This window comes from Nuphar pumila, chromosome 5 (genome assembly GCF_984573655.1).
Source record: "Nuphar pumila chromosome 5, dmNupPumi1.hap1.1, whole genome shotgun sequence".
Lineage (NCBI taxonomy): Eukaryota > Viridiplantae > Streptophyta > Magnoliopsida > Nymphaeales > Nymphaeaceae > Nuphar > Nuphar pumila.
Genome location: NC_143253.1, coordinates 13,192,531 through 13,336,709, shown reverse-complemented (window position 1 = coordinate 13,336,709; position 144,179 = coordinate 13,192,531). Strand labels below are relative to the sequence as shown.

Sequence of the window (144,179 nt, the reverse complement as noted above, 5' to 3'; positions counted from 1 at the left end):
AGAGTTGCTTAGCAAAGTATACAAAAGCAAGTTTACCATACACCCTTGTAGAACTAAAATGCTTAAGGACTTATAGAGGAGTTACTAATAGAGCGAGATGAAGCGAGACAGCAGATTATGTTTCGAGATGCTTAAATTGTCAGCGAATTAAGATAAAACATCATAGGCATGGTGGGTTATTATAGCAGATTGAGATCTGACAATAGAAATGAGAAGAAATCACGATGAATTTTATAGTTGACTTAACCAAGACATGCAGAGGTAATGATGTTATATGGGTAATTATCGATTGACTCAATAAATTGGCATACTTTCTATTAATCAGATTTAGTCGATCATTAGAAAGTCTAGTAGATTTGTACATCAAAGAGATTATACGACTATATGGAGTACATCTATCAATTATCTTTGATCGTGATCTATAATTTACATCAAAGTTTTGAGGCCAGTTAAAGAAAACTTTGGGGACCCAGTTGAGGTTTAGTACGACCTTTCATCCCTAGACAAATGGTGAATTTGAGAGGATGATTCAGTCTCTGGAGGGTATGCTTAGGGCGTGTATATTGGACTGTAAGGACAATTGAAACAAGTATGTTATGTTGACAGAGTTTGCCTACATCAATAGTTACCATACGAGTATTGACATAGCACCCTACAAGGCCATGTATGGACAACCGTGCAGATCACCAGTTTATTGGGACAAGATTGATGAGCGATTTTTAGACAAACCAATGGTGATAAAGTACTACACTGAGTAGTTGCGCAAGATTCGTGACAGACTACTGGCAGCTCAGAGTAGGCTGAAGAGCTATGCAAACCGATGTCATTGAGAGCTCACATTCAAGGTAAATTTCATTTTTATATGAGTTTCTCCTACCAAGAGTGTATTAAGATTTGCAAGAAATAAAAACTTAGTCTCAAATATGTTAGATCGTTCAAGGTTATGGAGAGAATAGGTGCAACAACTTATAGAGTGGAGTTACCACCCCAATATGCTAAGATTCATAATGTGTTCCATGTGTCAATGTTGAGGAAGTATGTGCCTAACCGTCTCACGTGATCTAGTATAAGGATGTTGAGGTATAGGAAGACTTAACCATGGAGGAACACATAATCGAGATCATGTATCTAAAGGAACAAGTGTTGAGGACGAAGACCATTCCTCTGGTGAAAGTACATTGGCAACATCATGATATAGAGGAAAGTATTTGAGAACTAGAAGTTGCGATGAGAGAAAAATATCTCTACTTATTTGAGTAGTAGTTGTATCGAATTTCGCAGACAAAATTCCATTTTAAGGGGGAGGATGTAATACCTGTAATTTTTTGGCAATTATTTTAATAAATAAAGATATTTTTTATGTCTAATTTAAGGATTTTTATTTATTCAAGTATGCATTGAGATTAGAATTGATTGAGTTATTAATTCGAAAGGTTAATCTCACTCAAATTGGAATCTTAACTAGGGTTATTTTGATATTCAAATTTAACTCGGAGTTAAATGCATGCAAATTAGAATTTAAATGAAATTTGGATTTGAATTTAATTGCAAATGAATTTGTATTTAGTAGGTGGAGTTAGATCTAAATTAGGTTTGAAACTAATTGGATTTGGATTGGGTATGGAAATCAAGATTTAAAATAGATCTAAAATCCAAATTGAAAATTAGAGAATTTAGTAAATTAAATAAAACCTAATTAATTAAGTAAGTAAGTAAGTAAGCTAATCTAAGACAGTGGGACGACCCCCTTAGGTGATCCCACACCCCCTTGTTTGGATACTTCTATTCCTTTGAAATCTCATGAAGAAAAGAAAAGAAAAAAGATATTTCAAAACTTACCAAAAACAAGTCAAGGCTTTGGTAAGAAAGCCTAGAGTCCAAGATTGGACTTATGGAGCAAGTAAGGGAAGTAGGGGGACCCCATGGGATGTCCCTACCTACTTGGAACTTAATCATATACAAAGAAAGAAACTAGAAAGAATGAAAGTCAAAGAAAAAAAAATTAAAATAGAAACTTTTGAATAAAAAAAGAACTTGTGTTAATTTTTGTTTTAGTTGAAAAAAAATCTATGAAAGGGGGGACGACCCACCCTCTTTCCATACTGAAGGAAAGAAAGGTTTTTATAAATCCTTTTTAGCCTTCAAATAGGGGAACCAAGGGGGGGCGGCCCTCGCTTCCTCTTTTTCTTCTCTAATTGGCAAAACTGACCCCCTTGGAATTCTCTCTTTTTTTATCTTTTTTCTCTTGTGTGGAGGCTGGTCCAGTAGCCATTGGTGGTTTCACCTTCAAGATGGTTGTGTCTTGTAGGTGTTGCTTTCGAATTTCGAGATGGGAGACAAAGGGTTTCGCTGGTTCGAAACTACTTACAAGGTAGGTGCATGAAACACGTAGGCATGGGTTGATCTAAATGCATGAGATATGCATAGGGGTTATACTAAGATTTGAACCAAGGGTGGATCAAACCTTGGAACAACCAAAATAGATTTGATTTCGGTTTTTAAAATTAGTTTTAGTGAAACCATGTCAATATATTAGATTTTTGAAAACCGGTTTGACAAAAAAAAATTGAAGCCTTTAAGTAAAAATCAATTTTGGAGGAGATTAGATTTACGAGTGAGTGTTGGATCTCAATTATTTTAAGTGTATTTAGTGTATGAATGATGAGTTTATGTGTTACAAGCATGATTCATAAGTTTTGGAATTTATTTGGATTTAAATCTTTGTTTAAATCAAGTATAGTGTTTTATAAAGGGATTTAGGCAAAATTGGGTTGGATTTTTTTATTGTATGCTAAAAATAAGTTAGTATTAACATGTTAATCAGTTGATTCCATGTTAGTATTATTAATTAGCACATTAGTACATCTGTAAAACCATGATTTGATGTCTTGATTAGTTTTCATGCGATTAATTGATAGATGCATGTCTATTTGGATAGATCCATGATTGAAACATGATTTTGGGATGATGCATGTTGATGTTATAATTGTTGCTAGCATAAAAAGGCCTAAATAATTGTTATAATGTACTATAGATATGTTTAGATTATTTGCAATTATAGTTGATCTTATTTTGATATCATCCTTGATCTTGATTATTGAATGTATTATGAGTTTTTAAAATCATTGTTTTGTTGTTCTCGTTTTTAATCTAACTAGTTTAAGAAAAAATATCTATTTCTCCCAGAATATGAGTACAAAAAATAAAAATAAAAATACTAGGATGTTCTACACATCTAGGGCTTGAATTTAGAGTCTTTTTATTTTTTATATCATTTAGGGCTTGATTTCAAAAACAATTGTATATTAGAAAGAATTGAATGCACATATGATTTTGTTGAATGAGCTTAGTTATAAATAAAGTTATGCATGCATCCTTTATGTAAACATGTAAGCATGTAATTTGGTGTATACATGATGACGATGAATATGTAGTATGAGCTTGAACATAGCTCGTGAGTGAGCCTATGTTCAGTGGAACCCATGAGTGCTTGTTGAGCACCAAAGAAAGAAAAAACTTAAAAAAACATGCACATAATCACATAATTTCCTCAACAAGGCCGTATTCAAGGCTGCTCAAAGATAGATTTTGTACAACAAGCAATTTGAATAGGTTAAAAAATAACCTTGTGTTATGAAATCTCTCTGAGTGAAACTTGGGCTAATGAGTCAGTGTGCTAAGAGTACTTAAAATTAATTTATGAGCCTAAATTTAAATAACACCTAGCAACCCATTCAAACCCAGGACTACCTTGGAGAATGTGGTGGTACACTCGATCGGTTGATCATTGTTATTTGGAGAGCTAGGCATCTTCATTGGTCTCTAATTGTCGATCATAGGGGTCTGGACTACCGTGTAGCCTAAGTGGTATGCCTCGAATCTCTATAGAGTAAGAATCAATTTCGTACGGACAACTGAGAGTTCTCTCGGTGATGGACCACTTTAGTGAAAAACTCTAAGGGAGTTGCTAGATTCTTCTAATAAAGGGGCTAATAAATTACTTGGCATAATAGACACCTCATTGGATTGGTTGAATTAGAGTTAAAAACCCTAAGTGTGTACCCTTCTGGGTGAGAAAAGATAAACAAAACATAAAGTACTGAATCACTGAGATTACTACAGTTTGTGCATGATTGTAGGGTTTATTATGAATTGTCTATTTACCTTTGAAAATGTTCATGATAGGATACTTATCTTGAATGCTTTTTGTAATCATGATTTGGTTATGAATTTGTGAAATGTGTATACCTATGCATTATAATTGCATGATTGAAACTTGTATCTGAACATGAACCTGTGTATAAGTCTTATGTTTAGACTCTATCCATGTTTATGTCGTTTAGTGTATCCTACTAGGGTTATGAATTAATGCCCCCCTACTTTGACATTTTTCAGATAGTGCATGACATGGTGTGATGACAGGTTGCTCGGCAGCGTCGGACGAATCATCAACGTTCTCTTTTCTAGGGGATCCTACTTCAATTTGGATATTTTTTATATTAAGTTAGATTTTTATTGAGACATATATACTTTGAATTTATTTGAGTACTCATTTGAATTAAGTTCTTGAATTAAGTTCTTTAAATCCAGTTGTGTATATGATGATGTGTTATTATAACTCGCCTAAAGTTTGAATCAGTTTTACAAGAATTATTCTGTTGTGTTGTACATTCATTAAATCATTAAAAAAAAATCAAAAAATTTGAAGCATTACAATCACATGCTCATCTCTGCCGAACTATTGGTGTTGTACTTGTATATCCTTATAGGCTCATCCTGGACAGACTATTCGGTTTTAGATATGTAAAACCTCACAGGTTCATCCTCTTGAAAACAGTTCATCAACAATTTATTTTATCAAGTAGATTCTATTGACATACATGCATAAACACAATTGACCTTTCACAAGACCGATAGCCACCAATTCGGGCATAAGCATGTATACGTTCAATATGCATCATATCATATATCACGTCCTATAGCATTTTAAGTCATATCATCATGCATTTAACATAACCAACAGAGTTCTATGAACTACACCTCAATCGTGAGCTTAAACATTTATCACATACATTCATAACTTCACATAAAGACACATTTCATCATATGTATTAATATCATAACATAGGTACTTGCACATCACATTTCATCATGTATTCATAAATTGAATATCAAAACATGCATATACAAAACAAGTAAATCCAAATCATACATATGCAAATTTAGGTATGCATACATAAAATATTGTATTCCATGCATGTGTACGTGAACATGTGTATTTCATAATACGAACATCTAAACCTCGAGCATACATAATTTTTACATAATTCGAGTTATGCATAAAAATTCAAGTCATATATGTTTTTAAAGTACGAGCAATTTCATGTAGACATTCTTAAAACTCATAAAGATATATAATTATATACAAATATCGTAAACATTTGTAATTACATGCAAACAATACTTGCTACATTAACGTGCATTAGAATCGCACAAATACCAGAGTTAGTGCAAATTTTACTCTACCTTGAAATGTGCAAGGCTAGTGTATGTTCATCAATGATACGAATGTGACAGACAAAACTCATGTGCCTTGGGTCCTGTGTCAATTATGAAAACTTGAGCGGGTCCAACAACGATGGAGGCAAAGCAACGGGACATGCATCGGGAGGCGGTAGCAGGGAAGTTGACTTCACGGTAGGGAGGGTTGACCCTTCAAAAAGAGAGAGAGAGAGATGAAATTTCACTAGAGGGGGGGTGAATAGTGAAATACGATGCAGATCGATAAAATAAAAAATAAGGCAATAAGGCACAACACAATAAACACAGGATTTATACTGGTTCGGCCGAGTTACTGACCTACATCCAGTCCCCAAGTAAAACACTTGAGCCTTCCACTATAACATCCGAGTCACCGGATAAATAGTACAACACCCTCTTTCTCAGAGGTCTACTTCTCTCAATAGAGAAGGAAAACACCCTCTTCCTCAGAGGTCTACTTCTCTCAACAGAGAAGGGAAACACCCTCTTCCTCAGAGGTCTACTTCTCTCAACAGAGAAGGGAAAACACCCTCTTTCACAGAGGTCTACTTCTCTCAACAGAGAAGGGATACAATCAGAAATCAGAAAGTTACAACATTTTCCTATAAAACCTTCAGAATGATATGCAAAGTATGAATGCACGTATGAAGATTCTCAGAATGATCTTTTTTTTTTCTTACACACTTGTATTTTTCTGAGAGCTTTTCTTGACTTTTTCTCTTTCTTTTTCTAAGCTCTTGTCTCAGAGTGTCAAGCAGGAATTTTTCTCGTTGAAAGCTTGCTTGTCTTTTCACACTGTTGTGTTTGTATATATATATAGTCTTTAGAAAACTAGTCGTTGTCTTTTTGAAATGATTGTCCTTTTGGGATATGAGAAGTCAGGTCATTTCAAAAACAACTTAGTGTAAAAAAGATAAGTGTACTATATTGCTTTTTCAAAAAGTCTTCTTTCCATACGAAGCATTTTTGGAGTACACTATTCGTTGGTGTATTTTAAATGAGTTATTATTTGTATTAGGTCTTTTCTCATAATAAATGTTCTGGAGTATTTTTGAACGTTGAAGTGTAGTTTATCATGTAGTTTTGTCTTTACTCAATTTAATGGTTTGTAGTACATTGAACGTTGGAATATATTCTATCATGTAATTTTGTCTTTACTCAATTTAATGAATATTAGTATATTAATATTTTTCTTACAAGTCGTCACTTATAATAAATGTATGTAAGTGTGATAAATGTTTGTTGAGTACTTTATTTATAAATGGTCATTTCTTAAAAGCTTTTTGGAATAGCATTTAATGTTTACAGAAGGAATGATGACTTTAAGTAAGTCGACATTCTTGAGTATGGGTTTTATTTATAAATAAATAGTCATTTCTCAAATGCTTTTTGAGGTGGCATTTAATGCTTACAGAAAGAAATGGTCATTTCTTATTTTAATAAAATAATATTTATTTTCTCAAATCGTCAATTCTAAAATGAATGGTTGTGAAGTACACTAAATGCTTGAGTAATACTTATATTACAAATAGTCATTTCTCAAATAAATGCTTGTGTATTATCTTTTCATAATTTATCTTTTCTTACATAAATGTTTATGTATTATGAACAAAAATTTCTTACGTAAAAATTTATGTATTATGAACTAATGCATTTTGTCTTTTCTTACATAAATGCATATGTATTATGAACCAATACATCTTTTCACATTTTGTCTTTTCTTACATAAATGCTTATGTATTATGAACCAATATATCTTTTCACATTTTGTCTTTTCTTACATAAATGCTTATGTATTATGAACTAATACATCTTTTCACATTTTGTCTTTTCTTACATAAATGCTTATGTATTATGAACCAAAATTTCTTACGTAAATGTTTGTGTATTATGAATTAATTCATTTTGTCTTTTTCTTTCATATTTGAAATCATTAGCTTTTATATCTTGTCAAAATGTCTTTTTCATAAATGCTTGTAAGAAAGTACAATTAATGCTTTTGAAATCATGAGCTATTATATCTTGTCAAAATGTCTTTTTCATAAATGCTTGTAAGAAAGTACAATTAATGCTTTTGAAATCATGAGCTATTATATCTTGTCAAAATGTATTTTTCATAAATGCTTGTAGGAAGTACAATGATTTGTTTCAAAAAGGTGTTTTTGAAATGCTACAATATACATAACGTATCCTTTTATGAAAGCTTAACTTTTTGTAAATAAATGGCTTGTATGATTTCAAAGCATATAGTCTAATATGAAATATGCATGCTTCTGAAGGTTTTGTTACATATGACTCTAAAGAAGAAAAAAGTCTTCATCTTGAGGAAGCTGATCTTCTTGGATGATAATCTTTATGAATGTATGGCCCATCAAGCTTTTTCTTCAAAGTAGTATGATTGCATCAAATAGTTGCACTTGATCAAGTTGTCTTCACTCTTCTTAAGTGAAATAACCTTGCATCAAATACTCGTTAAATACATAGCACATCATATCCAGTCATAATATAACATATTCAGTTTCACATATGAAAGCATATCATATTTATCATATCTCATGAAAGCATATCATGTATTTATCATGTATCATATATATGCATCATGAAAGCATATCATATTTATCATGTATCATCAAAACATAGTTTCTCAACATTCTCCCCCTTTTTTATGATGACAATATATGCACCCCCTATCACTAAGCCATATATATTATGATGATTTAAATATGATATCAGAAATAAAAAATGCATAGAAATGGTAATCATAAAAAACACCAGAATTAACATAAAAAAGTTTGTGTATACTTCATGTGTATGAGATAAAGTGTTAAACGTTTTTCTCCTACATAGGAGAGGTAAGTTTTCTCTCCCTCTTTGTCATTGACAAAAAGGAGGGATCAGAGTCGAAGAGTTAATATTATAGACCAGGTTGAAGCAAGTTGAAGACAACAAGTCAAGAAATGGATTTCAAATAATACATGGGGTGATCCATTGTTTTGAGACAGAGTAAAGAAGGAAGTGAGTTCAATTCATGTGAGAGAGATGAATAGAGATAAAGTCAAGCTGAAAAGACATAATGAGAAATTTTAAGTTGGGCGTATGAAGAGAGTGATGACAGACATGGATTTTCAAATAAGACATGGATAGAGAAGAGGACAAAAATAATTAATGAGTGATATGAGATGAAAGAGATAAAGAAATGTCATGATTGCTTATTTAATATAGAAATAGTTTTTATGGAAATAGGTCATAGGGTGATCATGTGATGTGTACTTTGAAAGATATGACATTTTTGAAAGAAAAGAATGACTTAAAAAAATGTGTCATGATTAATGTGTTTTCATATTTGTAATTTTTATGAGTATACGTAAATATGAGAAGGACACACTTTGACTTTGAATAGTGGTAAGAGAGATGATGAGACAAAAAGATATTCATGAGTGAAGAGTAATAATTCTTTATATAAGAAGTATTTTTATGGATATGCGTGGAAGGAGTAAAAGTAGACATAAAGAAAAGTGAGATGACATATATGGATTTTCGAGTAGGATAGGAATAAAAAAACAAGAAAAAAATTCATGATTGATATGAGATGAAAGACATAAAATAAAGTTATGATTGACATGAATTAATGTTTATTTGATAAACATATTTTTAAAGAAACTCGATTGGAGGAAGTTCATAGTTTTTAGAGAATAAAGTTAAGTTTTAAACTAGTAAAGGAGTCAAAACACGGATTGAAAAGAATGGAGGCTCAATTCGTATGAGAGAGAGAGAGAAATTGGTACTAAAGGTACTAATGAGAATAAAAAATGAAGGACAAGTTTTTCGAATAATTTTTCATAAAAGGTGTGAAGGATGAAAGGACGATAATAGATTGTACTTAGGATATGATATAACAGATGATATAGTAAGATTTTACGTGAAATATGACAGCTTGATTTTGAAAAAGGTGGTGAAGAAAATAAGAAGGATAAACACTCGATTTATTTAACATAAAGTTTAGTGAAGTGTCTTAATAGGAGGAAAGGAAGTCATGAAAAGGGATATATCACTTGAAAAAATAACATAAGTGAGGAACACAATATCATGTTGAATCTCGGATAGCTTATCGTAAGAGAGGTTTTCACAAGAAGACAAAAGTGATAAAAGGTGTTATGAGATGAGTGATGTGAACAGAGTCATGATAGCTTTACTTAATATTAATTTTTCTTATGGATATGAGTGAAAAGAAAATAGGACAAGGAGTTATTATTGATGTGTACTTGAAAGATGACAAGTTGAAAGACATAAAGAATGTGTCATGATAAATGTGTTTTTATGAGTGTTTAGAGTATACGTGAATATAGTTTGACTTTGAATAGTTAAAAAAAATACATATATAAAAAAAACATCGATAAAAAGAAAAATAAGATTTTAATAGAACTCATAAGAAGTTTTAGTCTTAATAAATGTGATTAATTATAAGTCACTTAGTTTGCATATTCCTAATTCTCTTCTAATTTGTGTAAAGTCTTCATGTTTCAAAGGTTTAGTGAAGATGTCTGCTAATTGTTGATTAGTAGGTATGAATTCGAGTTTAATTATGTTGTTTAAGACTTGTTCTCTTAAAAAGTGGTGTCTAATTTGAATGTGTTTAGTTCGAGTGTAAAATAGAAAAGTTTTAAGTTTCGTACCACGCACGAGGTGCTTATTTTAATCTATATAAAGCACATTTTAGTTTAAAAACATGATCAGAAAATTGTTCATTTTTAAAACCTAGAGGTTGTTTTACATAAACTTGTGCATTTATAAAACCATTTAGAAAAATACTTTTAACATTCATTTGATATAGTTTAAAATCCATATAGCTTGCATATGCTAAAAACATTCTTATAGATTCAAATCTAGCAACAGGAGCAAATGTTTTATCAAAGTCAATACCTTCCTTCTGATTGTATCCTTGAGCCACTAGCCTTGCCTTGTTTCTTACAACATTACCTGATTCATCCAGCTTATTTCTGAAGATCCATCCTGTCCCAATGATTTGATGATCTTTTGGTTTTGGTACAAGATCCCACACATCATTTCTTTGGAACTGGTTAAGTTCTTCAGTCATTGCTAGCATCCAGAACTCGTCTATGATGGCTTCATCAATCTTTTTAGGTTCAAGTTGAGAAATGAAGGCCATATTTGCAATATGTTCCAACTGAGCTCTTGTTTGATCCCCCTTGGTCAGGTCTCCCAAAATCTGCTTTTGAGGATGATCTCTGATTTCAGCAAATGTTCTTTGATGATCATCTTCATTAGATTCAGCTGTGTTATCTAAAAGAAAATCTGTACTTTCAAGATCATCATCATTAGTCTTATTATGAACAAATTGACCAATAGATTCATTAAAACTGACATGCATAGATTCTTCAATAGTATTAGTACTCTTATTGAAAACTCTGTATGTTTTACTATGACTTGAATATCCTAGAAATATGCCTTCAACAGATTTATCATCAAATTTATCAAGGCTATCTTTTGTGTTCAGGATAAAGCATTTGCACCCAAAGACTTTAAAGTAGTCTATTCTTGGAGTTCTGTCATAGAATAATTCATAGGGAGCTTTATTCAACAAAGGTCTAATAAGTACTCTATTTAAAATATAGCATGCAGTATTAACAACTTCATCCAAAAATATTTAGCAAGATTGTTATGTTGAAGTATAGTTCTAGCAGATTCTTGAAGGGTTCTATTCTTTCTTTCTACTACACCATTTTGAGGTGCAGCTCTAGGAAAGGCAAAGTTATGTGAAATACCATGCAAGTTATAAAAAATCATTATCAAATTCTCCTCCATGGTCACTACGAATTTTAACAATTGAAGAGGATTTTTCATATTGTAATTTTTTCATAAAATTTCAATTTCACAAAACGTATTACTTTTGTTTTTCAAAAATATTACCCAAGTGAATCTTGAGTAATCATCAATAATGACAAAAGCATATTTATTATGATTAAGACAAGCTACCCTAGAAGGACAAAAAGGATCCAGGTGGAAAAGCTCTAAAGGTCTTTTACTTGACACAACATTATTTGATTTGAAGGATGATTTTGACAATTTTCCTAATTGACAAGCATCATAAAAAATAGTCTCTTTTAAATGGTATTTTAGGTAACCCACGAACCAAGTTATTTTTAGCCATTTTAGAGATATATTTAAAGTTAACATGTCCCATTCTCATATGCCATAAATTTTGAGAGTCATTATTTACTTATGAGACAATGTTCAGTAATATTATCTAAGTATAATTCATATACATTATTTTTCTTTATACTTTTTAAAACAATATTTTCGTTTGTGTCCACTATGAGGCATGCATCATGTTTAAAACTGACATTATATCCTATGTCACACATTTGACTGATGCTTAAGAGATTGTGTTTTAAACCTTTAACAAGGAGAACGTCTTTGATAAGAGGTTTATCGATATTACCAATATTGTCAATACCAATTATCAAACCTTTGTTGTTATCTCCAAAGGTGACGGTTCCTCCTTCTTTATGATGAAGAACAGTAAAAAGATTTGGATGTCCTGTCATATGTTTTGAACATCCACTGTCTGATATCCATCTGTTCATCTTTTTCAATGCCTGCAATAGATCAAGTAGAAACTTTTTTTGGTACCTGATCGGGTCCTTTTTTGTTAGATTTTGGAACCCATATCCACTTTGATTTGGGTTTATCTATAATCTTAGAGGAGTGCATGGAATTGAAATTATAATACTCCTGCTTAGGTTCAATAGAACCTTTGACAAAAGTGGTATTTTGATTCGTACAAGAAGGTTTACTATAATGAGAGTTACTAATACCATTCTTGTAAAAAGAGAATTTTTTAGAGGAAAGAAGTTTGTCCAGGTTCTCTTTTCCTTTGGTAAACTTGAAAACCGTTTTCATAAGGTTTTCAGTTTTACTTTTTAATTCTGAAATTTCTACTTGATTTTTAGTCTTGAAGCTAGTAGAAGTGATTTCAGAAGTGAGCATAAAATTTTTCTTTTTCAACTCAGAATTTTCAATACTGAGTTTTTCATTTTTCTGGGAAAGCTCTAAATTCTCGGATTTTAAAACTTTGTTTTTGAGAATTATTTTTCTGGATTCTTCAAAAAGTTCTTGAAAAGCATTTTGAAGTTCTTCAAAAGAAAAGTTAGAAGTTTCACTTACAGAGCTTTCTTCTACCATGAAGCACATGTTTGCAGTTTCAGCTTCATCATCACTTGACTCTTCACTGGTGGATGGTTCTGAATCATCCCATTGAGCATGTAGAGCCTTTTTCTTGAAGAACCTCTTCTTTGGTTCCTCGATTTTGGATTTTCTTTTTAGGAGAGGACAGTCACGTCTTACGTGAGCTGGCTTGTTGCATTGATAGCACATAGTCTCTTCTTTTTTATCTTGCTTTTCTTTGAGCTTTTTGGAAAACCTGTCCTTTCTCATGAAGCGTTGGAATCTTCGGGTAAGAAGAGCATTTTCAGAATCTTTTTCTGAATCATCATCCTCTGAGAGAGTTGGAAAGGCAAGATTTTTCTGTGTAGGTTGTTCTTCTTCCCTTCTTTCTTTCATATGAACTTCATAGGCCATAAGATTGCCTATTAAGTCATCCAGAGTAAGCTTGGAAAGATCTTGGGCTTCTTCAATAGCTGTAGTCTTTTTCTCCCAGTCAGTTGTGAGAGATCTCAAGATCTTTTTTACGTTATCAGTCTGGGAATGAGTTTCTCCCAGAGATTTAAGATCATTGGTGATATTGGTGAATCTAGTGAACATTTCAGTAATGGTTTCATCTTTGATCATCTTGAAAAGTTCGTATTTTCGAACCAATGATGAGATCTTATCTTCTTTTACTCTGTTTGTTCCCTCATGAATAACTTCCAGATAATGCCAAATATCATGACCAAAATTGCAGATGGATATTCTGTTAAATTCATTTTGGTCTATGGCACAGTATAAAGCATTCATGGCTTTTGAATTTAAGTTTGCCATTTTTCTTTCTTCATCAGTCCATGAAGAGTAGTCTGATGTAGGAGAAGAATATGGATATTCTATGATATTCCATACAGCAAAATCTACAAACTTGAGAAATATGATCATTCTACATTTCCAGTAGCCATAGTTAGTTCCATTAAAAAAAGGAGGGCAAGATGAGTGTTGACCTTCGATATCACGAGCATAAGAGGTTGATGCCATTTTTGTGCCGGAAGACTTGTTATGTCGAAACCAGCAGAACCTGCTCTGATACCAAATGAAATTCCACTAGAGGGGGGGTGAATAGTGAAATACGATGCAGATCGATAAAATAAAAAATAAGGCAATAAGGCACAACATAATAAACACAGGATTTATACAGGTTCGACCGAGTTACTGACCTACATCCAGTCCCCAAGTAAAACACTTGAGCCTTCCACTATAACATCCGAGTCACCGGATAAATAGTACAACACCCTCTTCCTCAGAGGTCTACTTCTCTCAACATAGAAGGAAAACACCCTCTTCCTCAGAGGTCTACTTCTCTCAACAGAGAAGGGAAACACCCTCTTCCTCAGAGGTCTAGTACAACACCCATTTAATGTTTACAGAATGAATGATGACTTTAAGTAAGTCGACATTCTTGAGTATGGGTTTTATTTATAAATAAATAGTCATTTCTCAAATGCTTTTTGAGGTGGCATTTAATGCTTACAGAAAGAAATGGTCATTTCTTATTTTAATAAAATAATATTTATTTTCTCAAATCGTCAATTCTAAAATGAATGGTTGTGAAGTACACTAAATGCTTGAGTAATACTTATATTACAAATAGTCATTTCTCAAATAAATGCTTGTGTATTATCTTTTCATAATTTGTATTTTCTTACATAAATGTTTATGTATTATGAACAAAAATTTCTTACGTAAAAATTTGTGTATTATGAACTAATGCATTTTGTCTTTTCTTACATAAATGCTTATGTATTATGAACCAATACATCACGTAAATGTTTGTGTATTATGAATTAATTCATTTTGTCTTTTTCTTTCATATTTGAAATCATTAGCTTTTATATCTTGTCAAAATATCTTTTTTATAAATGCTTGTAAGAAAGTACAAGTAATGCTTTTGAAATCATAAGCTATTATATCTTGTCAAAATGTCTTTTTCATAAATGTTTGTAAGAAAGTACAATTAATGCTTTTGAAATCATGAGCTATTATATCTTGTCAAAATGTATTTTTCATAAATGCTTGTAGGAAGTACAATGATTTGTTTCAAAAATGTGTTTTTGAAATGCTACAATATACATAACGTATTCTTTTATGAAAGCTTAACTTTTTGTAAATAAATGGCTTGTATGATTTCAAAGCATATAGTCTAATATGAAATATGCATGCTTCTGAAGGTTCTGTTACATATGACTCTAAAGAAGAAAAAAGTCTTCATCTTGAGGAAGCTGATCTTCTTGGATAATCTTTATGAATGTATGACCCATCAAGCTTTTTCTTCAAAGTAGTATGATTGCATCAAATAGTTGCACTTGATCAAGTTGTCTTCACTCTTCTTAAGTGAAATAACCTTGCATCAAATACTCGTTAAATACATAGCACATCATATTCAGTCATAATATAACATATTCAGTTTCACATATGAAAGCATATCATATTTATCATATCTCATGAAAGCATATCATGTATTTATCATGTATCATATATATGCATCATGAAAGCATATCATATTTATCATGTATCATCAAAACATAGTTTCTCAACAAGAGAGAGAGAGAGAGAGAGAATGTTCACATAGAAGGTCGAGGGAGGCCAAGTACGATTCGTGACCCTAAAGAAAAACAGTGGAACTCACCCAAGGCTATAGTAACAACATTCTTCATTTTTAGGCTAGAATTGTCACACTATGTATTGATTGTAACTTGATAGATCAGCCACATGATTGGCATCCTTCAAAAGCAAAACTGTAAATTGTTGTAATTTTGATTAGTAATTCCCTTGTAGGGGTATATACATGTGAGAACTGAAATATGAGAACTAGAAATATGGGCATTTCCAACACTTTTTTTTTTTTGCAAATCCAACCATGTGGATGTACTTGGCATGTTGAATTTGCTAGGAATCAACCACTAGATCTTGTATTTTTTTTATGAAAAAATGTGATTTTTGAATGCTTGAATATTTAGGAAGATTTGAGCCATTGATTTTTAAGCCTTAAAATATCGTTTATGCATCAAAATGGGACGATTCAAGAACGGGTGCTTATAAAACCAAGCACCTATAGATCATATTCGTATGGTTAGATTCAAGAGAAAAGAACAAAAAATTTATGAAAATCGTGGTTCTTACATTTGTTCTCATATTTCCAGTTCTCATGTTCTAGTGACTCTCTGAGAGAGAGAGAGAGAGAGAGAGAGAGAGAGAGAGAGAGAGAGAGAGAGAGAGAGAGAGAGAGAGAGAGAGAGAGAGAGATCAGCATTACATTGGATGCCCTTCTTGTCGAACATTGGTTTGGAGCGCTAGATGGGTTCGTTTCATTTTTTATGTGTTTTTGACCTTCATTGGTGGTCACAGCTGCCGCAAAAGTTCTGGGTGGTAAAAGTCTTTAGCAACGGTCGCGATCGCGCTAAATGCTCTTTTTTACAAAAAAGATTATGTTCCGCATGCGTGATCAACAGCAGCAGAAAAGGCACTGATTTTTTTCATACGCTTTGTGTGTTTGATGATAACGAATTCATATTTGGTACACATGAAGTTTCAAGTTTCCAAATGCGAACTGGGTTGTGCTATCATTGAGATGGGTCATTGTTATATTGATTGGCTTTAGGGTTGTTAACTGGTCGGGTATCCGACCCATCAGGGTATACCCGAACCTGACAAATAATAAATTTTCTGGTTCAGGTTTTTCTGGGTCACAAAACTGGAATCCCAAACTCAGACCCGTATAATTTCATACATTTGTTTTTATTAAAAATAACATATAAAATACTTAGTTCAGATCAGGTACCCGAAAAAAATCATGTACCATACCAGGGCTATGTATTCCTTAGGTCGGGGTTCACGTGGGCTTGAATATTTTTTGGGTTGGTGCTTTCCATGCCCGTACCCAAGAATTTGGGTTTGGGTACCTAATACAAACAAGGACCATCCACAATGTACACAAGGACCATGAGGTACACAAAATGAAGCAATGGACAATGAAGAATTACTTGATATGCTCTTGCTGGAATTTAAACGTGATTATATAAAAAAAATTCTAAAAAGTTTTTAATAATTAGTTATTTGGTGCAGTGTGTAGTGTTTTGTTTTACATAGATGATGTCAATGCAATAGTTGACTTTTTATATTAAATAGTATCGTCAGTCAACTTTTTTTAGACTTCTAGAATATGGGTATATTGGTAATTCATCTCACAAATTTCAAGGGTAAAATGATAAATTCAAAATATGAGTTAGTGTCAACTGAAATTAAACTCAACGTTAATTCATGATTGGGAGAATTTGATCAACGCAAAAAAACTTTTGGAATTTGATTAACACAAGAAAAAACTTTTGGTGTGGGCATGAATTAGACGCAAAAACTTGGGGGTATTTGAAAATTTTTCCTATATGTTACCTACTTGAAGACGGAAGAAGGGCATTGGTTGGTCAAAATAATTTTCCTTAGAAACTTTTTAAAATTTTCATATAAGTTTTGTTAGATTCCAATGCCATTTTTATGTTCTCAAAACATGTTGTAATACGAGAGAGATTAGGAAAGTTAGATGGAGAATCCTAGTCGTTAGTTATATTACCAAAGAGAGAGAGGAGAGAGAGTAAATCTTACTAAAAATTACCAAAGTTAAAATTGTGGATTATATTCAAAGTTACTAAAGTTAAACATAGATAATTTTAGAGTTATCATACAAGAGACGGAGAATACTAATTATTAAAAAATAATCAAATTAGAGAAATTGTACGTATTGTTTAAAGTACCAAATTTCATAACTCATTAAGCATGGGATTTATTAGGCTCTTTCTAAATCATATTTATTAAAAGTTCATGCCCATAAAGAAAAACTTAAAATTTTACTATTTGTATGGATTTTATGTGCGGGGTCAGAAGGAGGAGGTTTTTTAAGGCAGCCATTAGAAGAGGGTGTGCTCTTATTCTAGCCAAGAGATCCTGTGATCACACTCTAGATTTTAACTGAAATTATTTTTTTTTTTTACTTAACTGGTCCATAAGGAGGGGCCGCTGATCTAGTGTATATATATATAATATTCAATGCCTAAAAATGTATAGTCATCTTCAACTCAATAGCTTATAGCCTGCTAGATACAATTGGTCTGATTTTTTTATAAAGAAAAGATCCAAGGATCGATTCTTATTAAATCGACCATGCTGAACCTATCTATAGGGTTGGATTTAATTAAAACAACTTGCATCACCAGATTTAAGAAGGCATTGAAGATGAAGGATGAGATAGGAGATGAATGGAACTGAACTGGGATGGCAGGGATGCCAAAGCACAAAGTTATTATCCCAATCTTTTGGAGAGATGGGATGCCATGTAGATTCCTTTTTTTTTCTGATTTGATATTTTTGTCAAAAGGTATATATCTTAAAATGCATAAAGGTTGATCGGCCCGAACCCAGCCCACGTATATAACCGGTTCAGGTTTTGGCCCAGTACCTAACGAGCCCAAACCTAAAATCATTACCCGAACCCAAACTATATATGGCGGGCCGAGTCGGCTTGGCCCATCGAGCCGCCGAGCCGGTTACCCACCCTATGTGCATGTTTAAAGTTTTAAATTATGAAGAAATATATAAAACCCCTGTAGTCATCAACGAATGGGTTTGTGTTCTACAAATCGGACCCATAAGAGTTGTAGTGGACAAAATAGATTCCAAAAATTTCAAACAAAGTATGCCACGCAGCCATGCATGCGAAGAGGGTCAAGACTTTTTGAGAAATGACAAACAGTTAAGACTCACAACAATAGAATAGAAAATCCTGTAGGGGTTACATAAAGTATTCAAGTCGGGACAAATACTTTTCCTGAAAACTACACCTGCATTCTATTACTTGACTGTAATAATTAACAATAATAATAATAACAACTACCAACACCACACAGAAAATTCAAACCTTAGTTTCAGGGTTTGATGATAAAAAAAGAGGTCTCATTACCCAAATAGAGTCGGGTATATATGGTTTGTGAAATTTCATACTAAACCCGAGTTCTGAATAAGACCTACGAATTTTTCAACAGGAAAAAAGATTAAAAATGTGATTTTACTGGGTATGGACCAGTTCTAGTTCTTGTAATCATTAGAGTACTCATGTATGGGTTGTTTTCATAGCGACCCCGATAGGACCTTAGTCCAAATCCGGTACCAGCACCTCAAACTCAAATTCGGGATTGGACTCACCTGGGTCCGAACCAAATCCAACCGGTTGACACCACTAGAAGGAATGGACGGATCGAGATTTTCTGCCCTTGATTATCTGACACAAACATATGGACAGAAGACAAATCCTATAAGTTCCAAATGGCGTGGGACCCAGCTGCTCCCATTTTAACATCCCCCTAACCTCATGATCGTTCAGTCTTAAGAGTCTCTAATGTCAAGTTAAAAAAGCGTTTAATCTTCAGCACATTAGTACACAAAATTCTCCGCTGAATCCTCCGCTGTGGGGTCCACCCTGGGGTTTTCCTCACTTCCGCGAATACAGGAATAACAGGATTCCGCCCTAGTCAATATTCCACATCTTCATACCCCTCTTAAATGTTGTGATGCAACTGGTTTCGATCAAATCTGACTTTACAGATGAATTTAGAATCGACAGTCAAATATTATTTTTTCAAAGAAAAATATTATGATTTTATAAATCAATAAAATTTTGTATTTTGCCAACCCATGATTTTTTAATCACCAAATAATCCTGCACACAAGTCAGATTTTTGGCCATTTAAATGTTGTTCTTCATGAATGATATACATCACATATGTGGAGGCCGATTCGATCCAAACAACCTGCATCAATGAAATCTCAAGGAAGGTACTAAGATAGGGATGACACAGGAGATGAGTGAAACCGATTTGTCATAACCTGTAGTCTTCAAACAACGTGCTTTTGGAGTGTCATGCTAAGGTACAAAATGGGCGTATCAAGCCGCAAAGCAACATTCCATATCTTAATGGCTTTTCACTGTTCAAGGTATAAGGCTGGTAAATCAACCAAGCTACTTATGAACTTGGTTTGGTCTGACTCGATATATAAGGGCTCGTTTTTCTGAATGAGGAAAATTCTATTAAAATGACCGTGGTGATTACAATGTTCATAGCGGCTATTAAAATGATGGAACAGGACAAAGTTCATAGCGGCTACTCTATCACATAGTCAAGATTACATCCCAGCAATTTTCAAAGTTGGCGTGCAATCCTTGCCTATAAATGGTTACACCATAGCCTTACATCTCACAAGGTGACTAAGGAGTGTAAGAGTCTTTAGTTGCAGCTACTTTCCTTTGAAGAGTAGTTTCAGCTACGGCTCACAAGTAGCTTCTGAAAGATGGCTTCATACATCTCAAACTTGCTCCTGGCCACCTTAGTCATCTTCACCATAGTAGCTTATCCCACGAGTGCACAACTCTCTGTTAACTTCTATGCCACATCATGTCCTTCTGTCTTTGATACTGTGAGAAACATAGTTAGATCCACTGTCAGTAATGAACCTCGTATGGGTGCATCACTTATCCGCCTTTTCTTCCATGATTGTTTTGTTAACGTGAGTCTCTCTTTATTATTATTGTTATTATTTTTATATTATCATCATCATCTTGTTGTTGTTGCGCTGTGTCGCAAGAGAAGGAACAGTATGTCAGGTTGTAGTAATATATATATATATATATATATATATATATATATATATATATATATATAGAGAGAGAGAGAGAGAGAGAGAGAGAGAGAGAGAGAGAGAGAGAGATGTGTAGCTGCTCAAACCATGAGAGTTCATCGCACGTCTAAAAGTGTCCGCCTAGACTTTGTCTGGAGCTGTTTTAGCGTCAGTAATAGTCGTTTTTTGAAAAAAAATGCTGAGCGTCCGTCACTTCCCCGCGATGGACGCTCACGTGAGTGACCTTCGCACCTAATGAGTGAACAGCTACCAATTTTTTGAAATGCATTTCGTTGAGAACCGCATGTGAATGAATATTTTTCATGTATAGGTCTGACTATGAAACGCTTGGTTACAACTTCAGGGTTGCGATGGAAGCATTCTGCTGGACGGAAGTGATGGAGAGAAGGCAGCCATACCCAACACTGATGGCTCTGCGAGAGGGTTTGAAGTGATCGACAGCATTAAGGCTCAACTCAACACGTCTTGTGGTGGCAACGTTGTCTCATGTGCAGATATCGTGGCCATAGCTGCTCGTGACTCTGTTGTTGCTGTAAGAATCTCTCTCTCTCTCTCTCTCTCTCTCTCTCTCTCTCTCTCTCTCTCTCTCTCTCTCTCTCTCTCTCTCTCAATTGTTTCTATGTGATTTTGTAGTTGGGAGGGACAACTTATTCAGTACCGGTTGGAAGGAGAGACTCAAGAACATCCAACCAAGCTGGTGCCAATCAACTCCCGGCTCCCTTTGAGGACCTATCTGTCATCACCAGAAAATTCACCGACAAGGGGTTCACCGCTAGGGAGATGGTTGCCCTGTCTGGTGCGCACACAGTCGGTCAGTCTCGATGCTCGGCATTCCGCGATCGCATCTACAACGAGACCAACATTGATTCGGCATTCGCGACGAGTCGACAGGCCAACTGCCCGAGAGCAGCTGGACTGCCAGGCGATAGAAATCTAGCACCACTGGATGGTCCGACCCCTAACACCTTCGATAACAGTTACTTCAAGGAATTGGTCAGCAGGAGGGGCCTCCTTCACTCGGACCAAGTCCTCTTCAATGGTGGGGACACTGACTCTATAGTGACTTCCTACAGCAATGATGCCAACACCTTCTTCAATGACTTTGGCAATGCCATGGTGAAGATGGGGAACCTTAGCCCACTCACTGGCACCCAAGGTGAGGTTAGGGTCAACTGCAGGATAGTCAACTAAAAAGCCAAGATAAGAATACCCACAATATAAAAATGTAGTAGGAATCAATTGCTCGTGGAATTTCTGTTCAAACCTTTGGCAGTGTGGGGTTTTGCAGAATCATTGTGTTTCCAGCTCAATAAGCAATGCATTGCTACCAAAGAGTATTGCGGCTGCTAAAGTTTGCTGTATTAAAAGTCTATATTAATTGTCAAATCTCTCTCTCTCTCTCTCTCTCTCTCTCTCTCTCTCTCTCTCTCTCTCTGGTTATTTTACAAGGCCTACCGTTGAGTCCTTGCTTTGTTGTGCTTATCGTTGAAACACGGATGCCGCCACTAAAAAGTATTGCAGCTGCTAAAGTTTGCTGTATTAAAAGTCTAAATTTTGCTATATTAGATCTCTTGGATTGTGACTTGTACGTGAAGATCAAGAGGACCGTGAGTAGAGCTTGGTTCGTTGGTTTATTGCCTTGGGAAGCACATCTTAGCTCCTTCTTGTCTCTTCTTTTTGCTCATTCGCTTTCTCTCTATATCTTCTTGTAAAAATGGAGGATGAAAGAAAAGTTATCATATTCATTCCCATGATCCTCAATGATACAAACTATGTGACGTGGGCATCTGTAAACACCCCAAATTTTCTTCATCCATTTTCAAACACACCCCTCGTGCAGTGCCAACCCTGTTGGGTCAGTGTAGGAGTCAAACCCCAAGTTTGTGTCAGAAAATCACCACTTTACCCATTTTTCACTAGAAAATTCTCATTTTACCCCTAGGTCGTCCCAGACCCCAGTCAGTCAAAATCAACCAAGCTCATTGATCAGTCCAGAACAGTTAGTCATTTCTAGCTCACCTAAGCTCACAGTGAGAAGGCCATTTTCATTTCTGATCATTCCTATCAAAATTGGATCATTTCTTCAAAAATGAGCTCATTTCTCACTCAAATCCAAGCCAATTGTCTCCGAGTCAGTCATTCTCGATCAATCTTATTCCCCAGATTTGCTTTGCAACGGGGTATTGAAATTCAAATTTCGAGCTCCTTTCAAAAACTGCCAAAAATAGCATGTTTTGTCCGGGAATTTTTCTAAAAATACTATTCTACCCCTATGATTCTCAAAATGAATTTCAAATTTGGAAAGTGAGCTCACTCTGAGATGGCTTATCTACTTGTATTTTCTTTTAAAAAAAATAAACATTTTCTTTTTCTATATTCTCCTTTATTTTATCATTTTTTATTTATTTATTTTTTATTTTTTTTAGAGGTAGGACCTACAAGGGGGTCGACCCCCCCTTTCCCCTTCTTTTCTTTTCTTTCTTCATCTCCTTTCCTTCTTCTTCTTCTTCTTCTTCTTCTTCTTCTTCTTTCTTCTTTTCTTTCTTTTCTTTCTTTTTCATTCTTTCTTCTTCTTTCTTTCTTTTCTCCTTTCCCTTCTCCTTCCACTCACGTACAGCACCCCCTCTCCCTTCTCTTCTTCCTCCTTCCTCTTCTCCTTCTTCTTTCCTTCTCCTTTTCTTTCTTCTTTCCTTCTTCCTTCTCCTTTTATTTCCTTCTCCTTTTCTTTCCTTCGTCTTTTCCCTCCCTTTCTTTCTTTCCATTTCTCATGGTCCAGCCCCCTCAAGACCCATCTTCCCTTTCTAAAATCCAAAGGCATCTCACGTACATTGATTCCCCTTTTTATTAGCCCCTCTCAACCCTAAGTCTATTCCCATCAAAAACGTAAGTTTGGTTTGAATTAAAAAAAAAAGGAGACGTGCCCCCCCTCCCCTTGGAGTCTCTCTCTCTCTCTCTCTCTCTCTCTCTCTCTCTCTCTCTCTCTCTCTCTGTGGTTATTTTACAAGGCCTACTGTTTAGTCCTTTTTGTTGTCTTGAGATGGATTCAACCAATCATGCCAAAATGTCTTGAGATGGATGCATGCTGTTGAGGCTCTAAATGAATGGCATCTACAGTTTGCAAAATCAACGGCTGAAAACATAGTTTTGCCATGGCATTTTGGATTTCATTCATCACATGAATGAACGGCATCACGGTGACCTACCGTGAGAGGTCGCTCTGACCTGATAAGCACGTAAGATTTTTGTTTTGATGCGGACGCCTCTGATTTGCCCAATTCTGTAGCTAATGGCGGAGCCACTTTGAGGCCACCCTGACCAAAAAAACCCACCAATAAGGGGATTAAGTCAAGTCAGTGCCCACCCTAACTCAATGAAAGTCGAGTCAGTGCTCACCTTATTGGGTCAGGGTGAGCACCACCCACCTAACCTCTTTTTCGTGGCCCCTGTTTGACCATGATTCTCTCTCTCTCTCTCTCTCTCTCTCTCTCTCTCTCTCTCTCTCTCTCTCTCTCTCAACTTTGCCTGAGTTTGTCATTCAGCTGGCCTTTCTGATTCATGCACCTAGTGGCTGACCTTTGGGTCATCTTTTTCTTCTTTATCATCATCTTCTTCTTCTTCTTTCCTTTTGTTTTTTTTAAATTATTCCATAAATCATGAATTAATGCTTTAAGTGGTTTTGATTTTAAGGGTTTTATTTATTTATTTTTGTTAGGGCTTAGGTCTTTATTTAGTTTTTATTTTAAATAACATGAATGTTTAATTAGGATTTTAAGGTTTTTATATTTTTTAATTAAGATTAAGCACGTAATGAATGCTTTATTTTGATTAGAATATTAAGGGCTTTTGCTTTTCTTTTTCAATTAGCATAAATTTATGAATGTTTTAGAACATAGGATATTGATTTTGGATTTTTTTTTACCGATGAACTAAAAGTTTTATTAGGGTTTAGTTTTTTTTGTGTTTCTTTCTTTTCGATTATCATTAAGTATGGTTCCATTAGTTGAATGCTCGATTTTAGATATCACTTATCAAACTCCTAAATCTATGATTTTTGTAGGATTTAAGGTTTCTATTTTGATTTTTGAAATGAAATAAATATTTAATTAGGTATTTTATGTTTCTTTTTTTATCAACATTAAACATGATTCCATGAATGCATGCACCATTTTAGTTAGAATTTTAGGTGTTTTATTTTTTTAATTAACATATATATAAATTATTTTTGTTACAATTTATGGTTTTGCTTTAGTTTTTTTTTATAATAACATAAATGTTTGGTTATAGTTTAGAGTTTTTTAAAACTACCACTAGGCATGAATCTATGAATCATAAATATTTGTTTTCAGTAGAATATTAAGGTTTTTTTTATCAATCAACATAAATCTGTAATTTATGATGTTTGTATGAATTTGGTTTTTTATTTTTTTTATGAACGTTTAGTTATTGTTTTAAGGTTTTTATGTGTTTTTCTTTCTCAATTAGAATTAAGCATGAATCTATGAATAATAAATGTTTGAATTTGGTTAGAGTATTAAGGATTTTGTTTTTACATCAATTAGCATAGATGAGAGATTCATGATTTTTATAAATTGCTATTTTTTTATAAATAGCAATGAATCAATTATGAATTGTTTTTCAAATATAAAAAATGATAATGTCAATTCCAAAAAGCATATTCGAAAACAATTTTTTGATGTTTTTAGAAACATATTATTATTTATTAATTTTTTCCATTTTATTATATATTTGTGCCCACCTTAGTTTAAATTCCTGGCTTTGTCACCGTCTCTAGCGTATATAAAAAAGGAAACCACTTTGTCTTGCACTAAATCATCCTGCAGGAAGATATTTACTTGTCCATTATGTGGTGAACTTAAGTTATGTTCCACAATTTGGTCAAGCAACTTTTTATTTCTTTAATCGTTCAGCATCATGCCATAGAGGTGCAATTCATAGTGCTATAACATACAGTAAGTGATTTCTAACCATGAAGTTAGGTTAGAAAAAAGCCTCACTTCAGCTTTGCCACATTTAAGCTTAAGAAAAAACTTGTAAAAAATCTGGCAAACAACACATACGGGTTTAATTTAGTTTTTTTTATAAAATAATATATATCTATATATATAGGGTTAATCTATAATTAAACTAGTTATGTTTAGAATTAGATGAATTCAACCATATTAAAATGATAAAAACACTCTTAAAAAATGGTATTTTTTAAAAATATACGGTCACTTTTCTAGGTTTAAAAGGTAAATTTGATGGATTCATAAAGTAACTTTTTTTTAGGAAAGAGTGTTTGACTCTCAATTCCTTCAAAAAGACGTGATGCCATGCATTTCTAAAAGCACCATCTTTTTTTTAAAGTATTTTAATCATTATGATAAGATTGAATTTATCTATTGTTAAATATAACTAGTTTAATGTTAGATTACAAGGTCATTGACTAAAAGTATTATGTTTCATATATATATATATATATATATATATATATATATATATATATATATATATATATATATATATATATATATATATATATATATATATATATATATATATATATATATATATATATATATATATATATATGACATTTTTAAAATGTTGACCCCCTTTGTAGTAGGTTGGACTCCCATTGGATGTACGAGCACCTTTCCTTTGTGGGCTTCAAAAGGGCTTGAGTGTCAATCTGGGTAGAGAACTTTGTCATAAAAAATATGAGGTTTTTTATAAAAATAAGTTATAGGATATAAGAACTATGAGATTCGGATTCATGAATTATTGTGATCCCAACCCAAGATTTGATCCATTGCCTAGGCGGTGACAGCCTAAGTGCCTAGGCCGCCTAGACGGTGCCTAGGCACCGCCTTTGACCACTAAGGTTGGGGTGAGTTGTGTACACCTCATTTTATGTCAGTTTAGATCACCTTCTGCTGGTTGTAGCATGCTTGTTCTTTTTTTTTTACAAGGTGGGGCACAGTCAGCCATTTATTGGGCACACATGGGACGGGAAATTGCCGGTGGGTGGCCGAGAAATGGTCCACTGTTTTACTGCAAACTGCAACCCTTGCTTATCTGTTTGTCACTGGACATATGTTCCACAAGAGTGTGATTTTTGTTGTTTGGAGGCATCGGCCACCAAATTGGTTTGATCCAGCACTCTAGACCATAGTGGACCCAGCTCTTCTTAATGTGCAATCATGTTGTACCACAAATAACTTGGAAGCAATTGTGATCAATCGGGCACCATGGACCACAAAGTTTGCAAATTGAAGTTAGATCCGTGGAGTTGACCTGATCTGTGTCCAAAGATGTCCAACTGGGTCAGACAAACTGGACCCAGCTCTTCTTGATATGCATCCATCGTTAAGACAAATAGTTTAAAAGCAGTGGCGACTGATGATCCATTACCATGGACCACAAACTAGATCCACTAACTTTGACCAGTTCACAAGCAACCATAACCTACCCGACGCTGTGGACCAAAAAATTCTCAGATTCAATTTAGATCCATGGACTTTGACCAGATTTGCATCCATATGTGGCGCCTAATCGCGAAATTCTGTGTAGGCCTTTGACGAGACCATACAAAATAGCCCCACCAAAGGCCGTTAGTGAGTGCAATTACTGTGCTAAGCTGGGTCCAGCCACATGGACAAAAGCAATCGCAATCGATCCGGCACCGTGGACCACGAAAGTTCCCAAATATGATCTAGATCCGCCAACTTCTACCAGATCCATGTCAACACACAATGTCTAATCGAGAAATTCTTTTGTGGGTCTTACTTTGACCAGGTTATACAGCTTTGGCGAGCCTGTTTAGGCCTTTTTTTTAAGGCAAGCTGAGGTTAGGCTGACCCCTACCAGAACAACAGTTGCCCCATGTGGGAGAGGGATTCGATCCTCGGCCTTACACAGGACCTCGCTTACCACATGGGATACCACCTAGGTGGTAGCCTGGTTAGGCCCTTCCCAGCACCCTTAGTGGGTCAAATTAAGGTGCTGAGCCGGGTCCAACCAAGATAGAGACTCAACACCCAACCTTGTGCCAAACAAGGAAAAAAAAGGGAAAATTCATTGAGAGGATCACAAAGTCAAAACTAGAGCATATAAAAAGTGAGAGGGAGAGAGAGAATGAGTGTGGGTGTTAATTACTTGAAGTTTGAGGCACTCCAATAAATAATTGGTGTGTTGGGCACACATAGAGCAACACCCTCACCACCTAGGTGGTATCCCATGTGGTAAGAGGGGTCCTGTGTTGAAGGCCCAGGTTCGAATCCCTCTGCCACATCCTCCCCTGCAACATGTTATTGTGATTAACTCCCAGTGCCAAACCAAAGCAGCCCCATTATCAGATTAATTAATGATGAGATTAAGAGGGGAAGAAAGAGGTGTGTGAGTTGACAAAATGACAACCCGGTGTGGACAGTGGGGGACCAAAATATCCGTTCCCATGTGAACAGGGCGAGAATAGAGAGAGATAGAATAAGGGAAGATGAACGGTTGGATGTGCAAAGACCCCGGGGATCCGACGGTAGGGAAGGGTTCACGGTGCGGAAAGGGAAAAAAGATACACGTTACAAGAAAGGGGGTCCACACTCCACAGGACGTGGCCGTCCCCTGCCTTTCACATGGGGCCCACACACCGAAAACAGGCTCCAAGCTTACAACCGGCACAACGGCGACGATGGTGACATCATTTGACACCACCACCACCACAGTCTAAGATACATCAAAATAAAGAAACTAACGTGACCATCAGGGACTAATATGCAGAAACGCCACTTAACATTTTGGGACATGACCAGATATTTCTCTGCAGTGATGATTAGACAACATGGTGGCACTAACATCTGATCGGTTTGTGTAGTTGCAACCAATTGAAGTTTACAATATAATTTTCTTTCTTTCGGATAACCTGGAAAATATCACCTCGCTCACCAAGTTCACTTTTGGTCTTTCAGTTTTCTTTTTTTTTTATTCAAATCTTTTCCTTTTCAAATGGATATCACTTGGAACACCTTTGATTGTTGGTATGGTTACCATATGCTTTTTTACAGGACAATTTACACATAGAAGCCTAACATATGACCAATCAGGTTTAGCCAGCCAAGCTACTTGACCCTCAGAATGACATTTTTAACTTTTTTTTTTGTTTACATGGTTGAATGTCACATTTGTATCTTATCATATTTGTAGGTTGTGTTTGGAAACACAGTTTTGAAGGGAATGGATGTTTGTGGGAATCACGGGAATACCGTTTTGGTAAAACATGGGTGATGGGGCCCACCCGAATGCAGGGATTGGACACCAGTTGGAGAGGTGGGTTTTGTGGATTCCGTGAATGGACTCCCTGTCGACACCCTCCTCGATGACCTCACCACCTCTCTAGAAGAGACAAGCCTAGGCTTGCTCAAAGTTGGTCCATTATTCAAGTCAAGATCTAGGCCAAGGTTAGTTAGATTACATATTTCTACATTCAAGCAGCTCAGTCAACTGACAGAGTTAAGCACCAGGGTGCTCAAGCCTAGCTTGGAGGGTATGCATGTTTAACTCCGCCAAAACATATTTACCGGCTTTAAGACCTGGGCTCAAGTTGGACCAGGGATGAAGGAGAAGAGCTTTATCACCAACAGCATGCGTGTACGCACACACTCTGGCGTGTGCATGCTGCATACCCTCCAAGCACATACAGTAATATAGTACAGCATATTATGCAAAATGATTGAAATGCCCTTTGCGTTATTTTGACAAATACAAAGGTGAGCTGTTGTGTGCAATTATTTCCGGCATGAACAATATCAAATACCGATTGGAGATTTCCCAAACACTGAATTTACAATGTACTCGATGCATGAAAAGAACCCATGGTACGATTTCCACTTAAGTTGGTTTACCCTCCACAAGTTTAATAATAGAGCGATTGATTTCCAAGCGGATGACAACCCATGGTCCTAGTTTCATAATCAGCACAAAAAATGTATACTATATATATTGAATTAACCATACAACATTAACACAGATACACCTTTTATTCCTATATTGAATCCTCTAATATACTAGTAGCATTGAGAACTTTTTTAAAAAATGACTATATCATCGTAACTACAGCTATATCCATATAATAGATATCTTACTCAAAATAGTGGTTGAGAACAAGAATGGTTTTCATTTCAGGCGAGTGTATGCAGTTATGATACAAGTTGATAATGGCTGGATAAAGGACAGCTTGACAAAGGAAACCAGTACCCTAATTTCAAGGAAACAAGGTGCATGATAGTTAAATCTTTGAGAAAAAGTCGTGTGCTTCATAGTACCGATCCAAAACAACATTAAAGAGAGGGTGAATAGGCTCCAACAAGTTGGAAAATGGACCAAGCACAGCGCTTGGCTTTGGCTGATCTGTGGCAGCCTTCAACTCACCATGCTGACACACTGAAAGTCCACTAAGGCAATAACAAGTATGGTAGTAGTCTCTACGTTTTCCAGGTTTGTCCTTGAATCCACCTTCCAAAACCTACATGTCAGACAACTTGGAACTTAATGCCTGATCTCTTATCAAATGTCACAAGATCGATCCTTCACATAATTTTATATAGACATCCTGGAGCTTATACTGAAATAGAAAATCTACAAATAGGGCTATGAAACCTAATACATTAAAAGACCCCAGAAAACATTTCAAATGAATCATTGGAAGAGCACTGATGAGACCGTTTTGAGATAAACTTGATCCTGATATCATATGCAGCTACAAACGCAAGTAAATGGAAAGCACAAAGGAAAAGAAAAAGGAAAAACAGATACCTGAGAACATAATAGTATGTATTGCTGCAATGCAATGGAATCAAACAAGGGGCCAGATTCAGAGACTTCCTCAAGGAAAGAAAACCCAACATCTGTAGAAGTTACCACGTCAATATCTCACAAAGGCCAACCACCACCTTGAAGTTTCTTTATTGAAAGATGAAATATTCTTTAAAGGAGAAAATGTGCACACGTGAAGATACAAGATGCTCTTATAGAAGCCATTGTGGATTAAGATATCGAGGACAACAGCCTCCACTCCAGAAACAAAAAAGAGGCAGAAACAGAGCATCGAAGCAGAGTCAGAAACATGCACACGCACCAGACACATGGAAATGCATACATAATGCACACATATGAAAGAATAAACATAGGCCACGGAAACTGCAGGGGTTGCTGAGATGGGATAACCAAGAATCACATCATGCACACCAGTATGCTACTTCAAGTATGTATGAGGGTACTCCTAATACAATCGGTTGGTCATGGTGAATAATGTCAGAGATGCTGGTAACAAATTATTCAACTAGCATCAACTCCCAAAATAAAATGCATTCATATAACCAGTCTACCAACAATACCTCTTCCACCCTTGGAAAGATTTATGCCAGTTGCAAAGGTATTCTCTGCAGCTTGTCTTGTTGAACCAATGTATGATGTCTTCAGTTGCTCATCAACAAGAGACAATATTTTCTGTAGAAGTGCAAGAACCCCACCCTATTGAAAAGAAAACATGAGTTTGTATTTGTCAAGCAAAGAATACACTTTGAAAACAGAGAAAGTACCTGCCAAAAGGAGTAACAACCATCTACTAGCTTGTTTGTTCGACCTTGAAAACCACCCTCTATTTCCCCTTGATGGAACACCACCCAATCCTGTTCAAATAGTACACGATTATTCCAAGAAATTATACAAGAAAAAAGCACCTGACATCATTGCTTCACCAAAATATCTCACATGCGTGCATACACACACATATACATGAATGCATTTATGTATATACTATATACGAATTCATGAGGACAGATTTTTATCAAAATAACCTCCTCCTATGAGTTCCAACTAGGTGGTTCCTCACCCACGAGGGTAGCAAATGCTCTCTCTCTCTCTCTCTCTCTCTCTCTCTCTCTCTCTCTCTCTCTCTCTCTCTCTCTCTCTCATATATATATATATATATATATATATATATATATATATATATATATATATATAATGGGCTAATATTTGCTACAGTCAATTGTAGGTACAATCAACCTAGTCATAGTTGGCAAACGCAGCAAGTCGACTCGGATTGGACCCCAAACGGGTCACCGATTCAGGTTACTGATCCTAATGCCTATTATAAACTTTTTATCATGCATTTTATGATTTTAATGCACAATTCTTATACAAAGGCACTTGTTATGAAGAATTTAATATTGTTCAATCAAAAATGTTAATGATCATGTATAATCATATGTTTTTGTAGCTTAACTGTTGGCATAATGTGCTTATTTTAGTTATTTTATTGCTTGAAGTTTGGTTATTTTCATGTCTTATTCATGTGCTTACACTATAGATATGGTGTCCTAACTCGTTCAAGTCACCGAGTCATCCCTCTGACTTGCGAATCAAGGGTTGGGCAATGCGAGTCCGAGTCACGAGTATGCCAACTATAGACCAAGTAAATGGGTAATAAACCTTTTTTTGTTTTTTGTTTTCCTTACGTCTAACACCATAGATGTGATCTACATGTTTTGTTTAGTGGGAACCGCTGAACCGGCTTTTGGATCGCCGGAATCCGACCTGTATACAGATTTTTCAGCGATAAAAAAATCAATGGCTATGAAGGCATCATTTTTTCTGACTCATAAAAACATATTTTTTCATCGAAAAAACATGATCCAAGAGTATTCCTACTAAATCGAACATGTTGAACACATCTATGATGTTAGTTTGTGCCAAAACAACTCACAATGTGAGATTCAAACTAGATTGTAGGTACAATCGATTATAACAAATATAAACCCTATATATATAAAGAGAGAGAGAGGGAGGGATGGTGTTAATATATATATATATTGTAACAGTTACATACCCAATAGGGGTATTTTAGTCTTTTCATAGCCTTATAATAAGTTATAGCCATTAGGGATAAAACAGTCCTTTATATTACTTTTAAGGGCACTTTAGATTTTTATTATTTTTGTAATGTATTTTTTTTATCAAGGGCATTATAGTCCTTATAATGCTCTTGAAATAGAGCTGTTGGGAGTGCTCCCAACAGCTAGAATAGCTGCTGGGAGCACCTTCCAATGGCTCTTCTTTGCCTCCTTTTGTGTATAAATAGGGGATGTATCCCCTCTTGTATGTAATGCTTGTTCAAGCATACTCGTTATACAAATTCTATATTTTGTATAGTGTTCTTGACCCCTAAGTGGCCCATGTGTATGTGATTGTGTGATTGACCCATAAGTGATTTTTGTGTTCTTGTAAGCCCATAAGAGGCACTCCCTTGTTATATTTCTTGTTTCATTACATGGTATCAGAGCCATTAGATCTCTTGGATTGTGACTTGTACGTGAAGATCAAGAGGACCGTGAGTAGAGCTTGGTTCGTTGGTTTATTGCCTTGGGAAGCACATCTTAGCTCCTTCTTGTCTCTTCTTTTTGCTCATTCGCTTTCTCTCTATATCTTCTTGTAAAAATGGAGGATGAAAGAAAAGTTATCATATTCATTCCCATGATCCTCAATGATACAAACTATGTGACGTGGGCATCTGTAAACACCCCAAATTTTCTTCATCCATTTTCAAACACACTCCTCGTGCAGTGCCAACCCTGTTGGGTCAGTGTAGGAGTCAAACCCCAAGTTTGTGTCAGAAAATCACCACTTTACCCATTTTTCACTAGAAAATTCTCATTTTACCCCTAGGTCGTCCCAGACCCCAGTCAGTCAAAATCAACCAAGCTCATTGATCAGTCCAGAACAGTTAGTCATTTCTAGCTCACCTAAGCTCACAGTGAGAAGGCCATTTTCATTTCTGATCATTCCTATCAAAATTGGATCATTTCTTCAAAAATGAGCTCATTTCTCACTCAAATCCAAGCCAATTGTCTCCGAGTCAGTCATTCTCGATCAATCTTATTCCCCAGATTTGCTTTGCAACGGGGTATTGAAATTCAAATTTCGAGCTCCTTTCAAAAACTGCCAAAAATAGCATGTTTTGTCCGGGAATTTTTCTAAAAATACTATTCTACCCCTATGATTCTCAAAATGAATTTCAAATTTGGAAAGTGAGCTCACTCTGAGATGGCTTATCTACTTGTATTTTCTTTTAAAAAAAATAAACATTTTCTTTTTCTATATTCTCCTTTATTTTATCATTTTTTATTTATTTATTTTTTATTTTTTTTAGAGGTAGGACCTACAAGGGGGTCGACCCCCCCTTTCCCCTTCTTTTCTTTTCTTTCTTCATCTCCTTTCCTTCTTCTTCTTCTTCTTCTTCTTCTTCTTCTTCTTCTTTCTTCTTTTCTTTCTTTTCTTTCTTTTTCATTCTTTCTTCTTCTTTCTTTCTTTTCTCCTTTCCCTTCTCCTTCCACTCACGTACAGCACCCCCTCTCCCTTCTCTTCTTCCTCCTTCCTCTTCTCCTTCTTCTTTCCTTCTCCTTTTCTTTCTTCTTTCCTTCTTCCTTCTCCTTTTATTTCCTTCTCCTTTTCTTTCCTTCGTCTTTTCCCTCCCTTTCTTTCTTTCCATTTCTCATGGTCCAGCCCCCTCAAGACCCATCTTCCCTTTCTAAAATCCAAAGGCATCTCACGTACATTGATTCCCCTTTTTATTAGCCCCTCTCAACCCTAAGTCTATTCCCATCAAAAACGTAAGTTTGGTTTGAATTAAAAAAAAAAAGGAGACGTGCCCCCCCTCCCCTTGGAGTCTCTCTCTCTCTCTCTCTCTCTCTCTCTCTCTCTCTCTCTCTCTCTCTCTCTCTCTCTCTCATTACAGCAACTTCAAGTCCAGCAACTATTCCAGCCACCTGCAGGTCTTCTTCCATCCAAGGCAGCCGTCAATCTCCTTCCAGCTTGCTGCAGCAAACATCACAACCTACCTCCAGTAGCAGCCTTCATCATCAACTTCTATCAACACAAGTTGCCTCTTCTTCATTGCAGCCCACAGCCACCTTGGTAGCAGTAACAGCGACGAACATTGGTGTAGCCCTTCCATTGCCGCCATCTCTTTGGTAACAGCCCCATTAACACAGCAACTACGGCAACCATTCACTCCTCCTTCCCACCGATCCAAGGTGAGTTTAATCACTTTTTACTTCATACCATTCATTTTTTTTTTGGTAAAGCCTCATGATGCCCACTTTTATCGCCCATGGACTTGAGACTTAGGCTTCACCTTTAGTGTGAACGTTATGAGGTCAAATCAAAGTTTGGTTTACAGTCACATGAAGGTATCTTCTTGATTTTAAGTTGGGCGAACATGATAAAGCATTCATTAAGGCTACATTGACTATAGGATTCATCCTCCAGTTGAATCGAATTTCCTATTTTTGAAAGCCATAGCAAAACAAATCATTCCCCTCTTGTGGATTCCTGTTTTATTTTCATATTAATGCATCTTTTATTATTAATATACATTTAAAATAGTTTAGTCATTTCGTAAATATTTAGTGTTGTTTTGTTAATATCTAATCTAGGCTTTAAATTTATGCTAAATCCAATCGTTATTTTATGTATCTATTTTCGTTCACAAAATCCAAAAAAAAAATGCATGATAATCTTAGTCATTGGTCTTTGTTTTCCTGCTTAAAATTTGGTTAAATTTGGGTTTTGGAACCCTCTCAAATAAATCAAATCTCAAACTGGGATTTCACATTTCTAGAGATTTCAAGTTCTGTTTAAGCAGACAAGAACCTCCGAGATCTCCTAGATGGACGATCCGAATTTCCCTCAAAAAAATACCATGAGTCTCTGTTAGAGTCTATTGTTTTCCAGTATTTTTCTGGATTTTTCTAAGTAGTTTTGATCCCTGCTAAAAATCGATTTTCCCAGACCCTGAGAAAATCTCACTTTTTCCTTGTCAAGGTCTAGACCGACCCTAACCCACTGTGTCCATTTAACCCATAGGTTGTATGTCAAAACTTCCAACATAGAACTTGTTCCTAACGCTTCCCTCTGTCTTTTCCCAAAATTTGAGAATTTTTAGAATAGCCTAAGTATTTTTCCCGAAATTAACTTCCCTTTCTGTCAGATTCCTATGTCTGAGAATTTTAGAGACCTAGGTCTCTGATAACCCTCTGCTCTCTCCCAAACTATAACCTGAATCCCAATACTGTAAAAAGAGGAAACCTTCCTCTGTTTGTCAGGGACATTTTCCCAGAATTTCAGCCATTTTCTCATCTGTCTTTTCCCATAATTTTTCCCGAAACCTGTTTGTCTGCCCTAAATCTTAGAGTCGCCGGATTCTAATCCGACTTGCCGGAGTTGTCCAGCTCCAACCATAGGTCAAAACCAGAATCTGTAAAAGGCAAAAATCTTTGCCTAACTGTCCTCTGTCACCCCATAAAATTTGAGAAATTTTTATGGAAGTTTAGTATCCGAAATCCAATTTAGAATTACCATTTTAGGCAAAATTTTGATTTTTTAGTATTTTTAGTTATTTTTCACATTAAAAAAATAACAAAAAATAGATTTTCGAGCTTCATTCTGTTTTAGGGTTAATCTAGGTGTCCATGCCAAATTTGACTCAATTCCAAGTTCATTTGCTTTGTATGTTAGATTGTTTTTAAATTCAGAAGCGAAAATCAGGTGAAAATCAAGTTAAATTCAATAATTTGTGATATTTTTATCATTTTAGGGTTTTTATCATGTAAATTAACATGTCATGTCATAGTAGGGTTAATTTCAATGTCATTTGCATTTCAATTTCCATTTTTGCAAAATTTATTTCAAAAAACCATGGTTTCAAGGCCATAGTCTTGTTATCAAGGGTATTTTGGTCATTTTGACCTCAATTTCGAAATTCTAAGCTTCAATTCTCTAAATTTTCATGCATATCATCATATTGTGTTTAAATTTATTACATTTGATTTTCGAATTTCTAACAACAACAACTACGCTTTCATCCCAAAACAATTGGGGTCAGCGATATGAACCAAAAAAGAAAATCATTTTGGGTCTTCCACATGAATCCTTTTCCTCCAATCATTTCTATCCAATGCCATGTCCTCGGTGAGGTTCAAAGCATTCATATCCTTTCCGATCATCTCCATCCAAGTCTTCCTAGGCCTACCCCGACCTCTTTTAACTAATCTATTTTCCCATTTCTCCAACCTTCTAACTGGAGCATCATTAGGCCTTCGCCGAATATGTCCAAACCACCGTAAACGATTCTCTCGCATCTTATTTTCAATAGGTGCAACACCTACCTTCTTACGTATCTCCTCGTTCCGAATCTTATCTCTTATTGTATTTCCACACATCCATCTAAGCATCCGCATCTCAGCTACACTCATTTTTTGAATATGATGTTTCTTGGCAGCCCAACATTCCGTACCATATAGTAAAGCGGGTCTAATAGTCGTCCTATAAAACATTTGATTTTCGAATTTCTAAATTTTATAAAAATTCTTTCAGAAAACCTTGATTTCAAGGTTATCAGGGGTATTCTGGTCATTTTGACCCCAATTTCGAATTTTCAAGTTTATTTTCAAAATTTATTCCTTATTTCTCATGTTTATATCGAAGAGGGTATGAATTTGGGTTTATATCTGAATAATATGCGATAATTTCCAATATTTTCGGATAAATTCAGAAAAACCTACATTTTTGTGCTAACATGTTTTCTTGTTTTGCAGGAATATCCAAGAAGAAGACTTTTATTTTTTTTTCATTTCAATTCAATGTAATATCAAATATAATAATTTGGAATAAGAGCTACTTTTCAGCTTAGACTGCATTGCATATAGTTTAATTTCTGCAATTTCCAATATCTGATGTATGATGTATATGCACATTTTCCAAAATCACTATGGTTAACACGAATGGCACGTGCACGAGCTCTTAGGGAGTTCACGAATTTGGTGGGATTCGTATTTATGGCCATAGTCAAAATACGAAGAAAACCAAGATTTGTGATCTCCGTATTAGCCACATTCAGCCTACACTCTTATGCTAATTTCAAAGATGCACTACATTTCTCAAAATTCAAAAGAATTTTCTCAATTCCTCAATGAAATATCTTTCAAATTCATATTCATCTATTCAATTTGCATTATTTTCAAACTCTTTTCCCAATTCCATTTCAGAGAAATCGATTTTCCAAAAAAATTCAAGTCTTTCTCAGGATTTGATTTTCTCAGAATTCTGAATTTTCAAATGAGATTTCAAAGTATTTTCCAAGTTCAAATAATGATTTCCCAGATTTTCACATTCTCAATTTCATTTTAAAATCCCAAAATCGATTTTTCCAAAGTTTCTTGAATTATTTCAGAAGTTGGTTTCTCAGAATTCTCAAATCTCCTTCAGAAATTGATTTTCATTTCAAACCCAAATCTCAAAAATCGATTTTCTCAAAGTTCCCATTTTCCTGAGAATCCATTTTTCATTTCAAAAGTCATTTTCCAATGAACTTCCTGATTTTCTCAAGATTCTCAAATTCATTTCCTCAAAAAAGCAATCCAAATCTCAAAATCGATTTTCCCAAAGTTCAAGTTTTCTTGAAAATTCATTTTTCAATGCAAATTTATGATTTTCAATGAAATTCAATGATTTTTCCAGGAATTCCATTTTCAAGCACTTTCCCAATCATTTTCCAAGTACATCTCAATTTTCCAAGGCAAACATTATATTTCTCAAACTTGTATCTTTTCAAAATTTCATAGCACATGCCTGATTCTCTGTGCATTCTAGGAAAATAGAACATGATTTAGATAATTTAACTTAGTCAAAGCACACATTTGATCCTTGGTTCGATTACCCCTGGTAAAGGCGCCAGAAACGGTTGAACCTCATACTGACAGGCAGATCCCATTCCACGAAATTTTTTCGCAAATTTTCAAAACGGAGGCGAGTAATTTTTAAAAATCATTTTCAAAACTTTGGTCGAGTTTGACTCGCAAAATCGTTTCTTCTCTCTCGCAAAGGGAGGGGGGAAAATTTTGCGATGATAACAACATCCATAGTAAAATACAAAATATGGAAAAAGGGTCTATGGGGCTTAGTTGATAGTAACGAAAGAGAACCCAAACTTAAGATCACCAAGATTGAAAATGGCAACAAAGTAAAACTTTAAGGAGATGAAATGTCTAAAGCCGTTGGGGAGTATTAGAGGAAAGAATAGAGGATAGGCCATTCAAATATTATTGGATGGTTCATCAATATTGTTGACATCAAAAAGTGCCCAAGTTTGAAATTTTTTTATTTTGCTAGTGATGAATAGAAATATCTTAAGAATATGTATTGTCTAAAGGACATAGCTCATGTATGTAATTTGCAAAACAAAGTTAGTATCTTATATGTACTCTTGTTTATTCGAAGAACCATGACCCAAGGAGAAATGAGCATTAGGGAATACTATAATGCTCTTTCTCTTCTTTGGGATGAATTAACTCTTTTAAAGCCTAAGTAGCATTGCCCCCAAGATATAGATGTAACGCTCCAAAATCTTAACACAAAAATTTAAATTTTTTCTTTTTAACTTTAAACAGTGAAAAACGATGATTTTGCATTTGGGGTTAAACAACTTTGGGCGGGTCACAAGTGTGAATCAGCATGCATATTTTCAATGTGTTAACAACAAGATCTTTGTTTCTCTTGATTATACTTCCCTCGAGTACTTGGAGGAAATCATCGCATCAGTTGAGACCACAACGGGTGTTTTTTATGCAATTTATTTTTATTGCCTGAAGTGTCTAACTGCCCAGGGTTCAAAGCGAGCGGCATTATACAACATAGTTGTAGGTTTGTCTTTTTACCGTGGCATCACGTATCTCCCTTTTTTCTATGATTTCGTGAAATCAAACTTAAACAATAGTCATCACCAACATACTTGTTGTTGAACATCATACTTTACCATTTATAATTTCACACTTGTTCTTGTGGAATATGACACCATGTACAACACATCGGCATGGTTTCATCTTATTTTAACGATAGTTTTGTCTTTTTACCCTATCATTGCACAGTCAATCTATACATATCTTTCTTGCCACACTTTCAAATTTCATCGTGTTGAAGATGAAATTATGAATAACATTATTGTTAAGTCACATTGGGGTAAGTTTGTCGTTTTACCCCAACACCATATAGCTTCTTGTTATTTGTCATTTCGATCAGTCAAACTCAAACAATAACCATCACCAACATACTTGTTGAACATCATATTTTCTAATTTATACTTTCACACTTGTTCTTGTTGAACATGGCATATATATACATCAGGTTTCTAGTTCATGCATAGTCGTTCTATTTATATCTTTTTTGCCACACTTTCATATTTCATCATGTCCAAGATGGCTTTGCAAATAACTTATTATTGTTTTCTCACATAGTTGAAGGTTTGCCTTTTTACTCTGGCACACCATGGAGTTCCCAATTTTCTCTCCTTTTTTTATTGTCAAACTCAAACAATAGCCATCACAACGTACTTGTTGTTGAGCATCATACTTTTTCATTCATACTTTTGTACTTGTTCTTATGGAACATGACACCATGTACACATCAGCATGGTTTCCCATTTTATGGGTAGTTTTGTCTTTTTACTCCACCATTGTGTAGTCAATCTATACATATCTTTCTTGCTATTTCAACCCTTAAAAGATCCTTCTTATACATCATAATTGGATGATCCAAGAGTCTATTTTTATAAAACCAAGCGTCTAGATCACATCCGTGTGTGTGTATATATATATATGCCACTAAGGAATATGTAATGGAAGTATGCATACATGACATGGCTAGTTAACAGTTTTTTATTAGTTTTTATGAGTACGTGCATATACATATAAATTTGGATCATATAGAAGTCTTCATTCTCTTTTCAAGACCTGTACTAAGGTCTGGTGCTTTATAGAGAATTTTTGGTTGGATAGTGATATTGGAATGGGATGAAAGGCTTGCTGACAAAACAAATCCATGATCGGGCTGCTGACTGCTAATTCTTGCAATCTTTCAGCATCAGGTCCTCAATCCCATGATTGCTTCATGTATCAGACAAGATGCTTTTAACTCGGCTTGGTTACCTCCAAGCGTCTTCCATCTCTGAAGTTCTCTGTTAAGTAAATGTCACAGAATGCTGCCCCTTTTCTCTTTTAGTAGACAACTATCTATTCGTTCTGCATATATGTTACTTCTGGATACACTTACAAAGTTTTGTTAGCTTAGTAAGCTACCACATTTCTGTCTACAAGTGACTTAAGTTTTCTACTGAAATAACAAAACTATATCTATATGATTAAACTAAGCCACAACCATGAGAATGACACATAATAAAAATGTTCAAATGAATATCTACACTCATCTTTTTCATGATATGAATTCATACCTGTCATGCATTAATAGTACATTTGCACAACCTTCATTTTACTCTAGTGGTCTAATCTATAAATGGAATGTCAAATATAACATAGTCAATAATTAACTGAAACATCAATGCCTTCAAAAAATATAACCCTCGGTGAAACTGATAATATGATATACAAGACATCACAATACAGTACACAATGACTACAAATAGATAAAGTAATATATAGACAGGCCTGGCAAATTATAACATTACACATTAATCTTTTATCCCCTCTACAATGAATAATATGACTGCTATTAACAAGAATCACACAAAGAAAACAAATTTCTTACCAAAAGCCGGGGCAAGTCCAAGCGGTCAACCTCATTAATCAGGATAAGTGTTGCCAATCCACAGAAGGTGTACCTTCATTATTGACCAAAAATAAATTGAAAATAAAATCTTGTAGTGTGAAACAAGTTAGAAATGGTCCTTGAAACGACCAAAATTTTGCTTGAAAAAATGGAGTCTTGAATAAAATAACTCATTAAAAAAATATTAGCTAACTGCTAGAAACAGTGAAACATACCCACCATGAGCTTCTGAACCAGGTTCCCCTGCAATGCCACCTTCATATGTTTGACAACTACAATAGAATGTCACCACAGTCAACACAACCAAAAAACATATCACGAGAATGAGTAAATAGTACACAATACACAGCTCTAAATCTACTGTTGAGTCAATAGTATTCATAAATGCAGAGTTAACAGAAACAGAAAGTAACCTGCACATAAGATAGTCTATATCTAATAGTACAACTTATAAAAATGGCCACACCACTGTGCCATGAGGTGTTCCTATTTAAGGGTATAGTTAGTACTGTTAAATTGTACATATATATATAGAGAGAGAGAGAGAAACTAGAATATGTAAACAGGTTGAACCAACAGGAGCCATATGATCTTCAGATCTCTCTCTCTCACCTACACAGGACGACCACCACCGCGGCGGGAGGCCGTCAGGCGGGGCGAAGGTGGAGGCAGCATGCATAGATCACCAACGAGAGAGAGAGAGAGAGCAGCAGCAGCAGCGTGCAGAGAGGAAACGAGAGGGAGGAGGGGGCGATGGGGAGGTTGTCCGGCGGTGGGGAGGCCGTCCGGTTGTGGGGAGGTCGGGGATGGTGGCGGTGGAGGTTGGGGGTGTAACGCCCCAAAATCCAGAATTTGTAATCTTTTAAAAAAAATTTAAATGCTTTGCAATTAATCCTTTTTCAGAGTTTAAAATGTCATTTCAGCGAAAAAAATAGTATTTGAAATAACAAGTCAACGAACCTTAGATGCTTTACAGGCAAACTTACCTTTACACAATAGATTTGTACCTCCATATAAGCATTGAAACCACATAAATTCAAAACAGGATTTTTGATAATTAAAGTTTATATAAAAAAGGAATTTCAAAAGAAATCCTTATGCAAAATTACAAAATGTGCTCAAGAGCGAGACAGCAGAGAAAGAGTGGGATCTTGATATCATCACGTAATCGTGTCATCGTCTGACGTACCGACCTAATCATCACTTGTACCCCATAAAATAGATCAGACTTATAAAAATCTGATAGATGCATAAATATCAAAATTCAGATCAAGACTAACATATGTGTTCCTTTAGTGATATGCAGTTCAAAATAAAAAAAATGAGCACGATATTATTGTTTCGATAATTACCTGTCCTGAGAGTACGCACAGGAAAAACGTAGAAACAACTAATATTGCTAGGGGGTTTGTTATTCTATATAGTTTGATATCCCAGACAATTAGCTGAGTCTGCTCCTAAGAAGACGGTCAATGACCGAGAGAGAATTCCCCAGAGACATACATGGCAAGGGATGCATCTGAACTTCTGCATAAGCTAATGGGATCTACCACCTAAGATAATTTTTAGTAGCCCCCTCCCCTGACTTCGATGATTGGGGACACTGAGTCATTGCTACTCGAGGAGCATAGTTGTTAACAACTTGTCCATCGAAATTTTTGTATCATTTCATCATCTCTCTTGACGGAACCAAAGAAACGAATGGGTATGTCAGGTTATATTTTAACTGACGGCCCATTATCCATACTCTGGTCTTTTAAACCAAATTGAGCATCTTTCCTGTGAAAGAGATCATCACCATTTATGTAATTTTCTTTTAATCATCGTGCATTTTTACACTACGAAGTTACCATAAACCTCCAGTCCAATCATCATAGTACTAGCATGCCGTGCATGTCTGATAGTACCACTACGATGAGAAAGATATCGGTTTCTCATAAAGAAACTCCAACATTTATTTAGAAATTTCAATGTTTCATGCTTTAGACCAAAGAATATCTGAGTCATTTCAGATACCAAAGATAAGGACCGAACGTATGTACCACCTAGGGCTACGTAGTCGATGCCTTTCTGTTACGCTGGTTTGAGGGAAAACTCAGTTCCGGAAATGCAAACGCCAAATACTTATTTTGCTTTTCAAGACAACGAATAATATGAGCTTGAAATCTCGCATGTAAAATCCTTTTAAAAATAGAGACTTGACGAGGATGCGCAAATCTGCATCTTTAAATATACGTGTAATCTAAAATAGGCAGTACACGAAATTGCATACCTTATAAAGTTATATTTATGAATATAGAATACATATATAGTAAAGCATAAGTCTATGCACATTGCAGCACGCCAGTAAAGTAAATGACATAAAGCAAGGCTCGATGTGCGAAACCACACATCGAGCTAAATAAATTGTGCAAGCGATGCATGATGTACGAAACCGTACATCGACTAAATAAATTGCATATGCAATGCACGACATACAAAATTGTACATCGGCTAAATAAATTATGTAAGTGATGCACGATCTACAAAATCGTACATCGAATAAATAAATTGCGTAAGCGATGCATTATATACGAAACCGTACATCAGCTAAATAAATTGTGTAAGCAGGAGCCTGTGCACATTACAGCGCAGCGACAAAGTAAATGACATAATTTAAATGGACAAGAATACGCAAAATTGTATCCTTGAGTTAAAAGCATATATATATATATATATATAGATATATATATATAGATATTTTTAAACCTCCAGTCCAATCATCATATTACTAGCATGTCTGATAGTACTACTACGATTAGAAAGATAACGGTTTCTTAGAAAGAAACCCCAACATTTATTTAGAAATTTCAATGTTCTATAATTTACACCGAAGAATATCCGAGTCATTTCGGATACCAAAGAGAATGACCGAACGTACATACCACCTAGTGCTACGTAGTCAAAGCCTTTCTGTTACGCAGGTTTGCTAAATACTTGTTTTGCTTTTCAAGACAACGAATAATACAAGCTTGAAATCTCGCATATAAAATCCTTTTAAAAATAGAGACTTCACGATGATGCGCAAATCTGTGTCTTTAAATGCACGTGTAATCTAAAGTAGACAGGAGTATGCGAAACTGCAAACCTTATAAAGTTATATTTATCTATATAAAATACATATATAGTAAAGCATAAGTCTATGCACATTGCAGTGCGGTAGTAAAGTAAATGACATAAAGCAAGGCCCGATGTACGAAGCTACACATCAAGCTAAATAAATTGCATAAGTGATGCACAACGTACGAAACTGTACATCGGCTAAATAAATTGCATAAGTGATGCACAACGTACAAAACTCTACATCGGCTAAATAAATTGTGTAAATTATGCACGATATACGAAACCGTACATCTGCTAAATAAATTGCGTAAGCGATGCATGATATACGAAATCGTACATCGACTAAATAAATTGTGTAAGCAAAAGCATGTGCACATTGCAGCGCAACAACAAAGTAAATGACATAATTTAAATGGACAAGAATACGCAAAACTACGTCATTGAGTTAAAAGCATATATATATATATATATATATATATATATATATATATATATATGTTAGAAGTATGTTGACATTTATCCTCGTATACAATTATCCCCTACCTCAGAGATGGTCTGACTCGTTGACGATTCCGAGTGTAGGTTCTTAAAGGCTCATGTCTTGGTAAACATGTCTCGTCTGTTGCACCAAAGTGGCACGCTGCAAATGATTTTTATTGTACGGTGTTAAGTTCTTGGATTTTGGCGAAAGCGGCAACGGTTGCGTCGCAGCAATCGAACTTGAACCAAGTTCAAACAGACCGAATTGAGTCGGTCTTAGAGGAACCGAGTCAAACTCGATGCACCCGAGCCGGCTTGGGTGAGCGGGACCAAATCAGGCTAACCCGATATTGCCTAACTCGAGACAGCAGCAGTAGCTGCTACTTCTCGGGTACAGCAATGGGACGGGGGGTGGGCTCGGTGGTCCAGCCGAGCCAGGTCTGGTCCCAACCTTCTGACAGGACCGAGCCTTGCTCGGTCCTTCAACAAGTGGGGGCTCACAGAAGGGGTGAGGGGAGTGACCTCTGCCACCCCTTGTTGGCTGCCCCTACCATAGCAGGGGCAGCAGCCTATGGCTGTTGTTGGAATCGAAAAGTAGGAGGAAAAGAAGAGGGGAGGTTGTGACTTGGATCTGGGTTGGATCTGTCGGATCCAAACAAGATTTTTTTTTGTTTTAATAAAAACTTGAGTCTTACAGGAGGAAGGGGCAATAGGGAGACCCAATCTGGCTGGGGCTGGGTGAAACGCAGAAACGAGCTAGAGGAGGGGCGGTGGGGAGGCTATCCAGTGGTGGTAGAGGTCGAGGTTGGCGGTAGTGAGGTTGGGGATGGTGGTGGTGGAGGCCAAGGAAGGGGCGATGGTGGAGGTGGTGGGAGGGGAAAGAAGGGAAGGGGAAAAGAGGTTTGCACAAGAACCGTCGATATAGAGATCGGACGATTCCTGTGGGTTTAACAAAGTTTATATATTTGATGGGTTTACATATTTTAGTTTCCCTAGTATACGTATATATACAAGTGTATACATATATGTCACTGTCGTCGATATTTTGAATATATCATGATATTATCGACAATTTCAATCTTGTCGATAATAGGGAGAATATATCACGATATTTTCAAAAAATCAGCAAATAAAATAAATGTGATATCGCGATATTTTTGAGTTTTTTTTTAAGTTGGCATTTCTTATTTTTTTGTTTCTTTTATATTTTAAAACATGTTTCTTTATATTTTTGAAAGAAAAATAATACAAAACTTATTATTTCTTAGGTTTTTTGTTGTAATTTATATTTTTTTCAATTTTTTGAACTCTCAAGATTTTTCAGAGATATTCCCGAGATTTATCAACTTTTGATAATCTCTTCGAGAAATTACCTTTAACGATACAGGCGACTATGGTATATATATATATATATATATATATATATATATATATATATATATATATATATATATATATACATATATGATATATTCGACCAAGTCCACCAATAGTTGACTTGATCCAATGGCTAGAAATCTAACCGTTGGAGAAGTCTTGTCTCTCCTTTCTTTGCCCTCTCACTTTCTCTTTCTTTTAGCTCTATTTATCTCCCTCTTGTGTATATATAAATAATGGTTCTCCTCTTCGTAAAAAGTATGCTTCTTGCACGCTTGTGATATTAATAGAATGATGTGGATTCAAACATCGCCTAGGCTATTACGGATCCCAATAAAGTGTTATAGGTCCAAAATAGAAATTTTCTTATTAACATTTAATTTAAACTCCACAGATCCACTGAATTATTCCTGCATCCAGTATCCAATATGACCATGATATTGAGGATCCAATATCAGAGATCTGGTCCATTTGCCTAAAATCCCTTAATGGTTATCCAATTAAAATGTTCGTGATCCGATATCTAAGATCTGAATGGAATATTGAAGTTCTGAACAGGATATTAGGGATCCAACATTGAAGATCCAAATAGGATATCTGAGATCCAAATACGAATAATCAAATACGACACTAAAAATATTCTTGTACCAGCTCAAGGATCTAAATCTCAAGTTTATTTATCTGATAAAAATCATGAGTATTACAACAACTGCCAATATGAACTGTCGTAGGGGCATGCCGAAACTGGCTTACTGAATGAACGGCATGAGCAATATCTGATCGGGTGATAGACAAGTAAGTAAATGATCCAATTAATTATCGATAAGGAGTAGGATCATCAAGTAGAACACCATTTTCAAGCCTTAATTTGGCATTTATAACTTCAGGAGTTTTTACTTTCTTATCATCTGAAATCCCCGACCTAGCACAAATGTTTGCGGCCAGCTTCATTTGAGATAAAATATATCCTCGTTGTGAATAGGCCACCTCAATACCTAGAAAATATCTCAAAAAACCCAGGTCAGACATATCAAAAGTTTTCTTTAACATAGATTTAATGACATTTACTCCCTCTTTGTCACTACCTGTGATGATCATATCATCAACGTAAAGAAGCAGAATTACAATAGAATCACATGTTTCCTTAACAACGAGAGCAGTGTCAGTATAACATGAAAGAAAACTCAAGTTCATTAATACATTACTAAACTTGTTATACCAAGCCTTGGGAGCTTGTTTAAGACCATACAAAGCTTTCTTTGGTTTCAAAACTTTTTCATTTAAACTCATACCAGGAGGAGAATCCATATAACCCTCTTCACTAAGATCTTCATTTAAAAAAGCATTTTTAGCATCAAGTTGATAAATATGCCATTTTTTGATAAAAGCAATTGCAATAAGAGCTCGGACACTTGTCATTCGAGCAACCGAGGCAAACGTCTCATTATAATCTACCCCATACCCTTGTGCATATCCTTTAGCTACCAATCTAGCTTTATATATTTCTAAAGATCCATCACTTTTCGTCTTTACCTTAAAACTCATATGCAACCTATGGGTTTCTTTCCTAGAAAAGGATCCACAATTTCCCAAGTTTGGGCTTTCTTAAGAGCATTAAGTTCATGTTCCATGGCTTCATTTCAAGGTGCATATTGTTTAGCATCATTATAATGATATGGTTCATAAAAGGAGAGAATGGTTGACAAATCTTTTTAACAAGATTTAGCGAACAAATAAGATGCCTAATTAGTGGAGGAAGAGTACTTCGGTGCTTCTATATAAGAATAAGAGTGATATACAAGATCAAATAAGAAAGAATAGTCATTGTTTTCTTTTGGCTCAAGATTTGCAAAACCATCTTCTTCAAAGAAAGTAACATTTTGGAGATATAAAGTTTATTATTTGATAGATCAAAGCATCGATAGCATTTTTGTTTTTCACCATATCCTAAGAAAACGCATTCAATAGCCTTCGGGAAAAGCTTATCATTTTTGTGGGTGAGTATATAACATTTACAACAAAAAATACTTAGCCTTTTGAAATCAAAAGACATATTATAAAGTTTTTCGAAAGAAGAAACATTTTTTAAAGACGATGAAGGAGTTCGATTAATAAGATATGTTGAAGTTAAAGCGGCTTCAGCCCAAAAAAAACTTTGGAATATTTTTAGAAATTAGTAGGGTTCTAGCTGTTTTCATAATGTGCCTATGTTTTCTTTCTACAAGGCCATTTTGTTTCGGTGTGTTAGGACAAGATCTTTGGTGACAAATTTCATTTAGTCGCAAATAAGTTTGAAATTCATTTGACATATATTCTCCTTTGAAATCCGATCTTAGAATAAACAAATTACTTAGAAATTGATTTTTGATCATTGCATGAAAATCTTTAAAGATGGAAAACACATCCGATTTTCTACTTAAAAGAAAATCAATGTGTATCTAGTGAAATCATCTACAAAGATTACATAATATAAGAAACCTCCCTTAGACATGATAGGGGAAGGACCCCAAACATCGAAATGAAGTTATGAACTAATTCAAATGGTCGAGTAGAGACAAAGCTTCTTTAAGGAAAAGGAGTGGCTTTTAATTTACCAAAGATGCAATCTTTACAAGACATAATTTTTTCATTACAAGAGTTTCCCAAAAAAAAGAAGAGAGACATCTTTGAAAATTTCAAATAGCCAAGTCTCTTGTGCTAAACATCTATACTTTTGACATTTACAAAATAACTTGGATGGTAGAGTCAAAAAATTTATGAAATACAGATCGCCCCTCCTATGGCCTTGCCTAATCAGCTTCCCTAACTGGAGATCCCGCAAGGTGCAATCCTTAGGAGAGAAAGAGACTTGACATCCTTGATCGGTAATTTGAGAAACAAAAAATAAGTTTAAATTGATTTTTGGAACCACCCTTACTTTCGGAACGAAAAAATTTTGATAATGTTTTAAATCAAGTGTTCCACTATTTTCAATTTTCAAAGAAGCCCCATCGACCGTTGAAAGATAAGATGTTATGGGAATGGAATGGAATGGAATGGACATTGGAAAAGATGTGTTTATAAGATGTCATGTGAAAAGAATCACCAGAGTCCAAAATCCACATACCTGGAGGAGATGATGAGGTTGCGATAGCGGCACCCGAAATAGAGGAACACTTGAGAATATGTTAAAGTGCCTCCGAGATTTGATTTAGGGTGTCTTTAATGTCTCCTCCATTATTGTTCACTTCTTTATTTTGGAAATTTTCACCAACTGCAGCCACTTTTCCTTTGAGCTTAGGACAAACCGGCTTAATGTGACCCAATTCATTACAATAGTGGCAAATGACACCCTTTCTAAAACCATTATTTTTGGCAAAATGGGGAGGCCTATAAGGCTTAACATTAGATCCCGACCTAGTAACGGCCAAAATCTCATCACTTTTATGAATCATGCCAAGACGAGTTTCCTCTTAGTATACTTCGGCAAGGGCATCTTCAATAGGTAAGGCCTTACTTCTATAAAGAAGGGATGACCTTGTTCAAATTCTGGTCTAAGACCGTGAGGAAATCGAAAGAAATGTTCTTTCTCAACTTGTTCTCTTCTTAATTCAACATCGAGGCCACCCACTTGGGCTGAAGAAGAGCAAGTTCATCCTAAAAGAGAGATAAAGCACTAAAGTAATCTCGGACACTCATGTCCCCTTATTTAGTAGATCGAATTTTTTCTTGACAAAAAAATTGTCTAGCGAAATCTTTTTGATATACATACCCTTAAGAAATAACCAAGTTTCATTAGCTCTTTTAAACTTAGCAATGTTGGCACAAATTTTTATATCAACATTGTTCATGAACCACGCCAAAATTTTGGCATGGTTACTCTCCCAATCTTCTATCTTACATTGATGTTCATTGATTGCCTTAATGTGATATTCACCATCAAGAGCATTTTTGACGCCACCTTCAATCTTGGTGAGCTTCAACGTTGGTTCAAGAGCAGTCCCCATCACGAAGCCCCATAACTTTTTTCCACGAAGGTGATTTTCCATAGCCGACGCCCACATCAAAGAATTTGATTTGTTGAGCTTGAAAGAAAGTTCAACTCTTGTGTCATGCTCCATGATGACAAAGAGAGGTAGAGATGAGAGAGAACTTGGCAAAATACTTCCAAGACTACAAACAACCCAAATGGATGTGATACCATGTAATTAGATATGCGGAAATGCAAAAGGGTTCAATAATGAACCAAATAACACAAGCACTTAATGTGCAAATTACACAAACCCACTATGGGGTGAAAGCCAAAAGGCAAAAGAATATTATTCAAGAGAGAAAAGAGGAGAAAATTCCTTACAAAAAGAGAGGAAAAGACCCCTATATATACAAAAAGAATGGACTGAAAAAGGGGGGCCATTCGAGCTCCCCTTATAGACGTTGGGGAGCCCCAACGGTCATTAATATGATTGTTGGGGATCCCAACGCCTATTTAGGTGGGGCCCCCAATGGTTCCCAAAAAGCAAAAAGAAAAAAAGAAAAGTAAAATACAAAAAAAACTAAAAAATACATAAAAATAAAATGTATAGTGAAAAGACCAAAATACCCCTATCAAGTATATTATATGTATATATATATATATATATATATTAGCAGCCATCTCTACCAATCAATTTCAACATGGTAAGATGAAACATATAGAGATTGATCAACATTTCGTCCGAGAAAAAGTGGAAGCCAAAGAAATCCAGCCGGTGTTTATTCGAGGAGAGGATGAGGTCGCTAATCTTTTTACAAAAGCACTTACTGTGCATCGCCACTGGCACTTGCAATTCAAACTGTCCATGGTTCTCAACCATGCTCAGTTTGAAGGGGGCGTGTTAAGACTATCAAGAATAGTCGGATCTGATCCAAATGTATTTTGTATTTTTGTATTTTTGTATTTATTCCATATCCAAAGATAGAGTGAGACATCCTCTTTGCCTCCATCAACATCTCTTCTATTTTCTTTGTCTTTTGTTTTGTCTCTTTATTGTGCAAGATCAAGTCTCAAAAGATTATTTCACATGGATATGTGCCACGTCATACCGACACACAATTCGCTCCTTGAGGAGCGTGTCCCTGTGACAGGTTTGAGGAGGTAGACTTATATGCATATGTATTACATTCTAGTTTTTCAAGTGAAACTATCATGTATGTTGTAATAACATTTTAAAGGCACTAAAGCAATCATACATTACAAAGTAATCAAACATATAATCTCATATTAATAGATAAATAGGCATTCAACTCCCTTGGAATGCCTCATCTGACTGCAATCCCTCCTTCCTCTCTTTATGCTGGCTCTTCATTGCAAGGCACAAACCTCAGGTGAAACTTCACATTCTTCACTTACAAGGAGTGAATTGATTTTGGCTGCAGGACATTTGGGAGCCATTTCTAGGGAGTTATTGTGGAATTATGTCCCTGAAAATTCATAGAGATACATACTTTGGTATCTGATCATCTTCACCGTCTATCTTGGATCTCTTATCTTGCTATTAGTATCAGCCTTCTTACACAGAAAAGAGTAGGGAACAAAAAATAAAGAAATTTGTAACTACATAGTAGAAACAATATTTCACTTGTTAACTGCATTGAGCATATGGGCACACCCTTCACCAATTCAAGATAAGCTTGAAAGATAAAAAATTATCGCAAATCTGCTATTACAAATGTCACCTTATTGGAAGCATGATGAGTGCAAAAGGATAAAAAAAAAAGGTACAACAAGATCTCTAGAGAAAGGTCACAGCATGCTATGATAATCAGTAAAATATTTAACTATTATAAATATGACAGGAGGTTGAAGGGTATAACTCCACAAACCTCAATATGTAAGTTCCAATATTTTCAACCAGTTCAGAGTCCAAAATGTTCAAAATACTCGCAACCTGGGTAAGCGAAAAAAGAAAAGGAAAAGAAGAATCACTCTGGCATGCTTAGAGGATACATAGATAAAGGTAACAAATGTCCATAAATACCATCAGATGAAGAATGTACTAAACTAGCCAATATCAACTTGAGTGTTGAAGTAAACATTGCATCATCGGATCACTAAATATTTGAGTGACATGAGCTTATCTCAAAAGAATTTGACAAGTATATGGCAATCTGATGTAACTTCTTGCTACATCAGTTGGTGGTGCTTTGATGAGAAAATCAGCAATCTGATGTATAGAACAAATATATGGCAAGGAGATGGAGCTCTCAAGACACTCATGACACACACAATGACAATTTCAATATTTTTTTATACAATTTCAAGAAGAAAAGGGAGGGCAGCACCCGAGTGGTGCCGCCACCTCTGAAAAAAAAGGGGGGAAGAGCTCAGAGAGAGAGAGAGAGAGAGAGACGGGAGGGCTCGGATATGAGAAGGAGGCTCCGGCGAGGGGGGGGGGCTTCGGCGTGGGAGAGAGGGAGTCAAGGGGAGAGAGGCGGGGCAGGAGCATCGGGTATGGCTTACGCAAAGAGGGTCGAGGTCGGGTGTTAAAAAGAAACACCCCCACACACACACACACACTTGGTTCAAATAGGCTAACGGGGGGGGGGCTGGATGTCGACTAGTGGGTCGACATCCAACCTGGATCCAGACAAATCTTTATTTTTCAATAACACGAGTCTTTACAACTTTAGTCTAAGATGAGTGACAAATATAGGTTCAAAATTTTTAAAATTCTTTGCTGAACTCAAAATGTGTGTGTGCGCGTGCCCGTGCGCGTGAGCGTGCGCATGTGAAACAACAAATAAAATATCAGGTTCAACAAATTGAGAGATCCACATTCCTCATATATATATGAAGGTGTTCGAAGAAGCTCACATGTTGAGAGACCCGCATCCTTTTTTATACAAGATGATAACAAGAATAATCCTTTTGACCACAAGGCATCTAATAAAACATTTCATTGCTTTTGACTATTAATTTCACAAAAAAAAAGATCACACCAATCAAATAGTTTTTCCTTTTTCCCCCTTCCAAAAATAGTTGACGCCCTTTCTACCTTTTCTTTTGTTATCAACTTTTATCTCATCTTTTCTTTTTCGGTTTAGAGGTAACTAAAGCAAATAAAATAGCTGGACATAAAATATTGATGACAATGTTACATGTCAATTGAAACGACTCCATCATTATCAAATTTTCTCTTTTTTGGTGAAATAATTAATCCTTTTAGATAAAGAAATAATAAATCAATAACAAAAGACCGAATTTGAAAATTAAAAACTATAGAAAAGAAGTTAGGGTTTCAGTAAAACAAAAAGTAAAGAGAAGACTTCTTACAGATACAGCAGTATAGCAAGCTCGGACATCCATTTCACCAGCGTCATGCATTCTAGTGGCAAAAGTGGAATCAGTTAGACATCACATGGAACCAGCTTACAAAAACACAAATTCATCTTAGGAAGTCTCTGTATCTAGGTATGTTACCAAATGCAATTGCCTATTATGCAAAAGAATGCTCTATATGTATCAAAAAAACATAACTTCATAAAGATCATTAACAGAGTTGCATGGGAAAGAAGATAATGTGAGAAAGGAATTACCACAAGAAATATGACATTTTAAAAACATGAAACATCATCATTGTTCTTGAAAATCATGCTCAAACATAACAAAAAGTATAAATTACTACACTAAAGATCTCTATTTCACAAAATGCATTGGTAGGCAAAATTCAGAGTGGGTGTTATTCCTACAAAGGAATCTCCACCTTCGGCCACTTTACCTAACAAGACTTGTTATCAGGTTCTCAGTGCAACAGGGTACATTATCAGGCATTTTCCCTTGATTTTTAAATTCTCTATCTTATTATTCCTGTCAAAATTTCACAAACATAATCTCATGCCAAAAAGTTTAAATCTTTTTCAAGGCCACCTTTTTCATCATAAATAATAATAGTGAAAATAATTGCAAAGGGAAAGGGAATAGATTTTCACTAAGGCCATCTCCAATTTTCTGCTTCACAGTTAACTCATGTCAAAAAATGTTCACAAAGGCCTTTGTTAGACTTGTTACCTAACATTGATTTGTAATGAACATTTAAGTTTCATTGATGTTCTCTACCGGTTTTTGTTTTTATGTTTATTTAAGATTTTTCTGATTTTGTGTTTTTATTTTTTAAGAAATATTTAATTTTTGGGGGTAGTGTATCTATGATACAACACGATATGAATACACTTGCACCTTAAACCCTTCTAATACACTTTACAGTATGATTTTTACAACATCGAGTCAAAAAATAAGTGTATTTACCTCTTTAGAACAGTTGTTCCCTAGGGTTTAAATTTTGGAACCTAAGGACAGCCCTACTCAACGATTCATTTTTTCAAGGTAGAGAGAGGGGAAAGAAAAGAAAAGGAGTAGCAATCACTGTAACAGAGTTTCCATCTGCAGCATTCTAAGCCCTTAGGTAATTTAGACTTTAATATCTAAGGTAATTTCCATGGGACCAATCATATTCCTAATGGCTAGATCTAATTATATCTCAGGTTGATAGTTAACCCTTATATTTAGTACATGAAATTATTACATAGCAGTTTATACTTATTGCCTTGTTCTTTTGAAATATATCTTATTCTTGACTAACAGCCATGAACATGCATACAAATTTTATTTTAATTCCATCTTCACTACATATCATGTTCCTAATTTTCCTGTCTTCACTGATCTGAACTTAATTGCTAATCTTTTTTTCCTTTTTTATCCCCAACAAACTTTTTTGTTTAATCTAACATTTTTCCTATTGTATACCAGTATATTTTTTGACTATCATGTTTCTAGCACTGATAAATGTATACGGTGCAGCACTTCTATGTAAAAGTTCATAGTGAAATCTTGGCACATGCTCTCTTCATCCCCTGTTTCCTAATGCACCAGCACTTGTTTGTATATCAGTAACATCAATGCGGTAAGTATCATAAGGAATCATAAATATGCCACGATACGTATTGTATCTATTAGGTTTTCCAATACGATACACACCTGTATCTCGATACAAGTGTGTGTCATATCGATACAGGGTGTATCTTACGATACGCAATTAGTGCAGTTCAAGATGCACTCATTTCAATTTTTTGAAACATATAAGGCCCCATGAGGCCAATTCGTACCCATTCCTAAAGAGCTTGAGAGTGATTTAGCGGTGATTTCTTGCAATAAGAAGACAATGATGATGATAATCATGATTGACATTATCTAGTTTGTTTTTGTTTGAATTTTAAAAAAACTTGTTTATGTAAAAAAATTTAGTATCGAAAAAACACTTTGCAGTTTTGTTTTGTTTTGTTTATGTAAACCATAGTCACAAATATTGGTGATATTTTCAAAGTATCACGATATTATCGTTGTAAACTCAGCAAACAATAATATAGGTAAAATATCATGATATTTTGAAAAAATCTTCAATTTGATGTCACGATATTATTAATTAGTTTTACTATTTTTATTTATTTTTTATATTTTAAATATATTTTTCATCTTTCTTTTACATTTTTTACTTGTTTTTTTATTATTTATGCATTTTTTGTCTAAACATGATATTTTATTACCTTTTTTTGTTATTTTTTATATTTTTTAAGCCTTGAGAATTTCCCAAGATTTATCACCAAACCTATAATATCGCGAGATATAGCCATAGTGACAAAATCGCGAGATTTATGAAAATCTCTCGAGAAATTACTTGAAAGTTAAAAACAGAAAATTCTCATTATATTTTCAAAATATTGCAGCTCTTTCGTCAAAACATAAATATCAATATTTATACGTGATATTTATGTTTTTAACGGCTAATTATCATGAAAATTGTGTAGTTTTTATTTTTAAATATTTTTTATTTATATTTTCTTACAAAAACATATTTTTATATTTTTTATTTATTTTTTATAGCTGAAATTTTGCCAAAAAATGTGAGATTTCCAAAAAAAAATCAAATTCTCACAAGTTTTTGAATGCCGATATTTTGTCGTTTTTAACTTTTGTCAATATGGATATAGTCAATACTCAATAGTGATATTTGTGACTATGATGTAAACACCATGGTTGTCGGTTGAGGAAGCGGGAGCGGAAAGCGATACGGGAAGCGTGGCACTTTGAAAATTTTAGGAAGCGGGAAGTGTGGGACCACTTAAGGGCGAATCAGGAATCGTCTCGAAAGCGACCTAGGAAGCGAGGGGGAAGCAAAAAAAATAAAAATAAAAATAAAATACAAAAAAAATGAAAAAAATGGGGAAAGCGCAAGGGAAACGTGCTTCCCATCAAAGGGAAGCGCGCTTCCCCGCGCGTTTCGGAAGCGCGATGTTTCGCGCTTCCGAAGCACGTTTCAGGGAAGCGTGCTTCCCCACTTACCTAGGCACTTCTGGTAACTCTGGTAAACACACAATATTATGAATCTTGTGAATATATACTTTGTTTAGTTGTTTAATATGCATATTATTTCATAGTTTACATATTTCTTGTGAGATATGCATGCCATTCGTAACATATTATCTTGATTATTGGGTGTTTGATGCCATATGTAGCTCATAATTGTTTGATGTGATATAATGGTTTTATCCTATGCAATTCATCATTGTTTCTTGTGCTATGAATTTTTTAGAATTTTACTGATTTTCTTTTTTTTTATTTAAAAATATGTTTTTTTATGATACGATACATATCTTATTTTGGGCCCGACCGGTACAACTTATGATACGCTTTTTACAACCTTGGGTAACATAGGTTTGTGAAATTGTTGCAACAAATAAGGAATCACCTATGCAATCAAATTCTACCACAAGTCAATCGTTATTCATGCAAGAAATTGCCTGTGCCATGAATTGGCTTCAAATGATTTTAAATCAGTGAATTTCCCATTTCATTGAGTTTAAACAATATTCGGCCAATTTGGATACCAAAAAAGACTTATGAATAGCCTAATTTTCAACCAAATTAAAGTTGGAGATAATTCGATTGAACTGACCCGTCCAATCCTGCCATCAGGTTTTAATTAGAAAAATAACACATCGCTTGTTCTTCAAAAACAGTTTTCTTTCCACGTTTTTCAAGATTCCTTTCACAACCCTAGAGATTCCATTCTAAACCCCTTAGAAGAAGTGGGATGACATGTCCATGACTTTACTCACCCGTTAAGCAAGCTAGCCATATCTCCCTTTTTTGTTGGCATGCATGCATGTGCTTCTACATACAAGCATTTTAGATATGACTCATCCAATTGTTAAGGAAGGATTCATGGACATGATTAGCAATTGCAGTTATCATTTGAACGTTTTACTCGAAATTAGCTACTTCTCTAGCATTTTTTTCAAATGCTATTCTTGTTTGATGTATTTTCGCCATTTAGTGAATTGATAAAAGTGTAATTTGATCCACTAAACAAAATCTAATTCCAAGTTAAATGTGGCCTTTTTTATTTTCTTGTCTTGCCAACTATGACCTCAACTACCTTTTATTTTATCCTCTTCTAGGGTGGGTTGTTTTTTACTGTTAAAAAGAACAAAAACTGATCAGAAAATTATACACAATAGGCCAAAAAGAATTCTTGGTAATTGAATCAGGGGAGAGTGAGGAATAGGGAAAAGCTAAAGCTTGAGTGAAGCACCGCACATACAAGCATATCATTAGACATAGGACATTCTGCAAAAAATGAATGAAAGAATGATATCAAACCTGAAGCCTCCAGATGGGTCTTTCATCCTCATAAGGAACATGTGCATTTTTTCCCTGATACAGGATGTGAGCAAATTATATTGTTGTCTTGTCCTTAAAAAATGTTACAGAGTATAGGAAATGAGTACCGGTTTATTGATGAAAGAGCACTTGGACCTCCCAAAGTAATAAGTGAATTTACAGCAGCATAAGTTGTTGCAAGATGCGGCATCTGAAGAAAATCAGATAATAGTTAAGGTGAGAAAGCCAAACAAAAAAAGTAACTCTTTTCAATTGGAAAATAGAAAAGTCAGCATTTGAAGACCAAAGATATATGATATAAGAGCACATTAGCGTGCTACATGTGGAAGAAGATTACAGACAACTGGATACAAATTCTATATGACATCTCAGACAGACATATAAATCATGTTTTTTTTTTAATAATGTTTCAGCTCATGCATGGCCTGCTGTTTTTCATGCATGGGACTTGATCTGACTAGCCTGACTTGACTGCAATATCGGGACTTGTGTTACAGACAGTTCTTTGAAGAAATTATTTTGAGTCTATAATCTAAAAAATTTCAGTTCCACTGCTAATTCCTGTTAAGGAGTCCTCAGTTATGTCAGAATTAATAAAATACCTAAGAGGTGCATTTTCAGCATTCAAGTTAGATCATTCTTTAAATAATGGCATGTATTTATTGTTTTATTAGGTGTTCAGGACATCCCTAGTGGTCTTTTTTTGAAATATCACCAATAGTCCATGTCACATGGGTACATGACCTGGGGCCAAGTACCCATCTCGACAGGTAGCGGTATGGGACATGTCCTAGAAACAAGAATTTTTCTTTTCACAGGAACAATCGGTGGGAGGGGGGGGGGGGGGGGGAGAAGAGGAGGAACAGAAGTTTGTAGGGGAGAGGGGGTGTATTGCTTCCTCTTCTTCTTCTTTTTTCTTTATTTGTGTGTGTGTGTGGGGGGGTGGGTGAAAGAGAGAGAGAGGGGCTTTTAAGAATCCCCTGCCCCTCTCCACATTGTTTTCATTTTTTAAAAGCAAAAAGGTTTTGTTTTTCAATTTCCTTAATTGGATGTGGATTTTGATCCAATCCAAACCATAACATATCATCATCAAGCCTTATCCCAACTACAATAAATAAATATATTATATATATGAAAAGTGGTAGCTGCCTACCACCTTTCTAGCCAACCACCACCCTATCATGGGCAAACGGGTGTTTTCATGTTGTTTTTCACAAATCTGACCCTGCAGATGTATTCGTCGTGGTTCGTTTGCTAGGAATTGACACTTGGATCATGTTTTTTTATTAGAAAAACATAATTTTTAAGCCTTGAATATTTATTAAAATTTTAGACCATCAATTTGTAAACCTTATAAAAAACTACACGTGTTGGAATTGAACGATCCAAGAGTCGATTCCTATAAAATCAAGCATGCAGTCATATTTAAGGAAAACTATGTAACAAGACTCTTCTAAAAGGTTGATCCAACACTTGAACACGGCTTCCACAGCGTCAGGTGTGGTCAGCCGCATCAAGGTCCATTTAAAAGAGAGAGTGAGAGTGAAAAGAGAGGGAAGGGAAGAACCATCTAGCCATTAGACTAGGTCTAACTGCTAGATTTACTAGCCATTAGAGCTAGTCTAACGGCTAGAATAGCTAGCTGTTAGACCACCTCTAACGGCTAGTCTAGTCAGCCTATGTTGACTAAACAAAAAATAATAAAATAAAGCAATAAAAGGAAAAATATATATTTTATATGAGAAATGGAAACCTAATAAATACAAAACCTACTAAATGAAACATGCTATTGAATTTTCATGAATTTCTGGTGTTTTTTTGAAATTCTGACCGTACAAATGTGATCTATGATTTTATATGTTTGTTTTTATAGGAATCACTTCTTGGAACATTTGATTCCGATGCATGGATAGGTTTTTATAAGGTTTCAAAAATCAGCAGTCTACAATTTTCATAAATTTTTTAGGATCCAAATACCATTTTTTCCATCAAAAATGCATGATCCAAGTGTCGATTTCTAGTAAATTGAATGTGCTGAACACATCTATGGGGTCGGAATTTCAAAATAAACACCGAAAATCCCTACTATCATGTTTCATTTAGTAGGTTTCCATTTCCCTGTTATATATATATATATATACAACTCATGTATATATAGTATAATATATATATGTACAATGTATTATTTTAACAGATACAAGCATTGAATGAAGAAATGTAAGCAATGCACTATAACAAAACCTGAGAAATAGTTGTAAGAACTAAAGTTAAAATCTCCTCCGTTGAAAATGGGTCTATAAAACTAAATACAAGTCAAATTGGGAGCATATAAAATTATAAAGTGAGACTTCTAGTGAAGGGATACAATCAATAACATAGCTCGGATTATAAAGAAACATCCAGTCCTGTGGTCAAAATTATCACAGCATGCATAATGCTTTCCAGTTTTGATGTGTTATCACATGGATGGATTTTACATCAATTGGATATGAAGAATGACTTTTTACATGGCCGTATATATGGAACAGACAACCGAATCCCATGAAGTGAATCCTAATAAGTATGTCTCCAAGTTATGGCACAAAATAAGGTTCTCAAACCTAGTTTGAAAGTTTTCACAGGCATTGAAAGAAAAGCAGTCTGTTAGAGCAGCAAGAAATCACTTAATTCATATGTCATAGAGTACAAAATAGATTCTAATCCTACCTGTACTACAATAAAATGAACTACAAAGTATAAACTACAACCTTAAAGTACTTACATGTTAATGTTAAATAAATAACAAGTCAAAGATATTCACAACCATGACAAGAAAATGACTTACTTGGCCAGGGCCGCCACCATATCCACCATTTGTGTCCTGCAACATATACACATATTAAAACATTATCTATATAAAAAGAACACTAATCAAAATACACTTCCAAAGATTAGATGAAATAATATCTTGAGAGACAAATATGCAAAATATAGGAACATGAACATCATTGAACATTACCGCAACTAAAGAGGGAAGCAAGAAGTGACTTAGAAATACTTAAAGAGGTGAATTAAAAGACTTTTTTGGAGTTCAGAATTCAAAAAAGGCAGGAAATTGTCAACACATTAAATACATTTTCTTTTGTTAGAAGGGTTAAACATTTAATACTATCTTTAGCTAATTAAAATTTTGATCATTAGAGAAATACCCATCATATCGCTGACCCCAATTGTTTTGGGATGAAGGCGTAGTTGTTGTTGTTGTTGTAGAGAAATACCCATCAAAGATAAATTTCTTATTACTTTATCACATAATCACATAGTTATTTTATTGCATATAGCAGATATAAAGATGAAAAATCATTGTGAATGTCTTACATACAAACAAAAATAATTATTCACTCATACCATAATAATCAATAAGTAGCAAATAACAGATTGCTTTAAGCATTAAAAACACATGAAGTATACGTAAGGGAGTACATGATAGCACATCACCTAAAGGCCTTCTAGTTTATTAAAAATAAATATACCCTGTAATGTTTTAAAGTGATTATAGGACATGGGCTACCAATGATAATTTAACCTTCAATTAAATTAAAATATATTTATTATGATTTCATTTCTATAGAAAACATAGTATCTTAATTATATGAATGAGTTGGTTTTTAATTTGGATACAATTCTTGTATCCAAAATCCCATGTCTGGAAGCATGGTTCCCGTAAGATGAAAAATGAGCTTTAGGAGTGCTTAGCTTCAAGCTTCCAAAACAGCTTATGGGGAAGCAAGCTTCCAAGAATATTGAGAAGCTTCTGATAGCCATGATCACAATTATTACATATATGATGCAACCAATACAAACAAATCAATAGATTCTTCAGTGAATCAAGCATTTAGAAATCGCAATCCTAAGCTTTTGTAGGGAAGATACCTTAAAGACAGTCCTTAAGTTTGACACTATCACCGACTTCAAATAAAGTTCAGTAACGTCCACAAAATACATTTTATTTTAGCAACAAATGAGTTTTAAAAGCACTGTTTTGTAAACAAAAAAAATGTGATATAATTCAACCACATCCCATTAATAAAACAAAAGACAATTCTTCAGATATACATAAACTAGAGACAAAACCTGCACAAACTTTAATTGTGAAATTTCATAGTATTTTTTTGTAGACTACGAGACCAATATCCATGGACCGCACGATTCAAGCAGAATATATAAGTTTCATAATTGATACCGGGAACCTGCTATTAAAGGAAAACCAATGCAAATTCCAAGAAACTGTGCAACTCGTTGACATCAATTAGCACAATCATCCACATGCAAAGAACAATCCAGCATAATACAATAATGACTAAAGCATCCCTATGGGTCAAACACAAGTCAAATAGCCACTAGAACTGATAAAACAGCATTCCATATCTGATAGTATTGCATCCACACTTTAAAATGTGCAAATGGTCCATACAGAATTCACTAAGCACAAGAAATGTGTGTGGTTTGAATTTCATAGGTGTTGGCTTTCCATCATTTGTCTTGGCACAGCCATACTGTTACTTGGTACTTCTGGGTACAGGTCTAACAGCACAGAAAATAAGTTTTTAGGGCTCAATATATGAGAACAATCATGTTTTATTCCTATATATAAGGACCCATCAAAAAGGTTAAAACTGAATGTGGATAAGAAAGATTCTGATACATTACAATGGTCAACACTCAGACTTTTACGATGGTTATAAACAAAGAAGATAAAAATGACCCTGCTCACAACAATTATTTGCAATGAAAAGACAAAACTGCACAGAATTGTACAAACTACATCTAAATGGATCTAGACCCAATAAGTGAGTCTGAACAAAAAGATCCTATTGTTTAACACTTCCCTCAAATTCATGGTTGTGCAGTCAAGAGTTTGACTTGGTGAAAAATCGGCAAGCTGGAGTTGGTGGGAACATATTGTAATCAAATAGCTCCTCTGAGATATTCTTTCCTCAAATAATGGCAATTTATCTCAATATGTTTTTGTTCGCTCATGGATGTTTGATTATTCACATTGACCCATCTCTAATGATAGGGATGTCATTCTATCATATATTTGCAACATATGCAATGTTAGCCTTCCAGCAAGCAACATATAAGTGCATAATGTCCTGGAGGCATGAAACTCTCTAGTCCTCGAACTAGTGTAAAAGAGAACTAGATTCCTTTCCCCTTGATGGCTAACATCTACTTGCATGAAACAGATCTACCTCTAACTCTTGTCGTAGTTTAAAGTAACACTCTGACAAATAAAATTTTCATGAATGGCCAATACCCAACCTGGGAGGATCAACCATGTTGCTGATGTGCAAAAAAAAAATATTGATTATTTGTCTAATCTACTTCATTTCTTTTTGTTGAAGTCATTGAATCAACTGGTAATGCCAGAGGACCAAGATAATGGTTTGTTGAAAAGAAAATTCACAGTCCTTTCACTAATGCAAGAGAGCCTCTCTTATTATTTATCGAATTTTCAACAGGTGAAAATAAATTTTCAAGGTTTGGCCATTCTAAGAATCTAAAGCAATGAAAAGGGAAAGCACAGAACATCCATAATAAAAAAACACAATTAACATAATTTTGAATATGGATACATATTGTGAGAATGCACATTTCCAATATGACACCAAATGTTCGAAATATCTAGAAATGAAACTATAAACTTTCTCAGAGTTTTGGGACACTGATCATTAATATCAAAGAGAAGGAAAAACAAGGCACAAAAACTTGAACTAGTATGTAAGGTCTACATCTGATTTCATGACAAGCAAACAATAAACAATATTATCTTGTTAATCCAGTAAAACATGGCAGTCATTTGAAAAATAAAACCTTGATGTAAACAAGAACATGATTGTCACTACAGCTACAAAACCTGACAACGAGAAATAAGATCAACAGCACACTTCTCAAGTCCCTCATCAATATATTCTCCCAAAAGAGCAGCAGAGTGAAGAATCCAATAGCATAGCCATGGGCGACTGCAAAGAAGCCATATTAGCATAAATTTTCTCTTGTCCAGATTTGCTAAAGGACAAGAAGAATGATGAATGACAATAAAAGATGTCATCAAATAGTTTTCAGTAACTAATATGACTTGTAGCCTGGTAGTATTCAGCAACATCAGCAGTTGAACAACATGAATTTCTCCAAAGAAATTACAACTGTGAAGCCTGGATCATCTTCACTACTGCAGCTATGATATGAAAATGTTTTAGCAATATGGCATATTTTGAGCCCTGATTCAATCTATGGAGGAACTACAAGATAAAGCAAAAACTTGAGTGACAACAAATGCATATGTAGATGCATAAATAGCAGGCATGTGTATACTTGTGTTTGTGTGCATGGAGAGAGAGAGAGTCCCATCACTTGACCCACACAATCACAACTCATGACTCAAGATGTTTTATGCAAGTGGCTTGGGTGTCAAAAAAATTCTTTTAATTAAAACACTAAGGGCATGTTTGGAAGCAAGAAAATTTCTCATAGGAAAAAAAAAAGTTTGCCTATGAGAAATTTTGATATGATAACAAATTTTGATATGATAACTTTTTCAAATGAAAAATTTTAAACATCCTCCTTCAAGATGCGTCAGTTATGATGCTTTTTACAGCTGAGTTTAAAATTTTCGCTACTAATGTTATTTATGAAAAGGAACCAGGATTTTATTATGAGGCATGTTCAAATAGTCATTGGGTAGAAGCAATGAACGACGAAATTTCAGCACTTCATGAGTGCAATACTTGGAAAGTAGTTCTCACATCTCTCGAGAAGAATGTAATGGGATTTCGATGGTGTATAAAATAAATACAAAGTAGATGGCATCATAGAACGTTTTAAAGATAGACTTGTGGTGAAGAATTATACGCAAGAACACTGACTAGATTTCAATGAGACATTCAGTCTTGTTGTCATGATGGGCACTATTAGAGTTCTCTCGCTTGCAAATACATATGGCCGGGAATTAGCTCAGATGGATGTTAAGAATATTTTCCTACATGGAGAGCTTCAAGAAGAGGTTTACATGGAGCATTCGCTAGGCTATCCGAAGGGAGATTCTCATTCCACTGTTCTATGATTGAAAAAGACAATTTATGGGCTAGAGCAAGTGTCACATGTATGGTTTGAAACCTTTAGTAAGGCTCTTTTCACTCTTGGCTTTATTCACAGTCAATGTGATTATTCCCTTTTTCTTCACTTTGGTGCTAGTCATATTACTATTGTGTTAGTGTATGTTGACGATATTATCATCACGGGAAGTGACTTGTAGAATCTGACAGCTTAAAAGTATGCTTAATTTCAAGTTTCATATGAAAGATTTGGGTTCTCTTAGATATTTTTTAGTAGAAGTTGATAGAACATCAGGATCTATGATATTGATGCAACATAAGTATGCTCTTGATCTTCTTGGTCGTTTTGGAATGATCAATTGCAAACCAATTGCTACTCCTATAGTCGTGAATACCAAGTTGTCAGAGGATGATCCGAAAGATGAGTTGTTGGTTGAAACACATATGTTTAGAAGTCTGGTTGGGGCACTGCAATATTTAACTTTTACTCAACCAGATTTAGTTTTTGTTGTCAATCAAGTATCCCAGTTCATACACGCTCCAAGGAAAAGTCACATAGAGGTGGTGAAGTGAATAGTATGATACATTAAAGGCACCATCACTGATTGGATAATTTATAAGAGCAATGTTTACCAGATTCAGTCGCGCATATCGCTTATAGTTCTAGCATATTCGGATGCTGACTGGGCAGGTGACCCAATGACCAGGCATTCAGTTACAGGTTACGGAGTTTTTCTGGGAGATCATTTGGTATCTTGGTCGATTCGGAAGCAGCGTATTGTGGCCAAGTCTAGCACAGGAGTTGAGTATAGGGCGATGGCATCAGTGATGGAAGAACTTTTATGGATTAGACATCTTCTTACAGCCCCGCGTCAGCCCATCACTACATCTTTGCTCATTTGTGATAATAAGAGTGTTGTCATTGCAACAAATCCAGTTCAGCATGGCAAGATGAAATATGTTGAGTTAGATCAATACTTTGTCAGTGAAAAGGTTGAAAGTAAGAAGATACAACCTATGTTTATTAAGGAAAATGATCAAGTTGTTGATTTGTTCACAAAACCGCTCTCTTGTGCTCGACATTGGTACCATCTGCACATGGTCGTCACTGACCCACGTTCAGTTTGAGCGGGCGCGTTAGAGATGTCATTGGGGTATTTTCTGCATTTTATGGGCAGTTATGTCATTTGTACCCTGTTGAGTAAAGTTGTATTAATTCCTTGTGTAAAAGACTATTTTTGTAATTACCCAAGCCCGGATAAAGGAGGAGGGTTGTGGTAGGCCTGTGACAGCCAGCATAAAAACTTAGTCATACCCTATGAAAATGAACCAATATGAGAATTTCGTTGGGGCGTTCCCTACTGAGCGACGGGCTGTACTCTCTAGGCCCGGAGGCAGTGATAAATGGGCAAGGGTTGCTAGGTCATCGCCCAGAAGCGACGCGTCACACCGGCGCCCGGGTGTGGTGTCAAATAGGCAAGGGTTCCCTCACTTTGTTGGACGGGTGGGGGTAAAGAAGTTAGTCCAAGACCATAAAATTAGGTTAGCCACTTGGAACATAGGGTCTTTAACTGGTAAGTTGGTAGAGTTAGTAGATGTTATGTGTAGGAGAAAGATTGATATTTTATGTCTACAAGAGACCAAATGGGTAGGTGAGAAAGCAAAAGTGATAGAACCTTGGGGATATAAGATTTGGTATACAGGAATAAATAGGAATAGGAATGGAGTAGGGATTGTTATGAGTCGTCAGTTTATAGATAATGTAGTTGAGGTCCATAGGAAGGGTGATAGAATTTTACTTATTAAATTAGTATTAGGTACGGATATTATTAATATTATTAGTGTTTATGCGCCTCAAGTAGGTCTAGATGATTCCATTAAGCATCAATTTTGGGAAGATTTAGATGAAGTAGTACAAGGGATATCTTATGGAGAAAAACTTTTCATCGGCGGTGACCTTAATGGACATGTAGGCATTAGTAGGGATGGATTTGAGAGTATCCATGGAGGCTACGGTATAGGAGAAATAAATGAAAGTGGAGAAAGGATTTTAGATTTTTGTTTGTCCTATGATATGATCTTAGCAAACACTTGGTTTAGGAAGAGGGAGTCTCACCTAGTAACATTTAAAAGTGGGGTTAATACGAGTCAGATAGATTTTTTCCTACTTAGAAAGAGAGATAGGGGTTGTTGCATCGATTGTAAGGTTATACCGGGAGAAAGTGTAGCTACACAACATAGAGTCTTAATTTTAGATCTTAGAATTAGACAATGCCGCAAAAGGGATAGACATAGGATAGATCCTAGAATTAAGTGGTGGGCACTGAAAGGAGCCAAACAAGGAATGTTTGTAGAACAGGTAGTTAAGGAAGCTGATTGGTGTCTCGAGGAGGATTCAGAATCAATGTGGAATAAGATAGCGGGTGGCATGAGAAAAGTGGCTAAGGAGGTATTGGGTGAGTCTAAAGGCGGTGCACCACTAGGTAAGGATACATCATGGTGGAACGAGGATGTCAAATTAGCTATTAAGGTTAAAAAAGAGTGTTATAGAAATCTAAGTAAGAGTCGTGATAATGAGAATTTGGAGAAGTATATGATAGCAAAGAAGGAAGCTAAAAAAGTAGTTCGAAACGCGAGGGCTAAGGTATATAAGGAGGTTTATGACAAGTTGGATACCAAAGAAGGCGAGAAGGATATTTATAGGCTTGCAAAGATGAGAGATAGGAAATCGAGGGATTTGGGTATGGTTAGATGTATCAAAGATGAAACGCAAAGGGTTTTAGTCAAAGATGAGGAGATTAAGGAGAGATAGAAAGATTATTTTGATAAGCTATTTAATGATAGTCATGCTCAAGATCTTGGAGACTTCTCCATTCCTTTTCATGAGATAAATCATAAAAGATTCAAAAGAAAGAAATTGCAGAGGCTTTGAAGAAAATGAAATCAAGAAGGGCGGTTGGCCCAGATGGTATACCTATCGAGGCTTGGAAATGCTTGGGAGAGAAAGGTTTAGAATGGTTGACAAATCTTTTTAACTTGATTTGGCGAACAAATAAGATGCCTAATGAGTGGAGGAAGAGTACTTTGGTGCCTTTATATAAGAAAAAGGGTAATATACAAGATTGCACAAACTATCGTGGTATAAAACTCATGAGTCATACTATGAAACTTTAGGAGAGGGTAATTGAGTCTAGGTTGAGGAAGGTTGTCACGATATCGGAGAATCAATTTGGTTTTATGCCTGGAAGATCAACTATGGAAGCTATACATCTTCTTAGACAACTTATTGAAAGATATAGAGAGAGGAACAAAGATTTGCATATGGTTTTTATTGATTTAGAGAAGGCGTACGATAGAATACCTAGGGACGTTCTCTGGTGGACAATGATGAAGAAAGGTATTTCTCTCAAGTACATTAGTATAATTAAAGATATGTATGAAGGAGTAGTAACCAATGTCCGCACTTGTGGAGGGGTGACAACCAATTTTCCGATAACGGTTGGGTTACATCAAGGATCTGCTTTAAGCCCTTTCCTATTTGCGATAGTGATGGATGAGCTTACGAGATCAATTCAAGAAAATGTACCGTGGTGTATGTTGTTTGCTGATGATATTGTTTTGATTGATGAGTCTAGAGTTGGGGTTAATGCTAAGTTAGAATTATGGAGACAGACATTGGAAGCTAGAGGTTTTAAGTTGAGTAAGAGTAAGACTGAATATATGGAATGTCGGTTTAGTAAGCAACGAAGTAGTGATGGGAGTGTAGTGAAGCTTGGTGAGCAAGAAATACCGGTGAATGATTATTTCAAATATTTGGGATCCATCATTCAAAAGTATGGAGAAAGATAAAGGTTGGGTGGATGAAATGGAAAAGTTCAACTGGTGTGTTGTGCGATCGTAGAATGCCATTGCGGTTGAAAGGAAAGTTTTATAGGACGACTATTAGACCCGCTTTACTATATGGTACGGAATGTTGGGCTGCCAAGAGACATCATATTCAAAAAATGAGTGTAGCTGAGATGCGGATGCTTAGATGGATGTGTGGAAATACAATAAAAGATAAGATTCGGAACGAGGAGATACGTAAGAAGGTAGGTGTTGCACCCATTGAAAATAAGATGCGAGAGAATCGTTTACGGTGGTTTGGACATATTCGGCGAAGGCCTAATGATGCTCCAGTTAGAAGGTTGGAGAAATGGGATAATATATTAGTTAAAAGAGGTCGGGGTAGGCCTAGGAAGACTTGGATGGAGATGATAGGAAAGGATATGAATGCTTTGAACCTCACCGAGGATATGGCATTGGATAGAAATGATTGGAGGAAATGGATTCATGTGGAAGACCCAAAATGAATTTCTTTTTTGGTTCATATCGCTGACCCCAATTGTTTTGGGATGAAGGCGTAGTTGTTGTTGTTGTTGTACCCAATGCTGATTTATATAAAAGAGGTACAAGATCCAATACTTTCTCCCATCTTTTCTCATTGCTTTCACTCTCGCTTCTTCTCCTACAAGAAAACTGCAGGCATGCATCCCAAGGTAGCAGATTTGTCAATTAACATGCCAAACACATATTTATACACAAAAAAAATCAAATGACATGATGATTGATGGATTTATTGTCAACCATGGGCATTTTAGAAATTTTATGAAGAAAATATATCAGAATATATGGTGCATTTCCAAAGTAAAGCTAATTAGTGTGCATTTGTTTTTTTATAAAACTATAAATGCCCACAGTGGTGACTATTGACACATGAAACCTTTAAGTTATTTTCAATTTTTCTTAGGGATATAAATTTATGGTCAACTTGTCAAAATTTCATCAAGGGCTACAGAAGTATATAATACATACATAGAAAACATATTATGGTTATGATTTCATGATTGTGCTCTTGCTTTAACCAAATTACATTTTTAATTTTCCATTAAACTGGAATACTGGAAAATATTTATTCAAGCATTGAAAAAAGTGAAAAATTATTCGAACAGTAATTGGATGCTCAAAAAGTTGTTTTTAGCATCACCCAGATAGTTAAAGTCTAGGACACAACAAATAGTAATTTTCACGTTATGTCTTTGTAAAAGTGATAGAAATCACAAAAACAATTATGACCTAGGGTATTTTGTAGCATGTGAATTCCATAATGTTCAACAAATATAAGCCTTATTTTTCATAATAAGATCTGGTAGAAGTGACAAATCAGTGAACCATTTATGATGCAAGGTATTCTGTATCACATGCACTTCATGATATAAATCTCAGCAAACAAGATAGAGAAAATAGGAAAATAATTCTACATTACATGCATTTGATGATATGAGCCTCGGCATACAAGATAGTGAAAGCAGGAAAACAATGGTTCTCACAACTTGACTATAATGGGAAAACAAAACGAAATCATAAAAAATACTTTGCATCCAAGACACAATAGCTAGACCCAAGTTGCTTGAGGCCCATCATCAAAAATTCAATGTGTTTATCACGCCAAAGCTCCAACCTGCAAGATAAATGAAACCACAATTAACAAGGGTAAGATAGCTGTTCAATATCCAGCATGACATAAAAAATTACTGTTTCACCTTTCCACTTCTGAAATGGCAGGTGCATCACATTAAAATCAAAAAAAAAAAAGAACAAAACAATGTAATACACATAAAACATGGGGAATAAACTTATGAATCAGTAAGTCTCATGCTCTAGCAAGCTCATCTGAGCTATACACTGAAAAAATTGTGTTTAGGAATGGCATATGGTGATATGCTCTTTACTGGAACCTAAAAGCATTCATGTTCTGTATATCTGCTAAGACTATGATCAAGCCTTAGTAACACTTGCTTTACAGGAAGAGCTTATTATGTATCTTACGTACCTGCTTCTGATGCAGCATGAACTATTAACAGGAGCAATGATTACAAAAAAACTGATGGATGCAACAATTCTAAAGAATTCACTACAGATTGCCGTTTGTGAGTAGATTCTACCAAAAAAGACATCAATGGCATGTCTTGTGCTCTTGAGAAATTCAGATGGATTTCATTAATTATCTAATGTTCAGTACTTGTAATATAAACAACATTGGAAGTGTATAGGCGATTTACCATACTCGATATAAGCAAAACACAAGATAATGCACCCTATTCAGGTTTAAAAAAATGATAGTTTATCCACTTGAGCCTAACTCTAATTATCATGTCCTTATTTATACCACGGTACCAAAGCATTAAATCAAGGTACAACCTGCCAAGCCTTCATGATCTCTCCTCAAAGAGGCAGTTGGTTAAAGGATCATACTGGCCAGTGCTGGTCACCACTTTGATTTAATCATGACTAAATATAAGAATTTAAGAACTCTTCAACTAGAATATTTGCCTTTTAACTTCAGCTAGAAGGTTTGTGGAGTTCAGATTACTCAACCAGTGGCATTTTAGGTGAATTCCTCCACAATTACAAGTTGAACAAAGACAACAAAAGACAATAATCCATGGGGCAAAGTCAGGACGTTTGACTAGAAAATGGCTGTTTGGTTTCATTGTTTGAATTAGGATTTCAAGAATTATAGGAGTCCAAAAACCCAAATTTGGAAATCCCTCCAAATTATTTTAAAAAGAAAAAGATTTAGGTCCCATTTTCAGTTATGAAAGTGGGATTCTTCAAATCCATTGGTTTGGAAGGGGCTTCCAAGATCCCAGAATCAAGTTCATCAGGAGCAGACTAACTAGTAGGCATGATTGGGAAGGGAAAAAAAAGTTGAGAGTTCAGGCTAATGCAATCCTCTCATTCATGAGTGTTTAACTTGAATATGAAATCCCAGCACCTTGCTTGCCTCCTTCCCACCTGTTAGAAATAGGGTTGTTTATTGAGGGTATTTGTGACTTTTGTACCGTGTGGGTTATGTTGTAGTTTGTATCTATTGTCAGTGATATTTTTGTACACTAAAAAAATAGAAGTTATATATATGAAAGGGTGTGACCTAGTAGGGTTAACGACTCATATTCTCTCCATCCTTTTGTTTATTTTCTGTTTTTTTTTTCCAACGTGTGAGCAACAGGGCAATGGGCATGGATCTTGAGGTACTTTTTGTCATGGTATCAGAGCAGGGGCAAGGATAAGACCCTATCAGATCAGAAAGAGGCTGCGGCTGAACAACCTTGCTGCTTTCCTCTCTTCATCAGTTTGTTCTATTTCGTCTTCTTTTGTTTCCTTTTGTTTTCTTGAAACACTAAATCTAGCCTCATATTCTTTGTCTTATTCACCATAAATCTTCCCCTTCTTAGATCCTATATTTCTATAGCCTCAATCTTTTCTTTCTTTTTGTTTTATATCTATTTTATTCTCTAAATCCAGCCTCATTTCTTGTTCCATCTTTCTCAAGTTATATTTGTGTTGAATATAATTTCTTTTCTCAAACGTCCTTTCATTATTTCTTGGGTCATCCATATAGCCCACTTTATTCTCACGCAGCAAAAAAAAGGTAGTCACATCAGCTTCTTCCAAAAAAAAATCAGATCTTCACAGATTATTACAGTCTGATTTATACAACCAAGAAAAGGGGAAGATCTGGATGATGACATCCTCTGCTGATGTCAGCAGATTCTTCTGCATCATTTTGTGTGCTGACTGCTGTTTTGCAGTTTTTATTTTTTGGCTTCTGTCTTGGTCAAAATCCCCTTATCGTTCTGTTATGGCTTCCTCGAACCCAATCAACTCTTATTTTCTAAGCCAACTGGTCACTGATAAATTGAATGAGCAATTTTATTACCTGAAAAAAGCAAATCATACCGTTCATCAGCAGCCATGATTTGATGAGGCACCTTGATGGCTCTGAAATCGTGCCCTTAGAATTCGTGTCGCAGACTCGGGGAGATACTAAGGATGGACAAGCTGCTGGAACCGTTATGATAAAGAACCCAGCATACATAACATGGCATAAGAATGATCAAAATGTTGTGGCCTACACCACGGCCATCGTATCCCAGGATGTGCTCCTGTGTTAAAATATGTGTGTGTGGGTGTGCAAGTGTGTTTTTCTATCTTATAATAGGGTTTACCTTCTAGGGGTATTTTGGTATTGTTGCACATGTAATAGGTTATGCCCATTGGGGGTAGAATTGACTTTTTGTTTTTTTTATTTTCTGCTTTTTGTCTTTTTTAGGGCAATATGGTCAAAAGGCCATATAGTCGTTAGGGATCCCCAACAGCTATATTTTTTAGGGCATTTTGTTGAAAAGAAAGATAGAAAAAAATAGCATAGGAGATTAGGGCATCCAAGTATGTCAAACATTTGTTTTCATTTCTATGAAATTGTAATGAAAATTATTTCAATTGTAAAAATTGTATTCTTGGAAAAATGAAATACTTGCCCTTTCGATCTATACATTTTGTCTCTAAAGCATTTGAGTTAATACATTTGGATGTATGGGGACCGGTGCAAGTAATGTCTAAATGAGGCATATCATATTATGTTATATTTGCAGATGATTATAGTAGATATATATAGATATGCTTTCTTAGACTCAAATCCGAAGTGTTTGATTGTTTTCAAAAAATTTACAACTATATTAAAAATTAATTTAAAGTAAATATTAAGATTTTTATATTTGATTTCGGAGAAGAATTTTTGTCAAATGTTTTCAAAAACTATCTTGATCATCATGGAATTATACATCAAAGATCACGTCCCAATAGTCCACAACAAAATGGTTTAGCCGAAAGAAAACATCGGCATATTAAAGAAACTTCTAGAACTTTACTTCTCTCGAAAAATATTTCTAAAATTTTTTGACTGAAACTACTCTTACCACGGTTTATTTGATTAATAGAATGTCTTCAACTATTCTTGAAAACATTTCTCCTATAGAAAATTTGTTTAAAACTCCTACCGATTACAGAAGGTTAAGAGTTCTTCGTTGTAAATGCTTTTTTCTTACCAACAAAAATGATAAACTTTCTGTAAAAGCAATTCCTTGTAAGGTTGAGTCCATGGAAAATTATGAATGCGCTTTTCTTTTTTATCTAATTAATAAGCATGATGATGTTAACGATGATTTTGATAATGATATGTATGAGAACGATGATGTTGATATTCATGATGTGCATGAGAGTGACAATGATGACACTCATGATGTTCATGATAAGTTGAACCTCACAATGAAATACAAGTCTATACTCGTCATACCAATGATCATCCTCCGTGTGCCTTTGAAAAATATTCTCAAAATCAAGACATGAATCAACCTAGTATTAGAAGATCTATGAAATTATCCAAAGCACCTAATAGATTCGTGTCCTATGAATCTTTTGAACCTAAGTATAGAGCATGTCTTATAGTCATTCACTCATGCGTAGAACCCTTCTTATAATGAAGCTAAGAACCATCAAGAATGGATAAAAGCCCTAAAAAAATAAAAACTTGGGAAATTCAATCATTATCTATAGGAGAAAAATCCATAGGGTGTAGATGGGTTTACAAAATTAAAATTAAAAGTGATGGAGCAATGAAAAAATACAAAGGTAGGTTAGTGGTTAAAGGTTATAGTCAAGAATATGGAATAGAATATGAGGAAACATTTGCCCTGGTAGCTAGAATGACTACTATTAAAAACACTTATAGCTATAGCATCTATTAGAAAATGACCTATTTATCAAATGGATGTAAAAAATGTTTTTCTTAATGGTAATCATAATGAGGATGTTTATATGAAACCTCCCAGAAGATTAGGGTTGACATATAGAAAGGTCCTTCGCTTATGCAAGGCCTTGTATGGTCTGAAGCAAGCTCTTAAGGCGTGGTATGATTGTTTCAGCAGTGTAATGGTTCAACTGAGTTTTAAATCTTATTATACTGACACTGTTAAGCCTTCTTATGCAGGTATAGTAATTATACTTATTTACGTGGATGACATGATTATCGCAGGAGGTAATAAGCAAAGAGTTAATCATATTAAGGATGTCCTCAAGGCTAACTTTGATATAACAGATCTTAGTTTTTTTCGTTATTTTCTTGGTATTAAAGTAGCATATTCACTTCATGGTTATTTCTTAACACATACTAGATATGCAACTGAGGTAATAGATCGAGACTTGTTGAAAAGCGAGTTGATATTCCAGAGGTAATCAATGCAAAGATAAAGAAAGATGATGAAAAACCTCTGAAAGATCAAACTCCATACTGACAATGTAACGACCCCAACTCCTACCTTTGAAAATGCGGAATATTTTTTTTTTCTAAGAGTTGCGGAAAACTTCCCAGAAACCTGGGGTCCCTACAGTTCCAATTTCAGTTGGATAACCACACACCACAAAGCAACTTACATTTATCAATCATAACCAATCCACTGAACTCTTTTATTAATGAATCAAAAGAGTAATATGTTCTATGTCAAAAGTGAAATATCAAATTGCAGGAAAATCAGAAGAACTAAAAGAAAATTAACAGTAGAGTCACTCTGTCCGTAAGTGAAGCCGTCTGAAACAATTGTGACCCTCGTATCCCTCAGAAGCTAGTCGACTTCACTGCTCACCTGTGCCTGGGAAAAACCAATAAAATAAGAGGGTCAGAAATCCGAAGAATTCTGCGTACAGGTTTCCCTAATGAATCAAATAGGGAAAAGAGCATAAATAAGATCCATGTAATATTTTGAGGAATACGATTAAAATCAATTACTAAGTCAATTAATCATTCATGCATAATTAAACATTTAACAAGAGGGAACACGAAATATGCAACATTGATTACAACTTAATCAATAAGGCAATTAAATGTAAAATAGATCAACATCATACAATGATCAACATAAACAACTAAGTGAACAGGTAAACATGCATGAACTAATGCAGAGCAAGAATATGCATGGTTTATGTACAATGCATGAACCATTTATTATCTTCCATTTAAGTTTTCCTTTTTCCATATGCATGTCCTATTAAATGCACACATCCTTAAGTTCCTCTTTTTAATTACAGTGGCCCGCGGATACACCAAACGGGTACAAACCCCGAGGTCAAGTAGGGTTCCCGGGGTAGTTTCACACACAATTTATATTTTATTACCGGGTTCCAAACTTAGCCCTCGACCGATATCAGGAAACAGAGCCATCCATCGGAACCTTGGAAAACAGCATCCAAAGTCGGGGACACCAGGGAAAACAGCATCCACTGGCGCCACTTTCTTGGTATACCAAAACAAACTCACAGCTGTGACTAACACACCACTCCCGGGTAAAGTGGCGGACTCTCCCTAAAACCGTGGCCAGGAGAAGAACCTCAATATCGGGTTCAGGGGCAACAAAACGCACACGGAGTTTTTGTATCCTCACGGTTTCCCCTAAACCGCAACATCCAAGATTCCCACGCTAAAGCAGGGACATCAAGGAGAAAGTGAATTACACTGTTCTTTATTTTCTTTTATCTGGTTATTAATTCATTTCTTTTACATTTGCAAATTTACATGCAGAATTAATAACATAAGCTTGCACATCAGCATGCTAAGCTTTTCACGGGACCACCGCCCATGACAACATAAAACAGTGCGGTAAAACAACAAATCTCACATTTGATTTGTTGCAATGCATCAAAATAACCAAAACAGAGAACAACTGGTTCTCGAGGCTCATCCAGCCACAAATGATCTAATTTAATCATTACCACATGCATAAGCAAAAATCATAAAGAGTATGCCACTTATGCATTCTTTTCACATGTTTTTCAATGCGCATTCATTTAGGACAATTTAAAGGTGTGCATGAAACAATAACATACATATACATATGCATGAGTTCAGAACTTTAATTTAAATTTCATGCTTTCATTCCATACACATGCTCATACCCCATGTATGATTTTATTTAGCCTGTCAATGCATGCTTTAACATACATGTTCATGTCACATACACACTTTGATGAAATTACACATCTAAATCAGCATGTGAACCTTCAAGTGGTGGTGCACGTGTCAATACATCAAGTTAGTGTACGATATGCATAAGATGTAACTTTGTAGTAAATACTTTGATTCTAGCTTAATGTGTGAAATGCAGGAAAACAAACCACATCATGCTCTTATACACATAGGTCTGAATATCAAGTAAGCATAAATATGAAAATTTCAAGAAGAACTGAACCTTACACAAGCTAATTTAACTCAGCCTATATATTTAGTTCAAGGAGTGGAAAACAGCATGTACGATTACAGGTTTAGCTAAATTATGAGAACACTCATAATGTTTGTGTCATACAGATTACATGGGTGTATTCCTAACAATCTTTGCACGTCCATATGCCTCTTAAACACCGTGTAAATAGGTATGACAGGATGCATGACATAAATCCGTTATGCTACTAAGAAATTTAACAATTATGAAGCAAATGACCACTTACACATGAATATATATAAAAAGAACCATATAACCATGCAAAGCTGGACTAACACAAGTATAATGTAGTCCTATTTGAGAAGCAATGACCCAGCCAATGCACTTGGATGAGGCTCCACATCCACCAGGCTCGGCCTGGCAGGCCAGCCCACATAAAAGAATCATAGATTGTCCTAACTGATCACCATATTGCTATTTGATAGATAAAAGAATAATAGATTGAGGAAATATTCCCCATACCCGGTAAAATGTTAGGAAAAAGGGTGTACAGTGCACTAGTTGAAACAGAAGGCAATGTGCAGCTTTAACCATCTTTTCAAACCCAAATTCTCTCATAGAGAAGCAACCAAAGTAAGAAAGCTTGCATTTTGTTTTCTTTAACAGTACATGTATGTCAAATGATGGATCAGGGCCATAACATACCATACTGTAGTTCATGTTATTTGTATCTTAAATATAATCATCAAGATGATTATGAATTGCAAATGACTTGAGAATGATGGATCTGTATATCATCCTTTTACAGAGACAAGCAAACTATCACAGGCATTTCCCCCAAGGAGATATTCCAACTCTTACACCTCTGTAAACTTTCAGCTCCAAAAATGGAAAGTGGACATGTTTTATATTTTTGATTTGGTTTCCACAAGAACACAAATGACCAACTTTCAGATTAGCAAGAGTACAAACATTCAAGAATATGGTTTAAACAGCCAAACCAATAAAATAGACCTCCTTGAAATAGAGAAAAATCTAAAGAAAGTTGATGACAAACCAACTGATCCAATTATGCCAACTTAAAAGCAAGATAGCACCCATGATAGTAACCCAAAATGCTGCGGACAAGTTTCCAAAACCAATAGACATATCAAAACCCTCCACCCCAACAAACCAAAATTAGGAAAAGTTTCCTAATCACAAATCATGAAAGGCTTCCCAACATAATAGAAATCTCACAAATATGTCGATTTGGGGTTTTCGACGCCTCAACCCCAAAATCTGCCTCTCTTTCCAATGATTCCCCTAAAATATTCCATGGAAAGCAAATCTGCACCCTCTTTCTCACTCGAGATCAAGAGGAAAACCCGTACCTATTTAAGAAATTTTCCGGCGATCGGAGGCTGGAGGCACGTTTGCACAGTCGGCTGTGGCCGCTCCTTGCTGCTGCCGTGACGGGGAGATCGCTGGAGGTCGGCAATGGAGGACGTGGGCTGCCGCAGCTCGCCGGCGACCTCCTCTCACCCAACTCGACAGAGAGAGCGATAGAGGGAGAGAGAGAGAGAGAGAGGGAGAGAGAGATGAGGGAAGGGAGAAACGAGGGAGATGAGGGAAGAGGGCGAAACCCCCTCTTCCACCTCCTATTTATCGCCGAACCCCCCCCCCCCCCCCTTCTTTCCGAGATGGGTGGGGTTTCGGTTACGCCTGTGTAACCCCCCCCCCCCCTCTTTCCTGTTTTGAGGTTAGGGTTTTATCGGGCAACCCTTATCGGGTTGCCCTTTTCATTTAACAAGGCTGAAGAAAATGGGGTGGGGCTCGGGTCCGAACCCGAGACCCGCAACCCGGCCCCAAGTCAAAAATGGATCCACAAGTGGATCCAAATGGATCCACTGTGGATCCTCAGATAAATAAAAAAAAACTTAAAATTTTTATTCATTTTAAATCTCGCATTTTATATAAAACCTTAACCCCCCACCAAAATGGATCCGCAAGTTGGATCCAAGTGGATCCAACTGTGGATCCTCGAATCCGCTTAATATATATATATATATATATATATATTATATTTCTATAGTATTACCAATATTAATATTATTTATTTATGATTATACATATACATATATATTTAGATATAAATATATATATATATATATGTACATGGATCCGGTATATGGATCCCATACCCATCTACGCACCCTAATTGAATGATTATTCTCCGAATTATTAAATAAATTAAAAATTATTGTACTTGTACGTATATATCAAATTTACGGGGTAAATGTATGCGGAAAACCCCTTTATGGGTCCTGGATCTGTAATTTGGATCCAGGCCCAATTTGCAAAATTTTATAAAATTTTCGGGTTTTACAGACAAATGATTGAAGCTCTAACTTATCTTTTTGTTACTTGACCTGACATTGTGCATGATATTCATTCTGCTAGTCAATTTTAATATTCTCTCACTATGGTACACATGAATGATGTAATGAGAATTATTAGATATATTAGAAATACTATTAATCATGGTTTATTTTTATTATTTTCTTTTCCATTAAAAGCAATTGTATATTTTGCCTCTGATTGGAGAGGAGATGTGAATTATCAGCACTCAACCACAGGTTTTTGTGCCCTTGTAGGACTCCTTAACATCGTGAAAGTGCAAGAAACGACAAAAGGTATCCCTTTCTTCTACAGAAGCAGAGTACCAAGCCATAAAAACTACTACTTTTGCGCAGGTGTGGTTGATACAATTGCTAGAAGACTTGAGAGTTCATATAACAGAACCCTCAAGATTATCTTGTGGTAACAAAAGCATAGTCTACATCACACGCAATCACATGTTACATAAAAAAACCAAACACATTGAAATAGATTGTCACTATGTTAAAGAAGAATTCTTGAAGAAGACCATTGCATTGAAATATGTGTCATATGAGTATCAACTGACAGACTTCTTCACTAAGGCTCTTTCGTTTCCGAGATTTAACTTCTTGGCAAACTCTCAGTTATGACACTGTGAGTTTGAGGGAGTGTTAAAGTATATTTGTGTAGTATATATATATATATATATATATATATATATATATGTGTGTGTATGTGTGTGTATGTGTTTCTATCTTGTAATATTTTTTATCTTGTAGGGGTATTCTGGTAATTTTTCACATGTAATAGGTTCTGCCCATTAAGGGCAGAACTGACTTTTTGTATTTTTTATATTTTTTATTTCTGCTTTTTGTCTTTTTGTTTATTGTTGAGGGCAATATGGTCAAAAGACCATGTAATTGTGAAAACTTCAAGAACGTCGTTTATTGCTAGCCATGTGCCTAAGATTCTTTGGGCAGAAGCCATTTTGACCGTTGTTTATCTTATAAACAGAATGTCATCCTCATCTTTACAAAATATTTCTTCGATTGAAAAACTTTTTAAACGCACTCAATTTTTCTAAATTAAGAGTTTTTGGTTGAAAATGTTTTGTTTTAACCAATAAAAATGACAAATTTTCTCCTAGAGCTGTTTTTTGTACTTTGTAAATTATGCTGACAACCAAAAGAGATATAGGTGCTATGATTCTAAAACTAAAAAATTATATATTTCAAGAAATATGACTTTTTTGTAAAAAGAATTTTTTTTTTATGATTATGATTGTGAGTATGATCTTGAGAATGTTAATGAATCAAGAGATAAAGCACCTCTTGAAGAATTATCCCACGATGACCAAACTTGTATGCAATACTCTAGATAGGGGATCAAAAACCTCCATATGCACTTGAAAAATTTTCTAACTTTGAAAGTAAAGATGAATTGTAAACTAGATCATCTAGAGTGTCAAAACCTCCATTGAAATTTGTATCCTAGGACTCCTTTTCTTCAAAAAATCAAGCATGCATAATCTTGATTCATTCTTACGTAGAACCTTCACCTTATGCTCAAGCCAAAGACAAGAATTTAAATGAGTTAAAGCCATTAAAGTAGAATTAAAAGCATTAGAAAATGCTCAAACTGGACTCTGCAAAACCTTCCACAAGGAAAGAAACCCATAGTTGTAGGTGGGTATACAAGATAAAAACTAAGAGTGATGGGACCTTAAGAGATATAAAGTTACACTACTTGCTAAAGGATAATCGCAAGAATATGACATAGATTATGAAGAAATTTTTGCACATGTAGCTCGCATGACCATTGTTAGAACCCTCATCGCAGTTACTTCACTTAAAAATTAGTCAATATATCAAATGGATGTTAAAAATGTTTTTCTCAATGAAAATCTCATGGAAAAAGTGTATATGGACACACCCCCAAGTATAGGCATTCTTCAAGGAAAGGTTCAACAAGCGCCCAAAGCTTGGTATGATAGATAGAATAGTTATGATTGATATTGGTTTTAGATTTGCCATTGCTCTATTTATTAAAGAATATAATGCAGGTACAGTCATTTTGCTCTTCTACGTTGATGACGTGATTATCATAAAGAAGAAGAAGAATGACATTGCTCTATTTATTAAAGAATCTAATACAGGTCCAGTCATTTTGCTCTTCTACGTTAATGACATGATTATCAAGAAGAATAAGAAGAAGAAGTTTTCTATTGCTTATTAATTGTTGCTTTATAGGACATTATATTTTTCAATTATATAATTAGTTTTCCAGTTATGTAATCAGTTTCTTAGTTACTTTTATATGTTAATCTCATATTTTTTAGTACTTATTTGAGATTTTCTATTTCTTATTGATTGTTACTTCATCAATAAAGCATTTTTTATTTATTTGCATTTTTAGATATTTTTTATAATTTTTTTAAAGTTTTCAAAAAAAATTTAAGGCTTATGCTTTACGCCTCGCCTCAATGTTTAGTGGAGCGCCTCGACGCTTTTCACAACACTACTCTTGAGGATATCTATTATCTCAGTCTAAATTTGCTTTTGATATTATTCTCGGGTTTGGAATTACAGATGATAAGAGTTGAGACTCCCGAAGTTATAAATGTCAAAATGAAAATTGATGATGAAGAGCCTTTTAATGACCCAGCACCCTATCAACAGCTTATCAGAGCTCTCTCTTATTTGCCAATTATTAGATCAAACATAGCACATGTTCACACATGCAGTCAATTTCAGCATGCTCCCACATATGTTCATAATAGAGTTGGTTTGCATATTATTAGATATCTTAAAAATTATATTTCTAGAGGCATGTTTATGTCTTCTTTATCTGCATTAGACTTTTTTATACTGATGCAGATTGAGGATGTGATCCCAATAATAGGCACTCAACTATGGGTTTTTGTGTTTTCTTAGGTGAATCTCTAATCTTATGGCGGTAAAAAAAGCAACGGAATGTCTCTTTTTTTAACAGAAGTTGAATATTGGACTATCGCCACTACTGGAAATGGTATGGCTGAGAAGACTGTGACAATAAAAGTGCTATCTACACCATCATCAACCACATATTTCACAAGAGAACCAAGCACATCGAGATGGATTGCCATTATTTATGAGAGGAATATCTTCAAAGCATTATTTATCTGCCTTATGTCACATAAGAATGCCAATTGGCAGATTTTTTTCACCAAACCTCTCTCAGCTCCTAAATTTCACTTCTTGGCTCACTTTTTGTTATTTTACCGTAAGTTTGAGGGAGAGTATTAAATTGTATATACATATATATATATATATATAATTGCATACCCATGTATGTATACGTATTGTATATGCATATAAATATATATATATATATATTAAATACAACTTATAAATATTTTCTTTCTTTCTTTTTGAATAGTCAACCTAATGTTGACTATTTTTTACGAGCCGTTGGAGCTAGTCCAACGGTTACAAATATAGTCATTGGACTAGCTCCAACGACTCTATTTGAGTCCTTTTGAGTGTATATAAAGGGAAAAAATCCCCTCATCCTTGTAATGCTTCTTGCATATTTTCAAGTGAACAATAAAATAGTATTTTTTAATATTTGAGCCTTCTTTGTGTGTATCCCCCCTTCATGGGATTTGTGGGTGTGTCCATAGTGACCATTTTTGTGCTCATCCACTTTGGTTATTGGTGAACTTTTGCATATGTTCAAAGGCACTTTGGTTCTTTACAGTTCTCCACTTGGCCCATGGGTTAGAAATATAATTTTGGCCCTATGATTCATGATGTGTGCTATTATATCAAGAATATCCATATTAAGAAGCTTTCAATAAATAGAGCTCTCATAGCAACCTCTTGTGAGTTGAATTAGAAAAAGTGAGAAGTGGCGGTAAACTTTAGTGGCTTAAAGCGACTTGGTGGTTTAGCTGGTTGGAGAGATAGCCAGTTGGTTTCATCTTCAAGCCATTTATGGGACATCACGAAAGAACTGAATGGATTCTATGCTTGTTTAAGCTGATATTAAACTGAGGAAACCTCATGGTTGAGGCCTATCAGCTTAATTCCGTTTTGCCTGCCTCAATGTCCGCTGGCTTCTAGTTCCCTTCCCTTGTAATCATGTTTTTGAGGTGAGATCTTGTTATCCTTCCTTTCTTTGTGAATTCTTGTTTTATGGATAAAATTTTGATTTTTTTTTATGGCTATAAGAAAATTGTTTTATTTGGATGTTGAAAAGCCAGTGCGGCCAGGTCTCTTATCCTGGGGGTGGCTTCTACTGACTATACATATGGCAAAAAACAAAATATAGGATGGACAGGTTAATGCTTGCCAATAAGATTCCATATGTTTGTGGAGATAATATAGGATAGCTTAAAGGCCAGGGAGATATCATTGGGGGTGGGGAGAGAGAGAAAGAGAGAGAGAGATTACCATGATACTAAAAGTAATGCAATCAATTCCTAAACTGCCCTTAGCATTTTTAAAATCTGAAGCAGGGAATTATAGAACCTCAGGATTCCTGATTAAATTCAGGATGCAATCCAAACAGTGGTATCTTTAGAATCTAGGAGTTTCAGAATGACAGAATCTCATTGCAAAAATATGCTTCCAGATGGGCCATAAGGTCAGAATGCAAAGTTAAGGAATGAAGCATCCAACACTTCCATATTTCTACTATTATGCTACATTCTAAGTTCCATGTTATTGAAGGAAAATGTGAATGTTTGTGTTTACAATTGATCTGAGATATTACTCGTAGGCTCAATGAATCAGACCATACCATACTAATCGTCTTCCAATCTGCATCATATATTCCTATTGAATATAAACTTCAAAACAAAGTCACTTCCAAGGCTCATGTATGTGGATCTACCCTGTGTCACACAATACTCCATTTTGACAGCCGTTCAGTATCCCTTTATATACAAGTCATATTGGAAATTTCATAAAAATATTTGTATCCTTGTATCCGCAGCCATATCCATGTGTGTGATCATCGCAAAAATTTTCCTCTTTTGTGGTTTTTCTCTCTTCCTTCTCTTTTCCTTTCCAGCCTCTATTTCCTCCTTTTTGAAGGGAGAAAATATAAGACAGAAAGAAAGAGAGAAGAGAAAAGAAAGAAGAGAAGAGAAAAGAGGAATTCTTTTGCGGGGTCTCACTTGACCTTAATTTTGAAAATATTTAAGAAAATAACTCGTCTCCGTTTTGAAATATTTGCGGGAAAACTGGGAGACGGGATCCGCTCGTCGGTACGAGGTTCGACCGTTCCTGGCGCCTTTACCAGGGGTAATCTAACCAAGGGTCGAATCCATGCCTTTTGCTTTGCCTTAATATTACCTAAGAATTTATTCTAAGTCTAAATGCACAAGGAATCATGTTTGTGCAATGCAAGGATGTATGCTCTTTTGAAAAGATGTTTTGAAAAATTTTCAAGTGTTTCTGAGATGAATCTGATAAGGGGGTGAAGAAATGATTTCTAACTTAGAACTTAAGATTTAAAGTTCTAAGTTTTTTGGATAATCAGATATTGGAAAGTAATCTAGACTTTTGAAAGGAAGGATCTTGAAATTGAGATAAAAGTAGAAGAAAGGAAACTCCAAAGTCATAAATGGACTTTAGAGTTTTGAATCAGAATAGAGATGAAATGGAATTGAATTTTGGCTTTGAAGTTTGAAATCAAAATGAAATGTGGGAAAATAGAATTGAGAAATGGGATTGATTTGAAAGTCGGAATTCAAGATGGAATTTGAATCCAAAGTCTGAATTTTGATATCAAAATTCAATTCTGGATTTAGAATCCAAAAATAGGAATTGAAATTTGGGATGAAATGGAATTGGATTCTATATCCTAAATGGAATTGGATCTGAAGCCTAAGATCCAAAGTAGAATTGGGTTCTGGATACTAAAATGAGTTTGGATCTGAAGTCTGAGATCCAAAGTAGAATTGGGTTCTGGATCCTAAAATGGATTTGGATCTGAAGTCTAAGATCCAAGATAGAATTGGATTCTGGATCCTAAATAGAGTTTTGGATCTAAAGTCTGAGATCCAAAAAGTGGAGATTTGTACTTGAAAATCTGGATCCAAGTTTGGATTAGGATTTAACTTTGGATTTGGATTCTGAAAATCCAAATGGGACTATTGAAGATGGATCTGGGTTTTGAAAACCCAGATTGAATTTAAAATTTAAGAAGAGTCAAGTTTTGAGATTCAAAATCAATCTCAAACTTTGATTTTGATTTTTGAAGATGAACTTGATTTCGAATGTGAAATCAGAAGATAACTCAGAAGTTTCATGAAAAATGGAATTGAATTGAATTTGAATTTTGAATTTGGATCTTGAAAATGAATTTGGAATTTCAAAGTTGATTTGAGAATTAAATTTCGAATATACAAATGAATTTCAAAGTCAAATTGGACTTTGAATTTGAAGCTTGAATTTTGGAATTTAGAAAATGAATCAAGTTGAATTAAACTTTGAATTTGATTTCAAAGTCAAAATTTGGACTTTGAAAATGAGATAAAATTGATAAATTGAAGAAGAGATATTCACAATCACTTGGATTTTGAAAAAGAAATTTTGAAAATATGATGCAATTCTATCATAAATGATTTTTGAAATTGGATTTGAAAATCATATTTCATTCTTTAAATGAATATAAATAGGATTAATGATATAATACACTCCTGACTATGGTCATTGAATGTATTATATAATAATCATATCTAAATTCAAACGAAGAATAAAATATATTTCGATGCTTTTATAGAATTAAAAATGAAATTAACTCTCAATATACCCTGACTATGGCCATTGGTATATATATTGAATTAATTTTAAATTAAATTCTGATAAAAGAGAAAAATATTTAAAGAAACTATGATGATTTTTTAAAAGGGGTCCAGTGTGGATCCAGTGTTATTTTATAAAAGATAAAAATCCTAAGTCTTGTTTACATCCTGACTATGGTCATTGATGTAAATCATCAACTTAGAATTAATTACCTCTTACGAAATGGTGCACGTGTCATTCGTGTTGCCATTTGTGAGAATTTGAGAAATAAAGGCAAAATGCATGAAAACAAGCAATTCATAATATTTACAATGCTCATTCATTTTATATAAAACAGGAAATGTAAATTCTCATTAAGACCTAACTATTACAACAAATAAAATTGAATTTACAACTCCCAATAATGATCTTTTCCACATATTTCCTGCAAAAAACTTTGATTAATATGAAAAATAGAAAGAAATCGCACATATCACATGGAAATCAATGGTGAAATGCACATATGACAAGATATATATGATAAAAAGGATGAAAAATGATATATATATATATATACATATATATGTATACGAGTATATATACATATAGGTACATATATATATCAATAGCTTGTGAAAACATATGAGTATATATACATATGTAGACATATATGTGTATAGACATATATATGTATATATATCTGTATATATGTACAAAATATCTAAAAACAATGAGAAACTATATATGAAAAAGGTGTTCAGTATTTTGCCTTGACTGAATGATAAAATGTGTATTTACACAGTTTGCTTACTGTGTGATGAATGTCATACTATGCACCTGCATAGTAATTCAGCAAATGTGTAAAAATAATAGATATGCAAGTATTAGAAAAGGGGCCTGGGCATTGAGAGTGGATGAGGTTGAGCATGCAGATGAACATGCGGCTGTGGTGGATGCTGGTGGCAAATGTGCAGAACTGTGTGGATAGGTAGTGTTATGACAGTTTTTAACTATGATGCTGTGCAGCAAAGGTGTTGGTGAACATGACGTGTGACAGTGAGGAGGGAAGACCATAGTAGGGTATTTGCATTGTTGTAGGTATATAGGAAGCTGCAGCCATAGGTATTGATGAAGGAGCAGGGGTAGTAAAGTGGGTATACAGGGGATGTAGTGGAATTGAGTATGAAGGAGGTGTTGTGAAGCTGGAAATATATGAAGGGAGGTGAAGAGAGTGCATTGTTGCAGGGTATACAGCTGGTATGGATGATGGCTACACTGATACTTGAGGGACCAGGAGTGAGAAAAAAAAATGTCCTTCAAGAAGGATTACACAGGTTTTGAGCTATCCAAGGATAACATGAGCAGCTGCAGTAGTTGCCCCAAGAGCCAAAGCATCAAGCCACTGAAATATGAGCATATCAAAGGACAACTCCTCCTAGGGATCAAGCCAAGATATCAAGGCAGCCAAGAGGAGCAAGACAATTGGTATTGTCTTCCACATCAACGCCATTGCAGTCCAAGTTTTCATGCTGCAGCTATCCAGACTAGAGAATATTGTTGACTGCGCTAGGGATTGCCCATGCTAACGTTATACAAGCCCCAAAAAGATGAGACTGTAAGTCTGTAACAATTGCTACAGCCACACCAACAGATATCACAGTCAATACTATTGCCTTTGAGCAATAAATTCATGGATTCTGCCAGCACAATAGTTGGAGTAACCACAACCATAAATGTCTAACAAAATCCCACACCATTGTAGTTCAGGCTGACATTAGCAAGACCATTGGAGAGAGACATGACAATTCCTAAAGCAAAAGAAGGAAAAAAAAAGAATGGGGTAGATTTTGCAAGAGGGGCCACAGGGAGAAGTGACAATACATTCAAGGTTACCATAAAGAACCAGCTCACTAGATAATGAATGAATGTAAGAAAGAGGGGTAATTGAATCCAACCTCGTTGAACATCATTATGTTCATCAATTGAAACCAAGGAATTGAGTGTGAGTACCACTTTATTGTTGTCGTTTTGCACCTTCTGATGTGCAGAGCTCACTAAAATGTGAAGACCGTAACTCCTCAAGAGCACGACCTCTCTTGCCAGCATCATTGTCTTGGCACTGGAGGATCTTTCCTTATAAAGAAATTGATCATCCTTGTACTACAAAGCATACGCAGGTGACTGAAAGATATTGGTTGCTCCAATTGCAATAAAACCCAAGAAAGAAATTCCAAAAGAAACTGATGGCAAACGAATGTGACAAGGAGAGAAGGGTGGTACAGGTATTGCCACAAAATGGTGAAGGCTAGGCAGCAACTCAATTGTGAACGTGTAGAGATGATGCGTAACAGATGTTGGGTGATGTTCATGCATAGGTAAGCGGTAGTGAAGGTTGAAGACAATGAGTGTTGGAGTGACGTGCACAGGAGAACATGTTGCCTCACTAATCACTATTGAATCCTGTAATTTGGACCTTTCATCAACTTGAAGGCTACTAGGCTGCTCATTTTCAAACCATCATTCATGGATGCAGCCTTTTCAGTTGTTTTCTTGTACTCCTTTGATATCACTTACATTCTTTTTTCTTTTTTTTTCTTTTTTTTTTATCAATAACTGGGGCAACATAGGCTGAGATGGAATGACGCAGGAGGTTTCTATGATACTTGCCATCTGGGACTGGACCTTCTGATGATGGCATCGTCATCCCATCTGATTACACCCACCATTGTTGCGCAGGAGGCGGATAATGTGAGACTCAACAATATAACGCCAAATTAGAAATATCAAAGAGTAAACTATGTTAAAGCAAAGATCAGAATATGCTTATACACAAGTGAAAACAGGAAACTACAGATGATCATTAGTAATGACAGGAAACAAGAAAAGGAAAGATAAATCAGCACGGAGGCAAATAAAGAACAACAAACAGATGGAAAGAAGGAAGAAAGAAAAAAAGAAAAAAAGAAAAAAAGAAAAAAAATCAATTTCCACCGAAGCCAAATGTGAAGCAGGGTACACCAACACAGATGAAGTAAATGAAAATGCAATGGAAACTGCTATAAAAATAAAACATTACGAAATCAAAATTTTATAGGACCCAAAACGAAATGCCCTGAGAATCAAATGAGAAGAGATCTCCCAGTAGGTGCAGAGAGGATGAGGCAGAGCAAAACCATTGTTAGGCTAAATCCAGTAACAAGGAATCGTTGATTATAGAACCAATAAGAATTTCACAAATGAGATGGGTGATTCCCTCGTACCTGATTTGCTTTCTACAGCAAATTAGAGATCTGGTCTCAAAGATTAGTCCAAATATTTTACTATTCGAAGGCAAACAGAGGGGCATTGCATCCAACAATGATTATATGCTAATTCCTGACTAGCCCAAGCACAACGTGGGTTTTCAGTAGATCCAGTCTACTTTCATGGAAGATCAGGATATAATGAACAATAAAACAATGAAAAGGGATTGTAATGGACAGGAGAATCATATGCATAATAAAATGATAATGGAATAGAAGTATGGTTGCTAGTGAATGTAATATAGTGAGCAAAAGCCAGCAAAATGTAATCCGATGTTATTATCATGCTAAACAAATAATCAACAGGGGCTCGTGTATGGCAGAGGACCACAAAACAGCAAAGACAAAAAGAAAGAGAAAAAAAATTCAAAAACATCTTGCCATCAATGAAATAACGACCAGATCATTCACCAAAACATAGATCAAGTGACGTTGATCAATCGGAACTCATGATCTGGTCAAGCATACGGGCTGGAATCATGCATAAACGGACAGGGGAAACTTAATGCAGCGTGGATAGATGCATTTGCAGATGTAGGAAAACCTCATTATCATGCACGATTCATGATGCAGAGAGATCAACATGAAAATGAATAAATGCCCAGATGATCATACAAATCATATACTGGTAATGTAATGCAGAGTACTGAATGTGATTCTCACATGCCGCAGGGCATTATAACCAAAACCAGCATAAAATAGAAACGAATGATGATGCTAAAATGATGGGGGGGAAAATTTGTTGGAACATGGTGATTCCTCTACTGTTGCACGGGAGAGTGTTGAAGTTGCTATAAGTAACTCAACACAGTCCATGGTGCGTCAATGGGGTGATCAAACAGGAAAAATAAAAAGAAAAGGAAGGGAAAATTGTAAATAACAAGGAATGAAAGAGAAAAAAAAAAGGGGAACTCACCGAATCTTTGTGAAAATCTCGACAAAAGAGAGGTGATGCTCCTTCAGTGGAGTTGGAAGAGACCCTTTTGCTTGCGGGGACGTAGCTCACTTGAGGAAGGAGGAAGGGAGGCTTTCCTTCTACTTCTACTGCTGAGGAGGAGGAACCGCAATTCTGGTTCGATTGAGGGACAGAAGAACAGGCCGATGCTCCTTACCTTTTTTCAGGATCCTAAAGAGGGAAGGGTCTTCACTAGCTCGTAGAGGAAACGTCGGAGGGATAAAATGGATGTTGCTTGATATGAAATGGATTGTAAATGGATTTTTGCAGAGAAGCTCGATCTCTTCCAGGAAAAAATCGATGATGCTGGAGGAGAAATTGCAGCGTGAAAGGTGGAAGATGGTATGAATCGTTAAAGAGAAGATGGATTGTTGTGTGAAATGTTAGGAAACGGATGGATGATCCGATCATGGGATGGGGGGTCTCCTCTTAAAGGGAAAAAGGATGGTTCGAGAGGGGAATTCGTTGAGAATCAAAGGTGAAGAGGAGAAGAGGCTGTTGAAGATTGACGGTGGAGAGAGCCCTCCTGCGATGGAGGCTTCCAGAGGAAAAATACGCGGGAGAAGAGCGAGCCTGTGACCATTTGTGATTTTCCCTTTTTCAAAATGGAGGTCCATTTAAAAGAAAAAAAAAATTATAAAATAGTTCAAAACTGAGGTTTTCAGCAAAAAGCTTTTTAAAACCTTGAGAATCATTTGTTTTTCTTATAGTTTTTCCAATTTTTTTGGTTTTTTATGTTATTTTTCCATTTTTTTGTATTTTTAGAATAAAATCCTAGAGTTTTACGAGAAAACAAAGATTAATGACCATTTTTTTTTGTATTTTTGCAAGATATTTACAAAAGGGAACTTTCCTGAGAACTCAAGGAAAATTTCTTCAGAAAATGGGTTTTATATCCGGATTTTGAGGAAATATTTGAGGTTTACAACCTCGAACTGAGAAATATAGGGTTGTGGATCCGGAATTGAATTTGAATATATCAATATGGATTTTAATCCAGAAAATATGAAGAACGCTTGAAATTTAGCTTTGGTTTTCTCAGAAAATGGAACCAAGGGCAAAAAGGTCATTTTTACTAAACTTTGAAAAATTTGGGGTGTTCACAATGTGACATAGGATCTACCAAATGTGTTGATGATTATAAAGGCTCCTGAATCTCTGATGTTTGAATCAATTATGAATATAACATAATCTGAGGGGCATAATAAAACTCATGCTGAATCAAATCCACGTGCATTGGCTTGCAACTTGGAGATATTCACCCAAAAAACATGAGAATGATTAAGTTGAAGATCTGCAACATGACTTTGTGGTATCACAAACAATAGTTTCACCCAGGTATGCATGTCCATCCAAATCTCGAGATCTGGATGGATGAATTATAACCAAAATTGACAAGTTTTGAACATCACAAATATATCTCCAGAGCTTCAACTAAGATATGATAGAAGTAATGATCAGTCCTAGGCATGTTAACTAAGAGGGAAAATGAGAGATTTGGAATTGCACAGAATTGAAGCATGCCAAGTCTGTCCAAACATGATCACATGGCATCCTTGAGACTTAAGATAAATCCAAAGTCTCAAGGACGCTCAGTCCTGGACATGTCAACTAAGAGGAAAAATGAGATATTTGGAATTGCATAGACATGAAGCATATCAAGTTTGTCCAAACGTGATTAAATGACATCCTTGAGACTTCAAATGAATCCAAAGTTGCCAGTCATGTCATGAAACTAGTAGTCCAAGTTCAAAATGAAAGCAAGAAAGCAACAGTTTTCAGCTCAAGGATTAATGAGATTAATATGATTCTTTTCTTGTTTCTCTTATGAAAGATGCATCAACTATGATTACCCAATATGGAAATGACGAGAGTAACTTACAGCAAAGATTTTGTATATGGGGAGACATCAGTCAGTACACTCAGAATTTGTGATACCCTCTCTTCAACCTTCAATTGCTCTAGCTGAGTAGTTGTCAACCTGATTTTGAAAGAAACAAGACACAGGTAATGAGCTTGCCCTCTGAACTACAAAACTAGAGAGAAAGAGATAAAAGGTGCAGCTCAAAAGTGAACATGAACCAATATATCAAAAAGAAAAACTACTTCAATTATTAATGCTGATTCATAATTACTACAATTTCATAAACCTTAAAGATAAGTTGAACTGGTCATGCAGTTCACAGTGTGTGTTGGGATATATGGATATAAATCAAGATATAAAGGTGGCTACCACTGATTTTTGTCTAAGCAGCAGCTGGTCACTTATCAATCAGGGCATGCATAAAACTGAAATCACCACCAAATCGTCCCATGGTGATTATTTTATAGCATTAGTTGAAGGAATGTTTAAACTTTTACAAGAAAATGCAGCAAATGCGCACACAATCTCTTGTATTGTTAGTGGGAAGGATCCGCATCAAATCATCATGCAACATAAATATGAGAAAGATAAACTCGCTAAACTGAGAACAAGCATTCAAAACTATAAGGATTATAAAGTTTCTTCACCATTGACCCAATACATGAAAAACTATTTGAGAATCATGCATCTGAAGCATAAGATGTTCAGATGCAGTCTAGTAGTAAGATTCAAACTACAAAATAAACCTTAGAACAACAAGCAGAAGGGGGTCATTTGGATTAAGACGGAGGTTGAATTTCATGCAGTGACATCTCAGTTCCCAAAAATTCCATAAAAAAAGAAGAGACGTCTTTATACCATGGCATCCTCCGGTGGGTTCTCATCAGTTTGTCTGAAGGTAACAAATTACTCAAGCGCTCCAATTCTCCCCACCCCTAGCCAACTCAAATTGAGCATGGATAAAGAAAGCTTAACTAGCATGAAATTGATTAACCTATAACAACAACAACCACACAAGCAGCTGCGGGAAACCCCCATCTTCACCATTTCACAAAACTTTTTAAGCATTTAATCCTCAATGCCCTCATGAGAACTTTATCATCGACCTTTACATGCACAAATTCCTAAGGTGCAATCAGACAATGAAACAGGTGGAGTACTCTGATTATCACAAATAACAATATATGAGATGAAGACACGTCATAACACAAAAGCAGAAAGATGCAAAAAAACATGAAATTACTCTGAAGCCATAGCATAGCATTGTGTCTCGACGTTAGCCCGAGAAATCGTCTTAGGTTTCAATTTCCAAATACTTCCGACAACAAGCTAAGAAAGCATGATAGCATTCATGCATCAAGCAGCTGAACCGCCCGTCTAATGAACACCGGAGGAGCACACGACATAAATATGGACAAAAGGTAACAATGCAGGTAAAGCAAAACTTTCACAGACAGGAGAAAGTGGTCATAGGTCATCAGTGCACGTTCGATTACATCTGGACGCCTACACCACAGAGAATGCGGAATCAATAACTTAAGAAAGACGATTCCCAGCACACACCATACACATTCTATTAAGTTTCAATACAACAACCATCAAGGGAATCACTGGGTGCCCTAGTCATGCATGGAGCAACAGCATGTTCAGTATTTGACGACCTTTTTCGACCAATGAGCAAACTAAACAAGATGGGAACTTGTTTTTTGTGGTAACCGAATATCTTGTAAGGGTCATGAGCAAATTAACGTGGCATCTTAGTTGTTTAAGTAGGCAAAAGAGATTGTCTTCTGGTGATCGACTCAGGAAAGTAAATCAAGAAGAGGTAATTCCAAGATTTTAAAAGAAAATAATCGGGAAGATTGGGATAACAGATTTACCGCCGAAGATGGGCCTCTTCCACACCCGCCATCCGAGCGTGAGGTTGCTTCTATCCTCGATGAAACTAAAAACGCCTCAATCCTTCCAAAGATTCTGAAGGACCCTCCGATCAAGCGACGATCTGAAGCTTACGTAAGTGATTCGCCGGCTTAACCAAGAGGAAAGTTGGTAATCGATGGGGAAGCGTGGGAATCACGCTTCAGCAGGGGAGCGAACGCAGAGGAAAGTGCCTCTTGAGAAGAAAAGGCGGTTCTCACTCCTGTTTGTCGCTCGCTTTCGATGGGTGCAAACGGGCTGGAGTTCCGACCCGGTTTTGAACTGGATCCGACTCATTCGGATAATTCATATCCAAATCCGAGTGGGTTTCTTCTTCTTTTTTCTATATAGGAACGGGAAAAACACCCTATAGGGGTGTAAACCCGGGCGCACCCTTGACCCCAGGGAGCCACCGGCTTTGGCTTACTCAAAGGGAATAATGCCCACGGTATCGAACCCGGGCTGCCCGTCTAACAGCCGATGCTCATTCCAACTACGTTACCCCCTCGGGTCTTGAGTGGGTTTTTTATTCGGGAAGAAAATAATGGCAGGGTTAGTCAGATCCAACTAGGGATGTCAATGAATCGAACTTTATTCAATATCCAACAGAATTTGATTCTGTTTAATTGCATTTGGTAAGCCAAAACCATATCAGATTATAATCGAGTACAGATATGGTTTTGAACTTTTCCTACTAAATCCGAAAATATCCAAATTTGACAGATATCCAAATGTGTTTTACATATAAAAAAGCGGATCTGGTATGATCTTTTCACCATCCAAATCCAGTTAGCCAATATTCAACTATTTGAATACGGTATTAGTCACATGGATCCGAATCCAAACAGTTTACATCCCTAAATTCAGGTGGGATCCAGATAAATAAACAGTTAAAACCGTTTCATGATTTTTCCAACGGTATAGTCCTGAATGAAAATATAATGACATTGACGAAATACTTACACAACAAAAGCACTTGGAATTTTTATTTTTATTTACATATTATTACATATTTATATGTTTGTTCTCTATCTTATCTTCTCCACACACCAATATTTGAGATACCAGCAACATTGGCTGATTAACCTCTATTTTTTTTTCCAACCAAATGAAGCATTGTATTGTTTGATGCTGCAGCAGAGCAGGATTTGGGCTGATCCATTAAAAGGAAGAAGGTGGATGACTAGTGAAGATTGGAGACCCATCTGCGAATCCATTTCATTTTTATCATTGTTTTAGCTTTTTTATTCGAATAAGAAAGCTGGGGTTAGGCAGACTCCTACCTGTTTATTAATGAAGCAAGAAAGAAAATAATTTACAAGAGTGGGGATCCTGTTTGGATCCATGTTTGACCACTTTTTTGATCCATCAAGACTAGCAGATCTTGCCAGAATATATGCTAGACCGTTGTACCCCTTGGAAACAAAACGAACAACTATTCTTTTAAACCGAAGCAATAGACCCACTAAATGATCAAGAGAGGGTGAAGAGCGACCTGTTCCTTCAAGCTGATTGTTCACTTTGCTTAATCTGGTCCCTACCAGAAGCCTCGCTCATCAGATCAGGAGTCCCATGAACGCTATTATGTCCCGGTAGGAGCAGCTAGTGTACGTCACCTTGTATTGGGACGTTGCAGGTTCAAAACCCAATGGTATAGTTGTATAACTGGTAAGGGTCTGCCTAACCCCTGCTGGCCTTTCAAAAAAACAATCATGTTCTAAGAGACTCCATTTCCGCAACAATGCTGCATGCTGTGATAAATATGCCCTGTGAATCACGAATGGAGAAGCCCATTTGCCTTTTGCCTCGATAGAGATTACAAACTTTGATCCATTGGGGTGGCAGAGGTAGCCAGGTTCTAGCTTGACGCCATTTCCACACGATACGGTGTTATATGTTTTGACAGATCCGCAATACCTATTCCCAGACTGCCCTGAAACAGGTGCTGAACTTTTTTTCTAGAGTCTATAACCCAAAGAAACAGAAAGGCCTGGTCATCATTCTTGCAGCATAAAACTATGAGGCTAGGACCCCTGTCTCAAGGGCCTATGTTATGTTTTGGCTTCTTAGAAATTTTGTATGAGCCTAAATATGTAATTGATCGCACATTATACTGTTTAAGAAAAGGCTCATATAAAGTGATTTTATATAGTTAGGTAATATGACATCTGGTCATACTAATGCGTAGATAACTCATGTTTTTTATTTTATGACGGGCTAATTGAAAATAAGACATTAGAGTGGTTACAATTAGGAATTATGGTCCCCAAAACTATATAAAAAAAATTTAGGTTATGACCATACTAATGTGTAAATTGCATCAATAAATCTCTTTTATATTTCTATAAAAAAGTTAAAAGTTTAGAGAATAAGGAAAAGCCACTTATAGAAGCTTTGAAAGATCTAACCCATCAAGATCTATCGATGCAATAATGGATTCGGGTATGCTTTCGCTTTATGTTTTGTTTGCTTATTTATGATCTTTTTAATAATTTAGCATGAAAAAATTTAGGAATAAAAAAATATGATTTTTTCAATTCAAAATTTAACAATTGGTATCAGAGCCTCTTGTTCTTGTTAAGTTGTTGAAATTTATAATTTTGTCATTATTTCTTTATTGAGTCGTCGAAATCCCATCGAATTCGATTTTTCCCTTTTGAATGCGGGCATTAAGGGCCATTAATAAAAAAAAAATATTTTCGCTGCAGTCAATGGTGTAAGTAGGGGTTTGTTGGGACCAACGACCAGTCGCGGGGTGGCACGCCCCTTCTTCGGTGGCCACAGGCTATCGAACAGTGTTCGGCGACTTGTTGAATGTCGCCCGACCCTTGGCGCAGGCATCGTCGAGTGCTTGCATAGCTAACGAGGAGGAGGGGAGGATCAGACGATCCTCCTCGGTCTTTCACCAATTCGGTGAGGGCCAGACCCCCCCCCCCCCTCTCATTTTTTGTTTGATGTCAGGGCACAAGCGAAGGAGGGTCGAATGGTCCTCCTCGCATCATTCGATTGCGCACGAATAGAGGGAGGGTTGATCCACTTAGGATTCGGATGAAGGAGGGGTGGATCGGCCCCTCCCTTTTTCAGTCCCGGTTGGAGGAAGGGTCGATCTGCCCTTCCATTTTTTATGTGACCCAGGGAGTGCCGGCACCCCCCCCCCCCCGACTGTTCACCCACATTAGATGTCGACCGGTGCCTGACAACGATGGCTAGGGCTTTCGGTTTGCCCCTGCCACCGTCGGGTGACCAGAGTGTTGCGCAAGGTCGGTCAAGTTCTGTCCAGTTCATGTGCCAAAAGTATATTTTCTTGGAACCTTACTATAAGCCATGGGACACCAGTTCATGTGTCATAAGTATATTTTCTTCGATATTACGGCCCTTTAAGAAGGCCCTTTGGTTCTCGGATATGATGCATTGAGAATCAATGCCATTTGAAACACCATTATTTTGGTAATGATTTTCTACAAAAAGTTGCACAAGCTAATAGGTTAAAACTTAAAAAAGAGAGATAGAGTGGAAATCCTGTTGGGGCCTGTGCCGGAGAAGGGCGATGACATACCTAGAGCGGCCATGTCAAACTGCAAACAGCCGGTAAGTGCACCTGAATCGATGACTCTGAGATGTTAGACTCCTCAGCCGGTCGCAACCCTTGATGAGTGCAGGCCCTCCAACAACGGTGAGCAGGATCCAATCCCAGCAATGGAAATCACATATGATTTCCCTTATTTTTTTTTGCAAAGAGGTTTCTCATCAACACCCCCTTTTATAGCATTAATATTTATTAGGTAACAGTTACATAATTGTTTCCTTCTAAAATCGTGGAGCTTATCCGATAGGGACACTTTTATGGGAGTCCTTAATATGGGTAATGTCCACATTACGTGGGTGACTCCAACATTCTTTCACTTGTTCTAGCGATAAACCCTCGACCGAATACCTTATGGGAATTGCTTGATGAATAGATTGGCCTTTAAAATCTATTATACAGATCTTTAGTTAAATCTCTAATCCTTAAGAGATTAAAATAAACAACCATAATGAGAATCATAAAACATTGTATTGATCACTTTATTCATATGCATGTGTCGAAAAGAGTTTAATAAGCTCATTATCAATACATATTCGAAATATAATCATGATACTAGCCCTTTAGTAAGAGGATCAACAATCATCTCTTTGGTACCAATATTAACAATATGCACTGGATGATTTTCTGTCATTTCATTAACAACAAAGTACTTTAATTTCATATGCTTATATGACGTAGTGCTTTTATTATTATTTGAAAAGGATACCACAGCTTCATTATCACAGTAGACCTTCAATGGTTTCTTAATAGAAACAATCACCTTTAACTGTGATATGAAGTTATTCAACCATATGGTCTGCGAAGTAGTCTCGTACAATGCTATAAACTCTACCTTCATGGTATGAGCAACAGTGGTCGTCTGTTTCCCACTCTTTCAAAAGATCGCTCCCCCAACAAATAAGAAGACATACCCAGTAGTAAACTTTCTACTATCAAGGCATCCTCCTAAGTCCGCATCTGAGTAGCCAATGACCTCGAGGTGATTAACGTTAAGATACGTCAATATATAGTCTTTTGTCTCTTGCAAATATCGCAAGGCTTTCTTAGCAACCTTTCAATGGAATATACCTGGGTTAGACTAAAATTTACCAAGAACCCCTACTGCAAAAGAGATATCTGAATGTGAACAAGTATGCGTATATTGCAAGCTGCCAACAACTGATGCATGTGGATAAGCACTCATCTATGTTTTGTCAATATCATTCTGTGGACAATCCTTTTGGCTCAATTTATTACCTTTTGATATGGGTGTTATACTAGGAGAACAATTCTCCATCCCATATCGCCTTAATACCTTATTTATGTAAAATCTTTGGGAGAGGCCTAGAATGTTTTTTGCTGTCTCAGTGGATCTCTATGCCAAGTACATAAGCAACCTCACTCATATCTTTCATATAAAAATGTGATGCAAAAAACTGTTTTGTCTCTGTAAGTAACTTTATATTGTTTGTTGCAAGCAAAATATCATCTACATACAACATCAATATAATGAACTTACTCTCACTTTCCTTAAGGTATATACATTGATTAATAATGTTTTCTGTAAATGTGAAAGTCACGATGACTTAAGAAAATTTAATATATCACTGTCGGGAGGCATGTTTAATTCCATATATTGATTTGTTAAGCTTGTAAATCAAACGATCATCTTCAGAGAAACCAAGAGGTGTTTCACGTATACCTGTTCATTTAGATCCCCGTTGAGGAACATTGTTTTCACATCCATCTAATGTAGCTCTAAGTCATAATAAGCTACGAGGGTCAAAAATTATCCTCATTGACTCCTTAGTTGAGACATGAGAGAATGTCTCATTATAGTCAATGCCCTCCATCTGGGTGAACCCTTTAGCAACCAATCTTGTCCTATGTCTCTCTATTTCACCTTTGGAGTCCCTTTTAATCTTAAAAATCTATTTACACCATATGGATTCTACTCCTTTAGGTAACTCGACATGATCTCACATTTGATTCTTAGCCATAGAGTCCAACTTTTTTTATGGCTTTTATCCAATGCGAAGATTGTTTGCTTTCAACAACTTCTATAAAAGTCAATGGGTCATCATCTATATCTATAAAATCATCATGCTCCTGAAGGTACACCACGTAGTCAGGATGCATGGCAGATTTTCTAATTCTTATGGATGTCCAAACAGGTCGTTCTATAGGTTCAGATTGAACCTATTCATCTTATTCATACTCTTTTGCATTATCCACAATAGGTTCATTTTGGATTTGTACATCAACAACCGAGTGATCAGCCACATCGTCATTAGAGATAACAATATAGTATCTTTTGGTGTTTTCCTTAATAGGTAGTGAGACTAGTCCCTGTGTTTCCTCAAAACCAAGATTTTGAAGTGCACTTAATCCTACTAAATTATTTTCAAGTAATTTTGCCTTATTCGTTTCAACAATCTTGGTGAATGAGATGGGCAGTAAAACTTGTATCATTTTGATCTCTCTGGATAACCAATAAAATATCCACTGATTGTTCTTGGATCAAAGGCTTTAATGTGGGGGTTATACAACTTAACCTCTGCAGGACATCCCCATATGTGTATATAAGACAATGATGGTTTTCTACCTGTCCACAACTCATAGGAAGTTTTAGGCACAGGTTTCGTAAGAACCTTATTCAAAATATGCATAGCAGTCTTTAAGGCTTCACACCACAACTTCACAGAAAGTGTTGAATAATTCAACATGTCCCTGACCATTTCTTTAAGCATATGATTTCTTCTTTCAGCTACACAATTCTGGTAGGCAATATCAAGTATGGTATACTCAGGCACAATGTCTTTCTTTTTTCAAAATCGCGCTAATGGTCCTTCCTTTTGACCCATCTCAGTAAACCTACCATAATATTCGTCACCTCTGTCAGACCTGATTATCTTAATAACTTTATCGATTTGTTTCTTTACTTCTTTCTGTAATTCTTTAAACATTTAAAAAATATCATATTTTCCATAAATCAAGTAAAGATATATATACCGAGAATAGTCACCAAATGAAGGTGACAAAATATCTCTCACCTGTATAATAGAGGATAAATGGTTCACATACATTCATATAGATTGTTTCCAATATCTCACTACTACGTTTGGCACCCTCTTTATATGTATTTGTTTGCTTAACCTTTATGTAATCAATACACGGGTCATTGTCAGTAAAATCTAGGGATTTTAAAATTCTTTCATTTACGAGTCTCTTTATTTTCTTTTCAGAGATATAACCTAACCTTCAATGCCAAAGTATGTAGAACTTATCATTAATCATGCTACGTTTATTGTCAATCAACACGTATTCAGAAGTCAAAGACTCCAGAGTTTGGATCTTCATGTTTAATTTGTACAAACCATCATAAACTAATGTAAAACCAATTTCAATTGAATTTTTGTAAATGAATAACTTGGAGTTTTCAAATTTAAAGCAATGTCCAAATTTATCAAAAACTTGAAATTGAAATTAAATTTCTACTATATGATGGAACATAAAAGACATCATGAAGATTCAAATCTACGCCATTATCTAAAGTGATCCTGTAGGTTCCAACACCCTTCACATGCGAACGTATCTTGTTCTCTGAGCAGATGCTTTTCTCAAGCATTATTGGTTCCTTTCTATTCAGAAACAACTTCAAACAATTGGCAATATGAACAATAGCACCATAATTAATCCACCAACTATTTTCAGGAATATGTAATAAATTAAATTCATGAGAAACAAATGACAAATTACCTTTCTTTTCTAACCATTTCTTGTACTTTATGCAATTTGTCTTTCTCTGTCCCTTCTTCTTGCAAAAAAAGCACTTTATGAGAGTATAATTGGGTTGCTTACTTTGAAATGTCTTATCTCCTGCTGACTTCTTCCTACCATTTTTTTTAAATGCATTTTTCTTTGGTTCTACCTTAGATCCATGAGAAGTCATATGTGCATTTTGCACCTTCTTTCCTTTCAATCTCTCTTCTTCCTCAACACACTTGGACATAAGTTCATTGAATGTTCATTCATCATTATGTGTGTTGTAAGAGATTTTGAAAGGTTCATACTCCAAAGGTAAGGACGCCAGAATCAAATGCACTAGGAATAAGTCAGAAATGGTCAGCTTCATGTCATTCAGCTGAGACGTTATTGTCTCATTTTCAAAATATGCTGGTGAATATTACTCTGTGTAGAATATTTCATAGATATAAGTTTCAATATTAAAGCATTGGTCCTGACCTTATTTGAACTGACAAATTATACTTCAATAGCACTCAGAAATTCCTTCACTGTCTTGCATTGCAGGATAGCACTGCGAATATTCTTAGTCACCTTAGATTGCAAAAACAACATAATAAGTCTATTCGAGCGCTCTCACTTCTCAAAAACACTCTTTTGTTCAACAGTGCTTTGATATGTCAGGGCAGCAGGCTAATTCATTCTTAAGGTCAAATCCAAATCCATATACCCTAATGTAAAAAAGAAAGTTTTTTTTCAACCACTAAAGTTAGATCCATCAAAGAAAGGAATAATACTTGAGTCATCTATAATCACAGAACCAGAAATTGCATGACAAAAGACATGTATCAAAGAAAGCATATATGAGACAAACTTGATGAAAAAAATAATAAATGAAAAGGCCCATGATATGCTTATTTTCGAGCGATTGAAGGGGGTCATCGGAGTCCTACTTTGGTAAGAGCTTCAACACGCATAATCACTACGCCTACCGACCACAGTTGGTAAAACTAAGGCTCATGTGAAGCTAGACCATCAACACATGGTACCTTTGGATACTCATGCACGATGTATCTCAACGCACTTGCCTTATTCTACCCTACTTAGATTTCAAACATGATGAAACTTTTTTTGGGTTGCTTATCATTTAATGAATTTAAGTACAACATCAAATATTGGATAAAACTATATGATAGAACAAAATTGACAACATATGTGTATCCAGTTACTTTGGTAACATGAATTCACTAAGTTATCTAACTATCATTGATTCTAATATCCGTCATACATAATGCATGCATAATTACAAATAAAATGCATGAACATGACAAAATAAAGCTTTTAACACGCTGTAACTTAATATTTATGCTCGTGAAACGAAGAAAAATGACAATCCATATCAAAAGTATAATGAACCGGTGAAACAAAGGCTTGAACCGATCATTAATTAACTGTATTGATTCTTAAACATTATGAACCAGTTATAAAAAAAAAACTGAACTGATTCTAAAACCTCATGAACCGGTGATAAAACCCCTTGAACCGGTCCTAAAACTGTGCGAACCTGTTATTAAACCCTTGAACCGGTCCTAAAACTGTATGAATCAGTTGTTAAACCTTTGAATCAGTTCAAAAACACAATGTATCGGGTCTGTAACAGTCCAAACAGGTCTCTATAGCATTGAACCAGTCTCAAATGACTGAGAACCTGTTCCAGAGAGACCCGAATCGATTCAGGATTAATTCAAACTGGCTGAAATCGTTCTAGCACTGTTACATTGCAGTGGATCTGGTTTTGTCATATTGTCAGATCTAGAACCATATAATCTAATTTTAATCAGATTTTGGATCTATCACAAACAGAAATCTGATCCAAAGACTCAGAGGTATTCGAATTCGGGTTCTGAGAAAGCTTCATACCCGGATCCAACCCAATAGTCGTTATGGGTGAGTACGGGTCGACTGATTCAGATTCGAATAGTAACACTATCCAAAAGAACACATTGGATCGAGTATGGATCTAGAACCCATATCGAGTTTCATAAACCCGACCCAAATTCAAAACCAAAATGGGTCTGGGTCGCAAGGCCTTGGGTCTCTTACCCGAGAACCCAACCCGATCCAAAGAATCTTTATGGATCGGTATGGGTAAGTCAGATTTGGATCCAATTATGGACCTAACCTGATCCTGATCTAAAGCTACATGGGTCTGGGTTTCTGAGAATACTGGATCCCTCACCCAAAACATAGACCCGATCTAGTTGATCCTTATGGATCAGTATGGGTGGGGCGGGTCCAGATCCAAATATGGACCCAACCCGAAACTTTAAAACCCTCTTTTTACGAATTAGGGTTTTAGAAACCATTAACCCTCCTTCTGACTTTCTCTCTCCCCTTTCTCAGAGAGCATCGCCACCATCTCCGACGGTCCAGCAACTGGAAGGTCGACGGTGACTCCGTCGGCAAATGATGCGGCGGCCTCCGCCACCTTGACTATAGCCGACGACCATGACTGACGACGGTGAGGAGGTTCATCTCAGACAGCCCGACACGTTGCACCGACACGCTGCAGAGGTGTCGACGAGTGCCATGGCCAGTGACACCGTCGGCAAGATGGTGTGGCAGATCTGCAGCGCCCTCAAGGGAGAGAAAAAAAGGAAGGTTCGGCGGATGATGACCCCGATCAACGCCCAAGACAGGAGGTAAATGTTTTTTTTATTTGGGCATTTTTGGAGAATAGTTGGCTCAAGAGGTTGGCTTTCCCGAAAAATGGCAGAGGATCGCCCGTCTGATCTGAATACAGCGTTTGCGCCTCCCTTCTTTAAGAAATCAACCTAATTGAGGTCGGTAAGAGGAGCATCGTCGTTTAGACGACGGTTCTGTCGAAAAAATGCAATCAAAAAAGGCATAAATGCCCCGTACAACAGATAAGCATGGGCCCATAACCCATTGTTGGGGCCTGCGTCGGAGAAGGGCGATGGCATACCTGGAGCGGCCATGTCGAACTGCAAACAATCGATAAGTGAACCTGAATCAGCGACTCTGAGATGTTCGACTCCTCAGCCGGTCATAACCCTTGATGAGTGCAGGCCCTCTAGCGACGGTGAGCAGGATCCAATCCCAACAATAAAAATCATGTATGATTTTGCTTGATTTTTCTGTAAGGGGTTTCTAATCAACACCCCCTTTTATAGCATTAATCTTTATTACATAAGGATTTCCTTTCAAAATCGTGGGGCTTATAAGATAGGAACACCTTTATGAGAGTCCTTAATGTGGGTAACGTCCACATTAGGTGGGTGACTCCAACAAACCCTCCTTGAATATGAGAATAATGTGTGGAATTGATGTCAGTGAGGATATTTTCTTTCTTGAAAAAGTCATGGATCGCCTCACTAACATATTTTAGAAATAATCAACCAGAAAGAGGAAAAGAAGTTACCTGGGAAGCCATATGGACCAGGAGAACTCTCACCACCAAAACTAAATTCAATATTTGTGACTTCCTTCTCTGAAACCGGCTTAAGAAAAGCTTCATTATCCTGAGGATTCACCACAAGCTCCAAACACCCATCAGAAACAACTTGATTAATGGTGGTTATGGTAAATAAGTTGGAAAAATAATTGGAAGCTTCATTTAAAATAATTTGCAGCATGAACCATCCTCTATGGTAAGCACATGAATTTGTTTCCTTTGCATGTTACGATCGGACATCCCGTAATCTTGGTGGACCAAGATATCTTAATCACCTATTCATAACCAGGAATATGAGTCCATGACGAGAAAATTTTAAAGGCGCAGGAACCTTAGAACATTGCTTCATGGCGAGAAGAAGAGCATTATGATTAAAGATCGATTTAGGCAAAATCGCCAAGGATGATGTAGAAAATCTAAATAACCAATGATCATTAATAAAACATATGTCTAGCTTACTTACCTGGAAAATAGATCTCACTTGTTTATTATGTCAAGTAAATCAGGATGCTCCATTATTTAACTCCATGACCCGAGAGGGTGGTGTACGTTCGCCCCCGATGATTCACTAAATCCCACATTTGTGTTCGGGGGTCCCAAAAAGCACCACGTATATAATCACATGGGGATCGTATTCCCGTGTATGTTGACATCACTCAGCATTGGAGTCTGGTGCGGTTGCAAAGACTTAAGTACCCTTTCTTGCTATTCTTGCTATAAAACGATGATTTGAGAAAATGACAAAAATGTCCTTCATTAAAAAATGAAAACAAATGGTTCAAAAAAGGACAAACATGTCCTTCATCCAGAAAGTCGAGGATGATGTTGATTCTTCAAAGTCTACACAGTGAAACGAACCTTAGCCGGCGATCCGATGGTGATCCGACGAAACGATGGTGAGTCGGCGATCCGATGGTCATCCGATGAAATGAACCTGAGCCATCAAAAATGTTTGTTTGAAATTTTCATCATTATCTTCTTCTTCTTTCTTCTTCGTAAAACATTGTAAAACCCTCTCTCTCTAGAGAAGAAATCAACGGAAGCAAAGAGTTCCCCATGGAGAAGGCAATGGACATCAACCCTCTCACTCTCCCTCCCTTCTCTTTCTACTTCTGTGCATATCCAGCAGACGATCCTACATTGCTTCATCAAACACCGACTGACCTGCACACTGACTGTAGCACCGTTCAACTTGATGAGTTGTGGAGCCTGATTAATAGTTTTTGTCCTTACAGAAGAGGGGTTCGGGGGCTCCCCCCGACGCGGGTCCTGTTGCGCGGTCAGCGAGCGGAGGTCCAGGGGGGACCACCCTGGTGGGGGGCTCGGGGGAGCAGCGCCCCTGGACCAATTTTTTGGGGGCCTTGTATAATTTTTGGAGGGCCTTATAGTAGAAATCAGATCAGAGAGTAGTGATTTACAGTATAAATCAGACCATAGAGTAGCGATTTACAATAAAAATCAGATCAGAGAGTAACGATTTATAATTTGTAGTGTTTTCGGGTCTCCAACGAGCCCCACAACGATTTATAGTGTTGTACGGTCTTCCAACAACGATTTATGGTGTTGTCGGGTCTCCCTATAGCGATTTGTAGTGTTTTCGGGTCTCCAACGAGCCCCACAGTGATTTATAGTGTTGTTCAGTCTTTCAACAACGATTTGTGGTGTTGTCGGGTCTCCCTACAATGATTTGTAGTATTTTCGGGTCTCCAACGAGCCCCACAACGATTTATAGTGTTGACGAGTCTCACCATAGCGATTTATAGTGAAAATCAGTTAAAAGAGTAGCAATTTATAAAAGAGATCATATAAAGACCCCCAAAAAAAATGGTCCGGGGGGCGCTGCCCCCCGAGCCCCCATCTGCTGACTGCGCAGCGGGACCCGCGCCCGGGGGAGCCCCCAGACCCCCTTCCTGTAAGGCCAAAAACTCTGAATCAGACTCCACAACTCATCAAATTGAATGATGCTACCCACGCTAGGAAGAGCCCCCAAACTCCTCTCCTGTAAGGGCAAAAACTATGCTACGCACGCTGAGAAGAGCCCCCAAACCCCCCTCCTGTAGGGGCAAAAACTCTGAATCAAGCTTCACAACTCATCAAGTTGAATGATGCTATCCACACTGGGAAGTGCCCCCAAACCCCCCTCCTGTAAGGGCAAAAACTCTGAATCAGGCTTCACAACTCATCCAGTTGAATAATGCTACCCACGCTGGGAAGAGTCTCCAAACCCTCCTCCTGTAAGGGCAAAAATTATGCTACTCACGATAGGAGGAGCCCCCAAACCCCCTTCCTGTAAGGGCAAAAACTCTGAATCAAGCTCCACAACTCATCAAGTTGAATGATGCTATAGTCAGTGTGCAGGTCAGTCGGTGCTTGATGGAGCAGTGTAGGATCGTCTGCTGGATGTACACATAAGCAGAAAGAGAAGGGAGAGAGAAAGGATTGATGTTCATGGCCTTTTCCAAGAGGGATTCCTTTCTCGGATAATCCTACAGTGCAGGGTCATAAATAACCATCTTCAGGGTACTTAAGTCTTTGCAATCACTCTTTTTTCCCGAACATGAGATGTAGCTAACTGCCCGGTTCGGGGGGAGGGGGCATATAACACCCCAGCTGAAATGCAGTCGGTCCTCACTGTTCTGAGATATGTCGGGTAACGTTCCAATCCCCAAACAGTAACCAAGGGCATTCAACTTGGTGGTGGTGTAATTGGGCCCACAGGACGGCGATCAAAATATGAGTTATGCCCGGAACAAGAATGATATCAGGTCCCTTTTTCACCAACACCGAGATAATCTGGTCCGAACTCCACATCACTTCAACTAGGATGGATTTGGAGTTCCATAAGCATAAAATTACACTATCAAAGTACCCCACCAAATCATACGTCGAAAATCTTCGTCTTAAGAAGAAATGCAATGTCCAATAGGTGTCGACGAAGAGTCTCAGCGATGTGGCAGCACGCCCACTGCCTTCCGAGCCCTCTAACATACCAACTTAGGATCTTCATGAGACATCCCACTGTTAGACTAAGATCCTTTCATGGATCTCTTGCAATTCCATCGACTCCCCTTCCAATCACTCACACCTGAATTCGTCGTGGGTGGGGACAGAAAGGATGCGCGACATTTCTGAAGTCCTGATCTGCCCGAAGCAACAACAGATCCATTCTCACGCAGGGGAGTTTTAGAGTTATCAAAAGACCCCGTTTTGTACCGTCGCCGGGAACGAACATTCCCACCCATTTTATTCACAGGAGGATTTGCGTGACTGGGTGAAGAACTGAATCCTGGCTTCCCATTGACGACGATCAACGAGTGATCTCTCTGTTGTGTCGCATGCACCAGAGAAGAAGAACTGATGGAACCATGCTCCCCGTCCTTCGCTAAGGCCGAATCAATACAATCCAAACCCGTAGGGACAACCGCCGGACCGGACATGAGAGATCAGAGGATTCTATATCTATCTCAACTCCGTTCTGGGATGCACCTTTTGAGCCCCCATGGGAGGACATTTGATCCTTATGAGGAAGGTCCTCCTTCTTCTCAATAGCAGTTAGCACAGAGAACCCCCAACGGTTTCGTGTAGAACAGGTTTGGCTTTGCGATGTAACCTTACCTGTTTCCACTCTTCATGTGGGGGCGGATCAGAGCTCTTAATGGATTCATTTTTTCTGAATGGGGCAAGTGACAGAAAAGCGATTGGTAGAACCGCAAGAGCGAACAGAACCGAATCTTCTGATCGTACACTATATCTTGCTGAAAGGTATGTCGATTGAGAATCGCAATCTCAATCTGAGATTTAGGAGTGAAGTTGAGCGTCACCGCCGCACAGATTCTAGCGAATGCACACCAGTCCATGGCTCGAGTGAAAGCGTCAACTTCTAGTAGTTGTCCCTGAAGATAGGCAGCAACTCCTTCAAAAACGTCTTTCGTCCAGCACCCCGTCGATAGCCCTGGTAGACGAATCCAGTGAGGGACTCGATGGCTTGCCTGGAGTTTCAACTCCATGCCAGGCACCCATTGGTGGGCCACTAGGGTACGACCCGCCACTTTATAGGTTCCTATGTAGAGCACATGATTCATGTCTTACATGTTGCTAAATCTAATCATAAAGAGGCCACTATACATAGAAGCAAATTTTACCGGAGAAGATAATTTCCATAAAGCTGGAAGCTCTTGGAACTAGGGGTGGCAAAACCTGACACGACCCAACCCGACCCGCCAACCCGCCTCTTAGGCGGGTTCGGGTTGGGCTTAAGCCAACCTGTTTAATAAACAGGTCGACCCGCCTAACCCGTTTATTAAACGGGTCGGGTTCGGGGTATGCCAACCCGCCAACCCGACCCGCCAACCTGAGAACCCGTTTACCCGACCCAACCCATTTATTAAATGGGTTGGCTGGTCGTGTCGGGTTACCCGTTTATTAAACGGGCTGGGTTCGTGTTTGCCACAGCTGACCCGTTTAATAAGCGGGTCAGGTTCGGGTTGAGGTATGCTGACCCACCAACCCATCGGGTCGACCCGCCAACCCGAGACGATGGCCACCGCTACTTGGAACACAAAATGATACTCAGGTGCTTGTGTTGGTTCCCACCTGAGAAACCTGCGAGAAACGTGTATTTGAATGGAAGAGGCATTTGGTCATGATCATCAGGAGAAATTTCAAGACGAGATGTTGCCCCAAGTTACACCATGATTGCCTCAGACTCCATCCCGGGTAAAGCAGCGCCTTCCACGATATTCGCCCCATGTTACACCATGATTGCCTCTCTCTCTCTCTACATTGTTTAGCTTTTTTTTATATCAGATCTATTCGATATTGACGTAGAATTAAGATTTCTTTTAATTTTATTGAGATCTATTCTTATTTTTTATTGATTTTTATGTTTTATCATGGTTAGGTAGCATAAAAGTAACCGCAACATGACTTTCTCTGCAATCCATTCCCGTCGCATCAAAGTTGCTCATGTAGAAGGCTATGGGAGCCATTTTGATTGCGACCCGAAGTGTAATGAGAAGGATGGTTCGCACCACAGTTGCCAATCTTTATCAGGATTTTATTAGAAAAGGAAAATCTAGCGATAAATTAAAAAAATGTTTTTCTCACAAAAAGCTTGCAAATTTTGGCATATTTAAAATTAAAAATATATAAAATATAAGAAAACATTAAAATATAAAACTTATAAATTGCGTTAATAACACAATAATATCACAATACAAACATGATATTTTCAAAATAGGTGATATTTTGAAAATATTATTTTTTAAAATATGGCGATAAAATTGAGAGACTTTCCGTGACCATGGTTCTCACCATCTCTTCCACACACACACAGGGAGATTCCTGGGGCGAGCTGCACACCCCTTTCCCATTAGGGCGTTTGTTTCAGTTCCTGTTGGAAAGAGCTCCCTTTCACACGAAGAGGAGCACCCTGAGCCAGGATCAGGTGCCATGACATTGCACACTTTGAAGTGTGCCGCAGCACCTGATGCATTCCATCTTTGGCTGACAGTCTGTCAGTTGTGGGGCCCAAAAGCAGATGGAGGGCAGCCAGGTGCATAGGCACACTCAAAGTGTGCCATGTGATGGCACCTGATCCTGGCTCCAACTGAATGCATCCATAGAAACGCAAAAGGAGCCGCATGGTCTCTCCAAATCATATTCTCTTCGTTCTCCCAAATCACATCCCACCTTTTTAAAAAGCACGAAATCCCTACTTTATCTTTAGAAGACGAACACAAAATGTTCATAAAGAAAGAAAACGGTGAGAAGATTTCCGAATGAACCAATCACTGAAAACAAAACTTTGAAGGCAAACACAGTGTGCAGCCGACCCCGAGAAAATCTTGGATGCAGTTTCCATCTTCTACTCTGGAAGTATTTGCTCATTATCTGCGTCGCCTTCTTCTTCAATCCGCGATTTTGATGGAGGTTGGCCAGCTCCTGGAGCCTGCTTCTTCTTGATACCACTGACAATATCATCAATCCTCAGAAGCATGGAAGCTGCCTCAATGGCTGTCTTGAATGTCTGCACCTTCACATTATAGGCATCCCATATCTGAGATGGAGGTTAAACATACATCAATTCAAGAAATAACCTGAACATCACAAGCAAAACAAACAACAAAATTATTATAAGACCACACTCGTACCTTACGCTCCTTCATGTCTGCGATCGCACCTGTATTTCCGTCGATGCCAATCCAAGCATTTTCACCATTTGCATGCTGCAGTAGAACACACGTGTTACGAGGAGAGTCTTGTGCAACGTGCATATAACTGGGAATAAGTTCACTGACCACAGACACAAAAACCAACATTTTTCTTATCGCTATTTCAGAATCTTTGTGCTACTGACAGCCAAAAAAGCTCCTATCACAATGATTTGAAAAATCTCCACAGTAAAATATCATGTCAATATTGTAATATTATCATGATATTTTTGGAAAACTAGGAAAAATATTTTTTGGTTATTATTTTTATTATTTTCTTGAAAAAAGTACTCCTAATAAGTACCTCCCCAGGTTCATCACAAGGCTGATATTTGATAATTCAGATCATTTGGTCAACGTTAATTTTTGCCTCAGTTAAACAAAGTCCAAATCAAGTTTCAAAACTGCAATTAAATTCATGCTAGGTCCAGGGCATCTTACTTTTCCTTGCAAGGTTGTCATTGTCCGAATCACATTTACCCCACAGTTCTGAGCCAGAGTACGTGGAATGGCCTCAAAAGCTACTGCAGCAGCTTCATAGGGCCACTGTTATGTGACCAATCGACCAACAATTAGGATAAGAGTTAGATAATAAGATTCTCCTACCAAGCAAGTATTAGGAAGAAAGTGACCAAATTCTACCTTTTCAATGCCTTCTATTGATGAACTTTTCTGCTTGAGGGTAGCAGAAACAGTTAACTCAGAAGCACCACCACCAGGAACAAGCTTTGGGTTCTTGATAATGTTCCTCGCTACAGACATTGCATCCTGCAAATAATACGCATGGTTTTTAAAATGATGATTTAAAAGATGAGGGAAATGAGGTTGTAATCCTGGGAAAATGTTTTGAAATAGCGTTTAAATTTATGAGCAAAACCCAGACACCCAAGTACTCCATTCATAGAAGGACCCTCCAAACTTGCAGTTCAGTCCCCTTCATGTAAAACTGCAATCCATGAATAAAAGAGGAGAGGCCAGGGAGCAAAAGCTTGGGATGAAGAATGAAGGAAAAGAAAAAGAGAGAAATTAGCAAGATCCTTTGACATAAGGTGTATATGCCTGGATGAATATACTCGCTAATGTATAAAGAGGCGTATGCCTCATGGGAAGTGAATGCCCACATATTGTGTCGTCCACACCACTTGTAGCAGAGCCCTCCAGTGGTGCTTTGAAACCTTCAGCTTCCATCTCCGCCACCTCCTTTCAAGTTGATCCCCTTTTAAAACTATGGTTTGGAACAAGGTTTAAAAGTTACAAAACAAACTTTGGATCCAAGAAGTTATTTAAAGCAGCTAGAATCGCGAAGGAATTCGACTTAGGACTGGTAGGGGACGTCTTACAAAATGCACATACACTGATGCCTTGAGGCATCATGACAACACTGACACCTCAAGACTTGAAGAAATGAACAACCTTTACAACCATACTTTAGCACAGAGTCTGAGTCTAGGATTATGTACATGTTTTGGATACAAATGAATCTAAAGGCGATGACTTAAGCTGTAAAGAACTCAGACTTGGGAATGCCCTTACATGCAGTGAGGTACACAACTCTTCAAACGTGCACCACCACTGGCACCTCGAGGTAGGCAACCTAAAACCATTGTTAAAAATGATTGCAATTAGAAGGTAAACTTCATATCCGAAGGGCTCAGCGTCTAAATCTACTTGGGCCTGATCCAGTAGATAACTGAACTGAAACCAAAGACTAGTCATTCACATGGGAGTATGACAAGGATCTTCAGTTCATCAACTCAGACCATATCCCCAGATTCATCAGCTCATAGAAGACCATGCATCTTTTGCTACAAAATTAGGTGAAGATAGATTGACACCTTTAAGACTTTTAAATAACAAGCTTCCAACTTACATTAGAAGCATCAACAAATAACAGCATCAAAGTTACCTGCAAATTCCTCTCGACTTCATTCAGAAGGTCCTTACTGGCACCTCTTAGAAGAACCGTACATGCCTTTGGATCTTTGCAGTCCACAATATAGGCAAAGAACTCATCCCCGATCTTCTTTATCTCAAAAAGCCCTGCTCCTGTTCCAACATCAGATTCTTGCAGCTCATCTGGTCTGTTGACTATAACAGCACCAGTGGCTTTTGCAATTCTGTTGTTGTCAGTCTTCCTTAACCTTCTAATAGCACTTACTCCAGCCTTACTCAAATAATGGCAGGCTAAATCGCTTAGGCCTTTCTCTGTGATTACCAAATCGGGTTTGAACTTCAATATTTGTGCGCATAGATTCCCAATATATTCTTCTTCCATCTTCAGCAGAACTCCCCTGTAAGATAGCATATCAGTTCAAATACAATGGATGGGCTATGAAATTGTTTTCATAAACTCCTAATGCATAACTAAGCCAGATCTTTTTTTTCTTTTCTTTTATGCCTTATATAGCAAGCTGCAAAATCAGCAGCTACCGAGCAAAAAGAAAAAAAGAAACAGAACGTTGCATAATGTATAGTGTATATAATAAGCTATAAATAGAATATGCATAATGAGCACTGAGCAGGCAACTAACAAAAAGCAGTCTTACCAATCTTCTTCTTTCACCAATTCAGCATTTGTTTGGTTCTCTCCTTTCTTGTATTCTAGCGGGCAATCCAAAAGAATAATTCGTGGGTTCACTATCTTCCTCCTCATTTTTCCAGGAGTAACAACATCTTTGTTTATCATTACTCCTTTTAAAACCTTGGAATCCTCCAATCTACCACCAGGAACCTTCTCAACTTTTATATATTTTTTAATATCTACTTCTCGTAGCCCTTGTCCAAGGTCCACACCAACAGTTGTAGTAGCATCAAGTGCCATATCCTGAACACATGAGCAGAGGACCAAGATAGGCAGCTAAAGTTCAATATAAATAAAACAGAGAAAAATCTACACTAGAATCTTGAGATGGTGGGGACATGCCCACAGTGAAACAGATGATAGGGGCCATGAACCCAGTAATTCCAACTGCACTACACTTGGGAATTTTTGTATAATTAAGAAACTATATAGACCAAATATTTTAACTTGAAATACACACCGCAATGATGTCACCAAACTGCCCAGTGAACTTTGTGCCAATAGAACTTTTAACCAATCCCAACATTGTAGATCCTACCAAATGGAAGTGAAAAGTTACCAGGAGCATGAAAAAAGTAAATAAGAGGTGCTTTCAACCCTTATACTGTAACATTAAACCATCAAGTAATAGGACAAAATAAAAACTAAAATCAAATTGAAATCAAAGAAGAGTTAATGGTTCTGCCTATTCTCAAGGATCATACCATAAACAAATATAATGTTAACGTTTTTGTCCTGCAAGAGATACAAATAATCTAGGAACTTACGGTCATTGACATCGATGCACATGGCAATCTTGTCAAGCACTGAAATAGCATCCTCAAGGGCTTTACTATAGGCTGTGAGAAAACATAAACACAATCAACTACAAATGGTTGTGGTACACCAGATTGAAATGTATTTACAAAAAAGTGTTCAAGATTTTACCTCGGCAAATGACTGTCGGATGATAGTTTTTGCCTATAAAAGCTTCCGCAACATGAAGCATCTCACCAGCTTCAATAATATTCCAGTACAAAAATCAGCATTAATGTTTAAGAATCAAATTGCAAGAACCGACCTATAACCATTGCCCGGTCTACATACAGGTCTTTGGCATATGTGTGCATACATACACGTGTGTCCCCGTGTGAATGTATCCCCACCATAAGTGCACACATCTGCATGAAAGACTCAACTTGTATATATATATATATATATATATATATATATATATATATATATATATATATATATATAGAGAGAGAGAGAGAGAGAGAGAGAGAGAGTACTGTGATATATTATTCAAATGAAAGTATCAGTGATATCATGAAAACACATATAAGTTGTAACCAGGGAGGAAATAAGGCATACCAAGAACAATTACGGATGTTGTTCCATCACCAACTTCTTCATCTTGTGTGCGACTTAGTTCAATCATGGACTGTCAATCCATATGTCATGCATGAGAAGGAAGGGGGTGGAACAAAAGAGGAAATGGGAAAGAGAGCATGCTTCACAGATAAAATTGCATGGTTACAGCACAGAAACAGTACCTTAGCAGCTGGATGAGCTAGATCTAGCTCACGCAAGATAGCATTTCCATCATTTGTAACAACTATTCCTGGTAACAGACACAAAAACACTTATTACAGCCCAAGAAGCAGAATTCTAGAATCAGATAAAATCATAAAAGATATAGAAACTCAATAGTAATTAACAAAGACACCAACCAAGAATGTATCTGAAAATATAGAACCAGCATGTCCTTCTTGCAAAAGTAAGGAAAAGGCAAAAGCAGCAATAACATGCCCAAAAAAATGATGAAATAAATAAGATCATGATATAGTTGGCTAACATACAACTAAGAAACAAACTTCATAACACAACAAAAAGATGATGAGTCCATGTGAAACATGCATAGAGTTCTTTCCAATGATTTGCCTCAGGAACATGACACCTAAAATGAATACCATAGATCTTAGCCGATATAATAGAACTTTTTTTTTCTACTCTAGGATTCACTCAGAACAGTTAACAACTTATCAAACACTTAATGAGGAAACAAGACACTGAATGAGCTTGATAAAGTTCTCTCCACATGATGAAATTACTGCCACCAATATCGGCGATATCTTGAAAACATCGTGAGAAATACAGATATTAAAGATAATATATTGCGATATTTTCAAAATATCATGATATTTTTTGGGAAAAATCCTTTTTTTTTAAGTTTGCATTTTCTACTTTTTGTTTCTTTTATATTTTAAAAACTTTAAAACATGTTTCTTTATATTTTTGGAAGAAAAATAATGTAAAACTTGTTCTTTTCTTAGAATTTTTTTTGTTATTTATATTTTTTCAATTTTTTAAACTCCCAAGATATTCCTGAGATTTATCAACTTTTGAAAGTCTCTCTGAGAAATACCCTCGCCGAGAAATTACCTTTAATGATACAGGTGACTATGGATGAAACCATAAAGTGGTCCACAAAGATCACACTGCCCATCAGGAATGGCCAGAAGCCCATGAAGATGACGTGATCAGTCTGTCATGGGCAGTGTCATCCACCAGTTTCAGCACACGCCAGTGAGACATGTCAATTGGTAATACCATCCTATGCACCCAAGTGTTTAGGAACATGTCCCTAACTTTTGGAAAGGTTAAATCACCATAGTCCAAGTCATGGCGACCATAGCTAACCACCACCAACGAACTTAAAATTTAACAAATTAGATGATTATTAATTGAAAACAGTGACACCTGGATAATGAAGGTGAAAGAGTACCAAAAAAAAATTCAAATGCAGAAAATTGGCTTCTCCATCTGCTGTTTAATATGTTTCATGACTCCAATACTCAATAATGCTAAAGAAGCAATATAAGCATTTACTTGACAATAACAGAAAAGAAAAAACTACACCTCCAAGGAGATGAAAACATGCAAGACCTACAAATGAGTCAATGACGTAAGCAGAGTAATAAGTAATTGGGGAATGTGATATATCAGTTCCACTAGTTTTGCTTTCATATGCCACTTCTTTTACATCTTATTCCCTCAGCAAACTGCCAGGAGAAACATTTAAAGAAGTGATCTTTTTTAATGGAAAGAGTAACTTCCATCAAAAAGGGAGAGATAGGTGACGAGGGATAACCACCAAGAAATAATGAGCACACTAGAAAGAAATAATTAAAGGATAATAGCAATGCAATCAAAGAGGGTTTCTTTAATTTCCTCTCTAAGAAGCAAGCCTTGTATTCTGTTAACCTACAAAGATATAATCAAATAATGGCACATAACAGTATATCTCGTTGCTCTTGCAAACCAGAATCCCTCCAACATCTGTCTATAATGAAAGATCAGGTTTGCTCAATTCACTTGGAAATAATTATCAAAGTAGTTTTTTTTCCTCGACAATTTATCCATAGGATGCAAAGTGAACAACAATATAGCATCTGGGTAAGATATTGAGACATGTAACCAAAACAAAGAAGTGACACAGTAGAAAGATGGCTTCTTCCTCTGCAGTGCAATATCATAAAAGACAGCACAACAAAGCTAATGCTAAGGATGACATTATGTGTTTAATAAAGAAACGTCAAAAAACTAAATAGAATGGAGTAAAACATAAGCATGAATACTAAGAGATATGTCACATGTCAATCTCCACTAATTTTAGCTTCGTTTAAGACCTTTATCATACACCTTGCAAAAAGAATCGCATCACATGGTACAGGCTTATAGCACCATTAATTCCTTTTCTTTCTTCTTTATCTTACCAATAAGCACATTTAAAGCAGAATCAGGAACAACAAAAAAAGTCATTCAAAAATTAGAGATAAAAATTTACCTCCACTAGCATCAAGAAGCATTTTCAACATGGATCGTGGACCCAACGTAGTACGGATTATGTCAGCCACAGCCTGTCAAATGACACTGATGGTTAGGCATGGATCAATGTGAAATATCAGACACACACACACATTCGCTGAAATCAGCCTCGGCAATTTCTGAAAACATTATCAGCATTTCTGTAAATCTTGGAAATATCTCAGCAGCGTTTTTGAATAAAACAAAATTTTTTAAATAGTACAAGACAATAAGACATAACAAACTAGATCTAAGTAATAATTTTTTCCACAATATTATAGAAACATTAGAAAAGTTATATGCAGGAAAAAAATTATGAAACAACCATATCCAAATTACAGAAAGAAATAAAAATTAAAAATTACGTAAATTTGTCATGACAATTTTACAATATTATCTAGCATCATCATATGTCCTTATTTATTGTCTATGTGTCCAAAATTTTAACAGCATATGTGTGTGTAAGTATACATTTGTGTGCATGCTGACAGACAGATGCACATACATACATAGACACAAATGCATGTACGCAGAGAGAGAGAGAGTTCCGCAGTTTGGGTCTATTATAAGCATTTGCAACCAAAAGACCTCCATACCAATACTGCTCTTAAATTGGGTTGAATGGAAACCAAATTCAGAATATAAAACAAAAAAACTAAGTCAACAACATAGATTCCAACTAATTGCAAGTTTTAAGCCATGCAAAAATTGAACCATATCATGCATGAACAACAAACTAGTTCCAAGTTGAAGTTTCAAAGGGTTACATTTTCAGTACTGTCTAGAGGTAGCACATACCACATATTAGGCAACATAATAAACCGATGGAAATAAGAATCGATTGAATGAACATGGAGCGCAAACATTACCTTTGATGCTTGGATGTTTGCATGGGGAACCTTACTTCCAGACTCTCGTTTCAAAGAATCCTCTGCATGGTACAGGTGACAATGCCATGAGCATGAGTTCAAGAACTCAACGTAATGAGAAGAAATCTCCACATGGAGAGGTTAAATTTAAAGCAACAAATTGCCTTAAGGTTCACAAAATGCAAGATTGCAATGTCAAGAAAAACAAAAATTTTCATTCACAAAGTTACAAATAACTAAACTAATGCAACAATGTCAACTATTGCACGGAAATGATTATGAAATGCAATCATCCAATGGTGTTGGCCATTTTGGTATCTGATTTAAAAATTAAGTTCCGGCATCACCAATTTTATACTCGAAAAGCTCGCGGATCTAACCGATTTAAACAACCCGTGACAATGCAAGTCATCAATTGGCTCAAAAAAAGCACAAGATCAACTGCACATTCGAGCAACTCGTTCCCTCCAAAGAACTGTCCGATTAACAATCGTGAATCAATCCGCTCCAGCACAGGCCAATCCACTGTGTAGCTCTAAGTCTATGAGTTAGTTTACCGAGCCTCCGTTAGACCGCCCGCGCGACCACGAAGCACAGCAGTTGTAGAGATAAAAAGCACATAACGAGCTCTCTCGAGGACCATTATTTTCTTGTTGGACAAGCTAAAATCAGTTCAGAAAGGCAGATTTAGGGTTCTGTAGCCCTGAGCGGATACCATGATCCAGTGGAAAATTGACATCGATAGCCGCCATCTATGGGGCGCTACAAATGAAGCGTAATACAAAAAAGAACGAAATGATCACAGGCTAATGAATCGGAGCAGATTACTACCCTCAACAAAAATCAATCAGGGAAGCTCATCATTGTAGAGAGAGAGAGAGAGAGAGAGAGACTTACTGAGAACAAGGACCGGGGCGTGCATCGTTGAGATGATGGAAGTACGCGTTTCAAAGCAATGCCAATGGAGGAAGATCTCTCTCTCTGTCTCTCTCTCTTACCCAAAAGAGAAGGTTGAGAATGGTGGTCTGTGGACTGTGGGTGTTCGAGATGATGAATATTTCAAAAAAAATGTCCTCTTACCCTAAACCCGCCTTAAGGCCACGCTCTTTCTCTCCACCTTTTAGGGTTTTGATTTCCCTTTTTTATGTCTTTTTTAGCCTTTACTCTCATTCAATTTCATTTAAACCTGATCTCTTGTTTTTATTTATTTTTTAACAGTCCAAGGATTTAACCTCTAATTAACGATCTCACATTGGCTGACCTTCCGTAAGGCCGATGTTGTCAGTATCGGTATCGGCCTTGAATCGTTGGGCCACCGATTCATCTGTATCGGCCGATACCAATACTCAAGTGCATCGTTCTGTATCGCAGAAAATATTAACAAATATTATGTGTCAATCATAACGTCGCACCTGTTAAAACAAACAACAACAAACAACAACAACAACTACGCCTTCATCCCAAAACAATTGGGGTCAGCGATATGAACCAAAAAAGAAATTCATTTTGGGTCTTCCACATGAATCCTTTTCCTCCAATCATTTCTATCCAACGCCATGTCCTCGGTGAGGTTCAAAGCATTCATATCCTTTCCTATCATCTCCATCCAAGTCTTCCTAGGCCTACCCCGACCTCTTTTAACTAATATATTTTCCCATTTCTCCAACCTTCTAACTGGAGCATCATTAGGCCTTCGCCGAATATGTCCAAACCACCGTAAACGATTCTCTCGCATCTTATTTTCAATGGGTGCAACACCTACCTTCTTACGTATCTCTTCGTTCCGAATCTTATCTTTTATTGTATTTCCACACATCCATCTAAGCATCCGCATCTCAGCTACACTCATTTTTTGAATATGATGTCTCTTGGCAGCCCAACATTCCGTACCATATAGTAAAGCGGGTCTAATAGTCGTCCTATAAAACTTTCCCTTCAACCGCAATGGCATTCTACGATCGCACAGCACTCCAGTAGCACTTTTCCATTTCATCCACCCAACCTTTATCCTATGATTTACATCTCCATCAATTTCTCCATACTTTTGAATGATGGATCCCAAATATTTGAAATAATCATTCACCGGTATATCTTGCTCACCAAGCTTCACTACACTCCCATCACTACTTCGTTGCTTACTAAACCGACATTTCATATATTCAGTCTTACTCTTACTCAACTTAAAACCTCTAGCTTCCAATGTCTGTCTCCATAATTATAACTTAGCATTAACCCCAGCTTTAGACTCATCAATCAAAACAATATCATCAGCAAACAACATACACCACGGTACATTTTCTTGAATTGATCTCGTAAGCTCATCCATCACTATCGCAAATAGGAAAGGGCTTAAAGCAGATCCTTGATGTAACCCAACCGTTATCGGAAAATTGGTTGTCACCCCTCCACAAGTGCGGACATTGGTTACTACTCCTTCATACATATCTTTAATTATACTAATGTACTTGAGAGAAACACCTTTCTTCATCATTGTCCACCAGAGAACGTCCCTAGGTACTCTATCGTATGCCTTCTCTAAATCAATAAAAACCATATGCAAATCTTTGTTCCTCTCTCTATATCTTTCAATAAGTTGTCTAAGAAGATGTATAGCTTCCATAGTTGATCTTCCAGGCATAAAACCAAATTGATTCTCCGATATTATGACAATCTTCCTCAACCTAGACTCAATCACCCTCTCCCAAAGTTTCATAGTATGACTCATGAGTTTTATACCACGATAGTTTGTGCAATCTTGTATATCACCCTTATTCTTATATAAAGGCACCAAAGTACTCTTCCTCCACTCATTAGGCATCTTATTTGTTCGCCAAATCAAGTTAAAAAGATTTGTCAACCATTCTAAACCTTTCTCTCCCAAGCATTTCCAAGCCTCGATAGGTATACCATCTGGGCCAACTGCCCTTCTTGATTTCATTTTCTTCAAAGCCTCTGCAATTTCTTTCTTTTGAATCTTGCGCATAAAGTCACGATTTATCTCATGAAAAGGAATGGAGAAGTCTCCAAGATCTTGAGCATGACTATCATTAAATAGCTTATCAAAATAATCTTTCCATCTCTCCTTAATCTCCTCATCTTTGACTAAAACCCTTTGCGTTTCATCTTTGATACATCTAACCATACCCAAATCCTTCGATTTCCTATCTCTCATCTTTGCAAGCCTATAAATATCCTTCTCGCCTTCTTTGGTATCCAACTTGTCATAAACCTCCTTATATACCTTAGCCCTCGCGTTTCGAACAACTTTTTTAGCTTCCTTCTTTGCTATCATATACTTCTCCAAATTCTCATTATCACGACTCTTACTTAGATTTCTATAACACTCTCTTTTAATCTTAATAGCTAATTTGACATCCTCGTTCCACCATGATGTATCCTTACCTAGTGGTGCACCGCCTTTAGACTCACCCAATACCTCTTTAGCTACTTTTCTCATACCACCCGCTATCTTATTCCACATTGATTCTGAATCCTCCTCGAGACACCAATCAACTTCCTTAACTACCTGCTCTACAAACATTCCTTGTTTAGCTCCTTTCAGTGCCCACCACTTAATTCTAGGATCTATCCTATGTCTATCCCTTTTGCGGCATTGTCTAATTCTAAGATCTAAAATTAAGACTCTATGTTGTGTGGCTACACTTTCTCCTGGTATAACCTTACAATCGATGCAACAACCCCTATCTCTCTTTTTAAGTAGGAAAAAATCTATCTGACTCGTATTAACCCCACTTTTAAATGTTACTAGGTGAGACTCCCTCTTCCTAAACCAAGTGTTTGCTAAGATAATATCATAGGACAAACAAAAATCTAAAATCCTTTCTCCACTTTCATTTCTTTCTCCTATACCATAGCCTCCATGGATATTCTCAAATCCATCCCTACTAATGCCTACATGTCCATTAAGGTCACCGCCGATGAAAAGCTTTTCTCCATAAGATGTCTCTTGTACTACTACATCTAAATCTTCCCAAAATTGATGCTTAATGGAATCATCTAAACCTACTTGAGGTGCATAAACACTAATAATATTAATAATATCCGTACCTAATACTAATTTAATAAGTAAAATTCTATCACCCTTCCTACGGACCTCAACTACATTATCTATAAACTGACGACTCATAGCAATCCCTACTCCATTCCTATTCCTATTTATTCCTGTATACCAAATCTTATATCCCCAAGGTTCTATCACTTTAGCTTTCTCACCTACCCATTTGGTCTCTTGAAGACATAAAATATCAATCTTTCTCCTACACATAACATCTACTAACTCTACCAACTTACCAGTTAAAGACCCTATGTTCCAAGTGGCTAACCTAATTTTATGGTCTTGGACTAACTTCTTTACCCCCACCCGTCCAACAAAGTGAGGGAACCCTTGCCTATTTGACACCACACTCGGGCGCCGGTGTGACGCGTCGCTTCTGGGCGACGACCTAGCAACCCTTGCACATTTATCACTGCCTCCGGGCCTAGAGAGTACAGCGCGTCGCTCAGTAGGGAACGCCCCAACGAAATTCTCATATTGGTTCATTTTCATAGGATATGACAAAGTTTTTATGCTGGCTGTCACAGGCCTACCGCAACCCTCCTCTTTTATCCGGGCTTGGGACCGGCAGTGTATAACTACACAGGCGGAGTTGTCGCACCTGTTAAAACATTAAAATAATATTAAAATAATAAAAATAGTTTTAATATTTTTGCATTTATGTAAAAATAGCCTATTCAAGGTGAAGCGTATCGATTTTTATCCATTTTTTTTAGCAGAGTCCGGTCCTAGCCCACCCCTGACTGCAACAAATAGTTTGATTTGTCTATACGAAATAGATTTTTATTAATAATTTTAGCTATTTTTTATTTTATCTTAAAAAAAAATTTGGAGGTGCTGCCCCCGAACCCCAACTATCACACCAAAAAAAAAAAATTTTTTTCTACACCCCTGTTTGCCCCTCCCCCCTTCACATTAATCCTAGCTAGGCCACTGGCAGCAGGGCGAGGGACAAGTTCTCCACCCCCGCCTGCCTCAAGATTAGAACCTCCATCCCCAGTGGGGATGGATTTTAACCTCCACCCCTGCCTTCATCCTGTTTCATGTCCTCCATCCCCCGTTCTAACGGAGATGAGGTGGGCCGGGGCGGGGATGAGGCAGAGAAAAGTGGCAGGGACGGGGCGGGGAAAAGGGTACATCCATCCCCGAACAGGGATGGATTTTAACCTTCGTCTCCGCCTCCATCCCCGTTTCATACCCTTCATCCGCGATCCAAACAGGGCGAGGTGGGGCGGGGCCCTGCTTTCCCCGGGTCCACTGCCATCCCTACTATGAGGTAAGGGACGCTACTGGGGTGTTTCAAACTACTTAAATCCAATGAATATCACTCTGTTTCTCTGTCTAAGACCCAATGTTGTCAGTATCGGTATCGGCCCTTTATGGTTTGGCAACAATTAAGGTGAATTTGTTGATACTGATGCTCAAGTAAATAAACTGAATAGGCCAAAAATAATTAAAAATATTACATGTCAATCAGAACATGACATATGTTAAAACTATTTAAATAATATTTAAAAATAATTTAAAGTATTTTTTATATTTATTAAAAAATAGCCTACTCAAGAGTTAAATATTGACAACATTGCTAAAAAGGGATGGCAGTGGACAGAGGCAGATGCGGGGGACAAGGTCTTCACCCCCGCCTTGTCTCAAAATTTTACCCTTCATCTCCGCCTTCATTCATGCATAGGTTTTGATTTTAACCTCCATTCCCGCTCCCATCCCTCTTTCATGTTCTCCATCCCGGGTCAGGACAAGACCGGGCAGAGTCCTATTTACCCCCAGTCCACTGCCATCTATAAAGAAAAAGGATTTTAATTAATTTACTAACGAAGATAGGGACAGGGCGGCAAGGGAACGCTTAAGTCCATCCCGGCCTCCATCCCCGCAAGGGTTTTGATTTTAACCTTCATACCTGCCTCCATCCTTGATATTATTTTCATGATTTTAACACATGTCACGTTTTGATTGACATAAAATATTTTTAAATTATTTTTAGCCGGTTTAGAATCGGGTCTGATAAGACCTGATCCGGTTACACCCCTGCCTATTTTTAATTTGATGAAATTTCCTTATCAAAATAACTTGAATTTAGCTAGATACTCATACATTTATGAAACTTCATAGACAGTTTCAACTGTTTCAGCTCAATTTGGGACTATTTTATTAACCACCTACTGGGTTCACAGCCGAATTGGTCCCCTATAGACCCCGATCTGATTTACATTTAAACCAAACTCGACCTGACCAGTTACCAACTTGACCCAATTATATCTAACCCAATACAGTACCCGAACCTGATGGCCCATATGAGTGCAAGACCAATAGTAACCCCAAACTTGATTAGTAATTGTTTGTAAGGATGCAAGCAGACCGGATCCAGTATGGACATCTTATGAATTTTTGGCTGTTCCAAACTGATCTGGATATGACTTTCCTACGTAATTTAGTTGATCTGGATCCGATCAGTTTGCATAACTAATAGTTTGGATCTGCGTCAGACTTTTGTACCTAATTACAAATGGGGTGTGATGAAACATCACCAACCAAGAGTACCTACTTGCCCTTCTTTTGGGGGTATAGATTTGTTTGGGGAGATTTTCCCGTGCAATCAGATGGCCCTCAAAAGCATTTTGAATATCACCGTGGGAATATCCTCTCAAAAAAAAAATATCACCGTGGGAATAAATTTTCCAAAGGTTGTCTACGAGGTGAGAGAAAGGGCAGTGCATTCGTGCAATTTTTGTTAAGCTAACCATTTCATACGTAAGGACGGGCTCATATGAAACACTCAGAAGTTGTCGAACAGAATGCCCTATGGCTGTCAACGGGTCCAGTTTGTATTGGATACCCGACCCGACCTGAACCCAAATTCCTGGATATAGGCAAATATTCTGGTTAACCCGAACCCGATGTGAACAATATGCAGGTCTGGTTTGGGCCATGAATTTTTTGCTGGGATATATATATATATATATATACACGCACGAGTTTGGGATTATTTTTTTACGACCCGACAAAACCCAAACCCAAACCCAAACTCATACCAGGTTATTAGTTATACGAACGAATCTACCACTTTTCTAGCCTACCAGGCTTTATAAGTATTTTTACATATTTTTCTTGAATTTGACCGTACATATGTGATCTACATGAATGAATTTATGGGAATCAACTCTTGGATTGTCCGATCGGGACACATGGGTAGGTTTTATAAGATTTTAAAATTGATAGTCTAAAATTTTTAAAAATATTCAAGGCTTCAAAAATCATGTTTTTTTATTAAAAAAACATAATCCGAGTATTGTTTTCTAACAAATTGAGCATACCAAACACAACTGTAGGCTAGAAAAGTATAGCCAGCTACCACTTTTCCTATATATATTTATATTTAAAATTACGTGTGCTGGAGTTTGAGATTCTATTTTCATGACATGACAAAACACGAACCCTAACTAATACCCGGTTATTAGTTATATGACAGGTCTGGGTCAACCCTAGCCCGACCCATTGACAGCCCTAGAATAGGGGTGGCAAAACCTGACACGACCCGCCAACCCGCCTCTTAGCGGGTTCGGGTTTGGAAAAAACAAACCCATTTAATAGACGGGTTAGCCCACCTAACCCGTTTATTAAATGGGTCGGGTTTGTGTTAGGGGTATGCCAACCCGCCAACCCGGCTGACCCGTTTAATAAACGGGTTAGGCGGGTGGGTCAACCCGCCAACCCGAGCCGTCAATGCGTCAACCCGACCCGCAAACCTGAGAACCGTTTACCCGACCCAACCCATTTATTAAATGGGTTGGCGGGTCGTGTCGGGTTACCCGTTTATTAAACGGGCTGGGTTCGTGTTTGCCACAGCCGGCCCGTTTAATAAACGGGTCGGGTTTGGGTTGAGGTATGCTGACCCGCCAACCCGACACGATTGCCACCCCTACCCTAGAATGCCCCTTTCACTGGAAAACAGGTTTCGTCCTCTCTTGGGTAACAAACAAGCTTTCTGGGGGCGTTTATCACAGTCCCAATAAAAAAAAAGTCATTTCTTATGAAGGAAGCAATATTGAAGACGACGATAATCACATTTATTATGCAAGCCTACACCATTTTCAACGGAGGCGTTTGTTTCAACTCTAGGAGAAGACGTAAAACCAGAATCGAGGTTGCCCCTGTGGCTAGCAGGGTATGCCTAGAGTGTTCTTAATGCAACGACAATTGGTCAAAATCTCCTGGCTGAGGCACGTGAGGCAGAGCGGTGGTGATTCCAACTAAGATTTACACTGCCGCATGACATCTGTAGGTATGGCAGGCGTAGTGTCGGGTGTAGTTTCTTCAGGTTATAAAAAAAAATATTGAGATTTTACTTGGTAGACGGGGGTGGTAGCGGGTTTTGAAAGTTATAAAAAAATTTGATTTATGTGTTGCAAAATCATCGCGTGAAAATTTAAAACTTTTTCTTTTACTTTTAAAATCATCAGCCAGAGTCTTTTATTTTAGTTTTTGGTTCAAAATCTTGATTGGTTACATTCCACTCAATAATAATAAAACTGAATTTAATTATTAAGAAATGCTTAGGATCACAATGTCCTAAGCTCAACAATTGATCCTTTAAAAGTTTTGGTTCTTGATACTGCATCTCATCATCCATTGTTAAGCAAGAAGGGTCAGACTTGTGAAAGCCAGATAGGTTGACGTCGAGTCACAAGTAATCACGTAACATTAAATGTATATTCACATACATTGATATCATATTATCTTCGTTAAGCTACTTAGTAGGATAAATATGTTTACAATTTTTTAAAACAATAAAACTTGCTTTCTCATTAAAACCTATTTTCGCATATGACTCATGCAAAGCTCATGGATGTTCGTCATTCAAAAGCATGTTCAATTGGATTAACATACATAATTTTAATATAAATTATGTGAATAAAAAGGTCTTTATTTCAATATTTACATTCTCTGTGAGTATGCACATAGCCAATAACTATTTCAGACCAAGATTACTTAAGGGTTTATTATGCCATATACTTTAATAACCCGAGTGACTAGCTAAACTGTTTCAAAGAGGATGATATCATAGCCAAGAAAAGTCCCATGAGACCACTAACCATTGTTTCAGATACATCTTGGACTTACGATAGAAGTTGAGGATCTATCACTTATGACACGTTGATAGCCCTAACCTCAAAAATCAACGAGTGACTAAAGACTCCTGGGACACCTTGCTCCAAAAATCATAATATATATCAGTCGAGGTTGTATCACCTACACTCTCCAAAGTACGTACACTGTGAATGGGTATAAGAGTTGTCTTTTTAACGAGACTAATGATTTCATGTGCCTCAAACCAGTAAATAATTCCAGGGTTCAATAATCCAAGTACCCATTCAGGGTAACCACTAGAGTCATATCTACTCAACTCATTCAATATTGCTTTGTATATACAAACAATGTGCTGACGAAGGCGGGGCCAACATTTTTTAAGTGTGTGTAGTATAATTCATTCAACACATGGTGCCTTTTTAGCACGCCATGGTTCACATTGACCCACCACTAATTATACAAGCATGCCTTATGCTTTACAGTACAACATTGGTAATTCATATACCACACACACAAATGTGCCTAATGACACCCTCAAGGTTCCTTGAACCACATGCTCGCGAAGGAGCCATAATATTTCATGCATGTACATTATTCAACATATATAATTATTTGGCATTTCAATATGTTAGTATAGTAAGCATGGTGCTATGAACCATAACTCTATAATTGAGTGTAACAATCATTGCATGCATACATAAATTATATCGTGCAATATTTCAACATTATATAAAAGCAGAATTATCACATACATTCACATTACATCATGCTCACATGAAATATCACATTTTACCAAGTATTTCAGTTTTTCTTAAAAGTCAACATATACATATTTTAAAATCAGCAAGGGGATTATGAAAAATTACCATAGTCAATTCTGGCATTTATAATAAACGATACCCAAACCTCACATCGAGATAAACCATATTTACTAGATGCACATCAAGAATCCGAAGTCTTGCGAATTGTGCAATCAACACATTTCAAGGGCATATTCCAGAATTGTGTATGCATCAAAGTCCATAATTTGGATCATCTAAAGCATCAAAACATGTATAGATATAGTTTCGCATAATATTCAATGTGAATATATTTTTCTTCAAAAATTAACATATGCGAACATATATATTTTTCCTAAAAAAATAACACAGGTGAAACATATAATATATTTGATCTTAAAAAGAACAATTGCAAACATATAGTATTTTTTTCTTAGAATAGAACACAAGCAAACATATAATATATTTTCCTTCAGAAAATAACAATTACAAGCATAGAATATAATTTTTCTCAAAAAACAACACTTGTGAATCATATAATATATTTTTCCTCATATAATAACACTTGCGAACATATATTATATTTTTCCTTAGAAAATATAAACATGCAAGATATATAAGCTATACACACACATATATATTCTCATAAATATATGTATATATATATATATACTTTTTTATATACATTATACATATTTTACATACATTATACATATTTTACATATGAAAATATATATTATTTTATAATAACGAGCATATATCGTAAAGATGCGCATTGATTTAGTATCTTTTGCATATGAAATAAATTAATAATTTAATATTATATCATAACCATGTAATGGCATAGGAACCCTACCTTGGAATGTGTAAAGATGTTTGAAGTTCACGTTAAAAAAATGTGTTCACCATAGATCCAAATGTGGTGATAACTAGAGTGCCTCGGGTTCCATGTCCCTATGAAAATGTGTGCACATGGCGGAGATCGTGGTGGTGGTTTGTGAACGAGGCATTGAGTAGCACAACACTTGGCGAGGGCCGAGTCATGGCTCAACGAGAACAAATGAATTGTGTCTACCACAATTGGAAACTCGAAAAAAGAGAGAGGTTTGAGGCAGCCAAAAACCAAAATGGGAGGGGTGCGGGTGGTAGGGAAGAAGTGGTGGTGGTGTTGGGTACAATAGGGAGGAAGGGTAGTAGGTGGGGCTCAGCTCGAAGGTGGTGAAGTGGTGCGGCAACAATGGTGGAGTGGTGGCACACGAAAGATGGTGTGGGAAGGTTTGCAACAGGCAGGCAAGAAGGTGGTTGGGCAAGGCGATTGCAGGTTGAGGAAGAAAGAGGGAAGATGGTGGGTTGGGTTGAGGTGGTTTAACCCCTCCACTCTTTGAACCACTAAAGTGGGAGGGAGAGAGTTAAAGAGAGAAAAATAATGAAAGCTAAAGAGAGTAGGTGAGAGAGAAGAGAGGATAAAATGAGTTTTTGTATAAGGGTGAAGGGGTTTATACAGGATGAGCGGGAGTTAGGGAGACTGACAAGTGTAGAGAGGGGAGTTGACACATGGTAAAAGCTATGCGTCCATTTGACAAATGGCATTCTTTTTAAAAAAGACGAGTGAGGAGGAAAGTAGGTCTTAAATCTAGGTCGAATTCAAACTAAAACTGGTTTTGGTTGGCTTTTAGTTAGAATTTAGTTTTACTAACTAGGTTTCAATCTAGTTAGTGTAACTAGATCCAAGGCTACCCTTATAAATTATTAATCACACATAATCTCTAAAAGGAAATTTTGCAATTATGTTATTAAGTCAAACGTTAATGACATGCATATCCCTAAATTGGTTTCTCGATGATTATGACCCTATGATCATAATTATACCTGTAACATTCCTGAAATGACTGTTATACCACTAAAATTTGTGGGGCATGCTCTAAACTTGTTTTAATTGCATTTTTTATTGCAGTTCTCTTTGAAATTTTGATATGCACACGATCACATACTCAAATGTCATAAAAAAAGGTCTTAAAAAATATCCATTATCTTGATATTAAAAGTATCAAAAAATTATCAGATATTATAATTATACCAAGATTGGTATTATAAAACCCATAATTTTTTAGCAAAAATTTTGAATAAATTCACGAGGCATTTTTATGTGAAAATAATATATGAACATAAAATACAAAACGAATAGATTTCAACAAAGTAATTATACTTAAGATATACATATCCTTATAAATATATGCTCAAACAGTTAGGGAGCCATAACTTTCTCCTTGAATAAAATTAGGAGATTTGAATGAGCTAACTTTCTTCATTTCGTAAATACGAAGAGAATGACGTACTTTGGTTTTTTTGAAAAATAATCAATGAAATCGCAAAAAATTTGCAGGACAAAAAAAAATATTCACGAGCTCCACATAAATATTCCTCAAAAAATATCTTATGGGACCCACAAAATATTCCAAGTGCGCCCCACCTAAAAGGAACCTCTAGACATTATCTAAAATGAGAGATGCAAAAGGGTAAAAAAGGGCATACATATATTTTAAGAAAGCCAATAAAGCTTTGCTTCCTTGGCCTAAAGATAGGGAAAGCCTCTCCATTTTAGAAAATCGTGAATCTCTCTCACTCTAAAACCTCCCCTACCTAGCCTAACCCCCTTGAGCCTGCCTGACCTAGTCTGAGCTTGTTTGACCTAGCTTGAGCTTAACTAGGTCCTGTCAAGTTTGATCAAGTCAAACCTTTTTGGTTCTAGCATAGGTTTGACCCACCTAACCAAGTTTACTTGAGCTAAGTTTGAACCCACCTAACCTAATTGACTTTGACCGAACCCAGTTTAGTCCAAACCACTTGGTCTTAGCAGCTTGACCTGCTCTTCCTTTTTCTCAATTAGGTCAGACTCATTTGACCTAGTTTAGCTTCTCGAAAGAAGGTTTAAACCTAGTTTAGCAAAAACTAGGTTCGAAGCAGGCTAAATGCAATCAAAGTCATTTTTGCTTGTTGGAGAGTAAGTTTGTGCGTCAATCTCTCTCTATCAAGTATTTGCTAATTGTTATGGCATGGTATATGTTGTATACATTCTTAAAAAGGATATATGACCATAGTCTTTGGTTAATGCCTTCTAGAACACTTTGGAGTTCATGTGCATGCCTTGTGACTATCATTGGATATTTATGTTGAATACGCAATATATGCATTCTTAAAAATAGTATCGAACCCTAGTCCTTGGTTTACGCTCTTTAAGACATTTCGGTGTTCATGCACGTGCCTTGCGACTATCATTGGATATTGGTTCATGCATATATATATATATATATATATATATATATATATATATATATATATGTATGTATTTTCTTATGCATTTGACATTGTCATCGCGTCAAATGATGCCAAGGTTTCTGCTTTCTGCATATTACATATATAAGTATTTGCTTATGCTTTTAAGATTGTCGTTGTGCCGAATGATGTCAAGGCTCCTGCTTTATGCATATTACATATATATGTATTTGCTTATTCTTTTAATATTATCGTTGCGTCGAATGCTATCAAGGCTCTTGCTTTTTGCATATTATATATATGTATTTACTTATGCTTTTAAGATTGTCATTGCGTTGAACGATGCCAAGGCTCCAGCTTTTTGCATATTACATATATATGTATTTACTTATGCTTTTAAGATTATCGTTGCATTGAACGATGTCAAGACTCTTGCTTTCTGCAATTTACTTTATGCATTTAAGATTATTGTTGCGTTGAACGATGCCAAGACTCCTACTTTATGTAAATATACATGTATTTGTTTTCTATAAGTTATTTAGTTTGGTTTCTCTCGTCAAACATTAAATATGCTTTCATTTACGCTGCCACACTATATGTTGACACACTATATAACAGAAGCTTATGCTTATATTACATGTAGTTGCACATAAATGAGCGTTCAAATGTAGATCAACTCCAAATCGTCAATGTGATTCTATATGTTGCTCCTCGATCAAGATTCTGATTGATGAAATAAGCTCCTATTAAAAAGGTTTCATCCTTTCATAAAATCAATTTTTTTGTAAAAACCTATGTCACTTGCGCATGGCCTAGCTAAGTCCTAAGATTCCAACGAACCATGATGGATGTAAAGTACACACAATGGTGCACATCTATTTTTTTGAGTTAAGCATAACATTCCTTCATCAAGGAGAGAAAGTACTACCATTTTTTTTTGAAAAGATGCTCGCCGAGCTTAAAAAAAATGCACGCTTTCTTTGTCAAAGAGAAAAAGTGTTGTCAATATTTTTGAAAGAAGCTCAACCAAGCTTAGAAAGCGCATAGCATGTATTCCGTCATACAGAGGAGATACTGTCAAAATTCTGACAAATAATTTTTATGGGTAGAAAGGGTCGTCACACCTCCTCTGTCAAGCAAAAGAAGTGCTATCAAAATATTTGGCAAAATACTTACCCGAATGACACGATGATGCCCCAATTGTTGGAACCCTAACATAATAGTTGGTTCCACCTTTGTTGGTAAGGGCACCCTACTCATAAGGGCCAGTGCGCCAGAGTAGTCGTTGTGCCTTGACTAGGCTAAGTGTTTATTGCGGCTATATGTGTTGAGCAGTCAATCCAAAATGATCATGTCATATGCATGTTCATGTGAAATATTGTTGTATAACTGGACTCGTAAGTGCTGAAGTTCCATAGTACTGAAGTTCGATGTCCACCCGAAAGAGGTGAAATGCTCGTAATAGTCGTAAATGCCGAGAGCAGAGTCAGTCATGCATATGAATACAACTTAATGATAGTTTTTAGACCACAGAGTTGGATTGTGCTTCAGAATATTGAATGGGGTTGGGATACATATTTCCTTAGTACAAAATACACTGGTTTGCCAGAGTGGCATTCGAATATCCCACAAGTAATTGTTAGACCGCCGAACCTCTTCAGGTCTATTGCTCACTGTAGCAGACGGTGATGGTACAATCACGAGTGACATGTATTTTTTATGAACCGATAGAATTCAAAGGACCTCTTGTCACTCAGAAGGTTTGGAGGTTGGGTTATCCTTAAGATCTGAGGATCGAACCCCACTACTGTAGTTGTTGATGAATTCAAAATGGCTTGGTATGAGTTCTACCACCCTACCATGGACAGGCCTTTAGGGTATCTAAAATATATATAATAATAAACCTCCAGGATATTGTGTTGATGCCGAAGTTCAAGTTTCTCATGTGTAACAAGGGTCAACGATTAATATCAAAACAATGTATTAGCTCTAGGTTCAGTGATGTATGAATGAATGTCATTATTGTGACAAGACTTGCGTAACTTTGAGAAATGTGTCAAGATCGATATACTACTAGACCAATAGGGCAAAGACCCGTATTGTATTCGCATGACTGAACTAAGCTCAAGAAGCTCTCACTTGGATTTGTGAGATACATATGCGCCAAGTCTTGGAGACTTGAGTTCAATGTTCCAATTGCGATCCCGAAGAGGCTCACACGATATATGCCAAGTCTTGGAGACTTGAGCGAATTGTTGAACTCATGGCCCTGAAGAGACTTTAGCGATATACGCTAAGTTATGTAGACTTGAGCGTCGTTATTGCGAACTGTGACCCTGAGTGATCTGTGCATTTTTATGAGTTTATACTTAATGTGATTGAATGATTTCTTATCAAATTAATAATGGTTCTGAGTTTAATGGATAATACAGGTGTTGATATGCAGAGCAAGGCGACATCGAGTTTTAAGGTTTTTTCAGACAGTGTTGCACCACTTTTTTTATAAAACCAGTTTCATAGAATACTATTTTTTCAAGTAGTGATGTTTGTAATAAATAACTCATTTTGATAAATGAAATACATTGATGGTCAATGAGTGCTTGACTACGTACCTATGACTTTGAAAAAAACCATGCTCCTGTCCTTGTCCAGCACTGTTCATGGACAGGGTAGAACAGGACATGGTATCCTTGTCCTTCCCTGTCCGTCAATCAAATGCCTCCCTCAGTTTGTAATCTTTGATCTAAATTCAACTCTCTTATAACTTTATACAAATAGACTAGAGCCTCTTTGTAAAAACAAAAATTACAACTTTAGCTTGCTCTTAACGGTTAGAGTGAATTGTCAATTTTCAAATAGTGACAAAAAATGCATGAATGAGTTTGGTGGAACCTATGTCACAACACAAGGACATGCCTAGTGACACGTCCAGACACACCGACACAGACACCGACGCATACAATAATTATTTTAATTTTGAATAAATTTTAATATTTTATATTATCATTTTAACACATCATAAAATAATTTTATTGATTAAAAATAAAAAATCCTTCCATCGTGTCTTATTTTTCCAAAAAATCTCGGACTTGCATCACGTTTTCCAAAAAATTTCGAACTCTCAACCCTCCCATAATTTGCTCATCGAAATCGAACACGTCTCTTGTCGATAGAGGTCCTGGCCACCACCAGACAGGTGTTCGCAGCAGAAAACGCCAATTTTACAAAATTACTATAATGGGCCCTGCTACTAATATGGCATATTACGGTTGTGTACCAGCAACCTTGTTCATAGACACAAAAAGGCTGTCTGGACGAGTCTACGACATCTGGATTCGAACTCTAGACCCGAACCATTCCGTTCGGGTTGTTCACGAAGAACTTTGCCAAGCAAGATTTGGGAATTGTGTACGTTATTGCAAAAACGCTTTTAGGTGAGTACCAGTACCACCATCTGATGTCTGCCTACAAGGCAATGTTGGCAGTATCGTCCTGAATAGGCCGATACCTATCGTATCGGCAAACAATTGATACGATATTAACTTGAATCGGTTATTTTTAAATAAATATAAAAATACTTAAAATTAAATTTTAATATTATTTTAATGATTTTAACACGTGTCACATCCTGATTGACATGAAATATTTTTAAATGATTTTTTAGCCGATTCAGAATTGATTCACTTGAGAATCGGTATCGGCTGATTCACCTGAATAGTTGGCCCATAGTGACAACATTGCTACAAGGGCTCTTTTCTTCAAATAGAGGTGACTTGTGAATGTTATCAAGTTGACTGAACCTACATGTGTTATCACCGAGGCTAGCCAATGTGCGATTGATCCCTTATTGTTTTTTTTTTTTTGCTTAAAATATCAAAAAATAAAATAAAAGAGATGCAAAGTGTTCAGGATAAAAAAATACATTAGGTTGTAGGATAGAATCGGATCTGGGGAAAGCCAAAATTTACAAAATCCCCTTCATGAATCCGACCCTTTTGCAGCGTAGTACAATCAGTTGGTCCACATGGTTGGATCCAGTTTTGTTTAGTATCCGAATCCAGCATCGAGGTTCTACACGAACAGGCTCATCTGGGGGGGGAGTCCACGTGGACCGTTCCGTTCTCCAGTGGCAAAATGGTCAATAATGACGGAACAGACGAAGGGACAGAGCCGACGCTCAGAAGTACATCCACAAAAAGAAGGGAAAAAGTAGTTGGAAGCCATTTTGGACTCGGAGACTTCCTTTTCGGCGTTATCCATCTCCGTCTGCGGTCCTGTCTCTGCTCTCTGGTCCTAAGCTCCACTATAAATTGCCCATCCTGCTTTCTTTCTTCTCCCACTCATCTTGCTTTATTGTATTTTCTCGTTGCTTCTCAAGAAACGAAAGAAATTGAGAGATGGCGATGAAGAGGGGAGTCACGGGCGCGATTCGAACCCTGGCCTCCAGAGTCTCGGCCTCGCCTGCTGCTCCCTCTAGGGAACTTCACGTAAGATTAGCTATTCCTTCTCGTTTTTTCCTTTCCTTTTCCCTTTCCCTTTTTTAAGCAACATTTTTTTGGTTTGTGCGTTCGGGTTACTGATTGAGAGAAGCACGTAATTAGTGGATTCGGTGAAAATCAGTGATACTTCTTGCTTCCATTTGCTTCTTGGCTTTTGGATTTCGAATTCGCTTCTGTGATGGTTTTGGTTTTGTTATGCAAAAAGGAAGGGAAAAAATAAACATCGATGCGTAATTTAGTCGTGTAACATGGCGAAAAAAGAAACGATGAAAGGGAATTGCGTCGGAATTGGGGATGGTGTTTTCCTTTCCGTCAAAAAATGTTGAAACAACGACCCTAGCTATTGCATCTGGACGGCTAGGAACAGTCCCTGTCCCCCGAGTCAGTCTGATCCGAAGAACGCTCTCCAGTAGACCGGGAGGTTTTCAATATCCAAGCGCATATACCAAATGACGAAAATGTCCTTATGCATTATTAGGCAGGACGCAAATTTTTCGGAGCAGTCTCTTTCTTTTTGTCTGAACCTGCCGATTATCTTCCGTCATAGTTTTTTCATGAGTCTCTTACGGAAATTAGCGTAAATTACCATAATACCCTCGAGATATTGGTCAAGTGCAAAATTAGCGGAAATTAGCTTTCATAATAAAACGCTTAAAATATTTAACTATTTTTTCTATACGAGGATAAATTTTTTTTTTCAATTCTAATAGATACTATGTGAAGCCAAAAATAACACTATAGGATGGATGTCAACCTGATTACCTGAGGTCTCTGTTCGACAGTTTCTAAGAAACTGGTGGCCGTTTCGGTAATTTAAAAAATGTCACCCTCAATTTTTGGAATTAGGGGCAAAAAGTTGGCCCCTAAATGGAATATTCGAGGAATGATTTAGCTGTTTAAACCTATCAAGATAAATTCCTTCCCAGTACAAGAAAATGCCTTCTCCTTGCAGTTTAATCCTCGTATCGCTCTTCAACTAGAGGTTTCTTAGTTTTCTACTTAGAAACTGTGTGTGTGCGCGTGTGTGCACATGCGTTCACAGAGGACCAGAGGTTGACTGAGTTGCAATTTGTGAACAGGCTGGTGCTGGAAGCAAGAAAATTGTCGGAGTGTTTTATAAAGCCAATGAATATGCATCAAAAAATCCCAATTTCCTTGGGTGTGAGGAAAATGCTTTGGGAATAAGAGAGTGGCTGGAGTCACAGGGTCACCAATACATAGTCACAGATGATAAAGAAGGCCCTGATTGTGGTTAGTACGCTTGTCATGCTCAGAGTGATGCTATTCAGCAATTCCTGCTTTCAACCTTTTCTGTTCCCAAATCATTTGCTTTTATCAGTTATATTCTTTGTATTGTTGTTATTGGTGTTGTTATTAATATAGTTTTATTAATATTCCTTAGCAGTGGTGGTAGTAGACAGATGAGCAGTAATGATAATAATTATAGTAACATGGTTAGTTTATTATTATTTTTTCTACTACTATATTGCTGCTGCTGCTACTGCTATTTGAATTTCTGTAGCGTTATTTTCTGTTTTGTATTTTGTTAATTTATGTAACTGACGTAATTTGAAGGCTTGAAGAACCTTGAGTTCATTATGGTTATACAAAAAAAATCAAACTAGGAAGCATATTCTGTTGTGTTCCTTGATACTAAGGCTGGCAAAATAACCTGGTCCTGAACCAACCTTGTTCACAATTTGGTATAGCAGTGGTACAGGTTAAAAACTGTAGACTATTTTGCTTTCTGCTAGCTACCAGGTTCAAGGATTCGCAACCACAACTGACCCATTTAAACAGTATGTTCTCTGTAGGCACCATGATACCACATATAGGATATTTAAGAAATTTTATAATATATCTGTTTAGACATTTGGATGATAAATAAAAATGTTAATGAGATTAAGATATACATTTTTATCCACTTAGATGTTGAAAAGAGAGAGAAGAAACCAAGTCCTGTTGGCCAAGCCTCTTGCTTCTTTTTCCTCTGTTTGGTTGCGCTCTTTATATCCTTTGATAAATTTTATATCCATCATATTGTTAAATTTATAAGTATATGCTTCCTTTACACTTTTCATTGGCTATTGTTGCACCCTTTTCTCTCTCCATCTAAAATTGAAGTAGTTAAACCTGACCCCAAGACAAGGTTGGTTGACTTGACCTGAACCTAATCTAAAACCTGACCAACCCAAGCCATTTACCGGCCATACTTGAGAGAGAGAGAGAGAGAGAGAGAGAGAGAGAGAGAGAGAGAGAGAGAGAGAGAGAGAGAGAGAGAGAGAGAGAGAGAGAGAGAGAGAGCATCGGCATCGTCGCTATGCCTATGATGTTGGTCAAAACACTACTGAGATAAAATCTGGTAATCATTATACTTTTTCAGTTTTATTTAATGTATTTATAATGTAAATTTGAAGCCATAAAATCATCAATTAGATGGTAAAGTTTCCAATATGCCAAAGATTTAGCCAAAATCATGGCCGCAAACTTGTTATAACTTCTGCCAAACTCGGAACATTTTAGCAACTTTTCCAGGGAATAGGAGTGGGGGTTTCTGGAAAATTTAACAGACACTGTGTGGGGGTATACAACTCCTATATTGGCCCAACTTTTTGACATTTATGTTAGTCTTGGGCTGATGTATTATGTCGGGAGTCAATTGTAGCCTTAACACTACTTTCATGAAATTATTCTGACTTACTGTTTTCTTTTGAACATTCTTATATTACAGAGCTGGAGAAACACATCCCTGACCTTCATGTTCTGATAACCACTCCTTTCCATCCGGCATATGTGACAGCAGAGAGGATCAAGAGGGCAAAAAATTTGCAGCTGCTTCTAACTGCTGGCATTGGCTCTGATCACGTTGATCTAAATGCAGCAGCAGCAGCTGGCCTCACAGTTGCGGAGGTCACTGGAAGCAATGTTGTATCTGTTGCTGAAGATGAGCTCATGCGAATCCTCATTCTTGTTCGCAACTTCCTACCTGGATATCATCAGATTATTAATGGCGATTGGAACGTATCAGCCATTGCATATAGAGCTAATGACCTTGAGGGAAAGACAGTTGGCACTGTAGGTGCTGGTCGCATTGGCCGGCTTTTGCTTCAGCGCCTGAAGCCATTTAACTGTAATCTACTCTATCATGATCGCCTCAAGATGGATCCAGAGCTGGAGAATCAAATTGGTGCCAAATTTGAAGAAGATCTTGATGCCATGCTTCCAAAATGTGATGTAATTGTGATTAATACACCTCTTACTGATAAGACCAGGTACGTATTGAATCCTAGATTTAATGCAATACATGTCTTTTAACTACTTTGACAAATATGGGCATAAGTTAAATGAAAAAGAGGGGAGAAAAAGGAAATGTAAGGTAGCATGTTTATTTATCTTTTTGAATAGAATTTTTTTACTCAGATTTGTGAATTGAATTCTATAACAGAGGGATGTTTAACAAGGAAAGGATTGCAAAATTGAAGAAAGGAGTTCTAATTGTTAATAATGCTCGAGGGGCGATCATGGATGCTCAAGCAGTGGCAGATGCTTGCTCAAGTGGACATATTGGAGGTAACATACAAACTTACATATCATAACGTGATCAAGATTTGTACTTAAATGTGTGTGTCTTGCTTGTACAGATAATTTGAGTGGTATGTAACTTGGTCCGAATCTGGTTAGATATGTAGAATTTGCATTAGTTTGTACTTTGTAATAATCCATGTTTAGATTATTACAAAATAAACTAGCCAACAAAAATTAATTAGATTCATTACTTTAGGGTAATTGTATTGGTGACATCCATTCTGGGATACTATCTCTGGTGGGTTTCACTTTGAGCTCTGTGAATCTAGCACATTTTAAATGATATTTTCTCTTGTCCAATAAATTTTTCTTATTAACATGAAAACATTCCCATGCAAAGCTCCAAGAAATAATTGTTCCCATCTTGATTATCTGGTATTCTCTCATTTTTCTTTTTTTATCTATATTTTCAATTTAAAATTGAAAATTTTAGAATTAATGTCCTATTTTTACTTCGCCTCCAAGTTCTTTAAAACAAGGTTGTAGTAGCATTATACTTTCTTGGGAAGCATGCTTGGAAAACATGAAGCATAGTTTTTTTGAAATGCTAGGGTCACCGTGCTTGCCATCACATTTTTCATACGCCTCCCACGTGCTTTTGTTGCTCTTCCCACAAGCTTCACTCTTTGTTTCTCACATGCTTCCTATGATTTAGTGCAATTTTTTGTGTGAGAAACATGTTTTTCCAAATTCTGAAGAAATGACCTCTATTTGCTTCCTGCTTGAAAAGTCAGCCCGACAACTTTTTTAAAAAATGCTGCTTTTTCAGAGTCAATAAACTGAAAAAACACTCTTCTCATAAAAGCTCTTTTGTTGTTTCCATCTTTTCTTAAAGAATGTGAATTTGTTTTTTCCTTTATCTTATTCCCCCCCCCCCCCCCCCCCCATAAGCCTATCTTTTATTAGCATGAGTTTTGATATGGGAACTCTTTAAAGTTCACTGACATATGAGGCAGAATGTGTCACACCCAGTTATGTAACATAAAGTTCAATGCATACATAACTTTTCTTTTTATTAGAAGGAAAATACTTGTATTTTACTTTTATTAATCTCCTGATAAACCTAAAATTAGGAAAAGGAATGGGGGGTATCCGCTTATTTGGTAGGAGCTGTCGGCGCACGTCACCTTGTGTTGGGACCAGAGTTGCCAGTTGGGTAAGCGGGAGCGGAAAGCGAGGCACTTTAAAAATTTTAGGAAGCTGGAAGCGCGGGACGACTTAGAAGCGAACCAGAAATCATCTTGGAAGCGACCTAGGAAGCGAACTAGAAGCGAGGGGAAAGCGGAAAAAGAAAGAAAAAAAAAACACAAAAAAAAAGTAAGGGGAAGCGAGCTTCCCATTTTTTTTGGGCGCTTCCTCGCACGTTTCGGAAGCACCACGTTTCGCGCTTCCGAAATGCGCTTTGGGGAAGCTTGCTTCTCCATATGGTATGGTGCTTCCGGTAACCCTGGTTGGGACGTTCAAGTTTAAAACCTAATGGTACATTGTATAACTAACTGGCGGGGTCTGCCTAACCCACCTTGCCTATAAATAAATTATATATATATATATATAAAGCAGATTTCCATTGTGAAATGGTTTTTTGCCACGAACCTTTTTCATAGCAAAAGTATCTTTGAGGCATCTTCTTGAGGTAGTAAGCTTCACAAGGTGCAACTTAGACCTGCATCCGGTGGGAGGATCCCTTATTGAAAACCTAGGGACACAAACCTTGATAAAAATTTGAAGCAGCTTCCATGCAGGCTACACAAGTCATAAGCCTATGGAAAGGGCAAAAAAGAAAGGACACTTGGGGCATGATGCCTTTGGCTTATGGGTACTGGAGACAAGCACCTTTAGTATATACTCATGCACATGAGTGCGCTCTTGGATTTCCAAAGCTAGAAATTCAAAAAGTCCTTAAGGGCAGCTTTGAATTGTGTACCATTGCGTCCCATGGCGGCAGACTCCACATCCCGCATCAAACATGTCACTCCTGTAACCTGCCCAAAATAAGATGTAAAGTGCCTTGCATCCCATGTGAGCATGATACAAGAGTCCGAGTCCCCTCTGTTAGGAAAACCACAAGCAAGAAACAACCAAAAGAAAACAAAGAACAAGAACAATCTAACGAAACACAAGAACACAGATTTACGTAGAAAAACCTCTCCTCAAATCCGAGAGAGAGTAAAAAACCATGGCCGCCCAGAGAGAAATCTTATTACTCTTATCAGACAGTTACGAGCTAGGGAAAGAAAAGCGAGAATATAAACAAGGCAAGGGCGACAATCCTAACCCTAACCAAATCGGGTCGGATCCACTGAAAACCGGGTCCCAAACATAAGTCCCAAAAAAATTTCTTCTGGGAGCCGCGCCGGGGGGAGCCCCCGGACCCCCCTTCCTGCAAGGGAAAAAACAGTGAATCAGGCTCCACAACTAATAACCTCCCCACCATCCCCCCTTCCAACTCTTGCGTTTCAGACTAACGTGTCATGGATGTACTCTGTTCTGGATGAGCGTGTCTGCAATGCAAATGCTCCCTAAAAGAATGTTAGATAGACACTACTCAGTTGCATGCTTTATTCCTCTTCTTAGATTATGGAATTCTAAATTGGAACTGATTGAGATAGGATCATCAAAACAACTGATGATCAAATAATATGAGGTGCCTGTATTATACTTTTTTGTTCTTTTCTGGTAAGTGCTATGGATAATTGTCCTTTGGATTTTTAAAACCCTCTTCTTTTGGTTTTTGGATGAGCAAATTGGAGTTTCATTTGATATACAGGCTATAGCGGTGATGTATGGTATCCACAGCCCGCACCAAAGGATCACCCATGGCGCTACATGCCAAACCATGCAATGACACCCCATATTTCAGGAACTACCATTGATGCCCAGGTATGATAACTTGTTTTCTTTTGTATCTTCTGCTATCTTTCTTTTGTTTCTATTAGGACTGAACTGTTATCCATGACCACCAGTTCAAATTATGACAAAACATGTATATAGGAATTCAACGTGTGATCTGTTTGGGCATCGGGAACTATCAAATATGAGCAAGATAATGAAGTCCAGAACATCCCCAGCTCTGTTCTTCTTGGCCATGTTTTTGTCATAATGTCAGATGTTATATGGTGTTGTGAGAACTAATTCTTTTTGGTTATTATATGTTTATTTATTTTGCTAATGTAATAATAAACTGCTCCATAGAACCATGACTTTGAACTCCTAAACCTCATGGCTGGGAGGCAGCTATGTAACATGGGTACTTCTACCAGGCCCCATACCTGTGTCATACACATTTCGTACCCAAATTGTTCCTCAGTACACCTCGATATGGATCAACTGGGTTTCAAACTTGACCCTTTTTAATCATCTCGTGATCCAATCAATGTAGTGTTCGCTTGACATCAGAAGTGTCTACTATTAACTTATATTTATTGATCATTATTTGCTATTTAACTCTATCCCTTTGACATGCTTAGACTTTTAGTTTGTCTATACCATTATATCTACAGATAATTCTGCATTTTTCATGTCTTTTTATATGCTTATATAAAACGCACACACACACACATATCTGTAATCTGCATACCCATCTTTTTTGAAGTTTTCTTGTCATACCTTGTTGTACCGTTGTTGCACCTGTAACTGCACCCATACATAGGGCATAGGAGGCAGAAATGTGATATACCAATTGGTTTAACCACTTCAATCCACAGTTCCTATAGCTATATGATTTTCCTTTTCTGGTAAAAAAATTCATGAAGAATTTAGACGAATTACACTGTGATAGAGGTGGCTACATTCCTCTGCTTGTGCATGGTAAAAAATTCATGAAGAATTTAGACGAATTTAGTGTGTGAGTTGTAATTTTGATCCAGCTTGATGAGATTCTTCACCTATAGAGATGCATGGGTAAGCCGTGAACTGGTCCTTTATTTTGTCGCCTGCCTGCTTGCACGCATCATTCATGGTTGAAGACTGACTATCAATCATGAGTGCCTGGTTAGAAGCCCTTGTCGCTCGGCCATGCTCTTGCTTTTATGTCATATGAATGCATGTGCATGTTTATTTTATGTTTCCCCGAAGCTGAATGATATAATTATTGCAGTTGCGGTATGCTGCTGGAACCAAGGACATGCTCGAAAGGTGGTTCAAGGGAGAGGATTTTCCACCACAAAATTACATAGTTAAGGAGGGTAAGCTGGCCAGCCAGTACCTGTAGAATGTTTTCTCCAAATCTGGAGTTGCTTTTGATGGAACCTTTGTAAGGCTTCTACATACACAGAATAAGGTTGGCCACTTAATTTAGTCATTCTATGTGGGGGTTCTAAATGTGCTTGTATCTTCTTCCTAGCACAATGAACTATGGTTTTGCTTATACAAATGAGAGAGGTGCTTTGTGCACACGCAGGATCAAGGATGCCTACTTATGCCAGCATGACACTTTCC

The 144,179-nt window shown here is 36.6% G+C and overlaps 4 protein-coding genes across 5 annotated transcripts in view; 2 read left to right on the top strand and 2 right to left on the bottom strand.

Annotated features, from left to right (window-relative positions):
- Nucleotides 1-20,097: 20,097 nt before the first annotated feature.
- Nucleotides 20,098-21,753, top strand: LOC149836843 (peroxidase P7-like). Its single transcript, XM_090007138.1, has 3 exons — nucleotides 20,098-20,313; nucleotides 20,789-20,977; nucleotides 21,079-21,753. The coding sequence occupies exons 1-3, from the start codon at nucleotides 20,098-20,100 to the stop codon at nucleotides 21,634-21,636; spliced, it is 963 nt and encodes a 320-aa protein (XP_089863264.1). The 3' UTR covers nucleotides 21,637-21,753.
- Nucleotides 21,754-29,574: 7,821 nt separating this feature from the next.
- ERA1 (Prenyltransferase family protein) lies at nucleotides 29,575-94,266 on the bottom strand. The gene is made up of 15 exons (XM_090005610.1): nucleotides 94,097-94,266; nucleotides 92,235-92,333; nucleotides 70,283-70,369; nucleotides 63,672-63,777; nucleotides 60,597-60,632; nucleotides 57,880-57,962; nucleotides 57,752-57,805; nucleotides 53,369-53,420; nucleotides 51,919-51,983; nucleotides 41,334-41,390; nucleotides 41,098-41,170; nucleotides 31,041-31,130; nucleotides 30,837-30,972; nucleotides 30,256-30,347; nucleotides 29,575-29,965 (listed from the first exon to the last, which is right to left on the bottom strand). Exons 1-15 carry the CDS (start codon nucleotides 94,126-94,128, stop codon nucleotides 29,729-29,731), a joined length of 1,299 nt encoding a protein of 432 aa, XP_089861736.1. The 5' UTR covers nucleotides 94,129-94,266; the 3' UTR covers nucleotides 29,575-29,728.
- A 16,353-nt stretch (nucleotides 94,267-110,619) lies between these two features.
- Nucleotides 110,620-119,546, bottom strand: LOC149836841 (T-complex protein 1 subunit gamma-like). Its single transcript, XM_090007137.1, has 14 exons — nucleotides 119,326-119,546; nucleotides 118,429-118,490; nucleotides 117,540-117,612; nucleotides 115,246-115,313; nucleotides 115,064-115,133; nucleotides 114,638-114,706; nucleotides 114,478-114,549; nucleotides 114,171-114,244; nucleotides 113,676-113,953; nucleotides 113,036-113,420; nucleotides 111,772-111,897; nucleotides 111,571-111,675; nucleotides 111,070-111,144; nucleotides 110,620-110,975 (listed from the first exon to the last, which is right to left on the bottom strand). The coding sequence occupies exons 1-14, from the start codon at nucleotides 119,348-119,350 to the stop codon at nucleotides 110,784-110,786; spliced, it is 1,674 nt and encodes a 557-aa protein (XP_089863263.1). The 5' UTR covers nucleotides 119,351-119,546; the 3' UTR covers nucleotides 110,620-110,783.
- A 16,323-nt stretch (nucleotides 119,547-135,869) lies between these two features.
- The window catches only part of LOC149836840 (formate dehydrogenase, mitochondrial), an 8,342-nt gene continuing 32 nt past the window's right edge, over nucleotides 135,870-144,179 (top strand). Inside the window, exons 1-6 of one of the 2 annotated variants that reach the window (XM_090005608.1) lie at nucleotides 135,870-136,145; nucleotides 137,237-137,408; nucleotides 138,889-139,429; nucleotides 139,603-139,727; nucleotides 142,510-142,622; nucleotides 143,839-144,179. The exon at nucleotides 143,839-144,179 is cut by the window's right edge and continues 32 nt beyond it. In XM_090005608.1, the coding sequence (XP_089861734.1) occupies nucleotides 136,056-136,145; nucleotides 137,237-137,408; nucleotides 138,889-139,429; nucleotides 139,603-139,727; nucleotides 142,510-142,622; nucleotides 143,839-143,952 (1,155 nt within the window). In that variant the 5' untranslated portion in view covers nucleotides 135,870-136,055 and the 3' untranslated portion in view covers nucleotides 143,953-144,179. The remainder of the gene's footprint in view (nucleotides 136,146-137,236; nucleotides 137,409-138,888; nucleotides 139,430-139,602; nucleotides 139,728-142,509; nucleotides 142,623-143,838) is intronic. The other variant, XM_090005609.1, reaches the window with a different exon arrangement.

Excerpts from the sequence above, each read along its gene's own strand:
- ERA1 (XM_090005610.1), bottom strand. The coding sequence starts at position 94,128 with ATGGCGGGTGTGGAAGAGGCCCATCTTCGGCG. Across the intron at positions 53,421-57,751 it reads GACCCATCTGGAGGCTTCAG|AATGCATGACGCTGGTGAAA; the intron begins GTTTGATATCAT and ends TTTTGCCACTAG. Across the intron at positions 30,348-30,836 it reads TCTTTCCAAGGGTGGAAGAG|ATGTTGGGTTTTCTTTCCTT; the intron begins GTATTGTTGGTA and ends TAACTTCTACAG.
- LOC149836843 (XM_090007138.1), top strand. The coding sequence starts at position 20,098 with ATGGCTTCATACATCTCAAACTTGCTCCTGGCCACCTTAGTCATCTTC. Across the intron at positions 20,314-20,788 it reads TCCATGATTGTTTTGTTAAC|GGTTGCGATGGAAGCATTCT; the intron begins GTGAGTCTCTCT and ends TTACAACTTCAG. Across the intron at positions 20,978-21,078 it reads CTCGTGACTCTGTTGTTGCT|TTGGGAGGGACAACTTATTC; the intron begins GTAAGAATCTCT and ends GTGATTTTGTAG.
- LOC149836841 (XM_090007137.1), bottom strand. The coding sequence starts at position 119,350 with ATGCACGCCCCGGTCCTTGTTCTCA. Across the intron at positions 111,898-113,035 it reads AAGTCGAGAGGAATTTGCAG|GATGCAATGTCTGTAGCGAG; the intron begins GTAACTTTGATG and ends TATTATTTGCAG. Across the intron at positions 110,976-111,069 it reads CAGACATGAAGGAGCGTAAG|ATATGGGATGCCTATAATGT; the intron begins GTACGAGTGTGG and ends CCTCCATCTCAG.